This window comes from Brienomyrus brachyistius, chromosome 2 (assembly GCF_023856365.1).
Source record: "Brienomyrus brachyistius isolate T26 chromosome 2, BBRACH_0.4, whole genome shotgun sequence".
Lineage (NCBI taxonomy): Eukaryota > Metazoa > Chordata > Actinopteri > Osteoglossiformes > Mormyridae > Brienomyrus > Brienomyrus brachyistius.
The window spans coordinates 10,538,982-10,647,531 of NC_064534.1; the positions used below are offsets into that span (position 1 = coordinate 10,538,982).

General features: G+C 44.8%; 4 protein-coding genes across 5 annotated transcripts; 3 read left to right on the forward strand and 1 right to left on the reverse strand.

Moving 5' to 3' along the window:
* The first annotated feature begins 16,544 nt into the window (after positions 1-16,544).
* On the forward strand, positions 16,545-30,430 carry LOC125716805 (serine/threonine-protein phosphatase 2A 55 kDa regulatory subunit B alpha isoform). Its single transcript, XM_048989563.1, has 10 exons — positions 16,545-16,830; positions 19,059-19,136; positions 20,419-20,516; positions 20,625-20,790; positions 21,094-21,206; positions 22,367-22,544; positions 23,724-23,888; positions 24,649-24,818; positions 25,717-25,808; positions 26,791-30,430. The coding sequence occupies exons 1-10, from the start codon at positions 16,824-16,826 to the stop codon at positions 27,068-27,070; spliced, it is 1,347 nt and encodes a 448-aa protein (XP_048845520.1). The 5' UTR covers positions 16,545-16,823; the 3' UTR covers positions 27,071-30,430.
* A 313-nt stretch (positions 30,431-30,743) lies between these two features.
* bnip3la (BCL2 interacting protein 3 like a) lies at positions 30,744-43,180 on the forward strand. Its single transcript, XM_048989655.1, has 6 exons — positions 30,744-30,907; positions 35,524-35,785; positions 36,150-36,231; positions 36,406-36,512; positions 38,420-38,569; positions 39,264-43,180. Exons 1-6 carry the CDS (start codon positions 30,853-30,855, stop codon positions 39,310-39,312), a joined length of 705 nt encoding a protein of 234 aa, XP_048845612.1. The 5' UTR covers positions 30,744-30,852; the 3' UTR covers positions 39,313-43,180.
* A 7,070-nt stretch (positions 43,181-50,250) lies between these two features.
* On the forward strand, positions 50,251-66,516 carry LOC125716789 (dihydropyrimidinase-related protein 2). The gene is made up of 14 exons (XM_048989536.1): positions 50,251-50,598; positions 56,986-57,074; positions 57,279-57,463; positions 59,592-59,756; positions 60,314-60,375; positions 61,411-61,491; positions 61,608-61,676; positions 61,996-62,116; positions 62,235-62,391; positions 63,216-63,357; positions 63,479-63,649; positions 65,014-65,193; positions 65,425-65,590; positions 65,731-66,516. The coding sequence occupies exons 1-14, from the start codon at positions 50,557-50,559 to the stop codon at positions 65,820-65,822; spliced, it is 1,722 nt and encodes a 573-aa protein (XP_048845493.1). The 5' UTR covers positions 50,251-50,556; the 3' UTR covers positions 65,823-66,516.
* An 8,171-nt stretch (positions 66,517-74,687) lies between these two features.
* Positions 74,688-94,092, reverse strand: adra1aa (adrenoceptor alpha 1Aa). Of its 2 annotated transcripts, none has more exons than XM_048989549.1 (3): positions 93,986-94,092; positions 81,673-83,293; positions 74,688-76,272 (listed from the first exon to the last, which is right to left on the reverse strand). In XM_048989549.1, the coding sequence occupies exons 2-3, from the start codon at positions 82,595-82,597 to the stop codon at positions 75,848-75,850; spliced, it is 1,350 nt and encodes a 449-aa protein (XP_048845506.1). In that variant the 5' UTR covers positions 82,598-83,293; positions 93,986-94,092; the 3' UTR covers positions 74,688-75,847. The 2 variants fall into 2 exon arrangements, with proteins under 2 accessions (XP_048845506.1, XP_048845503.1); XM_048989546.1 differs by lacking the exon at positions 93,986-94,092 and adding an exon at positions 93,790-93,972.
* Positions 94,093-108,550: the final 14,458 nt, after the last annotated feature.

The following is a 108,550-nucleotide window of genomic DNA, read 5'->3' on the forward strand; positions in this document are numbered from 1 at the left end:
ATCCGGCCCTGAGCGGGGCATTAAAATCTCCGCCACATTCGCTTGTCCGGCTGACACTTTAATCCCCTTTAGAGCCGGAGAGCGAAGACTTACGCCGCAGCACGTCCAGGTCAGCCTGCGAGAGCCTGACTGCGCCGCTTCCGTAGTAGCAAAGCTTTATCCTTTCTGATGCCAACTCCCCCACACCCCACCCCACCGCTTTTTAAAGTTTAATTCCTGCTGTTGCTGGTAGACTGGAACGCATGGCCTTCCCCATGATGGTTCCCTAACACGCCTGACACACACACACACACACACACCTCTGGTACGCACCTCATTCAGCGTCTTATCAGTCTGCTGGGAAAGTCATTTTGCCTCAGTGGTGGGGGACTGGCACCTCCCCTGTGTGCCTGTATCATGCACCCCCCCCCCCCCCATCCCCCCCTCCACCCCGCTGACGATACTTTCAGGCTTACAGGTGGATTTGTAAACATTGCCACCATTCTATAAACGCAAATATGGAACTCCCTGTCCTCAGATTACTGGTCAAACACAGACCCTGTGGATTAGGCAGCTCACGGTAGAGCTCACCGCGCCCAGGTGATGATGGAAGCTTCCGGTGAAAAGAGAAGGTGACCAAAACAGGGGCCACGCCTTAACGTCTCAGCCGCAAGAGACACATGCAGTCGTGTCGATGATGTCCTGCATTAAATCCACCCTCAAACCCTTTCAAACTTCATTGGGATGCCAACCTTTTATCAGTTTTAACTTTGAGCAGATTGTCCTCAGAAGCTAAATTAATCATGTGAAATGGGGCCGCTTAAGTTGGGAGACATTACAGTCATATCACCATAATGTGAGGTATCTAATAGTCTTTAAGGGGGCACTGTGGGAGCAGTTAATGGCTTTTCTCCTACAGTGAAACATCTGTGTGGAACCAACTTGTCTTTGTCGACACAGTTTTTTTGTATAACCTGCCCTAATATCCTTGTGTTGGGAGATTGCTTTTGCGTTTCTTGTTAGATTTGTGTAATGAAACAGTAAAATCCCATTCCCTGGACTCTAACTGATGCCGCAAGTGAGACTGATGAGATAAGACCCCGCTGGCTCGGAATTGAGACGAGCTTCACAGTTGTTGATTGTTGAATCTGAATCTTGGCAGAAAGAAAGGGGGGGTAATCTGTCTCATAAAATTGTGAGTGTTTCCGTACTGCTTCAACTAAAAGGGGTATTACCGTCGAAATAACCCCCCACCCCACCCTCTGTTTTTGAATGGCAATCTTTCCCATCTTCTCTCTCTGTGCGCCACTTTCAAAATAGTTCACTCCGCACGTCCCCCTGGGAATGGCGCCTGCCAGATGAGTGAATAATATCACGAGGAAAGAAAAGGGAATCAATAAACTGTCAAACAATGAAACCGGAACCTAACAAATGACTCGTAAGATAGGTAGCCAGCGTCTGCGATGCTCCGATGCAGATGGACTTTCGGAATGAGATGTTTGGCTTTTTGGACGTTTTGTTTGCATAGAGGAGCGTGAGCCCATTGTAAACGTGTCCAGTGGTACCCCTGCTGTCTTTCAGGGAGACAATGCAATCCATTTCCCATAGAATTGGCCCAGATGACATAATTTAAAAAGACAAATAGACAGATTGATCAAAAGACAGACAGATATATAGATATATACATACATAGAGTGGGACCCCCCCCATCCTCAGTTTCAGTAACTGGAGTTTCAGTTATCCACGAGTTACCACAGTCTGGAAAAAATTGGAATATTTCTAAAATAAAGTGCTTCATAAGTTTCAAACAGCGCACCAAGTGAGTACCGGCTGTAACATGGTGAAATCTGTTGGCCCAGTCACACCCAGTTCGTGACTCTTCTCCCTTGCTTCCATACCTGCGCTTCCCTGCAGAACTCTCATCCAGTCTGTCTCCAGCATTCCTGCTGATCGCATTCGTTGCCGCATTATTGCAGTGTCTGTGTTATACAAAGCAAAACCTTCATTGCTTTGTCATTCCTTGATGCATGATATTTCTTCATTGCTCTATCACTTTTTGAGCATTAGGCTAAAATGGGCGAGTCCCTTTCATTTGAGAGAGTATGGTACTGCACTATAGTACTGCATATTGTGTGCAAAAATGTACACAATACTGTATAATGTACTTAATTATTGCTGTATTTACTGTATTTAATGCTGGTAATGTCTTACTGTGTACAACTTATCAATGAAAGTTTACCATATGTGTAACTGCATACACACACACATGCATACATACATACACATATACATATATGCATACACACATACATGCATACATACAAACATACACACATACCTATACACATGCATACTTTATTCACTCCGAACAAAACTGCAGTCACGTATGGCAACCCAAACTAATCAGCACTTTTTAAAAGCAGCCCCATCTCAGAAATCTACTGTAGCAGAAGGTGGCATTATAAAAATGTAATCTTCATACTGAGGGTTAGTTCCGTACATCGCAGATTCGCTAAGCGATGAGGTCGTTTGGAAGCCTCAGTCCATTGTTGGACACCTAGATCCACCAAGATAAGTTTTCCCAAGAAATGGAGAAAGCAAGATGAACTCTGAGTCGATGGGCAGATACCGGGAGATTAAAGCATCCAGTTTGTAAGAGTGAGCAACGGAGATTATGGGCAATGGGCGGTGGAGCTAGATTGGGCAACATCTAAAAGTGTTAAAGGCAAGTAATGCTGCTGAGAATCTCATACTGCTGTGAGATGAGGCACTCAAATCCCACAAGAGGAGAAACATTTTTATGGGTAGAAGGGGGAAGCCGAGCGAAGGTCCCAGCCTTGCGTTTCCTGTGGATTGGGAGCCTAGGAGAAGCTCCACTCCTATATTCCGCTATCGGCAATATGCCCTTAGCCTGAAGCCAGTTGTAAATCTATTTCCAGAAGAAGCCTTTCTTTGACTCGACTTTCATGTCCACTGTGAAGCAGCATGTAGGTGGCTTGTACAATACGGGGACCTTCCATCTTAAGTGCTCCTTAGTGATCTGCGCTGCCAGAATATTAAACATGTGCCGCTCAAAACGTCCAAGGCTGAGCAGCTCGTTTCGCTTTTCTCTAGCATTGTTGTTGTGCTTTTATTTCAGCAGACGCTCATAACCGTATCATGACATTGCCCCCCTCCCTACCCCTTCCTAGCCACAAGGCATTTTATGAGTCAAGACCCTAAAGCATAATGCTGATGCTGTCCTGGGTGTGGTTCAGGACCCGAAGGAGCCACCAATGGCTGCAGCATCCAGCATTTCTTGTTAACCTGCCTGTTTACTGTGTTGGCCGCTGTAAATGTGCTGGCCAGCAGAAATACTACAGGAGGTGCTGGGTAATTGCCTCGTGCGGAATTGGCCGCGTCTGTTTTCACCAGGCCGCTGTTTGCACAGACTCTCCCCGCTCAGGAAGGAAGGTTGTCAACTGGCCGCTGTGTCATCATTTCCTCCACTTAGTCCCATTCTGCCGTCAGCTGCAGAAGGGCGGCTTGGTCGCCCCTCTCTGTAGATCCCCGTCGCATTAATGAGATTATTAATCCTGAGAATATCAACAGAGATTGAAACGGTTTGCGGAGATTCCAATAGCTGTGACACGGGACTCCTTGGGATGATTCTCCGTCATAATCAGGTGTAGAGCAATCATTCAGGTTTAAAGTCAGGGTTGGTCCCTGCTATCCATCTCTCTTTAGCTCTGTTTTTGCAGTCGCCTCTGCTTCCTGTTGCTGTTGTTTGCCACTGTTGTTGTTGTTGTAGGGTTTCTTTTTCTGGAACACACCTACTGTACGACCGCGGCCAATGTCACGGGCCGTTCTGTCATCCTCCCACCTCTGTCTCAGCCTAATGAGCTCCTTCATCTCATCCATTTTAATCTTGGAACTAAGAGGGTTTAATTACAGGCATTCGAAGGCAAGAAGCGGAGCCAGAATCACCGACCTCGGCGTTTCCCTGTCGCGGCGGCGTGTCTGTTGTTCACAAGGACGTGGGAGATTTATTTTACGTCTGCTCGCAAAACGCCTGTCATTGTGGCAGAGCCGCAATTAACCCCTAGAGCTACCGGAAGCACCCCTGTTGATAGACAGGGTGTGCAGATTTCAAATCTCCATTTAGGGGGGTCAAGGTCTCCCAGGAAGCTTGGTGACAAATTAGCCGTGACAGACAGTGTGTCATGCGAGCAGGAACACCATTCTCTCTGAGATGTTTGACTGACGTCTGGTAATGAAGGCCAGCAGCAGCACAAACACTTACATCTTGCACATTTCCTTACAGGTTTTAATATGATCCAGTAATATTACAAGAAGAGAACACAGGTCATTCTTTAAATTAAAATCAAAACTATCAGCAGCTAATTGATAAAAACCCAATGAGAAGCACAGCAAAATTACATGTACATTGTTTTACATACAATGCAACACAGGCATGTTATAAATGTCCATGGTTTATTTAATTTTTGTTTCACTTTTGCTCTCCGCATCAGGATAGCTATCGATGGCTGTCAGCCAACAGAAGTGAGGCTCACAGCACACTATGCACTGGGCAGGCGGTGGAATCTAAACAAGCGGGGAGATCATTCAACCTTTGCATGTCCATTTTCTCAGGCGATGGACAGGAAAGCAACAGGATGAGCCTTTTGGAAAATAAACCCGCCCCCCCCCCGGGAATTCAATAATGCACCCTTAGATGCAGGTGGACGACTGAAAGGTCAACCAGGGACAAATCTAGGATTTGACCCTTATGGGGGCTCATTGCCCAGTAAGGTATACAAGGTGATAGTAATCAATTACTACTGCTTTTGCTAGTATTTTCCCTGGCTCTTAGTGTCCTAGGCCTAGCGAGCCATGCAGTCAGGATCACAAACATTTGTGAAATAAGGCGTAATTCTCCGTGAATTCAAGTGTGGTACTTAAATTGGATGCCACCTTTACAGTAAGTCAGTTCGTGAAATGTCTTACCTGCTAGATATTCCACGGTAGTATAATTGCAAAGTGGAAGCATTTATGTACAACAGAAACGCAGGCTATGGAGTGGTAGACCATGTAAAGTAACAGAGCGGGTCTGCCGAGTGCCGAGGCGCATGGTGCGTAAAAGTCAGAAACGCTCTGTTGACTGAGTTCCTCTGGCATTAACCCCAGCAAAAACTGTGTGCTGGGAGCTTCATGGAATGAGCTTCCATGGCCGAGCAGCTGCATACAAGCCTCACATCACCAAGCGCGATGCCAAATGTCGGACGGAGTGGTGTACAGCACGCTGCTGCTGGGCTCTATCTGTTTGGAAATGTGTTCTGTGGAGTGACGAATCACGCTTCTCTGTCTGGCAGTCGGATGGACGAGTCTGGGTTTAGCGGATGCCAGGAGAACGTTCCCTGCCCGCCTTGTACCAACTGTAAAGTCTGGTCTTGTTTATCAGGGGTGGGCTGGCCCCCTTAGTTTCAATGAAGAAAACTCCTAATGCTTCAGCCTTCCAAGACATTTTGGACAATTCTATGCTTCCAACATTGCGAGAATAGTTTAGGGAAGGGCTTTCTCTGTTCCAGCATGACTGTGCCTCAGTGTACAAAGCAAGGTCTATAAAGATATGGGCGAGAGAGTTTGATGTGAAAGAACTTGACTGGCCCACACAGAGCCCTGACCTCAACCCCATCCAACACCTTCGGGATGAACTAGAACATAGATTGCGAACCATGTTTTCACGTCCAACATCAGGGCCAGACCTGACAAATGCTCTTCTGGATAAATGGGCAAAATTTCCCAAATCTTGTGGAAAGCCTTCCCAGAAGAGTGGCAGCTGTTATAGTTGCAAAGGGGGGACCAACTCCATATTGATGCCTCTGGATTTAGAATGGGATGTGTTACGTGACCAACAATTAACATAAATGGTACAACATAAGTTAAGGATGCCATAGAGACGGTGATGAGCGAAAACCGAAAGAATGAAATCACATCAACCAATAGAAAGTGGGCAGCGGAAGTGGGAGGGGCCCCAGTCGTCGGAACTGGGCATCTTAACAGCCGAAACCCAGCTCCTCAGAACAGAGCATGTCGGAGCCACCTAGAGATTAGAGTGGAAAACACAAAGAAAACACCATTCCAGAAAGTTCCTGTGGGTGTAATGGCCAGGTCTCCCAACACTTTTGTCTGTATAGTGTATATAATTTTTTTTTAGCAGACATTTTTATCCAAAGCAGCACACATTTCTGAGATTGTGGGGTCAGACGGTCCCTGAAGTAATTGGGGTTAAGGGTCTTGCTCAAGGGCCCAAGAGTAAAATCACTCTGTCACCCTGGGCTTTGAACCAGTGACCTTCTGAGCACAAACACTGCATTGTAATACACTAAGCCACAGACCACCCCATGACAAAGCTCCTTACCTGACTTAGTTCCACCTTAGAATATTTTTACACCACTCCTCCTTACAGAACTCCTCTCTTTCTTCTCTCCTGTGCCTTTATGGGAATTTCAATATTTTAGATCCCTGTTTCTCTGAAATAATTCAATTATTTTATTTATCCTATTTTAGGCATATGCACAATGAGCTGCTGATTTCCACACAGGCGGAGTATCCGTGCCTCACTGGCTGCTGCGTATTTTCAGGCATCCCGTTTTCCAGGTTTTGTACAAATTCTGCACCATAATACTTTGGCTGGGAAGCACTTTCTGCGACTGACTGCAGCCAAGAGCTGAAATGCAACCTGGTTAAGATACAAGCTGAGAAACGCTGGTGGGGGGTGACTTTGGCTTGGACCTGCTGCAGATGGAACGAAATGCTGCAGGGATTGGCTGGGGTTCACTGTAGCTGGAATAAACCTGGTGAAATTAATTCTGTTAGGGATGCAGGGGCTGGGTTAGTCTCCGTCTGGGTTAGACTATAGCTGGAATATAGTAAGCGGAATAGGTTCTGTTTGGAATACATTGGCTGCGATAACCTCTATCTAGGATAGACTATGGTTGGTGGTGAGTTAGCGGAATAGATTCAATAGCTCATACCCCAACCTAATCTTTACTGAGTCCCTTTCAAAGAGATCCTCGGACTCGTGTCGCAATATATCGCGCATTTATGCAGCATTTGTGCCATGCTCACTTTCCCATCTGCCTTTTTCACCATATTAGCGCATGAATTATTAAAAAGCAGGGAAAATGGGTTTTGATATTTTGATGGATTTACCCAAAGTCAAAGTCAAACGCGAGGGCTGCTCTATTTTTGGATATTTTAGTTGATCAAATATTTATGGAGGGATAAAATGTGAGGAGATGATTGGTCTTTAGAGGACATTTAACAGATGCATGTGAGTTATAAATGGCAGGACATGCAGTTATGACACAGAGCGAGCGCTACCATGCTGTCACGTGACCACGTTTCTCCAAATACACTATTATCTTGGACAACCCTGAGCTTCTTCAGCATCCATGTGCTAATGTCATGTGACGCAGGGGGTCGGGATGGTCTTCGGTGGAGAGGGTCGATGTCAGATGACAAGCACCTTCATTCACCTGTGACCATTTTCTAATAGTACAAATCTGACTCCATCTGCAGCTCCATTAGTAGACTGCAGACATGGTGTCTGTCTATCACTGCTTTACTGAAATATAGATAGCCGATCTTTTTGTTCATTCCTCTCTTCCAGTCACCAAAACCCGAAAACTGTATAAAAGTCCCTCTTTCATCCTCAAATACCTGTGTCCCTTGAATGTGCAAGACTTGCATTTCTCTTACCCCTCCTGGTCAAGCAGAAGTTCTCCTTAATGCCGTTTCTTAGCCTCAGAGATATACCAGTAAGCAAGCTTCACGTAGCACAGCTAAAAAAGAAAGTTACACAACTCATCTCCGGTTGGCCTTCATGCATGGGCTCACAAAGCCTTCCTAGAATCCTTCCAGTCCTCACACTCCTCAAACACAAATACAACTAAAACTGCACAGTAGTTCCTAACCTCTTGAACTGTGAGTCAAGCTGCTTAAAACTCCCATTCATCACCAGTGGTCAAAGAACCTCAAAGTATACTGCACATCGACTTTTATTTATCTGCAATTTATCCTGCATTCCCACCCCCCCACCCCCCCACCCCCCCACCCCCCATTTTTACTTAATATATTTAGTTTATCTATACTATTTTTTGTACAGTGGCGGGACTGAGCAAGCTTTTCATTTCACTGCAAGTTGTACCAGTGTAACTGTGCATGTGACAATATATATATATATATTAAAAAATTTTGAATCACGAATCTGGATAATCTTGAATCAGCACCTATCAACAAACAACAACAAATTTATTTTTTGTATAGCACGTCATCACAACTTTACATTGTCTCAAAGCGCTTTACAGCATCCCCACGCAAAGCCGCCAGTGAGCAAGCCAAAGGCAACAGTGGCAAGGAAAAACTCCCTAGAAGAAAGAGACCTTGGGAGGGACCAGACTCAAAGGGGGAGCCCAACCACCAGGGGCCGGCAGGGAGAGTCAAATGAGAAACTCCAAGCCTTGCCTGAAGATGCACCCTGTCTGACTATACTTTCACTCTCGTGTTTCCTACCCGAGAGATAAAGCACCGGGCTGTAATGTCACTACAAATACCACTATGCTGATGATGTGCTACAGGCTGTTACTGCTCCCATTGTTCAGGGGAAGAAGAACAATGATGAAAATGAAATACGGAGTCATCACAACACACAGTTAACTTAAAGGCAATGCAGAGTAAGTGGACCTACTTATTTAAAGCACCCTATTAATTAAAAGTGTTCTAAACACACTGAGCTTGAGGTCTAAAGAGTGACCATTTATTGGTTCCTTTGTTCATAGTTTCACAAGAGCATGTAGCTGCTTCAGATGCAGCTAATTAAAAATGTGTATGTAAGTGGGGAGCGTCTAAGGGAGGCACTAATCTGCAGCCTGTGGCCTGCTTTCCGAATGAGCCGAGACGCTGATCAGCCAGAGTGTGGTGGGCTGAAATGCAGACCCTGCCTTGCTTTTTAAATGAGAAGTGACACAATAATGGCCGACTGTGACGGAATGCCACCCCCCCCCCAGGATGCTGCTGGCTAATTGCTGCTATGAGTACAATTGTACGGTAAGGAGGCTGCGTGAATGTCAGGGAGGAGGGGGCTAATGGACATGTTTAAAATGACTGTGACCCCAGCATCACCACCACCCCCAGCTCCAGTGCCTTTGGGGTATTTATGGAAGGGGTGAAGTACTGCATCCGCCTACTAGGGACTGCTAATGGCGACACTGAGAGATCTCCGTTGCATGGAGGATGGTGCAGTGATGTTCTTAAGATGTTCTAAAAGGCTGTCTTCTCAGTGGTCTCTCACCAACCTGCCGTGCAGCACAGTGACTGTCACTATTACTGCTGCTGCCGCCGCTCCTCGCCTCATTGGGTGATCTGAGCAGCTGACATCACATCCTGTACGTCAGCATACATCCCTGTTATCATCACTGGGCAAGTCTACCCTGATCTATTTTAAATTCAATGTGTGGCATATGTTAGCTAACAAAATAATTGCTGAATAAGCAAGGATTAGTCAGAAACACCCATTTATTTTAGCACTGACTGGACAACAACAATCCAATTAGAACACTCGTAGAACCATCATAGATGTATAAATAATTACTATGTGTACAGTCGACCCTGTGTTCCAGGACACCCCAGCGGATACCAAAATCCGCAAAGTTCCTTATATGAAATGGCATAGCATTTGCATATAACCTACGCACATCCTCTCATATACTTTAAGGCATTTCTAGATTACTTATAATACTTAATGCAATGTAAATGCCATGTAAATTATACTGTATTGTTTTGGGAATAAGTCTGAGTGTGTTCAGGACTAGGGGTTCACGATTAGTATTACTGTTTCAAATTTTAATTATCATAAAAACCATGGTTGATTACTGTGCCCATATTAAATACTGTCAAGCATCAGCTAAAGTTAGCGGCAGTCTGCCGGATGTAGGTGTGCGGGTTAGTGTGCAGCGTGGGTTTGTTTGGTGTCAGTAAAAACATGGCAGGAGAGACAGCATTCCGCAGGTTTCTAATGGCAATGCATGTTTGATATGGTTTTAATATGTTTAGTGTATATACGGTATTGGTTATGTTATTATTTTAAGGTTCTTAGCTCTTAGAATTTGATTAAATGATTTTACTTTGTGTACCAGTACTTTTTGAGCATTTTCAGCATTTTTACAATGTCGCGATAATACTGAAAACCATGATAATTCTGGTCAATATAATCTTGTCACTATATAGTCACAGATTGTGTGGGCAATGTGTGCAATTGTCTGTATGTGTATATGTGGGAGTGTGGTTATATTACATATAATATATATATTACATATGCCCCCACAATCTGATAAAAAAAAAACTGTTATTTTGACTTTGCGGGACCATTTTTCTGTGAATGCAATTAAAAAACTAGAAATGCCAAAAATCTCGTTTTCTGTTTGGTTACTTATGATTAAGGTTAGGGCTGAATAGGGGTTAAGGTCCTCCTGTTAGGATTAGAGTTTTCCCCAATGAAGTGAATGGACAGTCCCCACAAAGATATAATCACAAACCTGTGTGCGCGTGTGTGCGTTTTTGCGTGTGCGTTTTTGCGTGCGTGTGCGCACTCGGGTCTACCTATGCTCCCATGTGCACAGGTGTGAGTGTACAGCAGCAGGTCCATCTGCTTCTCTCTTTGTCTATCTGCGAGAGGCTCGTTACATTCTGGGCACTTATTTCCTCATTACTCCCGCTTATTCGCCACCTGCATTTCCTCCACATCGCCCGAGATGAGATCGCGTCGGTGGGCAGCGCGCATTATGATTTATATTTTAATCAGGTGAAAGCGTGCCGAATTTATATTTAAGAGTGCATGACATATGGCTGTGCCCTGGCAGCTGTCCACTTTAGCCCGTTTTTATTTACTGAGGGAAAGCGGGTCGGCATTGGTCTGTTTTCTTGTGTCAATACTGCAGATCGCCGGGATGCGGTGGGCGAAGAAATGTTATTCTCTACTGCCATCTCGTGGACACAGTTTCTTCATGGCCGCGGTAATTTTGACTTATTGCGATGCACAAATGCCATATTAAATATCTGAGGGACATAAAATTGTCAACTGCACGTGAAGATCTTTACTCCAAACTGTAATTTGTAACTTTACATTGTTATATGCTCATGAAGGGTGGTTCAGCCAAACGGTGAAGCTTCTTTGCGTGCCGTCTGGCAGGCAGGGCCTTCCCATTACTCAACACAAAAAACTGAGGAAGCTTTGATTTCCTGGCAGAGGTTATTTTCACAGGAGCTTTCGGCTCCAGTGAAGATGCAGGGCCGTGCTATTTATGGAGAGACACAGTCCTGCCAGTCTCCCCGGTGAATACTTCAACTGGAAAGTAAGGGCTGTGGTGATCAAAAACCCAGTTTCCCTCAGGTACGCCAGGACCTGCCAACCCAGGAGCACAGCTGTGCTCTTATTTAGCATATATTTCAAGAAATACTGTCATATCATTTAATATTTGTTTTTATCACTAATGAACATCCTCTGCTCTTCCGTAATCATTTATGTAGTGCTACAGGGTCACCTCTAAAGGAATGCCTAATGAATTCTGATGCTGGCAAACAGCGGTGGGAACATTTTAAACATCTTCACTACACATAGTAAACACACTTATAAAAGCCTTATGAAATCGAGGCACCTGAAAAACAGCCTTGAAGGGAGTGCGAAGCTCAGCGGGTTTGGATATTGTGTCGATCTGTGATCAGAAGGTTGTTGGTTTGAATCCCAGGGTTGGCAGAGTGATGTCGCCAGCAGGCACTTGACCAAGGCTCTTAATCCCCAAGTACTCCTGGGACTGTCTGTCTGAATTAAAATGAAAACAATTGAAACTGAAAGACAGTTGTAAAAGCTTGGGTTTACATTAGATTAAACTTCACTATCATTGCCCAATGTACAAGTATTTAGGCATCACAGTAATGGTTTGGCATCTGATCTGAAAATGCTGAATTAGAATTAGAAACCTGTATAGTACATTCATCTTTGATAAATACAATTATAAAAATGTAAATCTACTGTATACAGTTTCATGTTTTCTTTGTGCCATGCACAACAACAATACATGGTACTACTCTCTAGTGAAATGCTTTTCCACCTGCTAAATTAGAAATATGGTAATTTGGAGATATATCTATATGTAAAACATTCAGTGCTACCATAGCAACTGCGATTCTAACTGCTGGCTGCTCCATGTCACACCTTAGCATCCTGGCTAAATAAGAGAGCCAGGCTCCGGAGGCGAAAACAGCAGCTTGCTGCTCAGCGACCGACGTGGCCGCAAAAGCAGTGTGTGCACCGAGGTGGCAAACGACGGACTAACGCTCTGCCCTCCTGAAGGTTGTTAGATGTTACTGCGCTGAAAGAAGCACATCGCTGGGGCGTAAAAGTCTCCAAGAGCTCCCAGGTTTGCTTGGGGATTCTGCTTCTGTTTCGAATCTTCAAACACGACTGCATGTCTAGTTCATATTCATTTTTTTATTCACGTCCCATGTTTTTAATGATGGAGTGTTTTGGTAAAAGAATATTAACTGAATGAAACGAAGGGAAAAAAATAGGATAAATAAAGAATTATTGATTTTTACAAAGTCAATAAAATAGACTTTACAACAAGAAATTTAAAACTGCAACTAATGAAAGCCAGTAATTGTGAAATGTAAAATCAAGTGTGAAATGACATTTTTAATTGCATTAAATCCAATGATTTTAGTAAATCCTTTCAAAGAAGCAACACAAGCAATCCTACTCCTGTATAAAAATTTCAAAATGAAGATGACGTGCTGTATAATGAAGTTGAACATCCAAAAACCCAAGTCAAAGAAAACTCTTTTGATTCAGGCACATGTTCAAAGTTATGGGGCTCGTCCTGGGCCTTAGGTTACTCTGCTGGTTCTACCTGCCTACACCATCTTTCACACCATCTTCCACACCATTCTCAGGCAGTTCATTCTTAGCTCTTCTGGTTTAGGGTAACTCCTCAGCCCCAGGGGCTGGCTCACACTGCCAGGGAATATAGAGTAGACTAGATAAAGACCCCCCCCCCCCAGCAGTATGGCCTGGATTCTCACAGGATGGGCCAGCACTGGTGGATTCCTCTGGGTGACCTTCATGCTTCTCACCATCACACACACTGGCTGATGCCGTTGATGATATAACACAGATGGTGGCAGCATATACGACACCCCCGGCATTAAATGAAATACTTGGCAGGAACCTGTTTCAAGATCCACATGTAAAAATAAGGCCTAAGACCCTATTGGTCAGATTCAGTCCTAGAACAGATTGGCTACTTTTCCTGAGGCTCTGCGTCTATGTAGGTGGTGCTGAGATGAAGCCAGTCGGCCACATATACCTAGCAATGTGCCCATCAATCCTCACCCAAAGTATTTTAAAAATCTTACAGACTGCTCGAGGGTCCCAAATATAATCTGCTGCGTGAGAGTGAACCAGAATTTTAGATGGTACATCAGACATCTCTTGTCCCCTTTGTCCTTATTCATAAGTATGGATTCCTGAATCGGTTAAGACATGCTACATTGCAAAGGCTGAAAAGGGATTAAGAATCGACACTGGACTTTTGCTGAGTCATCAGACCACCAAGAAAGTGCCAGATGGCCAAACCTCCCTCTCCATCTTCTTCTTGGGAAAACTCCTAAGTACAGGAGAAGCAGAAGGGAATCTGCCATTTTAATCAGGATCTCATCTACTGTAGATCGGGACTAGGCATTCCACACTGAAAGTTTATGCTAGATGTGATGGAACGCATCCTCTCATTTCAGGATGTCTCTGCAACAGACAACCATCCATTTCCTGTAGCCACTCTTCCTTTTCTGGGTCACAGGGCACACAGGCGCAAGGCAGGGGACAACCTCGGATGGGGCGCCAACCCATCACAGGGCACACTCACACACCATTCACTCACACAGGCACACCTATGGGCAATGTGGTAAGGACTGGAGTACCCAAGGAACCCCCAAAAATAACACAGGGAGAACATGCAAACTTCACACAGCAGTTTATTAATTTTATAATTAATTACTCTCTCAATGAATGTTTTTGTAGTCAGATTGCACCCAGCTGCCCTTTGCATTGACTAAAAGTGTTCCTCAGTGTCGTCAGACAGCACACACACTCTGACAACCACCTGTTTACCTCTTGCCATCAGGAGTATCCAGGTCCACAAGTCATGAGCTGTTACCCTGCTGAACCAGCAGTAATCAGTCCTGCTTGCAGTAATGTCCATATCACACAGTCATGTTGGTTTGTGCCACTGTCTATTGTCATGCCCTCTCGCCTGTTTTTACAGCCAGCTTATTGTAATATTGCCCTGCAGTCATGCTTCCTCAACATTTACTCCTCATTTAGTTTTTTTTTCTCCTTGTTGTAAATGTATTAATGCATACACAAGCACTTACGCATTACATACATATTTGTATTTTTTCTTTTTCTAAATCGTCACTGGAGTGATATACCAAATTTTGTTGTGCACTGTACAGTGATGAAGCAATTCAATTCATACTCAGTTAACATCATGGAAATGTTCTGGCTTCAACAGTACCTGTATACTTATGCATATGATTTTGAATACTCTTATGTGCATGTGAATAATAATTATTTTTTTGTGATAAAGACAAGAAAGAAAGAAAGAAAGAAAGAAAGAAAGAAAGAAAGAAAGAAAGAAAGAAAAGAAAAAATGTTCTGCCGTAAATATTGAAATCTGTTATTGCACATATTTACCACTAGAGGCCATCCATGTACATCATCCATTTTCAATAATTGCTTACTCTTAAAATCCTTGTTATTCAAAGTGCGGCAGCATTTCTGCTTTATATAGTTAAGACAATGGAAAATGATTAAGGGGAATATGGCTGCATATTTTGATAAACTGAAGTATATCATTTAACCTCTTGTAATAAATAAGCTATAAGTATAATTCAATTGTTTAAACAGTCTTGTTAAGTGACTTTAAATGCAAACGTCTTGTTTGATTTACATGTGCTATCATTCCTTCTATCAAATGTTTGAATTACTCGTGGCGTGTAAACACCTTGTTCTACTAAAGACAGATGGTCAAATATGGGTGTTTAGAGAGGCAGAGAAAGCAAGACGGCAAGACTACAGTTTCAGAATGTCTGCTAGTTCTGGGATTTTTAAAGGAGCTACCTAACTTTATAATAAAATACTACCTTTCCTACTTAATTAGAATGTGTTTCTTAACATCATTTTAAATGACAAAAACAGCCATTTCTCATGTTATATTTTGTGATATCTTACACATTTCACTTATGTTTTCATTGATCCATTCAGGGCAATTGTCTACAAAGTTGAATATCTGTGCATTTGAGAGTGATCTGCTTTTGCCTGCAAAACATTCATGTTTTATTAGTGACATGTACTGTAGTTTCCCATGATCATTAAGGTAACACGTGTATTTTGTGCTGTTTTGAACTACTTTCAGATTTATCACTGACATACTTGTTTTGATATTGCATTGCTTTGGCCTGTCATGCGAGACAGTAATCTGCTTTGAAATAAAATAAAGGGAAACAGGAATTATTTGAATACATTTGAACTTATCCATATAAAGCTATGTAATGCAGGGGCCTATACACGTGAATCTGCAGTGACATTCTGGTGATGCTTAATTGCAGGACCAGTCCATTACGATTTTATGTGGACAACAGCAGCCCATCTTAGTTGATTAATCTTGGTTAATTATACTGATAGGTCTACAAGTTCGGCTAATTTTCCGTTACAATTAATAAATCCAGACCAACCAGAGCCACACATAAACTACGGGAAACCAGTCAGTTCTACTGGAATTTACACAATATCAAAGACAGCCATAATCAGATATCCGGGTTTGTCATGCAGTCTGTCATGTACCACACCTATCTCTGACACCATGCCCTCGGATTGCTCAAAATACGTAATACTATTATAACATTACGGCTGTCCAAAGATGTCTTAACCGTATCAGAACAATAACAGCAACGTTCTACTTCTTTTCCCCCAACTAATCGGTAGGTGCAAATCGGGTGCAAGTAGCTAATGATGTTTCCTTCTGTTTATGTATATTTAATACACATTATTCACAAAGCGCAGTCGAAAGTTTTTTTTCCCAGACGTCGTCTGTGAGAGACATCGACGTACCGCAGTCACTTGCTATACAGTATGAAAACAATACTGAGATTCACAAATACATATCAAAATACAACTATTGCATTCAGCAACGTACCGCGTAATACTACACGGAGATGATGTTAATATTCTGCGACTCTATAAAATACCATTGGATCGGTACGTCTTTAAAATGCGTCGATGTCGGATGTGGAGCGTGGGAGCGGTATTCGACGTAGCCGCACTTAGCTCTGATTGGCGCTGCCTTCCTGAGTTGACGGTGAAAACCAATACAAAGTCTCCGCGCTGAGCGCCCGCTATGTGGAGCGAGCGTGCTCTGCTAACTTGCGCTTCCCTCCGCCTCCCCGCGGTTTTCGGTCGGTCTCGTGACGTCAGCACGGGAGGAGGTTGCGCCATTTTGAAATTGGAAGGTGAGAGAGAGGAGTAGATGACTGGAAAAGAGGGAGTGTTAATGATAGATAGTGCAGGCTTCCCTAAGCTGAAGACCGGGAGACGAAGTGGCAGGCAAAAAAACCTGACCCGTAGATTTTAATTCTTTTTTTGTTTTGTTTTCGCGATCTGCATCCATCCTCTGCGAAATTGCCGTTGCACACGCCCAAGCCCGGCAAAATTTGCAAGACTTGGGCCCGCGGTAGAGATTCACTCTCTCACCATGGCAGGTAACCGCAACCAAATATAAAGGGCGAATCCAGGCTGGCGTGCCGATTCTGGTGCAACCGTTTTTCTTTTAAAAAAGATCGGATTTGGGTTCAGGTATATGAAGTGTATGGCCGTGGTTAGCTCGCCTTTCATTCCTTTCAGGTATTCACTTCCCAGCGCCCCCCCCCCCCACGTTGCGTTCAGGCGAAATCGCAAGGGAATGAATTACTACCCAATACTAACTAACTAATGCCAGGTAGTTTACTTGCATTGCTCTAGACGACCAGTCGCATTAATGGTGTAGTTGGAAAACTAACTGGTCTTAAGTGTTTTTTCCACATGCGTGTGTCGGATCATGGGCGCCTGCCTGTGCTCGTGGTGCCCACGGGGTTCGCAGTCTGCATTAATCGCTTAAAACTTCCTCCCTGTATGTTTCGTTTACGTATTATTCTTGTGTTTTTTTTTGTTTCTTGTGATCGCTGCTTGTGTGGCGACCTTATGGTGGCTGGATTGCAATGCAGCCCCCCTCCCTTCCCCGGGTGTATTTTAGGCGGGGTGCTCTCCCACCGGTGCAGATGCTGGACGGATCCCGTAAGGTCATACGCCGCACCGGCTCTGAAGCCGCCCTTATTTCCCATCACAGGCCACATGGTAGCGATCCGTCGGTTCTGAGCCGTTAGGCGGCCGGCGCCCTGATCCCTCTCCGAGGGCTGCCCCTTAATCGATGCGGGTGTCGTTTAGGTAACGGGGTCGTAGAGGAGGGAGACTTTCAGATCGCGTTTGTTCACTGTCAAATGTCTCAGTCCTTTCCCTCTACATCACGCATTGCGAAAGGACCTGGAATGGTTTAATGAGAGGCTCATAATCCCACCTGGTGCGTCTGTCATTTGTCATTTATGAATCCTCCCCCACCGCCCTGTCGTCAGGTAGCCTCATCTTTTCACTGTCGCTGCTCCTTAGTGTAGTAAGATTAGTGGAAACTTCAATTCAAACCTATATCTCGAATATAATTTCATTAGTTTGCTTAGCAGGTGGTTTTGACTGAATTGATTTGCATACCTGATGTCAAAATGGGATGAAGCCTGACCAGGCCCTAATTTGGGATTTGAACCCGTGACCCTCTTATCCACATCAAGCTTATTAAGTACTATCATAACAAACCCCAGTTTAATCCAGATAGCAGGATATCAATACATGCACGATAAACAGTCTGAAATGAATATTGTTTGGACGCCCATCATAAACTACAGTTGTATGTCCTGGTTCAAAAATCCCAGTTCTGTTTTATGAGCTTCTGAGAAGTTTTTGAGATTGGATATCGATTTCTGATCATTACATAATCGACTGTCTGCTGCCGCTGGAGACGTGTTGTTTATGCGTAATCTGTGACCCAGCATTTCATTGCCAACAGGTCACAGGGAAATTTCAGCTGGTATGTTTTTCTTTTTAAACAGTCTGTCTGTTTCATTGAGCAATTGGGAAGAATTTATGGAAGGACAGCTGGGTGTGGGCATGTCTATCATCCTTGCAGACTTGTGCAACAATGTTGGTTTAAAACATGAAATAACTTGTCTTCTATCGTTCATCAGCATCGTGAAAGATCTAATTAGTAAGCCTTTGTTGATTTGTTATAGTGAATCGCGTTTGAGATTATTCAAAACTGTCAGCTGAGGACAGTGTATTGAGTATGCAGCATGTGGACTGAGATCCACCCTGTCCCAGCAGCTTGAACACCTGTTGTCAGGTGAATGTCTAAGACTAACATGGGTGACGTCGGCAGTTTAATGCAGATGGTGGCCTGTCTGAATGTCGGTACCTTTTTCACCTGTGCCGCCCTCTGCCCTGCATGGGACCCTGTTATATATGTGGATATTTTCCCTGCAGTGATTCAGGTTTGGTAAGTTTCTTGCTTGCACGCTGTGAGCTCCTTCTGCCTTAGGAAGAGGCAGGTGCTTCATCAGGCTCTCTGCTCCACCAGCTGGTGGTGGGGTGGTTGGGTCGAACGACATGTTCCAGTGAATGCACAGTAAATCCATGCTGAAACTGGATACGTGGCCCTTTCTCTATTGTGGACCGTTTACTGGATTTAGTGGTCTTGTGTTAGGAATATTTGTCTGAACAGCCTATGCAGTGGATAGGGCCTTGCCTGTTTTTTTTTTTTTTTGAGTGTAATTTGCACTGGTGGATGCCGTATTCTGCATGGCCTGGGGTGGATTCTGCCATGCAGCTGACCTCTCTGTGCTTTCAGGGGCCAGCGGTGGGGCCGGCGACGTGCAGTGGTGTCTGTCGCAGGTGAAGGGGGCCATTGATGACGATGTGGCTGAAGGTGAGTTCCACGTTGGCTCTGAATGTTGCCGTCTGAATGTTGATCTCACTGGGAGCCCTTACCCCCTTGGCGCCGGTCAATTTTACTTGTAATGCAGTTTTTCCTTAAACGTGTGCACTGGGATGACTGTCACCGTGATAAACCATTCACCTGTCCATCTTCCATAACTGCTAATGCAGCACGATGTGGGGTCATGATGAGCCTACAGTCTTTCCCAGGAAACATGGCGCACTAGATATGATGCCTGTAATTCAGGAGACAAAGGCACGCACTGAACAATACGAATACACTGATTCACATAACCACAGGGGACAACTCGGGGCACCTGCAGGAATCCCAATGCTAGCATCCAATCTCCACCCACAAAGAGCTAACTGTGGCATTTTTTTAAACCTTCTAACCCAAAACCCTGAAAGGTGTGAGTCCGTCATGCTAGCCACTGAGCTGCTGTTCAGCCTCAGTACCAATAAGACCTTTGCTGTTTTAATGCTATTAACTCATAAATTTTTCTGGTGTCTTTTGAGCTGGGACCACCTGTCGGTTTTAGGAGGATTATGTCTATATTTAGCTTCCTTGAAATATCTACTGGGATTGAAGCCTGTTGTGGAAGCCTGCTGTACAAATTGTGGGAGGCGTAGCAGCTTCCCATTGGACAGCTGGGCGGCCCGATAAGTGTCCAGCAGGGACTGCAGTCAGCGCAGCATCAGGCCGGCGGTTTGGCCCCCAAATTAACCTCAGACTCATCCTAATTAAAACGCCTCCTCTGCCTTACAGGCACACTTTTAAATCCCAGTATATTTTTTTTTCTTTTAGCACTAATTCTTGCATCCGTGTAGGTTATGCGATGGTATAGCGTTTAAGTAAAGTACATTATGTGTAAATGTGCAGCATTTTAGTTGTCAGCAGATGTACCGGAACAAAATGGAGCGGCGTAAATTTAAAAGTCCAGAACGTTCTTGCATTATAATGTGAGATTTATGTAAAATGTACAAATGACTTTGGGTGATGAATGAGAATAATGGAAGCCATATTTGTGTTTTTTTTTTATTATTCACCCTGGAGAAAGAGCCATATCTTTATATATAATTATTATGGCGAATATCAGCTTCTGTCGGTTGGACATGCGGTGCTCACCTAGGTCTCGCATGCGCTGTGCTGCAGCGGATCGAAGAGTCTGTGGAGGACCCTGCTTCGAATCGAGTTCTGTCACCAGGGGGGTGGGGGCGGGGTGGGACTATTCCTGTGCCTAACCTTGTCACATGCATGCACCCTTGTGCCTCAGCTGACATCATCTCCACTGTGGAGTTCAACCACTCAGGGGAGCTTCTCGCCACAGGGGACAAGGGCGGCAGGGTCGTCATCTTTCAGCAGGAGCTGGAGGTGAGCGGAGTGTGTGGTTGTGGTTGGGGGGGGGGGGTTCACCGTCCTGCACGTTTCTGCGATATTTTGGCTAACGTTACCCCCCCCCCCCCCCCAAATTCTTCCCAGAACAAGAGCCAGCCTCAGTCGCGGGGCGAGTACAACGTCTACAGCACCTTTCAGAGTCACGAGCCCGAGTTTGACTATCTGAAGAGCCTGGAGATCGAGGAGAAGATCAATAAGATCCGTTGGCTTCCTCAGAAGAACGCCGCCCACTTCTTGCTGTCCACAAACGGTCGGTGCCGAACCCACTTTTTATTTCCCTCTCGTGTCTGATGCTAGAAAAACACTCTCTTGGTGTGATGCATCAAATGGAAAATGCTAAAACACATCATTTAACATTGGCGGGGGGTTTTGTTGGCTGAAGGGTTAGAGTAGAGGAAGTAAGACTGGTGGGCTGTCTGTGCCCACCCCCCCATAACTTCCCTTTAATTTTATGAGCTTACTTCCTGTTAAAAGGTAACACAGATTGCGGAGGATTGGCAGAGAGGACCCACTTCCACCAGTGTAGTTTTCTGACCTTGTTCCTGGTCTGCAGATAAGACCATCAAGCTATGGAAGATCAGTGAACGTGACAAGAGGCCAGAGGGCTACAACCTGAAGGAGGATGACGGGCGCTACAGGGACCCCTCCACGGTTACCACATTGAGGGTGAGTGGCGGGTCTCTCGTTCCGACGGAGGTTCTGCTAGCTGAGGGATTCCGCCACTGTGAATCCTTTGTGGGGGTTACCTTTGCGTCAAAGGTGTGATTGTTCTGGTGTTTCTAATGTAAAAGTTGCGCTTGCATCCCTCTGTGGATGGATCGTTCCGCGGCATGCACTCCGGTGGTGGTCTGCGTCTGGCTTTATATTTGGGTTTAATTTATTGTCTCTCTTTCTGGATTTTGGGTTCATTTCACTTCATCGACTCTGACTCGGTTGCAGCTCTGTGAACTCGTCAGGTTCCGCCCCTGTGATGTCAGTGTTTTGTCTGCCTTCTAGAGTGTTGGATTTGACTGACCATTCTGAAAACATGCTTCCTGTAGCTTCCTACCCTCCAGTTATCATCAACTAAAACTATAATTATAACTATAACTATAGACAATATTTTTGTAAACTGAAATGAAGATACAGAAACAAGACAACTAAACCAAAACTATAAGTACTTCTACTGAAACTAGCTGAACATCACATACGTCGTTGCCATTTTTACCACTAAGTAATGATTTATCGTTACAGACCCATTTCGATACCTGCAATGTTTTTCCCATTTTTGAGCATCTTGGTATATAATGTGCACTGTGTATTAATGTAGGATCCTCTAGAGCTGGGGGGCCAAACTGCAGTCCTGGGGGGGCCAAACTGCAGTCCTGGGTGGGCCAAACTGCAGTCCTGGGGGACTGGAGCCCTGTGTAGCTTAGATCTTTTCCTGTTGCTCCACAAGTGATTCAGCTCAAGAGCTGTGTGGTAGTTAGCGCAAGGAGTTGATTCAGGTGTGTTAAATGAGGGGAAATCCAAAAATGTGCAGGGCTCCAGCCCCCCAGGACTGGAGTTTGACACCCCTGCTCTAGAGATTAGTCATATAAAAAAGCTTAAACACCTTTCAGCCTTATACCTAGAAATAAAATGACCAAAACTGAAGCTAAAATGTATAAAAACTAAATGGAAAATGTATGTTCAAAGTAAACTTAAACTGAAGACTAATGAAAGCTTAAACTGGATTTCAAGTGAAAATTGAAAATATCAAAAAATTAAAAAACAATGCTGCTGCTATGCCCACTGATTGTCTATGAATAAGCTCCTCCCCCTCCCTCTCCCTTGCTTGCACACAGGTGCCGGTGTTCCGCCCCATGGACCTGATGGTGGAGGCCAGTCCTCGACGCGTCTTCGCCAACGCCCACACCTACCACATCAACTCCATCTCCGTCAACAGCGACTGTGAGACCTACCTGTCGGCTGATGACCTGCGCGTCAACCTGTGGCACCTGGAGATCACGGACCGCAGCTTCAGTATCCTGCGTGTGTCTGCGTGTGTCTGCGTGTGTCTGCGTGTGTCTGCGTGTGTGTGCGTGTGTGCGTGCGTGCGTGTGCGTGCGTGCGTGTGTGTGTGTGCGTGTGTGTGTGTGTGTGTGTGTGTGTGTGTGTGTGTGTGTGAGCGTGTGTCTGCATGCTTGGTGGCCCCTCCCTCAGCGTGTGAGGGAGACCTAAAGCAGGATTTACCCCCCCACCCCCGCTCATCCAAAGCAGCATATCAGTAGGTGTTATATTAATTACACCCATCAACAAATTTTGTCACAGAACAACTGAGTGTCTCGTGTATTTTTCTGCTAATTTCAAGAATTTTCCTGTTACCCATAGTTTTTGAGTGATGTCATTTTTAGACTATAGTGTAATTTCTAATTCAGAATGTAGGGGGTATATTAAAGTTTAATCTAGGAAAATGTTTTCATTTCTATGCGTTAACATTCTTAAGGCCTTACAGAAGGGCACAAAGTACTTGAAGTCTGTTTTACTTCCTGTAAACTGGCAACAGGTTTGGGCACGTTGAGGCAGGATCCTGCTCTGTCTCTGATATGGAAAACCGATATCAAGGCAGGAGGAATCCCAGTGTGCTGGCTGACTTCTGCTGGACCCTTAAGGGACGTTCCCGAGGCCAGCAACAGCAGAAAATCATACACTTCTACCTTTTAGATAAATCACATTCACTAAGCACATATACTGTATGTGTATAACATAAGGTATAATTGTGCCATTCGTAATCTTCGCCTGATAGGGAAATTCCAATTAGATTTGTTTTCAGCACGAAAGGTACTGTAAGATTCACCTTTTTCCATTCCTATGCCATAAAAACAGATTGTGGACCAGTGTTACTTCCAGGGTAAACTTAATGGGGAGCCCAACTTTCCTGGCTGGTCAGTCGGTCTAGTATCAGCCGGACTGCCCACCCCCCCCCCCCCCCTGGTCTGGCGTTCTCTACACCAAAGGGGTTATGTGTTTTTTTCAATACGTAATGTTTTCTAGACGTTTTGTCTACAACTCTGGAGCATGCGGTAAATGTCACATGAACTCATAACCAATTACATACTGTCCCCAGCCCTCGGAGTGCTCTTTCTCTCTGCGGGGGAGCTGGTTGTCATCCCATGCGATCGATGGCACTAGCCTTTTTGCCCTTGACCGGTGGCCTCGCAGACATTGTGGACATCAAGCCGGCCAACATGGAGGAGCTGACGGAGGTGATCACAGCAGCAGAGTTCCACCCCAGCCACTGCAACACCTTTGTCTACAGCAGCAGCAAAGGCACCATTCGACTGTGTGACATGCGTGCCTCCGCCCTGTGTGACAAGCACTCCAAATGTCAGTACCTGCCTGGGCTGCGCCACAGTGGGCTGGGGAGGTTACAGCACCGGGTTATACCATCTCTGGGCAATAGGGGGTGTTGGACCACTGAATTACACTATTGAACTGTCCTTAACACATTTCCTGAATTATCTAATGTTGCGTGTTGCAGATTAGCTCTGGTGTTATCCTTCCGTTGTTGGTTAGAGCCCTCTGGATTGTTTTATGCCAAAAAGTGCCTTTTAATGTGGTGTTTTTTCTTTCATAGACCATCTTAGGTATAGCTTAATGGACTCTAAATGTATGTTTGCTAGGAAATGTATTTTTTTTCCCATTTTAATTTATTCATTCAGCTTTGCAACGCTACAGTGCCTGGGAATATGGGGAACGCCTGGGAATATGGGGAACGCCTGGGAATATGGGGAACGCCTGGGAATATGGGGAACGCCTGGGAATATGCCAGATACACACTTGCAGACTAATTTCAGCTCCCCAATTGACCTGAATTGCATGTTGATGGACTGTGGGAATAAACTAGAGGAAGCTTTTATGAAACCCCAGAGGTGTGAAGCAGCATCATCCCTCATTTTATTCACTGGTTAATTTATGTCCTTGCATACAGCTGGATATTAAAACAATTGAGTGCCACACTTTCTTGCTTGATGCGGGCCACGAGCATTAAGGCTTCACAGTCCGTTCCTCTGTCGCAGCGCCACCTCCTGTCGGCAGGTGCCTCATGCAGCAGTGCTCACCTCCTTCTCCATCTGTTGTTGGCCAGTGTTTGAAGAGCCTGAAGACCCCAGCAACCGTTCCTTCTTTTCTGAGATCATTTCCTCCATTTCCGACGTCAAGTTCAGCCACAATGGGCGTTACATGATGACCCGCGACTACCTGTCAGTGAAGATCTGGGACCTGAACATGGAGACCCGGCCAGTGGAGACCTACCAGGTGTGTGGGGGTGGTGGTTCTTGGCCTGGATTCACCCCCTAGAGTGGTGGATCCTCTGATTTGTGCACTTCCTTTGAGTGTCCACCAGGGGGAGTGTTTGGGCTCTGTGCTGCTACCCTCTGTGTTTTGTTTCCGTTGCATCCAACATGGCTATCTGTCCAGCCTACTCATCAGACTTCAGTCTACCCTGGCTGTCTCTCCTGCTAACGTTGGGCTTGATCCAACCGTTTATTTCTGTAGCATTTGAATAGATAATTAATTTTCTTACTAAATGTTTTCTGTGTAACTGCTTGCAAAGTAGTTTTACCACAGTCAATTTAGTTTAAAGCGGCTAATAATTTAGCTAGTATCTATATCCAAGATATGCCTTATTCAAATGGTTAACTTTTAAATTACATTTATTCGTTATCATAAAGATTGTCACTTTTACACATCTAGCATGACACACTAGCTCAACATGTTACCCCTCTTAAAACACTAAAATAGACCCAGATAAACAGTTTAGCATTTACACTGTTAACGTGATCTTTTATCACCTTGCTTATTGCCATTCTCCAGTTGTTTGAATTGACGGTACCTGAGAGAAACTAGTAGCAGAGGGATTTGCTTTGTGTTTTTGGTGTTTGTCAAGCTTCAGAGTGTCAGGAAAATGTCAGGAAAGCCTCTGTGGTTTGTATCATAGGTGTGGTGAAGTGATTGTTTATGAACTGGAAGTGAGTGCCTGTCTCATTTCTGGATAAAATGCCTTCTAACCATGCAGTCCCCATCTGTGAAATTTGACACCCCTTGGTGCTTTCGCGCTCGCTGCCCCGGGGCAGTCTAGGTCTGGCTGTCTCCGTTCCCCTGTCTCAGTCTGTGTGAGCAAGCCATGCCGTGACCCATTCTGTGTCCCGCACAGGTGCACGAGTACCTGAGAAGCAAGCTATGCTCTCTCTACGAGAACGACTGCATCTTTGACAAGTTCGAGTGCTGCTGGAATGGGAAGGACAGGTGAGGACCGTTCAGTTCATTTGCCGGATGTTTAATGTCCGGAGCGACGTACTGCTGAAGCAGGTTACCAACATGGCTGTGGAGGAGTCGACTAAGCATATGTGCAGCTAGGCTGAAATGAGTGTTGTATACTAATAGAATCGTTACTGAATTTTTGATTCAGCTAACCTAATATGAGATACCAGGCGATGTACAGCGTGGTACGCTCTGCATTAACATGGACAGCTGGGCAACCAATGCTGTGTGCTTATATTTATATAGTACTATTTCAAGCTGTTGCCCCTAGACACTTGACTAGAGTGTCTGGCCATCCATTGTTGCTCATAGCCAAAGCGGTTTAAGGATCACCTGCTTGGCAGTAGCAGTGGTAGTTATAGTTAAGAATGGGACCTGAACATGCGACCTTTGTCTTACTAGGCTAGATTCTTGCCTGCAGCTCTTCCTTTTGGTGTTCTGGTTTAGGGTGCTTGGGGGGTATGGTTTGGAAGTCTCCGGAAACGAGCCTGGCTTTCCGAGCCACCTTATCGTTTTGGGTGGGGTTTATCTTTATGATGCAGGCCGTTTGACGCCGGTCCTGCTCGCACAGCTCAGTCTCCTCCACTCGGCCCTGCCTGTCCTATGTGACGCGCCTGAGGACGTCCACCAGTTATGACTTTCATATGCTGAGTGCTGTCCTGATACCCCAAAAATAAATACATCTAAGCCCCATCAGGAAACTTCACAATGCCAGTTTTAAGGCGCTATATAAAGGGAAGTCATACAGTGATGCTTGTAGTAACCTACTTTGTTGTGCTTTTTTTCCCCCAAAAAAATAAATGGAAATTGTAATTTCAGGACAGGTGCGGCATATTGGTGCACCAGTGATCAAGTAGTTATGGGTTTGAGTCCCAGGGTCATAAGCAAACCATCTTTATGTTTTCGAGTAAAAGCACTGATCTCTGTAAGAAACCAAAACTTTTGTGTGTGTGTGTGTCCCCAACAGCGTGGTCATGACTGGCTCATACAACAACTTCTTCCGAATGTTCGACCGCGGCCAGAGGCGGGACGTGACCCTGGAGGCGTCGCGGGAGAGCAGCAAGCCGCGTGCGGTGCTGAAGCCGCGCCGCGTGTGTGCGGGCGGCAAGCGCAAGAAGGACGAGATCAGCGTGGACAGCCTGGACTTCAACAAGAAGATCCTGCACACGGCCTGGCACCCACAGGACAACATCATTGCCGTGGCAACCACCAACAACCTCTACATTTTCCAGGACAAGCTGAACTAGGCCCATCCAACTCTTCAGCAGCCGCCTCCTGTCTCTGTTCCCAGTAGTACACTGGACATTGTGCGCCACTAGAAGACCCTGTTTTGGTGGGATGCCCCCCTCCCCAGCTCCCTTCCCCCCCCAGCTCTAAAGGGAACATAGATATCAGTGTCAGGGGTTTTTTTTTTTTTTTTTTTTTTTTTTTTTAATCCAAGCCTTTCAATTGAGTATTGTGCTATAGTCCTCTAGGCTTCTTGAGTTTCATCATTTGGTGCCATTTATAATTTGTGAACATATACTCCACTCTGCTGTTTGTCCTGACGGGTCAGTGGGGGGGGGGGGGTAAGAAAGCTCCACCCCACCTCATTATTGGAGGAGCTGATGCTTTACGATGCTGCCATGATTGTTACCCCGGCCCTCGTAGTCATTCTTTTTCACCCCCGCCGCCCCCCTAGAATCTTTGGTTGGTGGATAAAGTCCGAATAGGTAGGCAGTACCACTATCGCCATGGTGATGATGGAATCCATCTGCAGGATTGATGGTCTGACGAAGGCCGCCACCAGGTCGGTGGGCTGATCAGTATCACCAGCAGGCACCCCCCCCCCCCAGCACCCGGGCCCTGCAGTGGACAGCCGCCCTCTAGCCTGTTACATCGTGACATAGAACATGGAGACGACCATCTGCAAACGAGCATCATATTTGTGAATTTGTACAAATGAATTGCAGTCATCAGTGGATTTTCCCATTCTGTCCCCAGTCAGTTCTTTCTTAATGATTTGTACAGGAGTAATCACTATAGTTTTTATTTTTGTATTACGCAAATCGTTTAGCATAATACCCCCATCTTCCCCTCCCATGTCCTGTCCAGTCTAGTCACTGTTCTTTATTTGACAGCTGTTAGATCTCAGGCAAGATTTTTAGCTGTATTCATGGATGCTGTCGGAGTGGCTTGGTGGGGTTGGATTTCAGGGAGGAAATTTTAAGGGGGGGGGGGGCCATCCCCTACTCGTATTTGGTCTCAACCGATGTCCCCAAATCTGTCTTTGGGACTTCCGGCCAGGAACCTTCAAGTAACTGTACTTGTACTGGGAGAAGTGTGTTGAAATTTGGAAAGGTGTCCAATGCTTAAGAATTCTCCAGAAAGATTTTGTCATGCCAATAGCACGCCTGTACCTGACAGGGGCTGATTGGTCTGACTGGTGGTTGAGTTTACACTACCTGTGGTTTTCTGCACATTTGTCCAGCATGGCTGTTACGAGGGAGAATGTGTGTGTTTCCATAAATACTGTCATCTAAAGTTCTGCTTTGGTCCCACTGGGCGGGAAGCAAAAAAATCTTAACTGTAACGATCAGTTAGTTCTGACATCTCCTGAGAAGTGTTGCACTCCAGTTTCTTACCTTAAGATGGAAAAGTGGAGGTGTGCGGTTTTGCCAACAGGACGACCAAAAAATTGTGTACTTAAGGGAGATTTTGTGTTTTTTTTTTCGTCGTCTTTCCAGTAAGCACTGATTGAATGTGAGTTCTCCAACAAACTGGAATATCTTGAAGTCAAGTAATGCACTTAGTTTTAAGCACATAGAAACCCCCAAAGACTGAAATTTTTCATTCTGCATCTTTCTTCTGGGTGGGATTGAGATCTTCCTGGCATTTGGGAAGCATTCTGTGTACTATCTGGTTAAATGACATTAAAGTATGACAGTCTTTAGAGCAGTGTTTCTGAAGCCGGTCCTTGGGGACCCCCCCCCCCCCCCCATATAGTTTTGCTCCCTCGCAGCTCTTTTACTGTTTGCAAAAATGTGGGCTCTCTGCTGACCCCCAAGCACCGGTTTTAGAAACATTTAGTGTCTTGAATTTTGTCGCTAAGGTGGGCTATACATGAGTTTCCTTCCATCCTTTTGTATGGGTGCCCCCCCCCCCCCACCCTCCCAGTAACGTTTTAAGGAAATTAAGGAGAAATCCATTGTTTTATACTGGTTGTAAGTTAGTTGGTGATGTCATTTTGGAATGTCATCTCCATGAAAGCAAAGTGTTTTAATAATGTTTATCTGCAAAGATTAATGCAAAAACTTCAGCTTTAAGTGCTTGCACAACAGATACACGTATTCTGTGGGAGCAAAGCGTATATGTTGGTGAAATTTAACAACACGGTCAGAATTGTTGTGATGCATTTGTGTGCTACGGTTTAAACTACAATTTCATTTTGAAAATGTTGCATTCCACTAGCAAAGGGTGAGTTAGGTTCTCTTTTCCCCTCATTCTGTGTTTGTCTCAGTTCTGTTAATTTGTACTTTTTTTTTTAAAGCTGCATTGAGGATGATGAGAGAAAGGGATGCGTTTTCTAGCCTGCTTGATTTTTAGTGTTATCCTTGAACCTTCATAGTAGATGCCACACGTCTGCTTTGATAACCTCTGCAAGGTTTTACATAGAGGTTCTGGAGACTACAGAGGTCAACTACTTCAACTAGTACTTAATCCAGTTTACAGTCTTAGTTGTGGGGGGGTGGGGGGTGGTATTACATTTCAGCCAAAATGATCAGCACTAGATAAATTGCTCTTAAGGACATTTGGGCGAGATGCAAAAGGGTCTAATTTAGTCAGTCCCTTTTGAAGAACTAATATTCGTTTGACATGTACTTCTGTTCCCGATTGGGTACTCTCAGGTGCAGCAGTTACCCCCATATTGCTTTCCTCAGCTTCCTCAAATGTCTGGATGGTTGTTTGGGTTTTCTCCACCTGACTGTGACCTACTGGGAACAGGGTCATTTCACCGGTCTTGTTGCATGAAAGCCAGTCTGCGTTCTGTTCCCGAGCGTCGTCTCGTCGCAGCCTGTGACGAGATTCAGTCAAGTTTGTGAAGCCCATTTGGCCAGTGATGGATGCTTGAAGATTTCCCCAGCACCACAATGAACTATTCAGGCAGGAGGTGTTTCGGTTGGTCCAGGTGCATTTGGTTTGAAGGGAGATTGATCAGTTTGATTGCAGTTAATGATTGTGGAACCGAAGTCTTTTATCCCAGTTTTGGGAAAGAAATTCATGGAGTAGTGTGCTTTTTAAAAAAAAAAAAAAAACTCAGGTGGATCACCTTGAGGGAAATTCACTCCATCCTGGAGAACTCCAAGTGAACAATACTCACTGGCTTCTTAATTCAGTGCACTTTTGTTTTGATTTCATGAATGATATAGTATTGTGGTGGTGTTAGGGGTCCATTTAAGACTCTGTCAGGGGAGGGGTGAACTGTGTGTCGATAAATCTATACAGATGTTAAGTTCACTGTAATGTTCTGTCTGCCTCTGGCACCCAGATAACCAATACAGATTAAATAAGTGAATAATAAAGATGAATACAACACTGAACTATGGAATAAAACAAAATTATATAAACTGGTGTGAGTGATTTCTGTTAAATGTTTAAATTCTCGATCGTGTAACTTGTAATTTTCCCACAATCGTTGTTGCTTTTTTTGTCCCGTCGTTTGCAATTCGGTTTTGATATTCATGACACGATTGCGCGTTTAATGTAATGGATTTGTGTGCTTGTCTCATATAATTACCCTGGTCGTAAATTGTAAAGATACGTACCAAAGGAGAGAGGCAGGGAGACTGTCAGTGTGACACACCTTATGTCTTCTTTTTAACCCCCGCCCCCCCATTCGAGCTGAAATATTGGCTGTGGGCGCGCTGACGTCAGCGCGGCTCAGGTGGGGCCGCACATGGTGGACACAGTTACGCGCACGTCCGCATGTGCGAGCGAGAGGCACAGCAGCGCCCGTCGTGTTTACCGACGCTAGCGACTCGGAGGCAAGATGTCCGCCGCTGCAGCCGCACAGCAAAACAACAACGATGAACCTGGTCTGAACGGTATGTAACCATCGAAGACTGTGCCATTTAAGAGCACGGAAGGCATTGCTTGCCTGCATAGGCGTAAAATACGATCGGATATATTATTTAACAAAAATGGTGCCAAGTTTTAACTGCTCTACGTTTACCTCGGATCAGTGAACGGAATTTCCTCTGTTTTACATGGGAGGGGAAGGGTGCATATTTTTAAATGACGTACAAGTTGCGATAGAATGAAAGCTACATCCACCAATAACATCGCTTGCAGTGGGAGGGGGCGGGACTAAGTTAATGACACATAAGAGCGTGTTTGTGATTGATGGGTGTTTAAACCAACCGTTTGCAGTGAGCACTGCTCTCGTGTCGAAGAGGAGGGCTTATTTCTGATGGAAAACAAGGCGAGAAGGATGACATATCAAGATTGGGAGGGGGCGGGGTTTTTATTAAATACACTATAATAATTTAAAAGCTGTGATCATGAATCGATCTTAAGCAAGCAAAATGCACAGGTTATGCCAAATGGAGATGATGTCCAGCATGAGCAGCATCCGTCATAATTACACGTGTCCTTGTTTTATAGGCTTTCAGTGTTGTGCCTCTTTGTGTCTGCAAAGAGATATGGAGACGCACGTCAGTGTTTTGCTTTCAGCGGTTTTGCAGCAGCGTTGACATACAGGGATTGTGAAATAATTTGATATAATACATTGTTGTACTGGGACTGTAACGCAATGTGCGATCGGTGTGAAACATAAACAAAGGATTACCGGGATTTTATAAGAAGGGAAGGGAAGGGAGGGAAGGGGAGGGGCGTGGCCGGGCGGTAGGGGGTTGGGGGTGCACCCTTCAATGGAAGGATAAACCACAGGAGCTGTTGACAAGCAGGAAGTCTGCTTTGTCGACGCACGTAAAGTTTTATGTAAGAAATAAGTGACGTTTATATGATTCTGTAATTCTCCAGCTTAGTTTATTTCTTTCCTGATGCATTTAAAATAGCACCCGAAGGCCAGTCCCCCGGTGAATTAATTATAGCATCACCTTTCAGTCACTGTACCTTGTAAGAAAATTTATAAGGTCAAAAACCTGATTCACAGTGTCACAGACAGCGGATTAATGCATTGGCTATTCTAGGCTGTAGCCCAGGGCCCTGGCAAACACCAGGTCTTGGGTAAAATGGAATTGTAGGTTAAATCGGCAACACCTAAGTTTCCATGCTGATGTCAGCCTAGCCCCCCCACCCAGATATGTTCATCTGCCCTCAGTCGCCAACCATGGGTAGTGACTGATTGAAGACATTATTATCATTACATCCATGCTGTCCTAATTGTGATTAAATTGCTGTGGTGGCTCAGGCACATGTACCTGCCATAATAGTGTCACCTTACTGGATCTTGGAAAAATGTCTTCAAAAGAACCTTGAAAACCTTCTAAAGGACAGATCTTGGGGCCAGTCCAGGGATTAGGCATGAGGCACGCGCCATTGGTTGTAAACTTGTTTATGCTTTGAGAACGAGGGGAACAGCATGATCACATGACGAGATCTAACGTCATGCCTGGCAGTTATGATCCCCGTTACAAATATCCAGTTCAGCACAGCACTTACTATTTATGGGTTTTGTGGGTGTCGCACAGGGGGAGGGGGCATGCTGAAAGCACTCGAGAAAGTTTTCCACTGTGTCCGACTGGCCCTTGGCAAGTAGGGAGAGTGATGGCGTGGTGGGTGGGGTGTCTAATGCCTTAGCTGGACTGATGCCTGACTGCTCCCCCCGACCTCCAGACGTTACGTAAGCTTCTCCCCTCCGCTTCCTCGAAGGCAGTCCTCAGTCCCAGCCGGCCAGTAAGGCTAGGCGGTAGAGCCCACAGACTCCATCGTGGCCGGTGAACGCGGGAAGGCTCAAGCTGAGATCTCTAGGACTTTAGCTTTTTGCCAGTGGCCAACCAGTAGTGGACTGGTTGCCCTCCTTTGCTTCAAGCAAACACATGTTGGGTCCTGCCTTAGGAACATGATTTCCCTTTAGTAGCCCTTAAGGTGAATTCTTACCTTGAATAGATTTTTCTACATGTATAAAGTTACAGTTCGATGCTGCATATCGCTTTTGGTATAGCAAGCTGTAGTAATAGTTTCTGCAGAAGACTTAATTGAATCTTTATTTAGAGAGTTGAAGGATAAGTGTCGCTTTATAAGGATAGAAGCATGTTGTTTTAGATGTTCTTCGGTGGGGTGCGGCCGGTATTTAGATTCGAGTCCCACTGTCCTCTCTGGGCAGTCAGAACGGTGCAAAACTGCACCCTTTTGATCATAATGAAGTTATTACAAATGTTAGTATTTTTAAGAAATTACTTTGTCTTCTGATTATGTTTTGGTGTGATAATAGAAGGAAATATTCCTTTTATGACAAATAAGAAATGCGTGATAGTTTTTAATAAAAAAAAAACAACATTCTTAATGTATTCTCTTCTATTGCCAGAATGTGGCAGATCAGGTGCCGATTCCGGTATGTTCTCTCCACTGCGCTGACAGTTTTCCAGGCAGGAGCTGCATACGGTTGGGTAAACAAACTCCCACTTCAGGGCGAGATGTTTGTCACCGGTGGGCTTTATGACTGCTGATGCCATGGTGACAACCGGTCAGTGGAATGTTGAGCATAGTTGTCATGGTGACCCTCTGATGAGGCTGAGGGAAGACAATGGGCTGGGCTCCAGAGACAGAGCCGAGGCTGGGGTCGGCGGTCTCCATCCCCTCAGAGAACCCGGTCTGGCCAGAAAAGCTGCGTCAGATGGTGCTTCAGAGAGACCTGCTCTACGTCCCTGCATGTGCTCAGGCTGATTCACCCCTAGACACTCTTTGCTCTGAAAAGCTTCCCCTACTTGGCAGGCTATTTGTGTTTTTCTGTCAGTAACCTAATATATTTATGGGGAAATAGAGAAAGGAATTTCTTATTTATATATTTTCCAAAGAATAACTAAGTACACAGGTCATAGGTCAGCTCTGATATCCATATCTTTCTGATTCATAATAAGAAAATCAGCTATAGCCTCAAGTATTTTAGCCCGATGCCAATTATCCTCCTTCAGAAAGCTAAGTCAAGCCCCAGGTAATCTTGACTTGACCCCTGATCTTTTCAATAGCTAGAAGCTCCCCTGACTTAGAGATACTCACACTTTGCCAACAGCCCATTATACTTCAATGTGCATCTGCTTATGGGTCAAGTGGAAATACTCTGAGAGTTTCGAAGGGCCACCCTCACTCTCCCTCAGCACCTCCCCTTTCAACCTCTTCGAAGTACTTTTTCTTTTCTTTCATAACTCCCATAAATGTCAGGATAGAATTTTAGATGCAGCAAAGAACGTTTACATCTGCAATGTGCAAGTGCTCAACTGGAGAGTGTTCCTAGATTTCCTTTCTAACTTGAAAAATCTCATTAATAATACGATGCCAAGATTCAGTACAGTGTATGGTTTTTAAGATTACATGCAGGTATATTTAGGCAGTTTGTATTAGTAATTTAGGTCGACGTTCAAGCAAAAATGCAATGCAGTTGGGCCGTTCTGGTATGTTGTACGTGACGCCGTCATCATCTCTGGTCACCAAACTTGCCACGTGCAAAATGAAAGCACATTAATGGATTTCTCAGGCAATTCCATGTTCTAAGACATACTGGTTCTTGCTCACTGGAAGGAGTTATAGAGGACCACCACCAGACCCCGTGGCCAAAGTCCGTCCGGTAACTGAAGAAGCTGCTCCAAGCATCTCACACTTCATAACTGCTTTAAGACTAGAATAAAACCAATAATCTATTGAAATATGACTCGGACGTTTAAGGGAAACCAAACTGCAGTCAGACCGCTTACCTCGCTTGAACTCACGGCTGTCATCTTTGTAGTCTTTGCCTTCAAATCAGTCCTGCCTATTTTCACGCCACACCAAATTAGCCTGGATATATGACTGTGGAGCAGTTCATCATGTAATTATATAAACTGACAAGTCATCGGTGCGGAAACTAAATGAGCCAGCGGTCGCCTAGCAGACATAAAGTCTATGAAATAATTATCCATACAAGCCCTTTTATTAAAACATGCACACACACACCCACACCCAATTTAATATACATTTACATGCAAATATATTCAGTCTAGTATGTTCATAGTTATATTGATGTTTTAGCTGGGGTTTAGTACGACGTTACCCCAATACTAATTACAAAGGTGACAGCTTGAGTGTTTTCTTGTTGACTTTAAAGAGAGGTGTAGGTGCCCTACTTGTCTTGCACCCTACTGAGTGTCAGCTGCTACGGCAGCCATTGTGCAGATATGCTTCCACACGTTTCTCAGCTCTGCCTCTCTGGGACCGTGCCCGGCGGGGTATCTCAGCTGATGTTCACGTGGGCCTTCTCCTGCAAACACACTGCGCTATGCATCCAGTTGGCACTCCCTGTCCCGAGTGCGCATTTGCAGTGGGACAAGCTCCCAGTTGTCTGTCAGTGGAGTATTACATGGGGGGGGGTGGGGCTCTCAAGTACTGTAAGTGTTTTTTTGACACCTGAATATGAGAATGCCACGGGCACTGGAAGATGTTCCGGTCAGTGTGGAAAATATTGACCCTAGGTCACTGCAAACCTGTTGCCATTTCTCTGCCCCAGGGTCCTGGGTTGAGCTGGAAATGAACGGGAACACTCCAGCAGGTGGCCCCCTGCTGGCCAATGTACCGCTGACAGCCCCCGTTCCAGGCAACGGGAATGTGGGAGAGGCTCCTCTTAGCATAGCAGAGGAGGAGCAGGAAGAGGGCCTGGGCGGGGGTCTGGAGCACGTGCCCTCGTCTTCATCCATCCACAACGGTGACATGGAGAAGATCCTTCTGGATGCACAGCACGAGTCGAGCCAGAGCAGCTCCTCCTGTGGCAGGTATGTCAGGCAGAGTCTCCAGCCTGCAGGACGGAAGGCGGCTGCAGGACGGAAGGCGGCTGCAGAACGGGAGGCAACTGCAGGACGGGAGGCAACTGCAGGACAGGAGGCGACTGCAGGACAGGAGGCGACCGCTGTGCCTCTCTGACGCTCAGACACAAAAGTGCTGTGATCTACTAGGAAAGTCAATTTGAAAAGTAAATTAATGCACTACTTGTTTGTCCTGCAGTTATTTTCTCCCAGATATAAAATGCTGTGTCTTGGATAAAAATGGTATTAAATGTGAATGCTGTGCAGGACAGGTGTATGTGTGGGTCATGATATCCTCCCCCACTATTTTGAGTGACACGTGGTTGTTTCTCAGCCCCCCCCGACCCCATAGTCCCGACCAGAATGAGGGTCAGATTACCTTTGACGTCGAGATGCCCAGCAGGAGAGACAGCCAGGTAGGGACGTTCGGCACACCTGTCCCAGAGTCCTCCCACCAGCAGGGGTCCCCATACCACTGTGCACCTCTCTGATGTCTGGGGGGTCCCTCACCTTTGTGGATTTGGATTTGATCGCACTTCTTGGTGAGTGACCCCTCCCAAGTCATTCGGCACTTTTTTTTGGTACTGCAGGTAGAAGAAGAAGCTCTGGACAAGGAGCGGGAAGAGGACATCCTGCTGATGAAGGGTCCTGACAAGGTGGCTGACTGGTCCAGCCGGCCCGAGAACGTCCCGCCCAAGTGAGTTGGTCCCCCAGCCTCGTCTTTCAGGCTCACTCCAGTGGATGGATGGAAGGTTCTGGCGACCCACTGCTGACACCTCTGGGTCTCCAAGACAAGTTCCCTCAAAACTTACAAAAATGTATCCTCAATGAAACCTAATTTCCCACCACTTCTCCAGTTTGACATGGTGGCATCATGCCAAGCAGGTCAGATCAGACCTGTGTTTCCATGGCGATAGACTTTGATTTCTTATAGGGAATCCCTAGATGTTCCCAAGCCAACTAGGAGATGTAATGCATGTCCTGGGTCTGCCTCGGGCCGTCAGCCATGTGGGACCTGCCCGCAATCGCTCCCTTGGGACCATCCCAGATGGCATCCTTGTGTGATTCCTGAATCTCCTCAGATGGCTCCTCGAATGGCTCTATTTCTAGCTCCGTCCAGATCTCCAAACTCCGCACTCCGTGATGGAGAATCTGGCAGCCCTGCGGAGAAACCTCACCCTAACCATCTGTACTTTTTTTGGTCATTACTCACAGATCATGATATTAGGGACAGAGACAGGGCAGAGTGCCCCCCTCATCTGAAAGGGCCAATCCACTCTTCTCCGTGAGAGTACAGTGGCCTCCACGGTGCTGATCATCATTCCCACTGTTTGACATTCAGCATCAAATCCCTGGCACCCCTTGTTCCTCTAGTACTTCCACCAGGGCACGTGGTCACATGCGTTCTCCAAGTTCACAAAGCACAGACTGTTAGCATAATCATGCAGCTGTACAAGGGAGAAGAGCAGGTCCACTCTTCAGAAGTACGACCAGAATCAGCATTGTTCCAGCTGAATCTTACGGTCGACTATTGGTCTGTTGCTCTGTCCTGTACTCTGGTATATGCTGTTCCTGAGAGGCTGAGAAGTAGCATCCCTTTGTAGATGGAGCACAGCATCTGATCCCCCTTTTTAAAAGCAACTTCCCCTGTTTGCCAGTTCACATGTACTTTGCCCACTGTCTGTGCCATATTGAAGAGGCGCATCAGTAATGTCCCTCCAGTGACATCCAGTGCTCACAATATGGAGTTCAAATACTGCTTTTCACTGCGGATGCCTCTGATCAGCTGTGACTTCATCTGCAGTGATAGGCTCCCATTCACCTGACTTTGAGGGATTTTCCACCCGGTTAAGGAGCCCTGACCCAGGTCTCGCCTCCCACTCCTGAGGCATCAAACAATTTGCCAAAACATATTTGGGATCGTCCAGTCATCTGTCTCTGTGGCCTCTCCAGACTCCTCAGCATGTTAGAACTCCAGGGATCGGAAGGTCGTCGGTTCAGATCCCACGAATGCCAGATTGATGCTGCCATTGAGACCTCGAGCAAGGCCCTTAACCCTCTATTGCTTCAGGGGTCCCAGATAAATGGCTGACCCTACACTGGACTCCAGGGAGCAAAATAGAATATGCGAGATGAAGCGTCCCAATGTACCAATACTCATTCATACTCGTATACTTGTGCTCGTACTACTGCAAATGAAAACAAACCTTAATTTTGACGGACTTCTGATCAGATCCCCAAGGCAGCTGCAGCAGATGGGGCCTTAAACATGGCCCATTCAGGTTCCGTGATCTCGACCCTCGCTCAGCACGTGTGAGAACTTTTTCCTGGAGGTGTGAGTTGAATCCATCTGGCCCCGAAGCCTCAGCCAGATATTCCCAGCAAACCCCTACTGCTTGTCTCGGTCGATCCAGCCTACGCCCTGTGCAGCAAACCCATCTCGCCACCAAGTGGTGATCACTTGATTTGAAAATCTGTTGGTAGATCTGAAGCACGGATCCCATGAACATATATGGGATCTATGTGGGTGTGATGGCAAGGTGACATCAGTCACATGCTACGACGTGGTGACTATGGTAACCCCCGTGTTTCCCGTATCCGTAGAGAGTTCCATTTCCGGCATCCTCGTCGATCTCTGACCCTGAGCATGCGGAAAACCGGAGCGATGAAGAAAGGGGGGATCTTCTCTGCAGAGTTCCTCAAGGTCTTCATCCCTTCCCTGTTCCTCTCCCACATCCTGGCACTGGGGTTGGGGTGAGTATGTCAAACATGCCCCCACACACACACACACAGAGACTTGTACTCATATATTTGTGGGGACTCTCCGTTCATTTCTATGGGAGAAACTCTAATCCCAACATGACGACCTTAACCCCTACCCAGCCCTAACCTTAACCGTAAGTAACCAAACTAAATATGAGACTTTTGGCATTTTTAGTTTTTTTGATTGCATTTTTTTATAAAACGAAATTTCCCCTTGTGGGCCCCGACAAAAATGTTTCTATAAGGTCAAAAAAAGGTTTTTATCACATTGTGGGGGCATTTGGTCCCCACAATGTAATATATACATGACTACACACAACACACAGTGAGATGATTTACCAGTGTAGTATCTTGTCAAGTCTCAAAAAAAGTCACAACAGACCTATTTGAATTGTTTCAGAAGTTTTTTTTTTTAAAAAAAAAAAAAACATTTTACCAAACCTACAACTTACCTCACCTGTAATGTTTTTTTTGATTGAAGATGTGATCTCAGTTAATTAGTCATTCACTCAGTTCATGAAAGTCCTGTAAGTGAATTAATATTAGACGCACGGCTGTCTGGTTGCGATAGTTGAAAATGCAGAGCATGTGAGAATGTGGCTGTGCGTCCTGAAGGAAGCCGCTTGTCCGGCAGCCCAGTGGACTGGTCAGTAAGGAGCCCTCTCCATCGCTTTGGTGTCCTCAGGGTCTACATCGGGAAGAGACTGACCACACCCTCCACCAGCTCCTTCTGAACACAAGCCAAACAAGTGCCTGGGGTCCGTTGAGTTGTCATGTTCGAGTGTCACAACCCCCCTCTCTGACCCCCGCCTTGGCCTTACATCTCTCTACCTTTTCTCTTCTCATCGTCCTACTTCTCGTCTTCCTGCTCCTGCCACGTCCTGTCAGGCAACAACTCTCTCTACATCCCCTTCCCCTTTTTTATTTTTTGAGGGTGTGGGGGCCCAGGACTGTTGGGAAGGTAGCAGAGACATCTGCTCTAGCTGCGCTGTTGTCTCTCTCTCTCTCTCTCTCTCTGCTGCTCTTTCTTCTCTCCCTGCCTCCCTCTCTTTCGTTTTCTCTATGAGTCTTGCACCCCCCCCCCCCCCCGCCCCCATCTCCCTCACGTCACTCGCATCCTCACTATCTGTCGGTCTCCCTGGCAGCAGCCCGCTGTTGTTGTTTTTGTTTGTTCGTGGCAGTTTGTACTTCCTGTTTATTTTGCTCTCGCTTGGTTCCGTTGATGTAACCATGCGGCCTGAGGATTGGTGTTCGAGGGCCCCATCGCAGACTTCATCCTTGGGGGGAGGGGGATGTTTGGCTGGGAGATGGTGTCAACCAGGGGTCTCGGCCCATGGAGTGAAAGACAAAGACGTTCTTGTAGCAGGACGACTTTCCAAGAAGAAATTTGGGGTGGAGTCGCCGTTACCGGTCCGTCACCGCAGAGGCGCTCGGGACTTCGCCTGCTCACTTCCTTTAGGAGCAGCTGCTTCCTGTCAGCCTCTTCCCAGGCTTTACATGCTTCTCCATTCCCTTTTCCCTTTCTGTCATCTCTCTGTTCTTCCTGTCCCTCTCTTCCTCCTCTATGCCATTGGCCCGCCTTGGCATGCATCAGTTCTAGATGAAGCTCATATCACTGTCATTGCCAAAAAAATCCGCGCTTGGATTGCTGCTGGTTTTCGGAATGACCCCAGACTCCCACATCCGCTTTGGTTGTTTTGCTTGAGTCACACTAAAGAACACTTTTGTATTTTTTTTTTTTAACTCTCCCAGGGATCAAAGCTAAGTGGGAATCGGGGGGGGGGGGGCTGGCGTCACTCAGTATTTTTAGGAACTGCAGCATAGAGACACACCTCTAGTATGATTCATGAGATGAAGGATGAACTTTGATTGCAGTGACCTCTGGGTTTTCTTTGGTTGTAGTGGTCAGTTGGTTTGCTCATTTTTTTGTTTTGCACTGATTTGGCCCTGTCTGCCCCCCCCCCCACCACCACACCACACCTGCCTCCCCCCACCTGGCTTTCATCAGCCCATAACTATGACCTCATCCTTAGCGGGCCCGGGACCCAGGGCACAGCGGGATCTGACTAAACTGTGAACACACAGTGGGCCTGGACGACCGTCAGCAGAGCGAACAAGGAGAGGAGAGAAAGCGCAGATTCGCCTTGTTTGTATTCACTTTTGTGACCAACTGGAACAGAGCTCACTTGCATAATGGTGGTCTGTGTGCAGGCCAGGGTCAATCAACTATGGTCAGGGATTGACATAACTGGTATGCAAGTACGCATTCACCTTTAAAAGCGATACGTGCAGTAATCGATTAATGTGCAAGTGCAAATACATACGTATTTTTTTGTGCCAATATGACAAGAAATTACCATTCATTTTATCCTCTGTACCGCAAATGAGGTACAACTTAGCATGTGAAGGTTAAAATGCACAATAATTTCTTGTCACATCAGTGCAAAATTAAGGTTTGTTTTCAACATTCACGCTGTTACCAGTTATGTCAGTCCCTGATTATGATAGTACTAGTATGGAAACTGTTTTTTCCTCCCAAAAAATTGGAACGAGGACATTAAAGTCCTCAAATGCAACTCAGCACTGCTGATCAATCATTTTTCATTTAATTTCATTTTGTCTCATTTTTCTTGAATGGTACTTTTGGTTCCGTCTGAAAGTATCAAGTTATAAGCTCAGAGGAAGATTAAAGATGTCCCTTACTAAAGCATCTTTGAAATTATACTCACTTTTTGAAGATACTTCAGAAGTGGGCTATGTGTATTGTTATGAATTCCAGCTGTTGCGGTTGGATTCGTGCTCTCCAGTGTGCATCTAATAGCAGATTAATAGCTTTTATATGCGATGGCTGGATTTTTCCGGGTTTACGAAGTCTGTCGCTTTCCTCACCATCATCTTTCCCTTTAATCTATCTGAGAATCCCAAACACACGTTCACTTTACATACAGAGTGTTATTCCTGCTCTTCCTCCCTTCTGGGCCTCTGCCAGCGTGTTTCGCTTACAGTCCTGGACGGTCCACAGGATCCTTGTTTTCTTCCTTCACATCTGTGCTCAGCTGACCAGTTTAACCAGAAACTGGAAAAAAAACCCGTTCTATACTTTATGTATTTCCAAAGGGTGCCATGATAATTAGCCGGTTTTTGAGGCGCGAGGAGATCGGTGTCCATTTCCAGCGGCGGAGAATGTACATCAGGGAGGTGTTTATACTTGTCTGTGTCTGTTTGCGTGCGGTCGTTGGTCATGGTGGAGGGGCGCGAGGGGGGGCACAGTTTGCTTTATCGTCTGGGCAAATGCCAAATGCATGTTTTTGTGGGAAGTATTGGGGGAGGAGGAGGAACCACTTTGGGTGGGGGCGGGGGGGGGAGCATGTGCCCTGAATCCCAGTGTCCTTCCCCTCCCAGCTCTGACGCATGGCCCACTGCATGGCTCTGGGATACCCCTGTTTCATAGTGCCCCCCCCCCACCTTTCTAAAGTGAGGAACCACTCTAACGATCTGGAGGGACTTTTTTATGTTGATGTAGTGATGTGCGTGCATCTCGGTGGCATGATTCAAGTGGATGTTTTGATATTCAAAATTATAAACTCGTTTCGTCACTCATACCTCTACATAACCCCGGAGACCGCCCCTGTAACCATGGCGACCCGGTCTGGTACAGATGAAGGTCGGACTGATGGTACACTGAGGTCTGCTAGTGTTGGGGGGGAGGGGGCGGGTGCTGGCCTTTTGGAGAACTTATTTTCCCTTTTCTCACATCACACATGATTTTTAGATACCCCTCCTAAATGATCTGATACAAGAAGGTGTTCCTGCACTAATCAGTTTCGTTCATAGTCTGACTTCCTTACAGCATGCTGCCAATTTTTGTTTTGCTTCTATGGCATTTACAGTTTCTGTTGTGGGGGTTAAAAAAAAAAAGCCCCATTATCTAGGGATTGTGCAAATAATCGAATGCTAAGTGTCAATCCCCTCGTGCAAACGTAGGCAAACGGCACGCTCTGCGATCGGCAGGATCAGAGTTCTAACGTAATTATTTTGTGAATTTATTTCCATGATTTGGTCCATATCTTCCCTCGTTAAGCTCGCGAAAAACAAACAGTAACGACTTGATCAGTCCGGATAAATTATCTTTTGTTTCTTTTGCATTTCCCTGGTGACGTGTCACTCCCCGCATAAGACAGCATGTCCTGATGACGATACGTCTCCCTTTCTGTGGGATCCCTGAAACACTGTGGAATGTAAACTTGATTCAATATCTACTGACTGAATGAGCTCCTGCTTTCAACTTCATTTTAAAAATGAGTTTTTGCTTCCCTCTTTCTGAATAAGAAAATTTCTAACCTTTTGAAAAGGGTGACTTAACTCCAGCTATCTTTACTGTGAGTATAGTATGATTAAAATGTTTTGCGACATGATTATTTGATAGGGATTTTCTCCTTTTTCCCCCCAGTATTTGCAATGTGATTCTATGAGCCAAAGTTATCCTGAGTTCTTTTTTACTGTGTATGATCATTTTCTGTGAAATGTGTGCCCTACTATCCACCATGTTAAAGTAGCACATCTCTCTCTATTTGTGCCATTAAACTTTAGCCTCTGAATGCACACCTGCCTTTTCTGTGGAGTGGCATGTATCTGCACTGTGTTTGCACATATACACACTTAACAGTGTCTCACTGTTTTTTTTCTGCTGAGATGAGGGCTTATGCCCACAGGAAGCGGCTTTTCCAGACTCTTCTGTACGCCGGAGTGTTTCCTGCTGATAGAATTTCCGGCAGCATTCCGTGATGCTGGGTTTTGAGATGGTTTACAGTTTGCTGTGTAGTTTACCCATCTTCCTTAGCAGTACTGTGCCCAACACATTGCAGGCAGTAAGTAGCGAACTGTTAAGGAAACTTGACATGATGGAAAAGTTGAGGATTCGTTCCCTGGAAAGCACACATACAGTAGTGCACATAATTAAAAACCTTCTGGAACTCAGAAGGCTGGTGGATGTACAGTTACTTTCATCCATCCTGTACTGAGGTTACTAAAGTGCAAAGTCATTTTAGGTTTAAAGATATATTACTTTGGTGGCATTTATTTAAAAAAAAAAACTGTTAATAAAATTATCATCTTGTGAAAATGAAAACCTTGATGACAAAAAGTTTGCAGCAGGATTATTAATATTGTTAATGAAAATGATAAACTGAAATATTATATATATATAATGAATATAAACATAAATAAGATATGACACTTAAACTAAAAAACAAAAATACAGCTACAACTAAATCCTAAAAATGAATTGAAGTTACGTTTATATAGCGCCTTTCAAGACACCCAAAGAGCTTTACAGAACCAGTGGGGAGCCACTTCAGCCACCACCTCTGTGTAACACCCACCTGGATGATGCGATGGCAGCCATTCTGCACCAGTACGCTCACCACACAGTAGCTAAGGTGGTGAAGGAGAGAATTCACCAGTAAGATACAGGGGATGATCAGGAGGCCAGATTTGATTGGGCCACAGTGGGCGATTTTAGCCAGGACATCAGGGTACCACCCCTCCTCTTTAAAAGGAGGGCCGGGGATCTTTTATGACCTCAGAGGGTCAGGAGCTCGGTTTCACATCTCATCCGAAGGACAGCTGCATTTTTACAGCACAGTGTCTTCATCACTGCACTGGGGCACTGGGATCTGCAAAGACCACAGGATGGACTAACCTACTGGCCACACCAACACCTCTCCTAACAGCTCTCCAGCTTCCCTAGTGGGTCTCCCATCCACGTACTGCAATGTTTGTTTCTTGTAAAACATTAGTATTACCTAGAATATGTTTTATGGATTTTCAGGATATTAGTAGGCTTGATTAATTTAGGATTCATTAAAGATCAGACACATAAAATAGTTCTAAGGCTTTCAGTCTAACCTTAGAAATTACTTAAACGGAAACTAGCATATATAAAACCAAAATATGACTATGTACACTACCAGTAAAAGTTTGGACACGCCAAGCTGTCCCAACCTCCCAACAAAGCTTTTTTTCCGTTTGATACTTTTTCGGTCAGAGCATAATGTCAGAAATGTTATTTTATAGTTCTCATGTCTTTATAATTATTCTAAAATGTAGAGAATAGTACAAACAACCCTTTCTGTGGGTAGGTGTGTCCAAAACGGGCACAGTATTTAACTTTAAAACTAATAAAATTACACTCGCTTTCAAATGAAAACTTAATACATAAAATAATACAAAAATAAAAATATTTAAACCGTTAAAACTAACATTTTTTGCACAGTGCGGGAATGCTTAGTTTTCAAATTGATCAGCAGTGCTGCACTGCCCTCTTGTGGTGATTCTGCAGACTGTCTGGTAAAAAAAAAAAGGTCTGTTATTCAGATACAATAAGGTGGCAGTGAGGTACAATGACTGACCACCCACCTATTTTCCTAAGCTCAACAGAAGAATATCTGATCTGTAGAGATATGAAGAATAAAGCATCTACTCCTGATACATACTGATTGTATCAAAATCCTCAACGTAGTTACAAACACACTTTATCACTTGGTTTATGTAATTACATATTAATAATATTGCAATAACTTCATGGCTAAACAAGTAACTAAATTCCCTGCCAGATACTTCAATTCTTATTCCTTTTTAAGGGAACTCTACATTCCAAAAAGCACTTGTTTGTTCTCTGTGTTTAATATAACTGAAGTGTACCACAAACCATATTTGGGTAATTAATTTAACACCTGTACAAACATAATCATACAACAGACTGTTGTTAGACTGTCATATTTTGGGATGCAGGAATTAGCACGGCACAGAGGTTTGGGTGGGGCAGGGACACACCTACCCCACTGTCTTACAGGCTTCCTACAATAAATGAGCGACGACCACAGTCGACTGCTGCAATTTAAACCTCTTTTTAAAGTAAAAAATGGGGCCTGATAGTCCACTCTGCCTCCAACCGAATGCCGAATTTATATATATATGGAGCACAAAGAAAATTTGCCCTGGATGATCTGTCCATTTTCGCTATGCAATGACTAATTATTAATATAATTTGCAAAGGAGAATGCAATGGGAAGACAGAAGGTTTTATAGGGCTGTAGTTATGTCATCATCCTTGGTGAACAGGACTCTTCCCTCTAGCTAACCAGGGGTAATGCTTCCAGTGTACAGTATTAATAAGCAGTCATCTTATGTGGTGAAGGAAAATGTAATCTCTGGTATCCCAGGTTCTGGGTAAGTAAAGGCACCTGAGCTGATTATACAGAAGGGGGCGATTGAGAGAGACATAAAATCAACGTTTAAAACTCCAATTTCATCTTCCTTGTTACAGCTCACCATCACTGTCCTATAAATCGTTCATTTTAAAGTCACGCTATTCCACAAGGAGCTTATTGTAAGAACAAAAAACATTTATTATAACACAGCTCGCATTGTATCATGAGAGACACTGTATTCAAACACCACACAATACGCGCAGTTCCATCTTTTCAGCTGGCTTTCTGCTGTACTGTAGCTGAGCTGAGACATTACAAGCTAAAGAAGCCGTGATAGGTAGGCTACGGGAAAAGCATAGTATAAAACAAAGTCTCTCTGTTTGTGACCCCGAGTCCCTTCCATCCAACGGCCTCTGATTGTTACGAAATCTCTTTCTGTTGTGACTCATCTAGAGCTAATGCCAGGAGTCAACAAAAGAGTTAGACTGTAACACTCTCTGAATGCGTGTTTGCGGATCAGCTGTCAATGAGAGCCTCTCATACTCATCAAGAAGGCATTATAGTGTGGGGTAACCCAAGCTCGTATAGCAACCCTGCTGTCTGTGCTGTGACGAGGCCTCAAATGGACACATCTCACATTACTGAGTCAGAATTACAATGATTTATAAAACCACGTACTGGACAAACAAAATTAAATTAAGGGAAGCGAGCTGGCCAGACGTGGGCTCGGGTGGTGCTGAACGGACAGCGCCTCACAGACGACACTGACACCTCCACCCTCAGTTAATCGGGATATTTGTGTATTTCAATTAATATTGCTGTAAGTGGATGTACAAGAACACTTCTAAAAGACCCTGTGCACGAAATGACTGTCTAAAAGTGTGTTGCAAAAATATATGGTTATTTATGCCTAATTCCTCCATTTCAATAGGCCTGCTTCATCTGCTGCATACACTGTCATTGGCAGCAATATTAAATTACAGACTAAAATAAATAAAGTTCTATTCTTGCTTTGGTTTTATTTGACGAGACTATAGTGATGCATCGATTGAGATCTTTAAGACATTTTAGGCCAGTTACAACAGCAGCGGGCCGACTTCCCGCTGGAGAGGATACAACGGCTGTACGACCCCCTTGGGGGGGGGTGCCACACCCTAGTGACGTGGGACCAGCAGTGAGCCCATACTGCCGACTCTGCTGTCCGTTTGATCTGACCTTATAATCATTGTGATACAGTCACATGACCTTTCACCAGCAGCAGATTCATGACATTTCCGCCACTCTGTCTGGGTGCTTAAATTTTTTTGAGACTGAGCGTGTTTCAAATTATGTAAATACTAAACATTTGAGTGGAGTTTGGTATATTTAATCGAAATTGTTTTTCAATTGTTCATTTTAAACCCTTTATAATAAATGGGTATGTGATGTCTGGTTGTGAATAAAATTGCAATATTCAATTTTAAGCTTATTTTCGAATGAGAGTTGTCCTCTTAAAACCGAAGGATTCATAATTATCTGCGAGGGAATCCTCTTTAATTGTTAGTGTTTCAATAGAAAAGCTGAATTTTGTTCCACAACGCATTTTGTTAATTAAGAATGAAATGAACGTGTAATTTAAGGAAAACAACCATTACCATCTTCTTTCCACGCAGCATTGAAAGAAGTTACAGATTTTCCTGGAATTACACTTTCTGAGAAATCCCAAATACAGTAGCAGTTAATCTATTCTGGATGTCTGGTTCATTCACACTTATTCATACTTTGCAGACATAAATTATGTACATAAAATAAGAGCCTCACACATCCATAGTTATGAGTTTAAATTTTACTTCGACTGTGTGTGCATGGGTGTGAGTGTGTGTGTATGTGTGTATATGTGTGTATATATGTGTATGTGGCCATATAGCTCGGCTAAATGCAGTTTCTAAGCTGCCCATTGGAGGGCAGAACTGGGATTTAAAATTAGCTCTAGACTTAATTCTGCCCTCTGGGGGGGGGGGGGGGGGGGGGGGGGGCAGGGGAGGAGGTGTCCCATGATACATTTTGCCAGTCCTGCCCACTTACCCATCAGCCCGCCGGGAAAATGCCCAGTATGCCAGATGGCCAGATCAGCCCTGGTGCATAGTGTAAGTGTGTGTGCTGCCCTGTGATAGACCAGCACACTGTCCAAGGGCGTCCCCTGCCTTGAGCTCCATGCTGTCTTACACAGGCTCCTCACGACCCTCTACCAGATAAGCAGTTAAATAATAACACATTTTATTTATAGGTGCCTTTCTGGACAGTCAAGGACACCTTACAACACTCGTAGGAATCACTTAAAACACAATAAATAACAGATAAAATACAGCAAAGCAATAAATAAAAATAATAAGCTATAAATAAATATGATTGCAGGACGTTATACTAGTCTAGTAGGCCAATTTGATGAGATGTGTCTTAAGGTGGGATATGAAGGTAGGCAGAGAGTCAGTATTACGGATGTCTTGTGGTAGACAGTTCCAGAGAGGAGAGGCAGCACGACTGAAAGCTCCAAATACCACAGTAGGAGGCCCAGTGAGATTAATGGAGGAAGATGACCTAGGAGTATGAGAGGGTGTGCAGATGTTTAGTATATCAGAGGGATACCTCTCTGGTCGCACTCAGTTTGTTCAGTTAAAACATTTTATATCACAGTCTTTCCCTGTTCTGCTATCTTATTTATCTTCTGTTGTGCTGAAGACACTCAGCTCCACCTGACCACCAAGCATAATTCTACTCTCCCACCGTCTTCTGTCTCTGACCGCCTATGTGGAATTAAATCGTGGTTATTCTTTAAATTTCTCGAGCTTAACAGGGATAAAACAGAGGTTCTCCTCATTGGCACTAAATCTACTCTGGCGAAACTTGACAGTTTTTCCATTACAATTGACAATACCATAGTCTCCCTCCACCAGGTTAAAAGTCTACTCGGTCTGCATATTTCCATTATGGTTTATGTCGGTCACTTGCAGCTCCTAGCACCTTCTGTTCTTGTACACGCCTTACTTACCCCTCGCATTGATCACTGTAATTTTATCCCCTTTGGCTTCCCTTACAAACTCCTCCACAGACTTCAGCTGGTTCAGAGTACAGCTGTCCGTATCGTTGTCAGAACCCCTCAAATACAACCTATTACCATATTGATTTAAGATTCTGCTTCTCGCCTTTGAGACACTTCATAATCTAGCACCTCAGTATCGTTTAAACTAGGAAATAGGGGCACCAGTGACGCCGATGGATACTATCCCGTCTTGGTGTTGTGAAAAGGACGAAACCCAGACTGAAACTGTTAGAACACATAATATGGATGGATACAATGGCAAAAAGATGTCACAATAGAATGACAGGATATTCTGCAAAACACTACAGCGCCACCTTCAAAATTACTGATATGCTTATAGAAATTACAAATTCCATTTTTCAAAATGTGGGAAAATGACACGTAAACATGGTATATTACCTGCTCTTTCACAGTCACATTTTCTTTGTCACCATCTATTGGTAGTTTTGCAAATTGCATCCAACCGTTAAACGTAATAAAAAGGTTTTTTTTTCCCAATACTTCTATCAAATAGTGAATTATTTGTAGAATAATAATAATAATAATAATAATAATACATCGATAACAAAATAGAATAATAATGACAGTTTTATATGAGTGTCAATTGTTATTCTCTCAAAAACAATTTGTTGTTTGTTATTATTTTTTCTGCAGCACTGTTAGCTGTTTTCCAGTTTTTATATTGACCTTAAAGCCTTGGTCCACTGCTTAAGGCAGACGCTGGTTTCCCGGGCCCCATTACTGTAATGCGATCTGCACACACTCCGATATTCATTGCTACACACAGAAGATAAAATGATTCCTCTGAGAAAAAGCTACTTCCAGCTGGGGCGGAGGGAAGGTAAACGCTGATTCCCTTTTACTACCATTAACGTGTCCACAGTGTCATGCATTTTGATGGTTTCTCGGGCAATTATTGCAATATGCTTTTTTTTTACTTTGGAAAGATTTATCTGCGTTGTTCTTAAAGTGCAATCTTACCCAGATGTGCTATCGAAGCATGCTCGGAAATGCAACGTAATCAAAATAACAAATGTCATGTATGTATTTTTATTATACGTCCAGCATGGGTGCAGCACAAACATATCTACACCAGGTCTTCATCAGTAGCGTTCAGATCTCAGAATCCCATCTTGGAAATGAACGACACTCTACAATGAAGCGCAATGTTCCTTCAAACGTGTCTTTTTATAACCTAACAAATGCAAAACAGATTGTGCATGGGAAATATTTTAAATGCATGTTTGGGTGGACTGAGAACACCCAGCACCTGCACGCTACCGTCCTCGACGACTAAATTTCGGAAACAATAATGACAGATTATAACGGGGATGGGACGGATGGGGGCTGGAGCAGGGCGGGGCACTGCGCATGCGCGCTGGCCTCCTCCGTGCAAATCTCACCCTGTCTGAGTCTGTCTTCCCAGGCTTGGTAAGAAGGAGAAAAAAACCCTGTTTTGTGGCACAGGGAGGCTTTATCGTTGACCTCTTTCATACTCATATATTAGCGATCACCTTATTGTTTCAGCTTATTGCGTGTGCTGCTGCGATTTCTGGGGCGTCGAAAAGGAAAAAAAGAACTTCTGTTCCGTCCATAGAGAAGCAGGCATCCATTCCTTTCGTGGTCTGTCATAGCTGAGCTAGCTAGGGAGCTGGGGAGCAGAATCCTGGGGAGTATCGGCAGTGAAAATGTCCGGCTATCAAGGCAAGAAAAACATTCCCCGCATCACAGTGAGTACAGCCGCATTATTTATCTATGGATCTATGCATTAAGCGTTTTAAACCAGTACTGTCTCCTTTTCTGTTGCTGAGTACTTACATGCATCGTATGATCTACTAGATGACGGGGGGAAATCTTTTCCTTTCTGTCAGGTGCAAAATACGCTCGGACTGTTATAACTGATGAACAGCATTGTTTTCCATCTTCCTTTTGCAATGTCTAATGTAAATAGACGTGGGATGCGTGCAGTTTTGGCACGATCCGGCGTAAAACATAACGCATTCTATCATATCCTAGTAATGCGGATATGGATCGCAAAGATGTTGTCATTGACCCAAGTCTGGGAGTGACCCCGGGCATCGATGTGATTTTTTGTGATTAATATTGTTGTATTGAGTTGAATTGTGAATTTATTGCGTAGAAAAATGCAAAATAAATTTCTGTGAAAGCTGAAAGTATTATTTTTTTTTTGAAGACGGGCATTTCCATTGGGGCTGGCTGGCGGGATGGGGGCTGATACGGGCGATCATGTAGCGGGGTCGCCCCTCTTTTGTGCTGGCAGTCCGTCACCCTCCACCTAGTGCCGATGGACTGCAATTCATATTAATTTCCATCAGTCCCCTTTTTGGCGTGAATGCAATGGCGATGCCGCTCTCTGTCTATTTTGTAAAATTTACGAGGGGGGGCGGATGAGCCGCAATGGCGATTCGAGACAATTTACATAACAGAGAAAGCCGATGGAAGCTGCTGTCGGTTTACTGTTGGACGGATGGTAGTAAAGGAAGCAGATACTCACTTTCGCTTATCTATTTCCCTATTGAGACGCAGCCTTCCTAAATAATATTTACCCTTTACTACGGGGCGGCGGAGCGCCACCTCCCTCCATCTGCTCATTGCGAGCGCGATACAGCAAACGCGATAAAGTCATCGACGTGGCCACCTTTGGAAATGACGTCATGCCACACGAACGAAATTTCGTAATGCTGTCGTAATGCTGTCGTAATGCAGCAACGGCCGCCGCACGTTAGCGCACCGGCCGGCCTTCGAACGCGCGCTTTCAGCGGGTTGCGGACGCCCAGATCGGGGGAGATTTTCAGGGACATCTGTCGCCCCCTTTTTCCTCATGTGTGACTCGGGGGGTGAGGTCCAGCAGAATGTCTGAGCCTTCCTCCTATGCTCATACCCACCGCACTGCACGCATCTTTCTCTTTGGATATATTTAGTTATTATTAACTCTGCATTGAGGAAATCCCTTCAATGGTGAACTAAAAACTGCTTTTTATAATTTTACTGTGTGTTGTATTACATGTGCTTTTTGTAGGGGGAAATTAACAGCGAGGCTGATTTCTGTTTCTATTATTATAACAGTCAGAAAAAAATACCCTTTGTGTACTTACAAATGATGAGTTTTGAAGTATGAGCGTGCTAGACCCTGGGCACAGACAAAGATAAACATGATGTGTGTAAGCGCGCAGAAGGCCCTCATTGTGTCAGTCGGCCTCCTGAGTGAACTTTCAGTCTGATTTGTTTGCGGTTGTCAGATTAAAAATGTCTGCCTGAGGAAGGATGGCAGCTCCCTTCACACTTCATTATGCTGGGGGCTGGCGCTGTCATGGGCTCCTCAGAATTTCCACCGCTGTAATGTCTGGTGTCTCTCTGCATGCGTCTCCCGGTTCGTGTTTTGTGGCCAGTTATTGAAATGGTGAGATCCGCCCTTCGCCAGTCGCGCCTGGGTCATGTACTGATCCAAGCACAAAGGACATGTTCACAGTCTGACTGGAATTAGCAATTGGAGATGTCTTCTTAAGACTTTCACTGGCCGGAATGGGTCTGGAATGAGAATTTGGAGATGGGGTGGCTTTAAGGATTTGTGGCTGTTTTCTGAAGGTCTAATTTTGCTAGTTCTCCTAGCCACATCCCGGCAGAGGGACCTAAAATAAAATCCATAACAAGGACTCCTGCTTTGCCTGCCTTATATTATGCCAGTTACAAAGATGATGTCGAGGGTGATGTCATACTCATCTCCGGCAGTGCTGCTGTGCATTACCGCTGAACTCAAGGTACCTCGTAGAACCGAGGAATCTGCTAGGATTGGTTCTTTGTTTTCACCAGAAGGAGCTTTGGTCTGACTGGTTCCCAAGGAATCAAACTGAGTAACCAGGTCAGAAGCTCGGGGGGGAACTTCTGTTGAGCTGACGTGACACTTTCTGATTTCAATGACTGGGCATCAGTCCAGTCCGGGGTGATGTGCTGCCTGGTCTGGATCAAAGCCCAGACTCAGTGAGTGACATGAGGGAATTGTGTGTTTTTTTTTCCTCAGTGAATCTATAACTTTTAAAATAAATAAAGAAAGGAATAAAGGAAATTGCATCTCCACAATTGACGAGCATTTCTTGGAGTCAGTTATCAAGCCTTTGTTTGGGGAAAAGATTGCATTATGGCTGACCTGAAGAACATCGCTGTGCTGTCCTTCTGAAATGATGCTCAGTGCTTCCTGAATGACATTCTGCAGGGTTCCAGCATGTTTTTCTCCGTGCTAAAAATAAACGAATGGTAGAACAGGAAATGATTAACCTGACCTACTTACAGGAATGCTGGATATTTACCACATTTCACTCAAAATTCAATTCCATTTAGGATCATAATACATATAATTATACCGAGAAGCTTTCAGTCGACTGTTGACAATATTTCTTCTTTATTTCCACTCAAGTCCAGTCATTTCCAGATCAGTAACAGACTCGGCAAGAACGCTCACGCGATGTCCTGGAAGTATGACCCGGGCTGGGCGTGTTCTGTCCTCACGCACACTATCAGTCACACAGGGAGTACCAGCGGTCACAGAGCAGCGTAGCCCTTTGGATAGCCTCAGAGAGGAGCTTTTACCGACACACGGTAGCTGATGTAAAGCGTAACCCCCACCTTCGCAGGCTGTACGAGAACAGTTTAGAGGACTCGCATTTTTTTGACATTGCCGGCCTCCCTAATAATAGCTTCGCACAGTGCGCTGGCCAAGTGTAATCACTCCGATTCCTGGCCAGTCCCAAAGCAGCGTTTTGCTGGAAATAAACAGCCCGGCTTCACATCGGCTAGCATTTAATTAGCATTTCTATCTGCTGCCTCAACAGCGGCGCTGATTTTATCCCCGTCCGTGTGCGCTGTGTGCTGTGGGGGCGGGGTCACACTTCAGCTTCGAGGAAATGCCCATGCCCCCACCCCCCCACGCCCGTCTAAAAGCCCCCCGTTCAGATCCCACTTCCCGGGAACCAAAAAGGCTTAAATCGCAGATGTTGTATCTTGGAGTGCTCAGCGTAAATAATTAAGTGACTAGATGCTTAGCTGTAAACCTTTGAAAATCACAAGGGTTACTAGTCACTTTACACATGATATGAATTATACATATATGAGATAGATAGATAGATAGATAGATAGATAGATAGATAGATAGATAGATAGATAGATAGATAGATAGATAGATAGATAGATAGATAGATAGATAGATAGATAGATAGATAGATGAATATCAAGCTTCTATCTATCATAAATGATGTATAATATAGTGACAGAAGTAAAGTCGCCCATTGTGGGTACCAGTTCACTTAGGAATTGCTAGTATTACGGTGTTTTATACATGCTCAGTAATACATGTGGAAACAAAGTGACTCTTAATTGACCTCTGGCGGCCCATCAGCTGATGGGAACCCCCTGTATTTAAGTCCGTGTGTCGCTGCAGAGATTAGGGAAGCCATTGATAGCCAGGAAAATATGCCATTGCATTAATTTGCAAACAGCACCGATGGCAGTTTCACGAAAGCCAGCTGGCGCTCCTCCGGGTGGGCGGGCTTCCGGAGACCGCTGGATGGATGGAGCCAGTCAGGTGAAGGAGGGACATTTCCCATTTAAAGCTGCGCGATCCGTGAGGGGTCATGGTGCCCTGGTGGTGCTCTATGAGTGATGAATTCACTGATAGACTAACTGAAGGAATAAGAGGATAAAGGCGAGTTGAGAAGATTTCCATGGTTACCAGCATTTTTCACTGGGCTTTCCATGGTAACCATGATGGTGACATCATTATAATTCCCTAAATAGTTTACAAGATGAACACAGAAACTGCGCTATTTCTCTGTTGCGTAAATTCAAAAATGATTGCAATCAATGAGAAAATCATAAAACCATGTGTAATTTGTTCGTAATTAATTAGACATCAAAATCAAACTTGTTTACTTATTTTAGTTTAACAAAGTCGGCTGAACAATTCTCTCTCTCACACATACACACACATGAAAATGCTTATTCACTTGTCATTGATGGGACTTTGAATCCCACCATAATGCAGTGCGTGCAGTGCCATAGGATAAAATGTCGAATGACTTGCAGCTTAAGCAAAGTCCCACACAGAGCACTGCGTGCGTGGGAGAGGAGTTTTCTCCCTAGATTTAAATTAAAAACCCTTTATTATGCCAATATAAAGTTTGTTATTAATGTAAATTACAGCTTGTTCATTAAAAGTATTATGCATACCGCGCTTTAAGACATATTAAGGTGAAGTATATGGACAAAAATATCGGGACACGTGGCCATTGCATGTATCCATATATGCATATGAGGGCATTCTTCCCAGCTTGTGGGAGCGGTTTGGGGATGGTCCATTTCTGTTCCAGCATGACTGTCCCAGTGCACAAAGCAAGGTCCATAAAGACATAGCTGGGTGGCTTTGGTGTGGAAGAACTCAACTGTCCTGCACAGAGCCCTGACCTCAACCTCATCAAAAAACTTTTGGGATAAAGTAGAATGGAGATTGTGAACCAGGCCTCCATGTACAACATTAGTGCCTGACCTCACAAATGCTCTTCTGGGTTAATGGGCAAAAAATTCCCACAGACACACAATCCAAAATCATGTGGAAAGCCTTTCCAGAAGACAGGCAGCTGTTATAACTGCAAAGGAGGGACCAACTCCATATGGATGCCTGTGGATTTAGAATGGGATGTCATGAAAGTCCCTGTGCGTGCAATGGACAGGTGTCCTAATACTTATGTCCATATAGTGTATACTTACTCTCTGCTTTCAGATGTCCCATGAATGCATAATACAAGCATTATGAAGCCGTTCTGAATGTTCAATGGATGGATGATGAATGCATTATGAAATTGCGTTTCATGTAAAGAGTCACCTTGTAATCTTGCCAGGGAGGGACTCAGCTGTGTGTGATAATTAGTGCAACTGATGTTTTTGGCGAAGACGTTTAAAGTATAGTATCATCTTGTGTTTAGTTCCATTGGAATGTGTCGGTCCTGTGTAGGACAAGCAGGCAGAAAAAGTAGATGTTTGGAAATGGGTAGGTTGCTAAATGTGCCGACACATACATCCATCCATCCATCCATCCGTAGAACTTTTCTATGTGTCTTCTGAGGCCTCATTTGAATTGAAAGATTTGGACTGATCATTGATGACAGGATTTTACGTGATTTCTTTTAGTGCAGCAATCCGTGGCTATAACTAAACTTGTTTAGCTAATGCGGAAATCTCATCTAAGCCCATCTGTTGCTGCTCTGGCCTAGTTATACGAGAGGTCAGTGCTGACCTTCGATGTCACCGGCACATGCTGGGTTCCCTCCCCTCGCTCGATGGCATCCCTTCACAGTTGACTCTTACTTGTTGACATGAGGTGCTTCGCTTCTTGGCTGCCACACAGCAGCTGAAATGGGGGGCGGGTGAGCCACTGGCACGGGGGTAATGTTGATCTAACAAGCGGTGCATGCCGGGGATTCCCTCCGCCCCCATGTACACACACACACACACAGACACACATACACCTTTTTTTATTTGGTGTCTGTGGAGAAAGAGAATGCATGAAATTGGTTGTGTGCCCAAAAAATCTCTCGTAAGGCAGAGCTGTAGGACTGGTCAGGCTCTGGAGGGAAAGTTCCTCAGCTTCTATTTCCAGGATGTTGTATTGCACAAACAGCTCCATTGAGAGTTTTGACCAAAAAAAAAAATGTGTCAGGCAGTGTAATTTTGCCAAATGCAGCAGCTGGTCTCATACGCTGACTTCATTTGGCCTCGTGAAAGTGTCTGGACTTCATTTCACTCTGCTGTGGGTGAGACCTTGTTAGAAAGACATGGAGCCAGTAATCACTGTGCTGATGGTTTCATTGGATTCTAAGGGCAGCAGCAGTCTTGAGTTCTTTTTTTTTCAGGATGGCTGTGGTTTAAATCAGGCAATGCTACCACCAGCAGATACCACAAGGTTGTGGATTCAAATCCCAGCAGATGACATACTGTTGTACCAGTGAGATGCTAAATATTTGTTTTGGCAAAAACAATGTATTGTGCGTGAATCAGTAGCGTAAAGAACAGGAGAGTGAATTAACCGGCATCACTTGTCTCTCCACTAGAGCGATCGACTTCTGATCAAAGGTGGCAAAATCGTGAACGATGATCAGTCTTTCCATGCTGACATCTACATGGAGGATGGGGTTATCAAGTAAGTCTCTTCTGATCTTGTGTAGTTCCTTAATAATCTTGGTAGTTCCTTAAGATTAAATTGGACCTTGTGCTGTAGCCTGAGTCATTTTTCTTTGACAAACTGGACCTCTTCAGCGAACTAGTAACTTTAGAAAAAGTGATGTGTCATTAGAAATCAAATGAAATGTTGATCGTTTCCTCTGCCTATGTTGTTGTCCATCAGGCAAATCGGCGAGAACCTGATTGTGCCTGGAGGTGTGAAGATCATCGATGCCCATGGCCGCATGGTTATACCCGGGGGCATCGACGTCCACACTCGCTTCCAGATGCCTGATCGGGGCATGACTGCGGCCGACGACTTCTACCAAGGCACTCGAGCTGCGCTGGCCGGTGGCACCACCATGATCAGTACGTGACTCGCCCAGTAGACCTCACCCTTCCTGCAACTCAGGAGGAGGGTAAACGGCACATTGCAGGGTTAACGGACCTCTTTGGTGGTCAGGACAAGGTCCGTGAATAAACATGTCTGGACAGATATTTCTGGCCCTCAAATAACCCGAAGATATTAATTAAAATTAAATAATCTGTTAAGTGCTCTTGCAGCATTTTCAAGGGGTGGAGTGATGGAATTTGACAGCCATCTTCTCTGTTCCTCCCTCGCTCTGCTATGGCTTCTGTTGTAGAGCCCCCCCCCGGCCTCAGTTCACACCATTGACCGAAGCCGCGGGATTGGCTGCAAATCGGTGGCTGCAGAACGGCATGCACTGTTGCGCTCGATAGGGGGTTGCCATAGAAACAGGATGTCTCGTTATGCGTTGGCCTTGCTAGCATGTGCGTTGATGTTGCCCAGTAACAGATGAGGGTCGTGTATAAACGCTCTTATGGAGTATACATCCATTCTTTTGCCGACGCCAAAGCACACTGAGAGATTTTTTACCTTTATTGAATTCTGTTAAAAAATACAAAACATAGTGGGATACTTCCGATGTTTCTCAGATAGCTGTTATCTGATTGTTGTCCTAGATAAACAGGCTATGGAAAAGTCAGCCCGATTGGGGAAAAGAGGTGTGCGTTGTTTCCCCGGCCGGTGCACATGTGAGAGCCCATCTGTAGGCCTGCGATGGCCTCTTCTCGGCCGAATGTAGCTTTGCCGCTGCCCGTGTCCGCTGCCTTAGACCCCGCAAGCCTGTGGAGCCTGACGATGTCACTCCGTTCACATTGACCACCTCAGAATCAGTGATACAAATCCACACTTGAATTATAGGGTTGTAACTGACATTTTTGTCCAAAATGTATCGACTTCGGGCCCATCTGTCTACAGTCACTCACTTGTCGAGTTCCTATAATTTTGTCTGTAATGTTTTTATCCAGTGGTCAAATGTTACATTTAATGCAGCCTTTAAAGTCCCGAACTATAAACCATTTCTTGCATACGTTACATTACATTAATGCTTTTTTGATCATAATCTATGGGTTTTTTTTTTCTTCGTGACCTTTCTATAAATACAGCACACACATTTGACCCATTCGTTTAGACACGTTTGTGCTTGGTGGCTAACCTGGCATTAGATATACATTTTATGGCAGATGTTTTAGTTGAGTAATTGTGATGAAGTGCTTAGGGACACAAGACATGTGACCTTTCTTGGATTTAAACTTTTAACCTTTTCTTCCATGGAGTCACCCTGTAAAAAAAAACATTAAATAAACAGCTACAGGCTTAAAGGCAGATCAGTCTGCCTGCCCGTTCAAACTATCATACAGTAAATGGATTACATTTTTATGGATCAAAATTCATATATGAAATGTCAGTTAATCATAATGGGGAAAAGGGATACTGCGGTATAATTGGACTCAAGTGTCAGTTGTCCTTTTAATTAAAGTCACGTCTTTGTCAGACTGATGAGGGCCTCAAAATGAGTTTACCCATGTGACCCAAGGCGGCATTAAACACAGACGGGGCTTCGGAGCAAGTCGCCGCAAGCGATTAGAGACAGATCGGTAGAACGGGCGACCACGTGGCAGGCCTGCTGGGCCGGACCATCAGCTGGAAGCTCTCAGGCTTTTTTCCACTTGCCGCCTACCCACCATGTCGGGGTCTGCTCGCGCTAAGCTGTCTGCTTGGGCCAGGCTGCTGACAGCAGCTGATCAGGCCTGTCTAGGCCCTTTTTTGGAAGGTGGCTATTCCAGGCATCTGGAACATGTGCGGCAGATGGCAGGCAGGGCCGAGTCGGCGCGGTTCATCTCATCTGCTTCATTTTTCTGCAGAAAAACAGGTGTTGCCCTTCTGAATACCGAACGGCACAGTGTCACGTCCTCACCGAGTTTATAGAGGCTCATGCGGTAACATCAGCACAATGGTAGATCACGATTTTAGTACCGAGTAATTATTAGTCAGTGATTGATGATTATATCGGTGATTGATTATTGATGTCTGAGTCACATATACTGCATTGATGAATTGTTTATCGGTTGATGTATTTATTGAGGAATGACTTGAGGGATGACTGACTGGTTCTCCTCCTTGGGCGAGCAGTTGACCACGTGGTGCCCGAGCCTGGCACCAGTGTGGTGGCGGCCTTCGAGCAGTGGAGGAACTGGGCGGACAGCAAGGCATGTTGCGACTACTCTCTGCACGTGGACATCACCGACTGGCATAGTGGCGTGCAGGAGGAGCTGGAGACGCTGGTCAAAGAGCACGGTATACCCAACCTCTACTCCGACACGCGTGCGGCAGTCCAGACTCGTGCGCAAACGGGAATGAATTTTTGAACTGAAATAATGCTTTATGTCACAGGTACATGCATTTTTTTTGTAATGCCCCAGGTCTGTAGCCAGAGACAAATTTCAGTGAGGTGGGGGGTTCAAACCTGTACTTTTACTATGTGGTAATGTGCCTGCCTTGAGACACGCACACACACACACACACATATTTACAGTTGAGAGTGAAGCTAGGGGTCTGAGTGCAAGGGGTTAAGCCATTTATCAGGTATCCCTGGGGCACTTCTGGGAAGACCTGACATTTATTAGCGACTGTCAGAGTTACAATGAGCAGGACATTGGGTTTCTCCCCTTTGCTGAGGTTCGTTAAACTGACGGGTCATGTAGACTTAATGGTATCATCTCACTGCCTTATATTAGTCTCTGGAGCCTACGGTGGGCAGATCTACTGCCATTTTCATATCGTCACCTTTCTGTGTACCTCTATAAATGCGACTGTTTTGAGCTGCATTCCCTCACCCCCGTGTCTGTCTTTAGGTGTCAACTCCTTCCTGGTCTACCTGACCTATAAAGATGTGTTTCAGCTGACTGATTCCCAGGTAGGACTTTCAGAAGTGCAAAGAGAAATCTTTGGCAGTGGTCGTGTTTCCTCACTGTGAAGAAAGATCAGCTATTTCCTTAGTTTCAGGATGCAGGGTATCAGTTTACCGCGCGCTGTCTGGATACTTGAGCGGTAACCCCAAAGGAACTCCCAGGCCCAGTGAATGGGATCTCACACATCCTGCTGCTCTGCTCCCGTAACACAGTTCACAATTTCACACGTTCCTGCAGTTATTTCAGTGTAGGGATCTCGGTCTAAAGGCACCAGCTCTGAGTGAAGCAGCACCTCCTTTCTGGGGATCAGCCTCCCTGGGCCGCTTGTTCACAGCACGCAGGCCTGATAGCTTCTCCATCTGCTGCACACATCTATCTGCTAAAGGTTGTTTATGAGAGAATCATAATCAGTTTTCCATGCGGCCGCCAAACGGCGCCTGGGCCACAACAAAAGGCCGCTTGTTCCGAGCGCCAGAGGACTTCCCGTTTCCCCCGGTGGGCCGCAGCTGCTGGGCGGCATGCTGATCCGTGTCCGTGCAGCGTTGCCATGGAGAGGGAAACCCAGCTGCATGGGGTCTCTCTCACGAGCCACTGGCCGAGACTCCGCCAGATCTTCCTGCTTCTGCAGCCCTCCCAGGAAAGTGTGGAAACTGTGGCAGCATCAGGGTTGATGAGAACCAGGGTTCCTGACCAGCTCTTCTAACTGTACAGCGTCTAACTGGACCATGCTTTTGACCAACTTTTCTAAGTAGGCCATGTTTTCTGACCAGCACTAAGATGTGGACTTAGGCAGTGTGTAGCTCTGCAGGTTTGGTCTCTGGGCCCATGGCTAAAAAGTCAGTGGTTGAAAACCTCACGCCGGCAGAGTGGTTTTACTCTTGTCCTCGGGAGCCAGACACATAATCCCAAATCTCTGACCCAGCACTAAGGCCTTACTTTTATATCGCTTTGGACATCTGCTAAATGTGAACCATGAAGGCCGTGCTTTATGTCCAGACCGTCCTTCTTCTGACTGGCTTCCTGCCGCCCTCTCGCTGCAGATCTACGAGGTTTTCAGTGTGATCCGGGACCTGGGGGCCATCGCACAGGTGCACGCCGAGAACGGCGACATCGTGGCCGAGGTGAGCTTTAATGTGGCGCCTCTCTGCTCGCCAGCTTTCTGTGTTTTATTGCCTCCTGCCCCCCTCCCTCCCCGTCCTGCCTCCCTCACCGTTCCATCCGGCATTTCCACCCACAGGAGCAGCACAGGATCCTGGAGCTTGGCATTACTGGGCCGGAGGGTCACGTGCTGAGCCGCCCTGAGGAGGTATGGCCACACCCACCTCAGCAAAGCCACACCCACTTTTATATTTACACTGTAAAGACTTTGGGGCTGGTCCTCTCTGAGCCACATGCTCTGAGCCACATGCTCTGAGCCACATGCTCTGAGCCACATGCTCTGCCCTGCTTTCTCTCATTGTTAATCCCGGCACCAACCATAGCTGTGATTTGAAAACACACTGATCACACTTGGGTTTTCAATGAGCTTTGTCACTAATGGTGATTTATCTCTCACTCTCTCTCTCTCTCTCTCTCTTTCTCTCTATCTCTCTCTGTCCCTCCCCTTGCCTTTGTCCATCTCCCAGGTGGAGGCAGAGGCGGTCAACCGCTCGATCACGGTGGCCAATCAGACCAACTGCCCCCTCTATATCACCAAGGTGATGAGCAAGAGTGCTGCTGATGTCATCGCCCTGGCCAGAAAGAAAGGTGAGCCACCCTGGCCAATCCGCATTCTTTCTCCATTCTCACCGGCACACAGCCACCTCCACACCCTGCAGGCCAGTGATTGGTCCACTGCAACACACACCCCCCCCCCAACCCCCAGGTACCGTGGTGTACGGGGAGCCCATCTCCGCAAGTCTGGGCACGGACGGCTCCCACTACTGGAGCAAGAACTGGGCCAAGGCTGCCGCCTATGTCACGTCGCCGCCCCTCAGCCCCGACCCGACCACACCCGACTACCTGAACTCACTGCTCTCCTGGTAAGAGAATCACACGGATAAGCTGTTGGCTAATGGGGCTTCAGTGGTGGGCGGGGCTTCAGTGGTGGGCGGGGCTTCAGTTATGGGCAGGACTTCAGTTGTGGGCGGGACTTCAGTGGTGGGCGGGGCTTCGGCACTTTCAGGCCACTCATATTTTATTCATCAGTTCGCTGAGCAAATCCTCATCCTTCTGTTCCTGCATGCAATTAAATATTCTCCTTCTAGTCTCCTGTTTTCTCTCACCTCCGCTGCCTTTGTGTCCTCTTTCCTTTTCTCTCACACCAGCCTTATCCCCCCCCCTCCCCCACTCTGTTTCTTCCTTTCATTACATTTAAATTCAATAATGCTTTATTGTCATTACGGAGCCATTAACAATATTGCGGGGGAAACTTTGCCGACATAGAAACAAACAAATCAAGCGGAATGCATGGTGATTTTGTCTGTCCTGACCACAAAAGCAATAACACCGCAGACACTTGGGAACGTAGTTGATGTGGACGCTGCCAGATTAACATGCACCGATTTTCTCTTGATGAATACCGGAAAGTCTCTCTGGTTGGAGTCAAATGGAAATATTTTTGAATAACTCATCCATCTTGTAGGCTTTTTCTGTGCGTATTTTGGGACATCAGTCTGCCTCAGACAGAGAGTCTCTGCTGTGTGTCCTGGAATTCCAAGCTGTGAATCTATGACTCTGCTTAAATATTCAGTTCTTTATATTCTTGATTGATTCCTTCGATTTTTTCCTCTTTGCTGTCGATTGTAACGTGATGTCACCTAACTGTCTGAGAAGGTAATTTTCCAGAGCCTCTTCCTCCCCTCAGCGGTGACCTGCAGGTGACAGGCAGCGCTCACTGCACTTTCAGCACTGCCCAGCGTGCTGTGGGGAAGGACAACTTCACCCTCATCCCAGAGGGCACCAACGGCACAGAGGAGCGGATGGCCCTGGTCTGGGACAAGTGTGTGGTAAGGCTATCGCTCATACTCCCTACTGCCCCCTGCTGGCTTTACCCACAGGCAGAAACAGAGAGATGTGACTCTTCCACGGTCCACTAAGACATCTTGTCCCACCCCCCCACCTTATTAGGTGACAGGGAAGATGGACGAGAACCAGTTTGTGGCCGTGACCAGCACCAACGCTGCAAAGATCTTTAATCTATACCCCCGCAAGGGTCGTATTGCCGTGGGCTCCGATGCAGACCTGGTGCTCTGGGACCCAGATGTCACCAAGATCATCTCTGCCAAGAGCCACAACCTGGTGAGTGGCCTAAGAGGCATGCCGCTGTGGTCATGTGGCATGCCGCTGTGGTCATGTGGCATGCCGCTGTGGTCATGTGACTTGCCGCTGTGGTCATGTGGCATGCCGCTGTGGTCATGTGACATGCCGCTGTGGTCATGTGACATGCTGTTGTACTGCTTACACAGTTGCAGCCTGATCATGTAGCTTCATATTTGTGATGCAACTTTCTTTATCAGCTTTAATGCATCTTGATTCAGCTTCCTGCTTTACAAAACTCTGACACTGGTGTAAGATCTGAGTTGGTGCGTCTTCCTGAGGTTTGTGGTTAGAGTATCTGAACCCTTCTTTCCATTACCTGATCTGTTACCCCAACTGTATGCAACCTGAGAACTTCTCGATTTCACTCAGATCTGTCATCAGCCATCATTCAGGCACCAAATTAATTTTTACACTAAAAAAATCTAGTACAAAAATCGAATTATTTGTGCATTTGTGCTAATATAGCATCTGGATAATTTGGCCATTAATTCTGCTGAATCACCCCTTTGATTTCTGTGCTAAGTAATTATTAAATCACTTTAATCATTCATTAATTACCAAGTAACGACTGATTGATTGAAATAATACACAAACAGATGTTAGTTTAATTTTGGTTCTTCCTAACATAAATTTGGTTTAATGTGATTAATCAGGCGGCGCGCTCAGTCAACATCCCGATTGGCTGGTGGACAGACTCGGCGGTGGCCCTCGGGGGCCCGTTTGTTTTTTCAGCCCCACGGCCCTTGAAGGAGGAGCGCATGGTCGAGCAGAGCGCCTGAGTTTTAGCCCCCATCCTGCCACTCGCAGTTTTTCACTCCAGCACTCGGGGCAGAACAGAAGCCCCTTGTTCCTCTGCCGAGGGGCCCGTGTCACATGCCGACGCCCCTGCCTGACTGCCGTGCGGCCGAGCTCCAGTCACGTCTGCCCCCAGTCTCCCTCGTGACTGGATCTGCCCCCCTCCCCTGTTTTTGTGTGGCCTCCAAACGCCTTTGTCAGTTCCGTTCGCTTGTGTCGACGGATGCCTGTGTCCATGACGACCGACTTTGATTTTCCGCAGACGCCATCCTGAATCGCAGTTACTCGTTCGGACTCCCTTAGGGGCAGATTTCCACCGAGCGCTGCAGGCGAGCGCTGCCAAGACTGCTGGCGACGTGGACGTGTCCCCTGTGCAGAAAGAAAAGGGAAAATTAGGGAGTGAATGAAGACTGTCAATGTCGCAGTTCGATGAACTTTATAAAGCGTAACAGCGCCTATAGAACTCATGCTGTGGAATGTGCAGCCGTTAGGATCCCTGCCTTCCTTCCGCAGCCCAGGTGCATCTTCTGTGTGTCGCCCCCCTGCAGGCTGTGGAGTACAACATCTTCGAGGGCACAGAGGTACGCGGCGCCCCCCTGGTGGTCATCAGCCAGGGCAAGATCGTGTTGGAGGATGGGAACCTGCACACCACTGAGGGGTCAGGCCGCTACGTGGGCCGCAAGCCATTCCCTGACTACGTGTACAAGCGGATAAAGGCTCGCAGCAGGGTGAGTGCGCGTCTGCATGCACATGCGTGTGTACGCACGTGTAGATGTCATACCTTTGTAGGTGTGTCTGTCTGGGATTCCTTCTCATCCACAATGTTGGTAGGATACAGTAGATGTTGTACATGTGAGACCACAAGGGGCAATTCAGAGCTGATTTTGATGTCTAGGTTCCAGAAATTCTGCTTTTCTGGTCCTGCACAGGAAGTGATGTAATTCCTCTCTTTTCCCCAGCTGGCCAACCTGCGAGGGGTTCCGCGGGGTCTCTATGATGGGCCCGTGTGTGAGGTCACCGCCACCCCCAAGACCATCACCCCCGCTTCATCCGCCAAGACATCACCGGCCAAACACCCAGCACAGCCCGTGAGGAACCTGCACCAATCTGGCTTCAGCCTGTCAGGTGGGTACAAACCTCCCTGTCAATCTCTGTGATGATGCGTGTGCAATTAAAACTATACAAAGTATGATGAATGATGAAAAAGTATGAATATTTTTTCTAAACCGCCCCCCATTTATATGACCCATTTTCATGTGCTCTAGGAGCCCAAATTGATGACAACGTGCCTCGGCGCACTACACAGCGCATTGTGGCGCCACCTGGTGGACGGGCCAACATTACAAGTCTGGGTTAAATCGACCTGTCGGCTGGCTGGGGGAGGTGATCGCCAGGAAGGAGGGACCACACAGAGAGGCCACACCCACACCCCCGAGGTGCATCATCCAGGAAGTTCCCTGCTGGAATTCCACCCCTCCCCCCCATCCCTCCATCCTTCACGCAACCACTTATTCTCCACCCTCCGTCCTCGAACCCACAAGGACTCACCCACAGAAATAAAATGTCCCATCATTTTAAAAAAATAACAAAAAGACAAAAACACGTGGGATTGCATTATTTCCTATTTTATACTGTACTATTTCCTGCCATATACTGTTTAATTTGTTTTAAAGGAAGAGTCTGAGAAGTTGAGAACACTTTTAGTCCCGTCCTTTAAGGGAAGCATGACGTTAGACGATACTAGCATTTTTGGTTTGCGTAACACCAGTAAAAAGGTTTTGCCGTCTCAGTCCTGTGTTATGTTGACAGTGGTGTCCCTTGTGTCTTAGTCGAGTCTTTGGAAAAGGGGGTTTTCATTTGACCGTCCGCCACACAGAAGAGTTTGAAGCTGTTTATCTGGGAGGTTTTGTCTGGGTACGACGTAGCAGCAAAGTCGCTGAGCTCCTGGGGAGACACACGCGCGTCACTACGCTGGCGTCTGTGTGTGAGTGAGCCCGGCTCTGAAAGCTGACGGCCAAGAGTGCGTGAAAGGCTACACCCCCCACCCCACCCCACCCCCCACCCCGTGTACCCCCGCCCCCATCTTGCCCCAGCGCCGACGGAGCTGGCATATCCGAGGAACGGCTTCCGCTTTACGGCTCAGTACTCTTTCTTGCTTTTCGCTTTTTACCTACTTTCCCTCCAGTCAGGGGGCAAGAGGCAGGGCGGGGGTCAGGAGGTGATACGTTAAGTCGGAGGAGAGCCCCAGCCTGCAGGGTGAGCTCCGTGAGCTGGTCGGCAGAAGGGGAAACTTAGAGCGAGTCTTAAACCCAAACCCAGTATGTAAATGTGGGGCCATCTGCCGTTCTCTCTAAAGCTAGTGCAGACCTCTCTGCTACACATGTGCTTAGAACCCCTGGGAGGTATGTTGTTATTATTATTATTAGTAGTAGTAATATTAGCAGTAGTATAGTAGTAGTAGTATTTGTAGTATTAGTTATAGTGGTGGTAGTACTTAATAATAATAGTAGTAATATTTTGCTGCGGTAACAGAAGGCTGTAAAATGAGCTGTAAAATACCGAGTGGTATTAACCGATGCTAAGGTGCCAGATTTTACTCCTGTTCGTTATATATGTGTAACCACCCATTTTAAGATGTATGGTTATGTACATTGCGTTTTAAGTTCTACTGTTATTTTTTGTAACTGGATGAACTTTTTTTTAAATCCTTCTGGGTGGAATGCAAGGTCCTCAGCAGAAAGGCATAGCCAATGAAGCGAAGTTTCCTTTAGGGACGGGGCCACCGCACGCAGGTCAAAGTTCACCTTTCCGGGTGGCTCTGAAGGAGGCCGTAGCCTTTTTGTGTGCTCCGCGTCAGGCTTAGCAAAGCAGCCTTCCGGCTCTTTCCGTGCGGACGGCAGAGCCTTGAGGACAGACTGCAGCATGTGCCGTTATGTAGATTACGCCGCGAGTTATCAGAAGGTACGAGAAATGCCACTGTTATTGAGTCTCTTCCTGCATCTGTTTATTGGTAAATTCCTTATTGATGTCCCGCTGCTTCTGGGATGTGTTTTCTACTTGTTCCATATCCAGAATTTACTTCGCTTACCATTTTTATACCGGTAACAGGTTAATTTTCACTAATGTGATTTGGGTTAAAAGTTACGTCCGACAGCACAACAGCAAGTCCCGACTTGGGATTTGAACCCACAGTCTTTCAGTTGTCTGTCTGACTTACAGCACAGTGAAAGGGCAGCTTTGAGGATAGGCAGGGCGTTCTGTGAGGTCGTTTGGTCGGTCTGAGTGACACAAAGGGTCGTGACTCGGCGATATAAAAGGACAGTGTTACTGGGGTCTTTCAGGTATAAAATCTGATGGAGCTGTCAGTCTTTTTGTGTCCTAGGATGTATATCTAGCCACCTCTGTAGAGCTGTACTCTGTGGAAATGAATTCGCTTCAGGTCTTCCTTTTTCCAACACAATGATGCACTTGTCCTTTTTCATTTGTAATATTATTTGTTGCCTTTACTCACCACTTGTTTTTTTTATGTTTTAGAATAAAACTTGTGCTGAAAATCATGACTCGTGTATGACCTAGTGAATTTTATTTGTACTCATTAGCTGTTATTAATATACTAATTATTATTAGCCATGATCACTGGAATTGATTCGACCAGCGGGACCCCCACACGTTTACCGTGAGATCACACTGAATCCTTCCTGCAGCGTTTATCTCAGTCACATAATGGCCTCAGGATTCAAAAGGGGTGTCATAAAAATCCATCTTCAAATTTGGCTTGGTTCCTTCCAAAGTACAATAATTAAAAATAAAATCTATGATTGGTTGGCATTTGTCCAGCCTTTGAGTGGGCAAAGCTTCTGATTGGGCAGCTTGTCTCCATGGATGCAGGTCTAGCCCTGATCTACAATGCCACCTAATGGCGATTGTTGGCCTTTCAGTAGCTGACCGTTTAGAAATGTGTGCAGCTATTGAGAGGTGGGGGCCCTTGGGATATCAGAGCGATTGATGCTCTCATTGAGATGGGGGGTCGTTTGAGAGGCATACACAATGCAGTTTGGCAGGAGGGCCTCCTGATGCCGCTGAGATTTCTCCTGCTCGTTCCTCTTTCTTTCCCTCCATTTTCTGTGGCTGTCCCATTGTTGTAGCCAGACGGTTGCCATGACAACATCCTGTTGCTAGGCTTAGTCCTGGCTGTTCTTTGTTGCTCGCCCTGGCAACGCTACTGGATCGGAAGTTGCCCCTGGCAACCTTCCAGTTCTGGGTGCTATTGGAACAGCTAATGATTATTACTGTGAAAACAGCACCGTGCAACCCCCCCTCCCCCCCCCCCCCCGCAACCCTGATTGCTGCTCCTCCTCTTGTGTAGATTTTCCCTCGTTCACTATGAATAATTCAATTTGGTACCAGTCCAGGTTTCTGCCTGTATGCATAACTTTTTGGCATGCAAAACGTATTTTTTTGACGACGCAGTGAGCAGTGTGCTGGCGTGTCCCGTCAACAGGGGATCCTGGTCCTCATTGCAGGAGCTGAGGGGTAGTGCTGGCTCACAGACCCCCCCCCGGCCCCCGGCGCTTTCCTGAAAATGACAGTGAAAAATCAAAGGCAGACTTTCAGTCTGAAAACGACGTCAGTTCGGAGCTTTTACTCATTGCTGCTGTTAGCTTGTGGGACAACATAACATACATACAAAATCTAAAATTGCTCAAAGAAACATGTTTTGACTAACTGAAATAATATAAAAACAAATGTTAAATCCTTTCCCATTCTGTTTTTAATACTATTCAGCTGAAATAATGATTTATTTATCTTCAATGACCGGTAACAATACCTGGCCATGTTGTGGCCATTTTGTGGATACTAGTACTTGGTGTGCATGTACTGGTGTACTGTGTATTCATGCAGGATTCTCTAAGGATCAGGCAAGCCAGTTCTGCAACTTAAGTCTTAAAATAAAGTATATGAAAACTAAATAGAAACCTACCTTTAAAACAAATAAACTTTACTGAAACTAACTTAAACTGGATTTCAAATGAAAATTGTGAATAATAAAAATATATATATATTTGGGGAAAATGATTAAGTTGGTTAAAATAATATCTGGGAATAAGTGTGAATATGATCAGTAATTTTCCAATGTGCCACTAGGTGGTGATATGCCCCAGTAAACCATACTACTTATCGCTCTCTGAGGCTACTATTTTTAGCCATAGAATCAAAGAAGGGTCGTTTAAACGTGTCGAATTCTAAATTTCAGAGAAAATGTATGTTTTCCACAAATGCCAAACTTCATCTGCATGGTTAAAGTAAATCTGCGTTTTAATGTGAATATCCAGTTAAAGTCACAAACCGCCGTAATATCCAGCAACCGAAACTGGAGTAGCTACTCGGAGCTGCGCCAGCTTTTATCGTTTGCCAAAACCTGATTCAGTATTCAGTCAGCTCTTAGTATTTTAATAAAAGTTGAAATTATGCACTACAATAAGTGTAATAAACTAACCCAATGAAAGTTTCTATGCCATTGTTAAAGGTTCTTCCATTATTCATGAATTTTAAATATATTTGACCATAAATTTGGTGTTTAGTACAAAGTCTGTCTGAACATAATATTTGCCTAAAAGTCTGTGGACACCTCTGCAAAATAAAGAAAATTATTAAGCTTCCTACACCCATTGCCAAGACAGGTGTAGAGTATAGCATACAGCCATGTCAATTACAGCAGCAAAGAGCTGCAGCAAAATTAGTGGTTGTTATGAAGAGGTTAAGTGACCTTCAGTTTGGCACCATCATCGGATGCCGTCTTTCCAACAAGTCAGTTCACATATGTGTGGCCTGGTCAACCACGAGCTAAGTAACTGTGAACTGCCGACGTCAGTGGGCGGCCACACAAGCTCACTCCATATCAACACCCAACCTGAATGGCGGAAAATCCCCTCAGCAATGTTCCAGCATCAAATGAAAAGTTTCCCCAGAACAGTAGAGCCTATTATAGCAGCACTAGGTTAACCAACTTCATATTGATAGCTTTGGTGTTGGAAAGAGACATTAGACAAGCTGGTGTCCTCATATTTTTGGCCAAATAATGTGAACTTAAATATAAATAGAACCAGGTTTCTTTACTGAGAAACCAGAATGTGTTGCAGGTTTAGACATTACAATTTTAATACAGCTGTATACATACACTGTGAATGTATGAGATTTAATGATGCTTTTTAAGGGTACAGACAATGGTACTCATACCCCATCAACTACCACGAGTAAATGGCATAATTCAGGTCAGGCTGTGACTGTCCATCTTCATTCTCATACAATTACATACAGCGGAATGATATCTCACAGATATCTTTTGGGAATGATATCTCACAGATATCTTTTGCGAATGATATCTCACAGAATCAGTACAGCTAGTCATTTTTCTAAGTGATACAACTGCAGCCCTGTCTAGATCTAGCATCATCTTGGGTCTATTCTAATAACTGCTGTAGCACCCACTCTACTATGGTAAAGGTGTTTCCCAGGATAACATAACTGAGTCTTGGCTGTACTCATCCACCAAGCTTACCAAACTCGTTCACTGGCACAGAACAGGGGAAACTAGCAGCAACAGCCTCAAGGCGAAGGAAGGTTTGGTTCAGTTCAGTTTATTTTTTTTGTGGTGCCCTTCCCAGCGCAGACACCCCAGAGCACTTCGCATTCAGTATTGTGATACATCAAGCAAACATGAAACCATTACCATTCATACCGGCATTGCGGAGGCACTGAAAAGCAACTGGCATGAGAAAAGCTAGAAGACAATTCAGAGGAGGCTGGTACAAGATAACAAAGGTGGCAGATCATAAATAACCCCTGGAATTTTTAGGTCAAATGGCATGTGTGTGTCCCCCCCCTCCCCATTGGGACGCGGAACTATACACAATTCCGAAGGAAGTCTGCGTTTTGTCTGAGCATTACAACAAGCAGTGAGGTGAACTTCCGGTCACACGTGAGAGCAGTGGTTAAAGAGCATGCTCAGAGCGTGGAAACCGCGTGGGAGAGACGACTCAAGTCAAGGCACCCATGTGGCTGACTGCAGATTCACTTAGCCAACTGCTCCCAGGGACAGGAAAAAGGAACAAATGAGGCGCAGTATCTGTCCATAAGGTTATAGGTACCAATCCTCTGGCTGACTGAGTAAACGCATCACTGCCGGCTGCTTGACCAAGGCTCTTAACCTCAGCTCCTCCAGGCTTCCTTCTTGCTGGCTGTGTCCAAAACTTGCTATCATCTCTATACACACGTGTCTGTCTCCCGTGGACAGCAACGCGGCATCATGTGAAAACCAAAGAAATCCTACATACCTGTACTTGCGCAAATGGGAAATAAATAAAGCATCTTAATCAGTTTATTTATTTTCTTTCTGGAAATATAGGAAGACAGGAAAGGAAGAATGTCAGTTATCCAATCAACTTCATGGGAACGACTGGTTAAAAAAGCAAAACACAGTTTGTTGTCTACTGGGAGGGGCACTCTGCTGGGAGTGATTTTCTTCTGGGACTGAACCTATGGAGGGACTCTTGAGGTTCTTACTATCTTGGTAATAGATCAGCAAGTGTGAGATGACAAACTTTGGGTTTTATGTTTTATGAGCGATTCTTTTTATACCCAGTGACTCGGGCTCCGAGCCCAGCAGACACTCATCATTTTTAACATTCTTATATGAATGTGGCCACATTTATAACCTGTTTTATGTGTTTTGCGTGTGTTTGTGGCTACAAGTACGCAGATCGTTCCACCACCAAAGGAATGCAGACATAGACTGTGAGAAGATTCCGGCATGTTCCAGCAGCTCGGAGTGATCCAGGGCGGGTTTGGGAGCTTCTTGTGGGCAGCGGTAGAATCTAAAAATGCACAGCCTAGCGCTCCTCCGCGGACCAGGTTCCGGGCCCCGGCACTCAGCGCCGTGGGAATCTGGAATCACGATTCGGGATGTATTTACTCTCTGCGCTGACGGAGGGTCATTGCGAGGTCTCTGATTGGCTGACCCGGCAATTCCTGCACTTTTAACATGCCTTGTTGATTATTAGAGATTCCGGCAGAGATGAGGGCGTGGTCTTGAAAGGGTTCCCACTGCCCTGAATCGCAGACTGTAATTAAGAAGACTGGGGCAGCTTGGCCCTATTCTGACCCTCCTGGGGGAGCAGGGGGTATGTCAGACAGGACCCTTTCTCATATCCGAAGGCGACAGCACCCATTCATGCTGGCGGATCTGCAAGGGAGGACATCTTGATGGATATTTGGGATTATCCTCTCTCTATTCCCACAGCGTGTCTGAAAGTTCTTTTACTTGGGATTAAACATTCCCACAGTGTATTTTAAACCTCATTCATTAGTGTGCCAACCAGGGACTTCTGTGGTCGCACCCCTCACTTCCGCATCTCATTAGCTGACATGTCTGTGTATGTTAAAAATCTTACATGACGTCCTCACAGCATCATTCAGGAAGCTGTCTAGAAAGGCTGAGGTTGACCAATCAGTCCGCGATCTTTCCCCTGTTGGCTGTGATTGGGTGTAAAGCAAGGAGGCCTCACCCCTGAGCAAAGAGTTTTTGCTCATTAACATTAGATCAATATTTCAATATTTGACTGGGTTGAAGGGAGGTGACAAAAAGGAATTATCGATTCAGTGGGTGCCGTGAAATGGTCTGCCTGAAATAACCATCTCAAAATAGCAAAATCCTTTTCCTCCAGAGGTGGACTATGAAGGCTGCTGATGGACAGACTGATGAGTTGCGTGAAGCCTGACAGCTAAGATGGCCGACGGCGAGATTTTCCTCTTTCCTCAGCACCGGCCACCCGCCCCCACCCTCAGCACTTTCTTGCTGTTTTTTTTCTGCCTTTCAGATGAGCACCTTTCCCCCAAATTCATCTCTCAGGCTGTCGGCTCGGATGCAAGCTTTGCTTTATGTTGGTCTCAAAGACGGCTCTGCTGTCACTCAGAAACAAATTAGCCACGTAAACAGTAAAAGTCACAAGCAAAATATGCATCTCGAGCTTCTCACATTACACGGCATTAGTGACTTGATTTACATGCACGTTGTACAGCAAAAACAAAAGACCACAGTACAAAGCCAGTTCTGAAAAAAATCAACTGTTCCCAGTGTTTCAAACATTGTATTAAGCTTGTTAGTACCAGAGTGCTGAAGAAAATTAAATTCCACCAAAATGCAAAGTGGGGGTACATCTGCCAGACCCACGAACAAGGTCTTACACTGGAATTGATTCACCACCAGCTGTATAAATGGAGAAACTGACCAGCTGTACAGTTAGTTTGGACAAAAATGTAAACAAAACTTTAGCTCAAAATATCCACTGTGCAATAATAAACATAAAATAATGTGCATTTCTTTTAGAAGTGTAAACAGGGCACCTTTTCCTCTAACGGCTTGCAGTCTGTATAAGTCTGGTCGTGAATGCTGAGAATAGCAAATGATGGTGGGTACAGTCCACTGGATTTCTGCGTGGTTCAAGACCTATGTGTGTCCGGCTGAGCCGCCATCTTTGCTAAAGCTCAGGCCTCCGGGTCACAGGCCACGGCTCAGGGGTCTCTGCCTCTGGACCCCGCCCCCCTTCACTGTGCTATCCCCATCCTGCATGCGGGGGCTTCTGCTTTCATATGGCTTTCATTCCGTCACTGTGAGGTCCCTGGTCAGGCCACGCCGGGATCAGCCCCGGATTAGTTCCCAGCTGCAACCCCACCGTACTCCAGGAGGTGCCGGGCTTAACGTTGAGACTTCTGGGTGACTGCTGACATTCATTCCAGCTCGTTCAATTAACAGACCTCGTTAAAAGCAAATTGTCTCTATTGAGCATAACACATTTCACAGGTTGTAAGTGTGTAGCGATGCGAGTTTAATAACTGGACACATGCAGGAACAGAAACCAAGCCCTCCAGGAATCACAGCCATACATCTATCAATCTTCTGTACCACATATCCTATGCAGGGTTCCTCCAGGAATTATGAAGTCTATCCTGGGGTTGGCCACATGGGGGCAGTCTGCTGTCTCCCACTATCGTTCCCTGCCCCCTCTTTGATGGATGCCTCTTCACTTAGACCACTTCCCTCCACTTTCAGGTGCAATCTGGGACACTAGGGACACGCTGCCTACAGGGAAATGGTGCTTCCAGACTATTGGCGCAGACCAACCTCTTTGTCAGCATGGATGACCCAGCTTCAGCGCTGACCCCCCGGTGCACATCAGCACCCTAGTGAAGTAGGCGGCTGCAGCTCTGAAGCACTGCGCACAGCTCTTGAGCTGTAAGAGGTGTAATTGTTTCCAGGCCTCCTCTAAAATAGCAATGAAACTTCGGAAGAGAAAATATTAGACCCAGCAAAGCATTTTGGGCTGCTGTTTACCACATCCCACCTCTGGGGGGGGGGGGGGGATTAACAGCTACACGGAGTGCGATTCTCTTCGGCGGGTAATGTACTGCCATTTTCAGGAGTGTTCCTGTCGTGCCTCGGCCAAACCATCCATCTATTTTCATTTCATTTTTCTGCAGTGGTTTCTGGGGGCGGGGACACGGCGAGTCTGGACGCTCTCCCAGGAAGCGAGCGGCATGGGACAGGAGGCAGGGGACATCCTGGACGGAAGGCAGTGCTTCCCACAGGCTGCCACACTGACGACAAGCAAAAGCCCGAACACAACGACCGAGTGAAACAAAAACGGAATAAAACTACATCTTACGAAAATGCGCAACGCATAGACGCATTAAGACCAATGCAAAATGAAATAAACTGCAAACCTTTAAATTAATTCAAATTTAGACTGGTTATTTGTATAGTAAACAAGTACAGGTAATACACACTTTATATGAATGCTGCGGCGAAAAAATCAAATAAAAACCACATAGAGAAATGTCCCCTTCAACCAATCAAGGGCCATGTAGCAGAAGCCAAACAAAGAAATATCCCCTTCAGCCAATCACGGGCCATGTAGCAGAAGCCAAACAACGAAATGTGCCCTTCAGCCAATCACGGGCCATGTAGCAGTTTTGTTTGAATGGGACGTTCTCCTGAAGCTTCGCACAGTTACGTTCTGGTCTATGTGACCAGAATGCTTGGCTATCCTGCTCGCATTGCCATTTAGCTGACACCTTCTACTTATACTAGCCGATAGAGAAGGAAATTATCCTGAGGCGAGTGAGATTAAGTACCCTTGATGTTCCAACAGCAAGCCCATCCTTAGGATTTACGAAGCCACCGCCTTTTATTTTCATGCATTGGATCACGTTGCAGGCCGCGGCGCACAGAAGTACTCTGGCAGGGGTGTAACCTGCTTCATTATATCTCCAGTGATAAGGAGTTCGAGACCGAGGATCAGAAGCCTGTTTTTGAACTCCATTTGCCTACACTGGTTCACCAGTCCAGCCAAGGGAGAGCTGGTGAACCTTGGTGGTAGGAGGGTGGGACATGGGAGGTGTTGTGACACCGTGGGCTGGGAGCTGTGGGTGTGGGGGGCCCCGGACACAGCTGCAGGCCATCAGAAGACGTTTGCTGCGGACCCGGGCCGTCTGTGCCCCGTTCATGGTCCCGGGGGCCTGAGCAGGGCTTGGAGTGGGACTGGGCTTCAGGGCACGACCATGGCCTGGACATTGGCGAGGAGGGGCCCGACGGGTCAGGCACTGAAGGCCCAGAACGTTCTGGAAGGCCCTCTTGAACTCCTTACTGGAGCAGGGGTAGATGATGGGATTGATGCAGCTGTTGAAATAGCCCAGCCAGAAGGTCACCTTGAACACAGTTTCTGAGGGTCTGTGGGCTGGGAAAATGGAGCCTGTACGACAGATAAAAGGATTGGTCAACTAGCAGCAGGTACAGACAGGAACTTTGGCATCTATCTGCATGTTACAGAGTGTAGTCATTTACATCATCATACTATATATGTATTTATACGGTACACTGAAAAAATCTTAGGCAGTCAGAGATATTTATCTAGGAAGGAAGTACTTACTTGGCGAGAAAAAAATACAATTTAACATTAAAATTAGATGAATAGTGCTTTGGTTCCCAATGGTGAAATGGTGAAGCTGACGCTCTATTACAGAGATTTTTTTTTGTATTTTTTACAGACATAATATAGTTTTGCATCAACATGAAGATCATTTAGACTAATTCTCTTGATTTTATTGATAAAATATATGTCAGATGAGGTTGACATGACAACCTAGAATTTGACTTGAGCCATCACCGCACAACCAATTAATAGGATGTCAGACAGGCACTGTTACATACTCTTTCCATGTCATAAAGGAATATATTTGACTTATATTTTCATTTACAATTGTTCACTCAACTGTCCAGTGCCTAAGAAGAATTTTAAAAATCCACAAATGGAAAAGTGGTAAAAACCTGTGGTTTGCAAAAACGATTGACTGGGTGTGAACACCATCACTTTTACAAAGTTTACACAATATATACTTTATGAGCATTCAAAGCATAATAAATCTGTATTCCAATATAGTACTCACTGGAAATGAATTTTAAGACCAGAATGCTGATGCTGTAATGTTGGAAATAATTTCTAGAAATTATTCCATTGGATTAAATATGTTTAAGTATGTACATATTAATTTGGATTTGGACAATAAAACAGGCAAAATATCAGTGTTTCACGTGTCACTCATAGCTGCATAGAATATCTCTCAAATGTATAATGTGTTATTAAGGGTAAACAAATATAACAATTTGTATATAGATTAGACAACCTCTGAGGGTTACAACTCACACATATGAGCAAAGTTTTTTTTTTTTAATTAAGAAAATGTATGGAACAATAAATTTTGGGCAGCCACACGGTTAACAACGCTAAGCCAGTTTCCTCATTCTCACACGCATCTCCCCGTCTCACTCTCAGAATATCCTACTCCGACATACCTCTGTCTCGACGTACAACCGTTCTGTCGGAATGGGACAGTAAATCGGGGACAGTCTATAATTTATTTTAGTGCTAACTCAGACATAAAGGTGGAATTCAACTTGCAGAGGTTCTGACAGCAAAGGAACACAGTACGGCAGTGAAGATCCAGCTTCATTTAAATGTGGCTGACCATCCAACATCCTGTGACTGGCGTGGAAAGGTAATTAAATGGGGTAAAATCACAGGCGGACCGCAAATGATTGTATCGTGCTCTGCCCGCGGACCAGGAACGAGCATCCCACAGGATATTTTACCGTGACGGCAGAAATCCGACTTGCAGAGGCGTTTAAGAGACAAAAAGGACATGATAAAGAAAACAGGATTGAGAAAAAAAAAGTTTGTATTATTGCAAGATATTTCTGATAAAATCATATTAATTTCCCTCTCCGGGTCGATATCATGCAGCGGCCTGCATTATGTAAACAGGGAACCAAATCAGGTATATTCACATTCCAGTAATTTTCTAGAAAAGATACAGTTCACATTAATAAAACATAATTTGGGTAATAATGGGAAAGGAGCAGGATTCTCAGGAAAGCGACGGTATTTCTGAGTGGACCCTGAGCAGCACTTAAGACCCAGAGTGCTGGCACCCCTCTGCTCTCGTGGACCATTCCTCACTCCAGCCGTGACGGATGGACCTGCCGGCTGCACTGGTGGATGTCCTGCGGGACGCGGGTGGTGGGGGGTAGAGCTGTGAGGGGGAGGAGCCAGTTTGTCTCTGTCGTGCTGATATCAGGTTGCTGTCAAGGTGGAGGGATCACGCTGATTCCTGGGGGCGCGGGAGGATGGAGCCCGTATGCAGGCAGGCATCTAAGCAGGCTTCTTACTAACCCTGGAGGCTGACAAGAGAAACCTCACCCTCCTACCTGGGCCTGTATGCAGTGAACTTTAGCGATGGAATAGCACTGGTGGTCTTCCATCTAACTCAATACTCGTGCTGCTCTGACTGCTAAGAACAGCCATGGATCTCCACCCCCCCCCCCATTCCCGGTATGGAGTCCTTTACTCCACTGCCTCCACTTTGCCCTCCCCAGTCCAGGCTCCCCCATCCTCTCAGTCACTTGCCCAGTTGTCATGACAGAGAATGCCGCTTTGTCCGCTGTGGTGTTTATGAGGTGCTTTGGGGGGCAATTAAAAGGTTTGACTTGTTTATGAGGGGTTTTGGGGGGGGTGGTTCCTTTCCTACTGAAATGTACGGAGAAGCAAACGAAAACTTTAAATCGAAGTGAAAAAAAACGATTTCACAACGTCCTTCCAGACAGCTCCGAGGCCGAGAGGCGGAAACGGCCAGAAGCTTGTTAGCGCCTCGCTGACCGCCCGCTCACGCCGGCCGACCGCTCCTCCATCTCACATCCAACACATCCAAAATTTTGGCATGTGGCATTTAATACCTTGTCAAAAACAGCAGGCCCCTTATTAAACGCCCACGGTGTCTGCATCAAGCGAAACTGGGCTGTTTGGGAAGGGTAAATCTAATCGGTCAAAAGTCAGATTACCTTTTTGTTTTGTTTAGACAAACCTCAACGCAGCTTTCAAAGGAAAGGCGAGGAAATCTTCTGCTTTATTTGCACTCGCGTCATCTGTCAAGTTCAAAGGGCTTTACAATGATTTACATGCTTTTTTTACAGTGTGGGCATCGAAAAATCCAGAATGTCAATATTGAGAAGAAAGGAAAATGACTCCGTGATCCCTTCAATAAAAAGTGGCGCTCAAGAATAATAGTGTCTATAAAAGAACATAAGTAATATAAAAAAGGCTTGATCCTGGATGTCAGCAGCCAGTGCCAAGGGAGCTGGGGGGGGGGGGGGGGGCGCAGTCTGGCAGATGCCTGAGCCGCTTCTCTGGGTCAGAAAAACATGTGGGTCAATTCTCAATAAAGCATGAGTATAAAAACTGTCACATACTTGGATCCAGAGGTGGCACTACATATTTAGGGCCTCATGAAAGCATATCATATTGGGCCCCCATCTCTCAGCGACCTTTGGGAACATCCTAAGTCTTCCCCCTTTACAGCACTGCTTGGAACAAAGCAGGCTTTTCCATGTTGTATAAGATCAATGGAGGTGAGTAAGGAAGATCGATACTGTGCCGGATGTCCACGTTTGTAATTAATGTACTGTTGTTTAAATGTTATCATGATTGATGTTCAGTGTTGGTTCGATAATCAAAGTTTAATCTTCTGAACAACAGCCGAATCACGCTGGCGACAGTGATGAGAGAGCGCAGGTCTGCTGCTACCATGAAAAACCACCACCACGCAGCCAGAGAGTAAACAGGGAAAACGGATGTGGTTTGTGGGTGAAATGGAAAAGGCCGGCATGTAGAAAATCACACCCAGCTTGATTGTGCACCTCTGGGGTCTCTCTCCCGCTCCCTGTTTGCACCGTCCTCTTTAAAGAGACAGTACCGATTCTGGCGAAAGCAACTCCGTGGATTTCATGCACCCCCCCAGGTCGGACTCCAGCACGCTATGCAAAAAGTGGGAAGTAGATGCCGGCCTGTGTTTTCCCGGCATCTGCGCTGTGACACGGAGGGGCGTGAGCGACGCCTGTTAGCATTTATCCGTACACCGTCAGGAAGGAGAATCTAGTTGGGGGTGGGGGCGCGGGGAAGGGTGAGGATTGGCTTGCTGCGGGCAAATCGAAAGCTCCGTGGGGATGGAAAAGTTAACGGGCTGCTTTCATACAAGCCAACGACATACATAACTGTGCCGTGAGAAATTACTCACCAGAATCATCCCGAGAACAACTATTTAAGCTACACAAACGAACTTCACCCCGTGTGAATTCAATTTCTATATGCAATTTGCTGTGAGTGTTTCAAATTTGGAAGCTGCATATAATAGACTGGGTTGCCTGTACATCTCACTTCTACTTTGATTGCCCTGTTAGGTTCCCAGTTAAAAGAAGCAAATAACGACGCATAGCTCTACGTGCACATATATCACTGTGGAGCACAGTCGACCCACAGGCCTAGACACAGGGGCCTCTGTTGGCATTTCAGCCACAACGAAGGCGGCAGGCCTCATGACGGCAGTCAGACGGCACGTCCACAGGCCTATATAACCCTTCAGATGCTTTCATCCCAAGGGCCTGAACTGCAGGCTCCCTCTCTACTTCTTTTTGAAAGACGAGTGCAGCCAGCTGATTGAAGCTAACGATGCAACATACAGCATACAGCAGGTACGTGATGGGGGGGCAGTAATTTTAGAGTCACGGATGGCTCGTCCACGATAGAATATGCATTAGCCTGGGCTGAGCCAACTGATGCATGTGGTGCATCAACTGACGCGTAATTATAGCTTCCTAAAGCCACCATCCTCTGCTACGGGTTTGTACACACAATCACAAGCCACGGGAAGCTCAGAAACACCAATCAGCATTAGTGCGTGTCTTTGGACCATGGGAGACCAGAGATATGCGAAGGAAGACCACACAACACGAAGAGAACATGCAAGCTCCACACACACACACACACACACACACACACACACACATGAGAGGCTGCTAAGAACATGAGCTGTCTACTTATATAATTACATCTGAAACAGCCAAAAATCACAAATGACGCATGAATGACTCAGTACAGACATCCCACCTCTCCCGGAAGTTCCGGGAGTCTCCTGCAAACTGACAGCAGCTCCCTGAAACCCGCGAATGATGCGCAATGTCCCGGAAATCTGTCATTCCGCTATTCAGCGGTGGCACAGTTACCCAACATGGAGTTTTACTGCCATAACCCCAGTCAGCATTAGGCTTGGGGCGGCATCTAATTCCTACTACCATCATACCATCCATATATTTTACTGCGGTAAACAGCATTCAGGTTTTTTAAACAAACAATGTAATTCTGGCATTTCACAAAGTAGACGGAGGTGGGGTGGTGCTTTTAAACAAAAATATGGGGTATTTGGTATTACTGTAACACTGTTCCGACCTAGTCCACACCCCCTTCCCCAGTTACCCATAAGCATCCCTGACTAAGATGGGATGTCTGCAGTGTTACAAATAAGCTTCTCTCTCAGTATTTTGAAAGTAACTTTCTGAGTATTTTGAAAGTAACTATTAAGAGTCAGTAACCCTGCAGAGGCATCTATAATCCTACGATATCCTGCAAGTTAAATCGCGTAAAAAAAAAAAAAAAAACACACAGCACTGACTTTTCTCTTCTGAACGGTATTCACGGCCCGAGCGGCGGAGCAGACAAGGCCTCGGCCTGCAAACGGCGGCGCTCGGCGTGGCGGGAGAGACTCACCGATGGGCAGCACCAGGAAGAAGGGCAGCCAACAGAGGACAAAGCAGCCCACCACGATGCCCAGCGTCTTGGCGGCCTTCTTCTCGCGGGAGAACTTGAGGAGGCGCAGGGTGAAGTGCGTCCGGTTGCGTATAGCCTCCTCGTCGCCGGCGCATGCGGCGGCGTTGCCACGATGCATGCGTAGGGTGACGCCATCAGGGTCAGAGCTGGCGGACTTGCAGCCGTCCCTGAGGCACCGCGTCTCTCGGCGAGCCACCACATAGACGCGGCAGTACATGACCAGCGTGACGGCCAGCGGCAGGTAGAAGGAGCCTATGGCTGAAAAGACGGCGTAGGCCGGCTCCTGCGTGATCCGGCACACGGACTCGTCTGGGGGCGCCGGCTCCCTCCAGCCCAGGAGCGGCCCCACGGAGATGGTGATGGACAGGGCCCAGAGCACGCCCAGCGCCAAGAGGCCACGCCGGCGCGTCACGATCGAAGGGTAACGCAGCGGGTAGCTGACGCCGATGTAGCGGTCCACGGAGATGACGCACAGGCTCATGATGGAGGCGGTGCAGCAGAGCACGTCCACCGCTGCCCAGACGCTGCACAGCGGCCGCCCGAACACCCAGCGGCCCAGCACCTCGAACGTGGCCGAGAAGGGCAGCACGGCCGCGCTCAGCAGCAGGTCGGCCACCGCTAGGTTGGCGATGAAATAGTGCGTGACCGTGCGTAGGTGGCGGTGGCAGGCCACTGACAGGATCACCAACGTGTTCCCCAGGACCCCGAACACCACGAAGACCACCAGCACCAAGCCCAGCAGCACCGCCTTGGCCACATTGAGCTCCGGCCCCAGGCTGTGAGAGCAGCCGGAGCAATTGGGCGGCAGGAAAGCCAGGGTCTCATTCCCCCCAGGCGGGGGCGTCTGGCTGGGGTTCTCTGCCATTCTTGGAGGAGGCAGGGGTGCAGTCACATCTGCAGGAGGTCCCTCATGATGGAACGCACCTGGAGACAGCCCAGGAGTCGCAGAAGCAGACGGGACGTCGGTACGTCGTCAGAACATCATTGAAGGTCAGTGGCGCTCGAGTCTGTGCGACGTTGCTAAATGCTGATGCTCAAGATTAGAGAAGGCAGCTACAAATTGATGGAGCATATCAATATGATAAATAAAACGTCGCAGTACCTCTTGGAGATCTGGTTGCCGGTGAGTTCCAGAAATGCTCTGAGATGGATCGGCATGTATTTACCCTTCTAGCTCTCCCCACCCCCTGCTAAGCTTACATTGACTGTTCTTTGACCATTTTGCCCCCCCCCCCCTAACATGTCCAGGAGTGTTATGCTTTAGGCTAATAGAGTTTGGCCCTTTGCTTTCTCCTCATCTGATTTTCTTGCAATACTGCACGCATGGTTAGCCCGCACTGCCATATCTCATTTAGTTTGACTTCAGGGGACACTGGACAAGAGCTCGCTCCCATTCAGCATGATGAAAAAAAACACACACACAATCCATAAAACGATGCTGAGAAAGCCGGGTGGAATCTGGCCAGGGGGGCGGGGAGGTATTTTTGCTGAAAGGGCTTGTCCATCTCGCTAGTCACCTGCCTGAATGCAGGAACGAGTCCAGACTCCTGACTGTGAAACCCTGAAAAACAGAGAAGGAGACCCCAATGAAGTCCTCACCTCACCAGCCACGGCAGGAAGCAGAAGAGCAGCACCTCAGCCTCAGCAGAATTTAGTAGAAGCTAAATCGAGTGATTTCCAGCACAACGATGTCATGAGCTTCTGTCCGTCACATGACGAAATGCACACCTGCCACAGATAACGCCCAAATCTGAACCGGCAAAAATAGCGATGGTTTATCTAGCAGTGGCCCAGGTGTGGCGTTTCAGTCCAACCTTTCATCTTGGCTCTCAGGACTTCGTGTTTCAGCATATCCCCTGCCCTGCTGCTGACTCTGATGTTCAGGTGTGCTTTGATCAGGTAAATGTACAGCCTCCCATCTCAAGCCTACAGTGTGGTGCCTGCCACCAGAACCTCGCTCCATTTTTGCATCAAGGAAAAAAAAATCACTTTCTTTTAGAGGAAAATTTGACCTGGAATCTCTTATTACACTGCGGGGAAAGCAGGGAACATGCTGGGTCATCAACTGGTGCCCTGGTAGAATCATTCTTGTGGTCCACAGTCTATGGTACACATGAATTGATAAATAATTAATAAAACCATGTTTGACTGAAACTGCTGAAGTCACACAATGTTTTCATGAGAGTCACAAAATACTGCATGTGTTCATTATTACGAACCTGAATTTTTTATATAATAGGCTTTCCTAAACGGCAGTCCATTCGTAAGTACGAGTTGTCTGTATGTCAGATGTTCTTAACCCGGAGACTGTCTGTGAGGAATATAATACACGCTTCTAAACACAACATTCAATCTCCCCCTAGCAAATACACATGGTTTGAAGTTTAATCTCCGTCCTTCTAAAACCACAGCATTTCAGGATTTAACAATTTAACAGAAAAGTTTCCTTCACTACAAATGAGAGATGCCGAACATTGCCATCCCCATATGCAGCAATAAGCAACAACAAACTAATTAGTGCTGAAGTAGCTCTATTAATAAGATTCAAACATTCATCAGCTAAACTTATCTTTTGGCTATTCAAGCATTCAGAAATTTAATTATACATGGATTTCCTGGCACAGGTAAAACGTGTGTCAGCAGCTTAAAGCTTATTGTGAGAAGAGTAAATAACAAAACAAAGAACATTAGAAACAAGCTGTGGTTGGTACTGATACTGGTATTTATTAATAAACCAAAACACATTACACATTATCAGTGACTTCTAATTATTAGTGAGAGAATGGCTTAAACATCATAGTGTAGTCAAAAACGAATGGAAGAAAAAGTTCTATTTTGTTATCAAATGATTTCAAGGTTGCAAAATGGTTTGGACGTGTACTTTTTTCATATAATAAAGTATGACAGTAAGTGGCTAGATATTACCAAATAAGGTAGTTATACATATTGATCCATCGGGAGCCTGTCCCACGCGGCATAAGGCAGGGAAACGCCCCGGACAGGATGCCAGTCTGGAGATGCCAGCTCACCAATCTTACATTACCCAGATATAAGTATATATGAACAAAAGGAATCACAGACTTCCACAGCTGAAATGGGAGACATCCGTCATGACACAGCAAAGGCCTGGATGCTTTATTGATTTTGCTTTTTTGGGGGGGGGGTGACAAATAAAAGGCATCGTTGGAAAAAAAATTCTCAGGTAGAACTGGCTGGAATATGCGAAGTCAAATGGTGGAAAATGGTATGGTCCAATGCAAGCAAACAAAATGGTATGGTCCAATGCAAGCAAACAAAATGGTATGGTCCAATGCAAGCAAACAAAATGGTATGGTCCAATGCGACCAAACAAAATGGTATGGTCCAATGCAACCAAACAAAATGGCATGGTCCAATGCGACCAAAAAAAATGGTATGGCCCAATGCAACCAAACAAAATGGCATGGTCCAATGCAACCAAACAAAATGGTATGGTCCAATACAACCAAACAAAATGGTATGGTCAAATGCGACCAAACAAAATGGTATGGTCCAATGCGACCAAACAAAATGGTATGGCCCAATACAACCAAACAAAATGGTATGGTCCAATGCGACCAAACAAAATGGTATGGCCCAATACGACCAAACAAAATGGTATGGCCCAATGCAACCAAACAAAATCGTATGATCCAATGCAACTAAACAAAATGGTATGGCCCAATGTGACCAAACAAAATGGTATGGTCCAATGCAACCAAACAAAATGGTATGGTCCAATGTGACCAAACACTGATCCTTTTGCCTCATTGCTAAGCACTATGTGTGGCACAGGGCTAACAGAGCTAATTACACTGATGTATCTAGTGGCATCACAGTTATATTGTGGGAATACTGGAGGAATATTTGTTTTCCTGAAGGACACTGATCCGAAGCTCAGAGAAAAGGCCACATTGGAATGGCTTCTCCAGTATTGAAATGTGCTGCTCACCAATAAGCCCCTTCAAGATTAACAGAGCTTGAGCAAATTTCAAAATAAGAAATTATCAGCTGGCCAAAGCTGGCAGGGATGACCCAAGCTGACTCAAAGCCATAATTAATCCCAAAGAAATACCAAATAAATACCGATATGCATTCAGAGGGCAGACTAATTTCTGTTTATTTTGTTTGGGTTTAGTATGATGTTATAGCAGTTTATGTTTATTAGAGATGAAAATCCAGGTGAATCCAATTTACCTGCACGTTGAAGCTAAATAAAACATAATAAAAGGAAAACGGTTTGAGAATACCAATTTGGCCACTGTATGTAATTTACGTCGAAGATTTCACTTTTAGTATTTCTATCACACACTATGGATGCCACTTAGCATAACCACAGATCTTCAACCTGAGGGTGGAACCCACAGGAAACCCATGCAACACAGAGAACATGCAGAGAACATGCAGAGAACATGCACGCATATAGAGCTGAAGTAGGATTCAAACCCCCAGTGCTGGAGCTGTGAACCAACTGTCATATCCATCGCTGTGTGAACTGGTGTAAACTCGCATGCCATGCACCTCTGCTACACGTGTGACATTCTCTATTTGTGAGCCGCCAATCAATACTGAAATGCAGCCGGCTCCCGGGGAACTAAATCCTAATCCCCCTGTGCCACATAGAAAAAGGGGATGCAGGCTCCTTAATCCCACCAACATCAAGCCAAGATAACCGGCCTTCCACACCAGTCCAAGCGGAACCCTGCACGATTCCAAAGGGACTCCTGAAGCTTTGGTCGTTTATTTCTAATTCAATCTAATTCAATTGGTAACAACGCTAGAGTCCCTGAGCTCAGAGCCATTGATCTGACCACGCAATCAGCGATGGGGGTGGAGATGGGCGGGGGGGGGGGGGGGGGGGGACACTCAGTGACGCAAAGATAAACCAGTGTGAGAAGATAATAGAGAAAAACAGGCATAGACTGTAAGGAAGTAAGTGCAGTGAGGTGGAGACAGCGAGTAGAGGGCAGTGATGCCATAGGGATACTGAGAGAGTGAGAGTAAGAGAAGATGGTGAAGCGATGAAGTGGGGAGTGCAGAGAAGAAGGGGTCAGAGAGAGGCAGAGCCTAAAACTGCAGAAGCCCATAGAGGACAGTGAAGGACAGTGAGTGTGCAGAGGGCGCAGAAATGCAGTGAGGGTGCAGGGGACAATGAAGGACGGTGAGGCAGTGAGGGCTGAGAAAGGCATGCAGTGAGGGTACAGAGGACTGTGAAGGACAGTGCAGCTGTGAGGAATCTGAAGGGCAGTAATGGTATAGAGGGTAGTGAAGGACAGTGCAGCTCGGAGGGCTCAGAAAGTCAGCGAGGATACAGAGGACAGTGAAGGACAGTGCAGCTGGGAGGGGTCAGAAAGTCAGCGAGGATACAGAGGACAGTGAAGGACAGTGTGACTGTGAGGGCTGAGAAAGGCAATGAGGGTACAGAGGACAGTGAAGGGCAGTGTGTAACAGTGAGTGCAGGGTGGGCAAGCACTAGTAACAAACAACTACTGACATATAAAAATGCTGCAGTGTTACAAACTGCAGTGTCATATAAGCCAGGAGCCTATCTGAGGAATCACTGGGTGTAAGGTGGGGTTCACCCTGTAGGGGGGGCTAGAGATATCATGGCATTAGACCCTGAAGAGACACGCTTCTGCGGAAAATGCTACATACTGTGCTTACCTTCTTATATCCTGCAGACACCCTGACCCAGACAAACACCCACACTAGACTACAACCACATTTTTAACATGCTGTACTGTTGATATTGCGGTCTAAGTAAACACCGATTAACTGAATGTATTTTTTATAATGTACATTTTGGTCTTAGGTTTCCATAGTGTAGTGGTTATCACATTCGCCTTACAAATGAAAGGTTGGCGGCTCCAGACCGAGGGAGAAAGATGCATGTGGTCGGCCCCCAGTATCCATGGATTCAATCAATCGCAGCTCAGGGAAAAAAATATCCGGAAAGTTCCAAAAAACAAATTCTGAATTTGCCACATACCAAGCGCTATGCTAAATTAAGTGATGCGTAGGGATAGCTTACATCTATAAATGAACATGTACAAACTTATTTTTCTTTTTTATGATTCCCTAAACAGTTCAGTATAACAACTATTTGCCCAGCATGTACACTGTATTAGGCATTATAAGTCATCTAAAGATGATTTAAAATACACAGAAGAACGTGTCCAGGTTATATGGAAGTACTTTGTTGTTTTGTATAAGGGACTTAAGAATCTGTGGATTTTGGTACTTGTAGGGGCTTCCAAAACCAGTTTCCCGCAGATACTGAGGGACCATTTTGCATGCCTCAGCGGATCAGGACTGTGCCCGTGATCAGAAGGTTGCTAGTTCAAATCCCATAACGGGGAGAGTGATGTTACTGTTAGGCCCTTGAGCAAAGCGCTTCACTCCAATTGATCCAAGGTCCGGTTGGGCCTGTTTTCACAATTGCATGTTGCCTTGGATATTAGCATCTCCTGAATAAGTAGACTACAGAAAACATTCATGTTTATCTATAGCAGTAAATAGCACTCAAAAATGAAAAGGAGTGCATAGAAAAAATATATATACATATATATGGAAGTACTTCGGTATTTATAAGATTTTTGTTTGATTCAAACACTGGAAAACATCATTATGAAAATAAATGCATAATCATCCATTGTTTTCAGCTGCAAATATATAATTATTTTCACATCCTTATAAATATATTATCATGTAGCACAACCCAGATGACCATGAACTTTTGACGAGATGAAAGGAGTTGCTAGCGGCTAAGAACCCGCTACTCTTTGTGTGGGTTATTAACGAAACCCACAGCCCTGAAGTTCCAAAGAGCTGAATAACACCCTGCGGGTCATGACATGGTGCATTGCTATCAATGAGAGATTCTCACATTTTCTCTCTATTGTGTTTTTTCTCCCCCTCTCTGGACAGTTGATATAGCAGAACCAATGACCATCACCTTCCCCAACAGACAAGAGTACTTCACACCCCAGGTTTAGCTTCTGAGCTCCAGAATAAAATGCAATGTGTGGGCACCGGAAGTAAGGAACACTCAGGGCCCACAGGGAAGTCAGATGAGTACTGCTGGATGTAAGATGACTAATAGGTACTGTCTGAATTGTATAAACGCCACATTCAACTTCATCACCAGCTTCAGCATCAAAAGCCAAGGACCACCCTGATCTTCAAAGCAGTTATGGACAAATCAACCAAGAGCTTCAGGAAGAGGGGCATCAGTTCAACCTTTTCCTTGAAACACGGCATGACCAAGGATAAGAACATCAGAAACGTGAGTCTTCCTCCGTCATAAATGTGAGTCTTCCTCCGTCGTAAATGTCAGTCTTCTTCCATCGGAAACGTGAGTCTTCCTCCATCGTAAATGTGAGTCTTCCTCCATTGTAAATGTGAGTCTTCTTCCATCGGAAACGTGAGTCTTCCTCCGTCGTAAATGTGAGTCTTCTTCCATCGGAAACGTGAGTCTTCCTCCATCGTAAATGTGAGTCTTCTTCATCGGAAACGTGAGTCTTCCTCCATCGTGAATGTGAGTCTCCTTCCATCGGAAACGTGAGTCTTCCTCCATCGTAAATGTGAGTGGTATTAGTGTAATGAAACACTATTCGCAAATGTTCAGAAGGCATTTTCATTCCTTACAACCACTCCGGAGAACACCCTCACAAATGAAATGTTTGAATTTTAGATCCCTGTGTACCATCTGAAGGAGCCAATTGCTCTTGTCATTGCAGAACCACACATAATTCTAGGAAACCATATCCTGTAACTTTGACTAATCTAACAGAGAAGTATGAAAAATGCTACCACCCAATGGTCATATTTGTCGTCCGAATCCATCGACAGATTTCTGACTTACTATGCTAAGATCAATCCAATGCAGTGTTTTTCCCAGCCTAGTCACCGGGGACTCCCCAGACCAAGGTTTGGGAAGCACTGATCTAGCATAATCAAATTTGATAGCTTACAATGTGCAAACCCTTCTTTTCCTATATCCTAAACTCTACTATTCTTCAGCTATGCAAGCCTTCAAATCACACGATCACATAGTCAGCAGGTCATGGTCACTCATCCAGGGGGAACTGAGCTTACACTGCAGCCCCCACTAGATACAAACATCATCCATCCAGCAATTCTGGGTTTAAGGCACACGGTCGTGAGGGTAATAAATCAAGGCTGTGACACTGAGCTGTCATAAAGGGCAGCCCAGAGCGTGTTTTCACAAAGGTGCACAGAATGTACTCGGTGCTACAGTGAAGAGAAACTTTCTCCAAGCACCAGTGTGTGGAATATTGCACCAGGAGGAGAAAACCAAGTCTCCGCTTCCATTGTTGGTCCACTGCCATGGGCTGTTTGGCCAGATCTGGGACGCTCGCTCTTAGTGTATGACCATACGCGCAATTTATATCTATCTCTTCTAGAATCTCAAACTCATTCGGAAAGGTTTCCACTCTTTGTCAAGTCAGAGCACCAGATTATTGGCTATTAATATTCTCTGCCCTAATGGCCACAATGTAAAGAAAAAGCCCACTTTTGGTGGAATCCACCCAGCAGAGTTCAGTTGTGCGTTCACAGAAGAAGGTGATAAGAACCTAGGTATGTGTTTGAAGAAATAATAAAGACATGGGTTATAGCAATTGAGGGAAATGTGAAATTCTAAACATGGTCATCTTGCAAAAACCTCTGATCTGCATTCTCTATACTGCAGGCAGCCTCATGACATTTCCTGTGGCCAGGAATGTGATTCTTGTCCACAACTCAGCAGAAAGGAAGGTTAAGGTCACTCGGTTTTGACAACGAAAGTGCATTTATCTTAGCCTAACTGACCGGCTCTCTTGAACGTCTTGCTACTGAAGTTGGACACAAGCATTACGAAAGGTTATTTAGGTATGGCTGAAAATAATAAGCAATTATCTGTCATTTCCCTGATCCTGAAGTTCCTTCGACTCAAATTAAGAAACCCCTTACTTTCTGCATCTCATCAGAATGTTAATCTGCTGCCAGCTCAATTAATTGAGGCCTTGCATCTTAACATGCCGCTGATGGGCTGAGAAGAATGAATTCTGCCTTCCCTGGTCTTTTCAGGCAGCCCTATGGCAACTAAAACCATTCATCATCACAAACTCATGGTAACAAAGTAAATCATCATCGTTTCCCTACTCTTTTCTCTTGGTCTGTGTAGCAGAATAACAGCAGACATTTAACAGGATTCCCACTCTAAATCCTTGGAGGACACCAACAAACATATTAAATGCATTCAGGGTTCAAAATGCATTAAACATTTGAGTCACGAGAATAGTATTTAAGTAGTGTGAACAGTTTGTAATGTATATGTGTGTATTTGTCATATTTAGGTATCGCTCTTCCAATCTAGGAACTAAACTGTCAAATGGGCATCACTTTGTCTATAATTCTGTTATTGAGGATCTAAACTGAATAGAGAACTGCTAATGTATTTAAAACATATTTCAATTTGGATTAAAATTTGGAGCTGTATACTGAATAAGAATCTGAATTGAAAAAAATCTGCAAAATTTCATATATTCATATATTACTATTTCATATATTACTGTAATGATTTTACTGACATATTCTATAAGTGCTATGTCTAAGATTTTTCATAAGGAAATCCCTTGTATTCTAAATATTTAAACAGATTACTTAAAAACGTGAAGAATTTCTAGAGATAAACTGCCATAACCACAATTTTGCGTGTCAGGATTACCAGTTTATGTACTGAAGTGGCAGGGGTCTTCAAAATAGGCAAATTTGTTGAAAAATGGAATTATACATAACAATATTTCAATACAGTACAAACAATTTCCATAGAATTCTATTGAATTCTGGTCCCAAGGTCTAAAACGCTTAACCACTAGAAACCCAGTAGTTTAAATCATGGTTGTGGTTGGGTTTATTCAATCAGCATCTCTTGTAGCAAGTCCAAAAACCTGCATGATTGGTGTACTCTCCACAGTTTCTCTACAATAGTAAATGCACCTTAAAATACTGTCTTTTTAAACCAAGCTACTGTAGGTAATTGTGTGACACGTTACAGTGAGTCTAAAAGCTTGATGATAAATGTGAAATATGAACTAAGTTGACAAAATACACCTCAGTCCAGTGACTGATCTGCTGCCGCAAAATGCATCATGCTGTACCATGGCCTCTCAGCGCAGCTAAAATGTATATTACACAATATATTATTTAACAGTATATATACTGTATATTACATTGCTGCTGTCGGGTAACACAGAACATTATAATAACGTCCTTATGCTCAGACTGAAGTTTTTGATAGCTGGTATTGGTGATTAAATCAGATTTACTGAAATGGCATTATTTGGCCTAAGGAGGTGGCATTTAAATTTCTGAATGATTTCACATTCAAATTAATGGGATAACAGTAACATTTATTTCTCAGACACTTTTTTGCTGCTTAGAAACCAGAAATCCCAGGAGGCTAAATGTGTGCCGTGACAGTTAGAAGGGCAGTTACAGCGTCCGCCGGTGACGATAATTCCCTGCGTCACATGACTGCACCGACAATGACATCATAATGTCACCTTTTGCTATGTGCAATTCCACTGGCAATGAGTTTCAGTCTGGATTAAATTTTTAATTTATTCATTTATTTATTAAACACATCAAAGAAAAATTAGACCTGTCTTGTGCACTCTTCAGCATGCAGTTGGATTTATTAAATATATTGGGAGTTTGTTATAACAAGGAGCAATTAAAATATTTCTCCATGTCTAACAGAATGTCATTTAACATCAATCGTCCACCTTCCGCTTGAAAAAATAATGGTTACGTTTTCACGGACATCTGCTCAGGTTTTCAAGCAATTTCATCCAAAAATCTATAATTAACTTATAATGTTGTTTACTGGCTGTGACCAAATGAATGACGCTTTAAATAGCACGCTTTCCACTGCAGTCTCGGGTCTCCCCAGTCCTTTATCACCAAATGCCACTTGATTGAACGAGATCATTCTTTCGTGCGGTAGTGTCGGCTTTAACACAACAGGCAGCCGCTACGAAAAACATATATCTGTTTTACGAAAAAATAATAAAAAACACAAGGCGTTTATATGCATTAGACATTTTCATTAGTAAAACCCCGGGCATTTTACAATCAACAGCTATAAAAAAGTTAATGAACCGGAAAACACGAAAATGAAAAATACAGTCGCGAGTTCTGTCCCAGAATAACAATGATATTCAAAGCGTGACCGACAGCAAAAGCTATAAAATCTACACACCACCGTATATAAGCACATACACATACAAATGTCTACTGACCATAATAATAATAATAATAATAATAATAATAACTCCGCGGTGTTATTATTTTTATAAACAAACGTATGCTTGTTTATGTATAAGCATATCTATGTATTTATGGGTATGTTACCACATGAATCGCACGCGAAGGAATTTGTTTCCAAACCTCCCTGCAAAGATGCAGCAGAAATATTCGTCAGGACAATTTACGTGGAGACAGACAAAGCAGTGTAATTGCGCACATCTGACGGCTCATATTTAGGCTACAAATAACACAGAACCAAACTGTTCTGCTATCTTACTTGAAAATGGCAAGAAATACAGTGGATCTGTACTTTCTCCGCTAATTTGTTCACTAAGTTCAGTTCAACGCCAGTTTTTACCATGAGGCACATAATACAGGTCCTACAATACAGTCTAATGAAAGTCACGTTTTGTTTTAGAAAACCTTTGCATCTGTAGCCTTAAGTCACTTTTCAGTTCTGTAATTAATTGCTCACCATTTATCAAAAACTACCGGCTGGTGAGGCAAATTTAAATGATACTTGCATTTTTATACATCACGTCTCGAAATGTCTGTTGATAAAGTTAAGTCGCTTGCTTTTGTTTTTTGTTCGATATTTTGGTCCTGCTACAGACAACGCGGACTGAAATATAATGCATGATGGTTTTGCAAAACGTAACTTTACAGTCAGCATACAGCAAATGCATGAACGGTTCAATAAGGAATATATGGAGGATTTATCCTTACGTGCCAGCACGCCTGCCCAAGTATCCCGAAGTTAATAAGCTGGCGGCTCCTCCGTGCATCTGCCCTCCGACCGCGATCCTGCGTTAGATACCGGCAGCTTCGGGCTGAAACTCCTCCCGACGGCGAAGTGATTAAAGCTTCTCTCCACACGCGCTTACACATATTTTACTGTCGCCCTTTTATCCCCCATCCTTACTTGATCGTTCGCTCCCTCTCTTTTCGAGTCCCATCAGCTGTAGTGCCCCTAATCTTAACGGGAAATACGTGCCAACCAGTAAAACACGGCAGAAACGTGTGAGGGGGGGGGGGGGGCGGGGGTCCATTTACGATTCTGGGCACGGTGCACTAATTTTTCATTAATATAACCGCATTTTAGAAGTCGATCCGTTGTCTCTGTCAGACCCAATATTCTTATCCTTGGACTCTATTCAGATTGGTCATAAGAAGTCTGCTAAATCATAGGCCTACATAACAACGTAAACTCGGGTTCAAATCGTCTGTGAAATGTAACATTTTTCTGAATAGTAGGCCTATTTTGAAAACTATTAAACCATTACTGCTATATACATAATTACTTAAGGAGCGACAACATATACCTCTCTACATAAATTATGCACAAATATTGCCTGTTCGTGACTTGCTCCTCTTCAGACTAGATAAATATAAGGTGTATATTGTATGCACAATTTTCTTATTGAGTACATATTTAGATACACAATATATCTCTTCCTTTGCATTCGGTCCTTTTTTAATGTAATGTCTGTTCCAATAGACGGTCGTGGTTTGTCCTTTTTATTACAAATGAGAGATTTAATGACTGAGTGCCGGATGACATCAAGAAAAGATTATTGCTTTGGAAGTTGTGATTTGAACGTATAACGTTTTGACATTTCATATATTTCTAATGCCATTTCTGTTGTTATATTATTGCTCATGAGATCATTGTAGATTTCGTAAACCAATTTTGACACCTCATGTACTCAACAGTACTTACCAATATACATAGGGTTACAGCACAGGCAGACATAACGGACAATCAGTTGGTCTGTTTACAACTGTGGCCACTGGGCTACCTGCTTCCAGCATAATATAACAGCATCCGTTATCCATTTCTCTAATTAAAACAGAAGATTGACAGTTTTCATTCCTGGTTCATTTTCCATTCAGTGCTCATAATCCCAGGTGTATCACCAGAACATCTGGCTAATATGATCACATCTTGCCATTCACCGGACCAGAACTGATTAACCACATAGCCTTAAAATATACATTTCCATGTACATGACAATTGTTAAGATTATCGAGTTGCATTAGACACATATATTCATCCATCTTCTTTAACTGCATGCGCAGTGCAGGGTTACATTGATCACAGAGTCAATTGCAGGGAACAAACATAATTAATAATTTACAGATGCTGAATCACCAAACTACAAATATGGGGAGAAAACATGCAAATTCCACAAACTCACAGCCATGATTAATTAATTATGTATTTATATGGCACTTTGGAATCTGTGAAATGAAAACTGACTTTAGGCACCGTCTTGGAAACTTCGTACTGGTTGGAACTGGCAATATTGGTTCTTTCGGGGGGTTATATAAAACTGAATTATTTTTCACGATTTCTGCCAAATTCTGTGGCCTTCTCCCCGCTCTGTGAGCCGTCCCACAGGGCCCCGTCAATACTGAAAATAAAAGCAGCCCACGATCTTTTCATCCCCTAGATTTGGGGAAATTCTGGCACAGTTTCCGTGCCCTTAAGGAACTTTATAGCGGAGTTCGATTTACACGTGGACCGACCTGAGGCAAAGAGTGCTGTGAGGATTCTGAGGCTTGGTTCCTGTTATTTGGGCTGTCTGGGACGTACCCTACACATTCCAAGACATACCCAACTGCAGCATGTGCCCTTCTGATTCACGCTACGGAGTGCAGAGTGACACGCAGGACAGGAGAGTGCCAAGGCAGAGAGAATCTCTCAGCTCCGCTGTGAAACTCCAAGGTAAATTCAGGTAGTAATGAAAAGGGTTTGACTGAAAACATGATTTGGCCTGGCAGAAGTCAAGGAGACAAGCAGACATGCTCTGAGTGCTTCTGTGAAACTTATGACCTGAGCTACATACTCTTATTAACATCAGATTTTTCTTTGTGATACAATTAAAATTTTTTGGTCTGTGGTCCTCATCCTGTCCAGAGTGCAATCCCTTGAAATGTGTCCCCAGCACAATAAGCAATTAAACACTGAGCAATACTATTTATGTCTATTTATGTACTACAGAATGTAGTACAACGATTTCTCTGACATTCCCCGCATTGTTGTTGTTTATTGTAGCTTATTCTTTGTTTCTACTGCCTATGACTGTCAAGATGGCTTTTCTATGCTCTAGATGTGTGTGGTGTTTCTGTAAACCTGGGAATGTATCCAAGGGTGTAGGGAGCAGGGAGGGGGGTGTACATGTATTAAGTTGTAACCCCCCCCCCCCCACCCCCCCCAATATTTGACACTCTCTTATGCCATTGAAAGTATCTATCTATCTATCTATCTATCTATCTATCTATCTATCTATCTATCTATCTATCTATCTATCTATCTGTCTATCTATCTATCTATCTATCTATCACTTATGGAAGATGGATTGACAGAATGTCTGTGGATTTCTTCAGGAATGCTATTTAAAAACCTTGCAAGTGAATACACCCACATTCTCAAAACCAGAATTGATATGTTATTCTTAAACTTCACAGAAAACCCATAGTAGTTGTTAAATTGTACTTAGTTTCGTATGTTAGGCAGGAGCACTGCAGTGGTCAGAAATCTCAGTGCCCTTTCTTAGTTATTCCTGGTGAGCAGCTCTGGCCGCTTGATGGATGCATGTTTAATAGGAAGTCATGGCAAAAGCAACCACCAGCAAATTATTAATTATTTATGACTATCAGAGCCCGAATTTTGTCTAATGAGGCGTGTAGCTCTGAAGGGGACACGTATGTTGGGTAAGGCTGCCCAGCACTGATCAATGCACCGGGAAAGAACGATAACCAGGCAAATATTATTCAGAGAGAAAGTGATTTCCTGGGGGAACGGAGAAGCTTCCTCATGCGAGATATTGTCTCATGGTCTTTTCTTTCATTTATACAGCATCACTGTCTGCCCTTTACTTTAACACATATCTTGCACTTCTTTGTGTGCGTGTGTGTGTGTGTGTGTATGTATATATATATACCGGAATCGCCTCCTTGTTGTCTCCTGTTGCAGCAGAGTGTGTAAGTACATACAGACACACACACAGACACACACACACAGACACACACAGACTCACACAGGCACACACAGACTCACACGCACAGACTCACACAGACACAGAATAACAGACAGAGACACACAGACACACACAGACTAACAGACAGAGACACACTCACACAGACACAGACTAACAGACAGAGACACACAGACACACACAGACTAACAGACAGAGACACACACAGACTCGCACGCACACACAGACACACAGACTCACACACACACACACACACTCAAGCCCATCGCCAATGATTAATTTCGTATAGAGAATGAACAGTTTTTATACTGAAAGGTCAGACTTCTTATGGTTCTTGATAAAGCCTCTTATCTCAGAATCTCAGAGTATATTGTTGTTGTTTTTCCAAAAAACGGTTTGCTCCTAGCAATGATCATAAATAATTTACTGAACTCCCAAAACGTGGTTATTATTATTATTACTATTACTATTATTATTATTATTATTATTATTATTATTATTATCAATAGTAGTAGTAATAGTACAACCCCAAATCAGAAAAAGTTGGGACAGGGTGGAAAATGTGAATAAAAAAATAAAGCAGTAATTCACAAATGTCCCTTAAATTTATTTCATTGCAGACAGTATGAACACAAGATAATTCATGTTTTTTTTGGTCAACATCATTTGATTTGATTTGTAAACAAACATCCATTCTTGCCAATGGATGTTTATTTACAAATCAAATTTTTTTATTCACATTTTCCACCCTGTCCCAACTTTTTCTGATTTGGGGTTGTAATATTTTAATTAATGCAAATGAATGGAAATGCAATTAAAAAATAAAAACAACAGGAGTTTCTTATGTCCTCCAAAAATGTACCAATATTTTGGATAGCTTGAAGAACATTCTTTCCGTTGGCAAACCTCCCCTCAGGGGCACCCCAGCCATTCCATATACTCGCAAAAATTTGAAATAAATTTTGAGATAGATAAAACATAAATAAATAAGAAAAAAGTATTTCTCTGGAGAACTCGGGTTCGTTGGCAGATGGGTTCGTTAATTTCCAGAAATAAACTGTATATTTTCAAAGCTATTGGAAAAAAGAAATATTAAATGTGGTCTGTTGATTGATCTATCAGCACCCCCCTAGCAAAAGTTAGCGTGCAGCTAGCTAACAAGCTAAGAATTTGACAATAGTTTCCTATTCATCGTGTACAAGAGCATAAATTTGGGTTGAGCATAGGGGGGTGTTAGGGTTATCTTCTTCTAAGGATACGCTGGAAACCAATCAGTCTCTGAACACAGAACAACACAGACAGCTGTGATGACTTTTTACTTACTGCAAGGGAAGTCCGGTCCTGACCTCGAGGTGTCGGCCTCTCAGTCGAACTCAGCCAACTTCGAAAGAGGAACTCCCCTCGCAGTGTCTTTTATTGAGGTACACAAACAGGATATGCAAATTACATTCAACATTGTTTATCACCATGTATGGGGTGGAAATATTCAAGCGACAGTTTTTAAGACGTGTTATTGCTAAATTAAGATCAAGCTGCTGCAGGGTGTTATTTCTAAGAAATGGCATCTATCAAAATGACAATAATAAAATCACATATTTCTCTAACAGGGGGTGTTAAGGTCTCCAGCCATTTAAGGGGGTCCAGGGGGTTATGTTGGCTGCCTTTTGATTATTGGGGGGATACAAGCTCCCCCCCCACCCATAATTTACGCCCATGATCATGTATAATCATCTGGTGTGTGACATTTTTGCACAGCGTATGCCAGTCTGCAGTCGTCAACCCCTACTGTAGAAAGTTCGATTAAGTATTTTGACAGGACATAATGTTGACTGGGAGCACAATGTGTAAGAGGCTGAAGAACACAGTTAGAGTGCAAGTCCATATCTTAGTAGGAGCAGAATCTGGTTGTTCCCCATCTTCGCTTCTGTGGAGCTTCTTTCCTGTTGAATTCTGACAGCCCCACTCACAGCCCTACAGGCAAAGAAATGACCGTCCAGAACATCACGTTTCACCTGGCGGGAGGCTGTGTGCAGGTTTATCTGCTGGTGCTTTCGCAAATATGTATGGTCAGGCGTGTATGTTTGCGTGTGTGTGTGTGTGTGTGTTTATTTGTGTGTGTGTGTGTGTGTGTGTGTGTGCCTTTGTTTTATATCGGTGTATCTGCGCTTGTTTATTACATGGAAGAGATATTATGCGATGTGTTCCCGTTGGTGGTTCATTCGATTTCCAGAACTCAGAGGTCACCGGTAAGATCGCTCTCATCCTCTCGTGGTGCTTTCTTTGCTGCCTCACTCCTACTCTCTCGCAGGTTGGTGCCCTTCCTTTAATCGCATTCTACTGACTATCTATCATCCCCTGTCCCCTTTTTAGACTTTCTTTTTTTTTTAAGACCTCCAGGTGCCTCTTTTTTTCTCTTGCTGTCACTTTAAAGTTTCATCCAGAGTTCGTCAATGTCTGTTCTGTCGCCACGACGAGAGAATAGGCCCGGACGACGGCACGGCTGTTTCTAACGCTGCTTATCAGGTGTCGGTCGGAGCAACGGCATCGTCTGAGCAACATGTCCTGTCAGCCTGTGATGATGTCAGAGCCTTTGGACATGGGAGCGTGAGCAATACGCCCACCTACGAGCCAAAATTATCCCCGTTCGTTGGTTTTATGAAGCGTTTTGTGCCGGTGGCTTGATTTCCAAAGTGCCTCGCCGGCGTGGGATGGAAATCCCACCTCCTTTCCCACTCAGGTCCGGATATGAGGGATTTCTCATGGGGCAGGGAAGCGCGGAGTCCCGCGCAGGGGGGCAGACCGTCGCAAGGCCCAGAGGTGACCGTCCATAATGTACAGATGACCCAGATAATCGCCAAGGTTTATCCCTCACAATGTCTGGCTGCATCCTTCGCTTTTCGATTCAAGAAACAAATCACCCACATCGGCAGCTATTTGTTCTTGCATCCACCTCCGTCAGCCTCGGTCCTCTCTCAGCATCAGTCACTGCCATGCGTTTGTGCTTCAGCATCCATAAAAAACAGCCAGTGATCTCGGCGCCTGCCGAGAGCCCAGCTCACGGCTGTGACAGCGGAGTGATGGGAATCCCCCCCCACCGCACCAAGTAACGGCGGGCCCCTGCCAGCCCACACATCGCTCGGGGATAACATTTTATTTATATTCTTTTCTCTCTTTGTAAATTCAGTAGACAGCACCACTTTGGGGGGGAAAAGCGGATAATGTAAATCACAGCGTATAATGAGTTTCCATCCGAGCAAAAAGTCTGTGTTGTTTTATATTTTTATGTATGTGTATGCAACACAAATTACTTTATCTTTTCAAGCCACAGTTGAAGTCACCATGACAACCCATGCTTTTATTGATTCTTCCAACCAGGGGTCAAATACCTTGAAATGGGCAGCAGTATATCACTGGAAGAATGCGACCCAACGAAACTTGACGATGATCGTACTATTTGAAAATAAGGGTTTTTAAAGGCCATCTGCATATTCAGGCGGTGTCGGCATTGGGCATGCAGGTTGGAGGGTATGAGGAACAAGTTTTGTCTTTTTCTTAGTGGACTCTAATCCAGATCCTTGGCATAGAAAATTCAGACTGCAGCTACTTTACATAACATTAAGACTTTTACTAATGTATGCAGCTGAAGCACCTGCATATACAGATACAGGAAATCCACCTACAGTCTCACTTATCCATCATTCTCTGTTCTGTCTTTAAAAGGGTAAATGCGTCTGATCTAAACCCGGCCCCTTTTGGACTCTCCAAATGGGTGGCAAATGTCCCAAATTACCTTTATTACCATGTACTCAGTTTTCAAATAACGTGCGTCTTGGTTGTGTCGTCAGTCAATGCGAATTAAAACGCATGAAAACGCCATACGTGACCAAACGCTGACGCGGCGAGCGTCTGGGGACGACCCTATAGGGGGCAGTGGCGTGCAGCTGTTTGAACCACAGCAGCCTGTAATGTAGCCATTCGTGCTGATGGCAGTGTTACCTATTACCGTGGGATCATTTCATTTCAGGGCTTGGAAATGGCCTCCGGGCGCTGGTGGCCGAGGACCCAGAGGGGAGAGCTCTGTGATGTAGTGGGGTACCACCCGCCCTTGTCCTGAGCCTTTTTGCCCCACACATGGGCATATTAACCGATGGCAACACACACAGACACTCCCCAGCTGAGTCTCTCACGCAGACTCTCTTTCTTCAAACGCTCATACGTTTCCCCCACAACCGTGGCTAAAAAGAAACATAATACATAAAACATATTGCATTTATGATAGAATATCACAGCATGCCAGAGTCACTATTCCCCGTGAAACTGGCCCATGTAGAAAGCAAAATCAAAGACTTACAGTCTGTTTTGTGTATGCTGCCCATTTTGTTACGCTACAGTGGAATTCTAAAGCAGGCCGCATGGGCAGACCCATCGGGCGTCTTGCTCGTCTCCGGGGACAAGGAGATCTCCAAGCTCCAACAAATGCAATAGTGACAGACCTGCAGGTGATGGTGATCGTCCTTTATCTGGTTTTTTAGATAAGTGACACCATATATCAACAGAACCTCTGGCATGCGCTATCCATACTTGCTGCTGAGTCACCTTTTCATACTCTACAGCGTTGAGTGCAGCGTAGCCGACATCCCCAACCTCAAGTATTATAACGTCATCAACTCTCTAGGACGCACCACTTCTCAGTGCAGTTAAAAGTTTATAAAAGTTTAGATGCATACAAGTGTTTTCTGATAGGTCATGTACATAGGACTGGTGTATGGGAAATTCCTGGAATTCCTAATCATATTGAAGGTAAGAGTTTTATGAATAGCCTTATGTTATTAATGTTGCAGTGTCTATTGACAGGCAGACAGTACGTAAAACAACTGTGTGCAAATCACAGAGCTAGAATATTTTATCATGATTTTTTCATATCAAATTATACCGATACCTATCATGATATAATTCAAGTTATTATTGCTTTACTTCAATGCTCCATTTTTATGTAAAATTCCCAAACCCTAACCCCAAACCCTATCCCCAAACCCTAACCCCTAAGCCTTGCTTTGGTACATTTCTCGAATCATCCTTAACTTTTGAAAAACAGTGCTGTAAGTGTATTTCTCAAAACAATTTGTACAAACAGAACTACATGATGGATTGCATGCAAAAACCTATAACTTTCACAAAACCCTTAGTTTATCGCTCAAATTAAGTATTTATGCCAATGAACTTGTTAGTGCCACCAGAATGACAAGCCCTTCTGTCATCATTCACGAACGAGATGGACAAAATGCTTATAGCCATGTTGTCAAAACAACACTGCGCTCTTTAGGTATTTTCCGAAGTAAACTACGGGTACATTTTTGATGACAAAGATTGAAAATACACAGTTGTGCTTTTCGTTTATGACATCAATGATAACAATTTTAACAGTACAAAGTTACACATACTGTATATATACTGCAACACATGTGTATGTGCTACATTATACTGTAGGTCCAGTGTGTAACTGTATAAAGTAAATTTACTGTATAGTATAAAATGGATTGCTGTCATATAAAGCGTTGCAGTAAGTATACAGCATCACAGAACAGCACATATTGTTGGATTACATATCTGTTGTCTCTATGAAACCTTTGCATGACTGAGGACATGGTCCACAACTGTGGTCCTTATTCCTTCAGGAACGTGCCTCTGATCTTGGCCTCTTCTACCTCGTCTTCTGTTTTGCCTCCCTGCCCTTCCACCATGCAGCCTTACTTCACTCCCTCTTACGACTGATGACTCTGTTCATTTCCTTGTTGATCCTCCATTGTCAAATTGTAACACTGTGTTGTTCTTTGTCAATATATGCTTGCCAACTGAAGATTCATGAGATGCTCCTATTTCAGGGAGCTGGTTGATCACTGGTCGATCTAACACTTTAACAAACATTTCCCTCTATTGGTGAAACTCAGAAATTCCACTAAGAGGGATTCGTCAATTCAGGACACATTTATATAAAGAAAAAGCTGTAATAGAGATTAATAGAGTATATGCTTGACAGATTATGACAATTGGTTCAACCATTTTGCATGTACTGACTTATACAATGAACTAATGCCTGGATGTTTTGGGGGGGTAAGACTATTTAACAGAGTACCAGTATAATACATTTTGACCAACATGACATAAACAATTGGTAATATAGGAATCAGCAGATGATTGTATGTAATCCTTTGTATGACTGTGCATTTGCAAAAAAAAAAACAGACTAAACAATTTTTTTGCATTATAGGGAGGGAAAGCAAAATTGTTTTCGACTGTCTTGTCAAGGCAAATTAGGCAGATTAAAAAACAAGCTTACTTGTGATTAAAAAATACTACATAAAGTTTTCTCAAATATGTATTTTTGAGAAATTATTCCAGCAGATTATTTAAAGGTTAGAGAGCCCTTTTGCGCCGCCCTTAACCCAGGGCCCAAGGACAACGGACCTGGTCACCACCTCTTCCCCGTGTCCGCTGCCCTCCACATAGGGAAGGATGTTTGCTAAACGCCAACTGGACCAGTTTAGCAAAAAACCTAGTCCAACATGCTTTTATTTTTTTTCTAGCCAGCGGGCTGGGATTCAGGTTTTTGTATTTGCCTGCCATCTAAATGACTTGCCTCAGGCGGGTGAGTGCGCTCATTTTCCATCCCCGAGGCCATACCAAAACACCATATGATTACGCTGCTTTAACTCCTTAAAAGGAGAGAAATCACATCGACAGAAATGATCACTGACAGGATTTCTGAACCTGTGAACACACCAGGATGAGCTGTACACATGTGCCTAATCTGATCAGTATAAGGTAGGCGAGGCACACTGTGGTATTCAATGACAGAGTTCAATGACAGAGTTCAATGACAGAGTTCAATGACAGGGTAATGAAGGTGGGCCTCTCCCTCATCTCCCTGCTGTAATCAATACTCCTTTAATCGCACAAAAAAACTGTTATTAACCTGCTTGGTCTCAGCAGTCACCAGAACCGTTTATTTGTCAGTCTCAGGAAAAAAACACGACTGAATTAAACTGAAACATGGGCAAAGACAGCTACATTTTTAGAACTTGCTTTCCATTCTGAGGACCTCTATTTTTTAATTAAATAGAATATTTATACTAGAAATGTAGGTACCCAAGGTCTCACTCTAATGGATGGATGGATGGATGGATGGATGGATGGATGGATGGATGGATGGATAATATAAAGATCAATAAAATGTTCTGGCATAAATAGTGTATCTGTACATAAATAGTGTATCGTATAACTGCAGTCATTCCCTATAATCCAGTACAAATTTGCAGCCCCCTGACAAAATGCCATCTTGGCCCCCCCTGTCAATTTTGCATGTAACTTTATGTATTCAGGGGCCCCTGTCAAGTGCTGCACCCCCCCCCCCAAATCAGCTGAGGTATTCATGCTCCTCTGATACCATTGCTTACAAATACTATAGTAACCTATCAATACAGCTATAAATGTGCATGTGACCTAAACCACAATGAGCACACATGTCTCTTTTATCCCCTTCATTGCCAGAAATGTGTGCATACAGTAGAAAAACAATCATTTCCCATAGGGGAACTACATCATCAGGAATTGTAGTGATATTGAGAACAAAGTCTAACAGGATAGTATAGACAGAAAATGGACAAAGAACAATTACAACCATTTATGCCATAATTTATGCATTGAGTGTGTTCTTCATATTTTGTTATAATTCCTTTCTGACATATTGGAATATGGGTCATTTGTTTTTCTTAATTGAAAATTATAAACTACCCTTCAGTCTGTTAAATGGTAGTGACATCTAAGCTATTGGAATCTTGATTGTAAAAATACTTTGCAAAGTCGTGTAGTTTCAATTAAAACAGAAATAAGCACAAATTTCTCCAACATTCAGCATCAGCATTAATTTGAATGCACTTTGGCCAGGAAATTACAATAACTTGTCATTATACTAATTTGTTCAAATGAATTAATTAGGAATAAATTAAATTCAAAGGGTATATTTTGAGAAGCAGTGAAAGGAAAGGTAAATAATTGTAAATATTAACCATAATAAAATAAATGGGAAAAAGTTAACAGTTCCTTCCTCATAAGAGCAAGGAAATGGCTCTTAATCAGTGATCTGGGATTTTGCACTGAAAGAAGACAAATGTAATAAAAATTCAAATATATTGGGGAGGGGGTATGGGGTGCTACAGCCAAGCCCAACCCTCTCAGCACTGCTCATAATAATTAGCTAAATTTTAAAAAAAGATCACATGAGATATGTCACTTATTTTATATCAAACCATAGAACTGAATGACTGTCATTAACATACAGATCAGGTTCCAGCTTTCAGCTGTTTGGTGAGTCACAGGATTATCTGGGCGGGACTTGCTGACTCTGAGAGACCAGGCTGCCATCAGATTAATCTGTGGACCGGATTTAATAAGTTTAACCGTTCAATTTTTCCAAAATAACTGTGGATGAGCCAAGCGTAGAACTGGGCGGGGCAAATGTGTGAGTGTACTGGCCAAGCCCCCCAGCTCCACCCCCCATGAAGCTGGGCCTGTTGAAAAAAAAAACTTAATTACTTAATTGGTGCTATTTAAATGTTTCAGAAACTCCGTACAATTCAATTTATTACAGAATGCTGCCATTTCTGCTTTGCACGCTATCACTGCATTTTATGCCCAGTACTTCTTGTCAAATATGTCACCGATCAACCAGCATCTGAAAGTCTTTCCTAGTTCTTCTCACCAGAGCAGCAAATCAAAAGCCTGTTCAGCTATACCTTCAACGACATACTATTCCTTCAAAATGATATCTCACCCCCCCCCCCCCCCCCTCCGCACCACCACCACCATGAATCTGGACGTTTTTTTCTTACATACCGTTCAACCTCAAGCAATCATTGGCTTTTTAAAACCTGGGAAATGTCAAGTGGATAAAAATACAAGCAGCATATTGTTGCAGCTTAGATAACAGCATCCCAAAATAATTTTTAAAAGCATCACGCCGGGGGGGGATGCCAGTAGCAGTAGGGGGTGAAGATGTTCATCATTGACCTTACGGCTTCCTCGACTCGCATGCCATGGCTTGTTCCGCATGCAGGCAGATCGGCAATAACTGCACGCAGCCGTGTGAGAGACGTCAGCGCGCTGTCCTGCGCAGGGCTCCCTCCAGACACTTAATGCAGACATTTCCACCCTGCTGATGGTAGACAGATGCCAGACCTTATCTTTCTGACTCAAAAAGTCCATCTTTTCTGAAAGGCTGTAAAAAAAAAACAACACCTCCAGTTTAGATCCATAAATCAAACTTAATACAGACATACAGCCTTCAGATATACATGTTATTTGTGCTTTTTTTAGAGATTGTGTCTTCTTTTTGCATAAAGCCCACATTCGACAAAATTGGTCACAGGGGCTCAGCCTGCTGTTAGGCAGGAATTCAGTCGGGGAGTAGAGGGTCTTATTAAATGCACTGGACCTGAGCGGTTTCTGTGGTTTCATTTCAGAGCCTGGGGCATGGTGGCCACAAACCGGAATAGAGACTGCATGGGGGGGGGGCGTCTAGCACTGCAAATCAGTGCGATAGAGAGCTAAATGAGAGTGGCTTGTTTTTCTTCTAAGGCTGGCACACTGCATTTGCTAAAAACGAGTCCAGTAGAGTGTAGCATTTCGGTGTGTATTAACATCTGCAGACCATCCCTGCTGTTTGCCTGAACCTTGAAGCACTTTCTAGATCTCCCCGGGGGGGGGGACTTTTTATCATCGAGATGGTGGGTTACAACAAAATGGATTTTCTCTGCTACCTTTAAACTCGGCAAATCCCCCTGTGTACCTGCGTGTACATGAAATGCAAAATGCCCCCGGTAATCCTTTGCTCCGGGAACCTCTCCACTAATACTCTCCCACACTTTGCTTTTCATACTCAGCGAAGACATATGGTACTATGCAGACAAATATGAAAGCCTTAGTGGAGTGATACCGGTTATATTCTGCTGTTGTAGACCGAAGTCAATGTCCTCTTTGGTTCAGGTACGCGTATATACCAAGCCACAAGCGAGCTACAAAGACTAGAGAAATTCCATGATTTACCATTTCGTACAACATTGGTCACTGTCAGCAATTCTATGCCTAGGAATTTTAGCTAGAGTTCTGTGCTCCCACAAATGTCCTTCAGACAAAACTACAAGATCATGCTCTTAAGGGTGAAATATGCCCTTCTGTATGCGTTGCCAAGAAGCATTTTTTGTGAAGATGACCGTGTCACAAAAGCTTGTCTGTCCTCATGCAGAAATTATTGTCCCTTCATTTATGATCACGTACACGCAGCTCATGAGGCATTTGGCATCTCCGCCTGATAAATGGTTAAGATCGTTCAGGTCACATTTATTGGGATTTGCATACACATATCTGCTAATATTAGTACAAAGCTGCTACTAAGCCATTTAAACTTAGCTCAAGTCTGAGGATTAAGTGATTCAGGCCTCCATTGTTAGCAACCTTGAACTCAGGGAATACTCACACTTGGCCCAGTTGCCTTGAAGAAAACATAGGAAGGAAAGCGCTATCGCCCTTATTTTGTGGCTAATTCGGAGTCGTTTTGGGTACAATTACGCACAGAGATTTATCAAGTATGCAATGTAGCGATTTTTATTCATTCATGCAATAAGAAAATAGTCTCACATTTTACCAAATTTCTTAAAGTTTTTTAGACTAGGGTTACATTCTATACCAGTACTGAGAAGATACCGTGGTACCCCATTTTTGAAAGCTGTTCGATATTACATTTCTGTAGTACCAATACTAATTACAATATCACAGACATCGCTAACCATTGAATCAGAATCATGAATTCAATATATCCGAACCACTGGCAAAACTCAATTACACCCTACGTCAGAATTGTACGCATCGTGCTATATAGCATACAAAAATGTTAGCTAGTTAAATATGGTGTCCCTATAGTCAAAGAACTATCCAACTTGCAGCCATGGATTCTTTCCACAGATGCTGGTGCAGAGTGTCATGCCCCGGTCATCTGATCCTCCTGTTTGCCACGCCCCCCGCGTGGAATAACCGTGCTCCCAGCAGTTCCTCATCATGTTAAATACTGTAGTGTATTTAAGTCTGTGTCTGTGTGCCTCACGTTATTCCGGTCGTTAACGTTGTGCCATTGGGACGTCAGTTCTGTGTGGTACTTCGTGTTCCCTGAGTTTCCTTTCCGGAATAAACCCTTCGTTTCCCCATATCTCTGGACTGCTGTGTCTGCTTCCCCGCTCCGTTTCAGCGTGTCCTGACGCAGAGGCCAATCCCAGGCATCAACGGAGCAAAAGGCAAGGGTGCCAGGATTTCATGAGGCCCTACCAAATTCATCAGTCATTACATAATAATGCGGACAAGAATCACATAAATCTTCCCAAATTCTCAGACATTGTACCTTACTATATAAAGAATCAGCTAAGGAATTTAATGATTCA

Bases quoted from the DNA above. Each gene is read 5' to 3' on its own strand.
- LOC125716805 (XM_048989563.1), top strand. The intron at 21,207-22,366 runs GTGAGTGGCGGG...GCTTGCACACAG, and splicing joins CCACGGTTACCACATTGAGG to GTGCCGGTGTTCCGCCCCAT. The intron at 24,819-25,716 runs GTGTGTGGGGGT...TGTCCCGCACAG, and splicing joins GGCCAGTGGAGACCTACCAG to GTGCACGAGTACCTGAGAAG.
- adra1aa (XM_048989549.1), bottom strand. From the start codon at position 82,597: ATGGCAGAGAACCCCAGCCAGACGCCCCCGCCTGGGGGGAATGAGACC. The intron at 76,273-81,672 runs GTGAGTCTCTCC...TCTGTCGTACAG, and splicing joins CTTCCTGGTGCTGCCCATCG to GCTCCATTTTCCCAGCCCAC.
- bnip3la (XM_048989655.1), top strand. From the start codon at position 30,853: ATGTCCGCCGCTGCAGCCGCACAGCAAAACAACAACGATGAACCTGGT. The intron at 36,513-38,419 runs GTGAGTTGGTCC...CCGTATCCGTAG, and splicing joins CCCGAGAACGTCCCGCCCAA to AGAGTTCCATTTCCGGCATC. The intron at 38,570-39,263 runs GTGAGTATGTCA...TGGTGTCCTCAG, and splicing joins ATCCTGGCACTGGGGTTGGG to GGTCTACATCGGGAAGAGAC.
- LOC125716789 (XM_048989536.1), top strand. From the start codon at position 50,557: ATGTCCGGCTATCAAGGCAAGAAAAACATTCCCCGCATCACA. The intron at 62,117-62,234 runs GTGAGCCACCCT...CCCAACCCCCAG, and splicing joins CGCCCTGGCCAGAAAGAAAG to GTACCGTGGTGTACGGGGAG. The intron at 65,591-65,730 runs GTGGGTACAAAC...CATGTGCTCTAG, and splicing joins ATCTGGCTTCAGCCTGTCAG to GAGCCCAAATTGATGACAAC.